The 127,948-nt window shown below is 40.5% G+C and overlaps 4 protein-coding genes across 10 annotated transcripts in view; 2 read left to right on the forward strand and 2 right to left on the reverse strand.

The window, feature by feature from the left end:
• The window catches only part of st3gal4 (ST3 beta-galactoside alpha-2,3-sialyltransferase 4), a 26,690-nt gene extending 17,138 nt beyond the window's left edge, over positions 1-9,552 (forward strand). The window contains exons 9-12 of the mRNA XM_034114718.1: positions 677-866; positions 1,366-1,503; positions 8,249-8,398; positions 8,487-9,552. Coding sequence (XP_033970609.1) covers positions 677-866; positions 1,366-1,503; positions 8,249-8,398; positions 8,487-8,576 — 568 coding nt within the window. The 3' untranslated portion in view covers positions 8,577-9,552. The remainder of the gene's footprint in view (positions 1-676; positions 867-1,365; positions 1,504-8,248; positions 8,399-8,486) is intronic.
• Positions 9,553-42,056: 32,504 nt separating this feature from the next.
• Positions 42,057-66,418, reverse strand: kcnj5 (potassium inwardly rectifying channel subfamily J member 5). The gene is made up of 4 exons (XM_034114880.1): positions 66,221-66,418; positions 56,039-56,121; positions 52,577-53,450; positions 42,057-43,868 (listed from the first exon to the last, which is right to left on the reverse strand). Exons 2-4 carry the CDS (start codon positions 56,099-56,101, stop codon positions 43,483-43,485), a joined length of 1,323 nt encoding a protein of 440 aa, XP_033970771.1. The 5' UTR covers positions 56,102-56,121; positions 66,221-66,418; the 3' UTR covers positions 42,057-43,482.
• Positions 66,419-76,312: 9,894 nt separating this feature from the next.
• Positions 76,313-80,539, forward strand: kcnj1a.1 (potassium inwardly rectifying channel subfamily J member 1a, tandem duplicate 1). The gene is made up of 2 exons (XM_034114882.1): positions 76,313-76,448; positions 79,038-80,539. The coding sequence occupies exon 2, from the start codon at positions 79,056-79,058 to the stop codon at positions 80,175-80,177; it is 1,122 nt and encodes a 373-aa protein (XP_033970773.1). The 5' UTR covers positions 76,313-76,448; positions 79,038-79,055; the 3' UTR covers positions 80,178-80,539.
• A 2,692-nt stretch (positions 80,540-83,231) lies between these two features.
• Positions 83,232-113,120, reverse strand: fli1 (Fli-1 proto-oncogene, ETS transcription factor). Of its 7 annotated transcripts, none has more exons than XM_034114746.1 (10): positions 112,944-113,120; positions 111,052-111,163; positions 101,732-101,943; positions 101,250-101,404; positions 100,030-100,233; positions 93,430-93,498; positions 86,996-87,055; positions 86,563-86,622; positions 86,350-86,397; positions 83,232-86,189 (listed from the first exon to the last, which is right to left on the reverse strand). In XM_034114746.1, the coding sequence occupies exons 2-10, from the start codon at positions 111,115-111,117 to the stop codon at positions 85,660-85,662; spliced, it is 1,404 nt and encodes a 467-aa protein (XP_033970637.1). In that variant the 5' UTR covers positions 111,118-111,163; positions 112,944-113,120; the 3' UTR covers positions 83,232-85,659. The 7 variants fall into 7 exon arrangements, with proteins under 7 accessions (XP_033970637.1, XP_033970638.1, XP_033970636.1 ...); XM_034114747.1 differs by having other exon boundaries at positions 111,079-111,163; positions 112,944-113,119; XM_034114745.1 differs by lacking the exon at positions 112,944-113,120 and having other exon boundaries at positions 101,250-101,401; positions 111,079-111,163.
• Between the last annotated feature and the right edge of the window lie 14,828 nt (positions 113,121-127,948).

The raw sequence follows: 127,948 nt of genomic DNA on the forward strand, positions 1-127,948 counted from the left end.
TGTTGGATCAACGTGAAAAGATAATTGATTTTGTATTATTTAGTAGTTTTGTTGCTTTAGATTGTAGAACTAAACCGCTAGCTTCTTATTCTTATTTTATTCTTTAGCATTTCTTACATCAGACTTTTGACCAAATGAGGCATGTTCCTAATATTCTAATCCAACAATTACGTTGTTAGCAATAGCATACTTCCATCAAAATGACTGAATCCTATGGAGTGTGCCACACGGTGTAGGTTACTGTTCAAAAAGGCTCCGTTCCAAGGCTGTTTTGTTCAGTAATTTTGTTTGATTTTAGATGTCAACGGTTGTTTGAATGAGGTTTATCTGTAAAATATAACCCGAAAGTTGCGGTTTCACTACGTCTCTCTATTTCTGTGTAAACTTTCGGTTGGACTCGTATGTGAAATTGTTTACACAAAGTTCAAAGTTTATTTGGAAAGCTCTAGGAAGCTCACACTGCTTATCCAGATATATGATGTTAAGCCAGAGATGTGTTGCCCGAAAGAGATGTGGCGAATGCAGAGTTAGCATGAGGCAGGATGGACATGCTCAACAACCTTTTAGTGGTCCCGATGCGGTTTAAACAATCTGTATGGATGATTACAAAAAAATGGAAATCAAAACAAACCTGAAAATTCTTGTCTCTAAATATAGTATCGTGTCCCTGCCTCAGGTTGAACAATGCCCCAGTGAGAGGATACGAGGAGGACGTGGGGAATAAGACCACTATGAGGTTTTTCTACCCTGAGTCGGCCTCGTACAACCCGGGTCTGAACAACGAGCCCGGCACGCTCATGGTCCTGGTGCCTTTCAAACCGCAGGATCTCCGCTGGCTCAAAGAGATCCTCTATAACGAGAAGAGGGTACAGGCTATGTGTGAGAATGCACTCTATCTCTCACACACACACAAACACACACATGCTTTCCTTCTTACTTTGTCTCACTTTCTTACTCTCCCTCTCGGCATCACATAAACACTCTCCTTTTAGCTTCTTTCCCAGCCCTTGCCAGCCATCCACATCAGGAGCAAATACTTAAAAGGTTCGACCTCGGTGATGCCAGTGCCCTTCAGCGATAAATGTAGTTTCCATTACAGACATCCTTCACTCTGTTGCTCGGGGCACCCAAGGCCTCCTTCTGCTAATAGTTGCCAGGTCATTACCGGCTCATTTGCACATCGATTTAGTTGCCTCCAGACATGAGGGAGTCACAGGTTCAATTGCATTTTGGTTGTGCAAATGTGGGAACTGTGGGCCAACTAAAAATAGCTACGTTTTTTCTCATGTTCTGTCCTTTCTGTTTATTTTAATTTCACAACATCCCATGTCTCATCTTTTCTCAATGTTTATGCGTGATTTCCAGGTCAGAAAAGGCTTTTGGAGGAGCCCTCCTCAGATCTGGTTGGGTGACTACAGTAAAATAAGGGTGCTGGACCCCCACTTTCTGCACCAGACTGCAGACAGACTGCTCCGGATCCCTCTGCAACCCAAGAGCAAACAGGTCAGAGATCCACTTACATGTGTCTGTTTGAGAATAATGAACCATAACTTTGGTGGCAGTCCTTTTAAAATGTCAAACTCAAAATATTTTTCCCACTAGTACCTTCTATCGTGTTTGTTCTGTTTCTCTCATACCTCCCTTTTTCCCTTTCTGCTCTTCACTTCTCCCCACATGAATGTTAACAAGGCTGGATGGAGCATCCACTGATTAGCCACAGTTCCTCCAATGATCCGTCTTGAGCGCTGTGATAAGCAGTTTACTGGAAGAGGCATTTCTCTCGAAACATGGCCGTTTTTTTTAGGATCCAATTACTGCAAAACATGATGAAGATTAGCTTCTGCTTGGCATTCTGGCATATCATTACAAGATAAGCTTCTCGTTTCTTCTGGGCCACACTGTGAATCCCTGTCAAAATAATTGTTTTTTGAAGGAAAGCCAGAACATTTTTATAAATTTCAACCAGATGCTCTGTTTTTAGAAGAAAAAGGACCAGTGTTTGGTCTCTAAGGATGATTATTGCTGTTTTCTCTGGGAAAATCCCTGGATTGACAGTTTAGTCGATCTTTATTCAGCATGATTTGTGACTTTTGGGGCGGAGTGAGAACTCTCTAAAGACAAGACAACTTCAACAACACAGAACAAACAAAAGAAACCTAATCATAAACAGATTCATGAAACTATTCCGGCAACGATTGCACAACGAGAAAACCTGACGCATGACATTTTTTCTGCAGTTTACAATTGGTCTGTTTTGTTTCATAAATTGGACCCCACTTGTTTGGCTGAGCTGATTGGATTTTGAGCCATTACTCATGTAGTGAGTTTTCTCTGGCCCATGCATCCCATCTGCCCAGCGGGGCTTGTTGTGTGTTTGGTAGGGATCGACTCTGACATGGGCCAGATCCAAGATTTCTTTTTGCTTGTTCCCCTCTCCTTAGCCCGTTTTTTTTGTCAAAGAGTGAGTATGAGGGAGGGGGGGGGGTCCCCTCCCCTCCCCTTTTTTAGTCCCCCCAGTCTAAAAGGGGACTAAAAAGTCCCCTTTTAGACTGCAGTACAAACACAACGGGCCGATGCATGAGAAGAGTGAGCAGTGGAAGGCAGCGATCCTACAGGCGGTCGCCCGACAGGAGCTCTGCACCATCTGCACAGACAGTATGGAAAAGGCCAGGGGAGGAGGAGGAGGAGGAGGTGGAGGAGGAGTAGGAGGAGATAGATGGAAACATATACTGAAGCAATAGAAATAACTGGGATATATTTCCGAATGAGAATCAGGAAAATGTCCCACAGCAGGGACATTTATGTGGTTACAGCAGAGTGAACAGTGCAGATAGAAGAATTCAAATACAAATAAGTACACGTCCAAAAAAAAGTGAACATGTAAAAGCAGTGAAGAAGCACCCAGTAGTGAATAGAAAAAAGTAAATAGTGCGTGGTGTTATTTTACAACATTGTTACAGTAAAAAGTAATGCAAAAAAGTAACAGCCTGTAACAATTGTAAAATAGTATAGGAAAATAGTGTAGTCTGTATCCGGTGGTTCTGCTGCAGGAAGAAAGGAAAGAAGATAAAGAAAGACAGAAAGAATTATCTGTATTCAGGGCTGCAAATATATTTATTTGTCCTTAAACACTAGTGATTTAACTCCCTTAACAAACTAGTAAACCTAGATTCTTCCCTCTTGTCTTCTTCTGTCTCCTCCGTCTTTTCTTCTCTGTTCTCTGGTATTTTTTCATTTGCCAAATAGCAGCAGGAGTCCTGACTGTAGCAGACCTCCTTTTTGCAGATACTACCCTCACCTAATGACCCTGCCAGATAGCCAAGGACCCCCTTAACACACACATACAGTGTACACACACACACACACACACACACACACACACACACACACACACACACACACACACACACACACACACACATACACATAACTCTTATGTTCACACCCGTCTTCACAAACACAACGCTGTGTTCAGCTCTTGTAGGTCTGGCTTGCAGCGGTGACTATGAACCCCCGCCCCCTCTCTCCCTTCTCCCCTCTCACCAAGGCTCCATGGGCCTGCGTCCAAACTATGTGCCGGGCCGCCGCTGAGCTCTGGTGTTCGCCTGTGTGCTGGCGACCACATGAGGCTAATACACACAGAATGTCAGCTGTGTCCCATTGTGGGGTGCTCTTCAGTTTCAGAACTGAAGAAAAACAACAGTAGTGCTCAGGGCAACAGCGAATTGATCCTGTGTAATGTTTTAGATCCTAAAGAAGAGAGGACAGGAAAGAGGTTGTGTTTCAGTATCTTATCGAGGCTATCCGGTACATGTGGCCTTTTGTATCACTGCAGGAAATCTCACATTTGTTTAGATTTGTTCAAAATGATCAACAAAAGAACTTAAGCCCAGCTATGGACGGATATCTCTTTATCAGACGGTTTGTATCAAGGCAACCTGAAGTAGAGAGCTCATCTCTTAGCTAATTTATAGCAATGTCTGAGAAACTGGACCTTTTAAGAAAACTTATTTTGCACACTTACATCTGAGCTGTTATACCTACAGTACATGGAAAAACATGCAGGCACTGCTTTTGAGAAAGGTCTTCTTGTACATTTATACAACACTAGAAAATGTATTGTTTCTGTGAATTCTCAAGTGAGACATTGAGAATATTAACTCAATGCCAATAATACCACAAAAGTACAACGCCCACACATGCAGACAAACAAACACACAGTTCATATGTTTGCCTCATTATACACAATATAAAACTAAAAACAGTCCCTTCTTAGCAAGGTTTAAAGCAATATTTCAACATTCCCGGACATATGCTTGCGTAGCTTTTTTGCTGAGAGTTAGATAGATGAATCTACATCCATTAGCCGGCTAGCTTAGCTTAGAATAAAGACTGTAAACAGAGGAAAAACACTTAGGCTGACATTTTCCAAAGGTTCAAATCCAACTACCAGTGTTATCATCTGTCTCTTAAGCAAGTTAATGTATTCCTCAATATATTGAACAGTTTCTTTCAACGGAAAAATTATGACGAGGCTGCATAAAATAATTGATTATATCATAATTAATAATTTCTTAACACATCTTCTTATCTGAATCTATAGTCGGTTGACAAAGAAACTTTAGTTTGGTAGAAATCAATGATTTAGGCAATCAGTAAACTGTGGCCAGAGGAGTGGGAAGAAGACCACCGCTAACACTGATGTGTGCGTAAACAGTGCTCTTAGAGGAAACCTGATGATAACATGGAAAGCATTAGTGAAGGGAGAGATATGATAAAAAGGCTGTTTGGGAAACTGTGACATTTCGGGGAGGGATGGAAAGAGACCGTTTCTTCTATCTCCTGGTCATGTGTAAGTTATTCCCATTCCTCTGCCTCTGTGAACACGGATAATCATTGACAGACTCAAGAGGGAAATAGCCAAAAACACAGGGAATTCTCTGCTCACAGTAAGAGCCCGCCAGGGACAAGACAACAAACATGTCTCAACTCATTAAATCTCACATTAGTTTGTATCTTTAAAAAGATCCCGTGGGGTAGGATGATGATCCCTTTACTACCTCCACCAAGGATGTTTTCTGCTCAGTTTTGTTTGTCTGTATTAAGCAGGATTAGGTAAACCAAATTTCAGGAAAAGTTAGTAGAAGGGTGTAGCATGGGCAAAGGAAGTACCCATTACATGTTGCATGGGATCTGAATCAATAAACAAATTATCTTTGACTTTCCTAAATTGATAAATAGGGCATTTCTGCTGCATTCATGTGGTAGGAATAAGTGGAATAAGAGTTATTGACTTGTAAATGTACGTGAATGCCCCGTTAATCTGGAACAAGAGAGATATCTATCAATGTGTTAAAGCATTACGATAGAACACATCTTCGATGAAGCATCCATGTTTTTTTAATTCCAATTTAAAGCTCATGAACACGACAAAATCGGAAAAATCTACTTCCCAATTTGAATAATCCAAGGAGCCTGTGAATGCACCTTTGGCCTAGGCGGAGGTCTGTGCCCTTGAAGTGCCAATCTTTTCTTATATGTTTTCCACAAAGGCTGATCATGTGATACCAAGTGATAAACAAGTAAACGGCAGAAAATACAATATATTCGAGCACTATGTCTAGACCAAGATTCGTTTTGTTTCGGGCAACACAGGATATTGCTGTATACTTTTCAATAAAAATAATATAAAAAGAGAGAAAAACCACCAGATGCTCTGTGATATCTTTACAATATCTTTTAGACTTTGAGTTAGCCAGAGGATGTGATGTCATCGGGTCAGCAGTTCATTGTCTTTTATATCTCTTACGCTGACTAATCCCTTTGAATAAAGTAGCATGACGTTGTGTATCATTGATACCAGCATATGTTTACAGTTTCAATAATGGACATTCACCCCTCCTCTTAGAGAGCAGGTTTATTGTTTTAAATACAATTATTTTGCCATGACATTTACAAAAAGTAATCACCGGTGCATTCAGCTGTTTTTTTTTGTTACATTATAGATTGAAAAGAGATTGCTTCTATGTATAAATATGGAAAAAGTCACAGATGTGCATTCCTTTTCACATCTACTCCAAGAGTAGGGAGTGCTTCAATAATAATTCCTTTTTTTATTTAACGTGGATCATTATTAAGGCCTAATCATTGCGTGGTAATGAGCAAAATAGGTGAATACTTTGTAGTATACACAAGAACAAAGTACCAGTGAAATGTGAACATTTGTTTGGGACATAACACTTTAAGCGGATATATTGAAAACTTGAAGTTCCTTAGAAACAGTTGTATTGCTTAAAGGCAGCCATTGAAGGATTCTTACTGGGCTGAATTGCACACTCAATTAATAATTTTAGTTTTTTGTATCCTGACTTGTGAAGAAATTATGAATTGTAGGAAGGCCTGTTAAAAGTTCATTCGAATAATCAAGATGACTTTCATTATTTGTGTGAAGGAGTCAGTGGAGAGGTGACAGGAAATGAAGGGAAAGAGAGCTAGAGAACAATGTTCAACAAGTGTATATATATTTTAATATTGTCTGTAAATATCCATGGTTTTGTGGACAATGAATACAATTAAAATGTAATGTCATATAAAGGGGACATGGCAATGTTTCCATAGCCATATTGACTTCCTCAAGAGAATTAACAAGGTTGTCAACATGTTTTGGAGGCAGTTAAAACACTTTTTGTTATCAGTATATCGCATTGACACATTCAGTGTATGGTATTTGTTTTGGATAAGAGCCATAGCAGATGGAGAAGTGTCAAATAGCAGCCATACGCAGAAAAACAAATTCTCACTGAACTCCCCAAGAATAGAAAAGTCTGTCAAAAGCAATAAGTAGCAAACATTTTGTGTTTTTGAATATCTATTTAAAACTATGTTCCTCCAAGCCAAGTGCCCTTTAAACCTAAATAATAGAATACGAATTTTGGAGATGAAGTGATTTTTTTTTCTTCTAATGTTTTGCTCTAAAGTATCAAGTTGGAAATTAGCCTGAAGTTGTTGCTTGTTACTGGCAATGAGAGTGCTTTTATTAGGAAGAGGCCGCCTGAAGGCAGTGACTAAGCTGCTGGGAAAGACCCAGTTTTCAGGGTGAGACAGGCTAATGTGAAGAAAGTATTTTGTAACACAACCAAGACCTTAAGGAGGCTGGCAGGCACAGGGTCAAGGGTACAGGTAGCGTTAAATAGAAGGAGATACCACGGCACCGTGTTAAATAAATCAGCAGTGACTGCATTAAAACACTACAGTGCCCACAAGCAGACAGCATATAACTTACCCAGTGTAAGTTACCTTGTCTCTGGTTGAAAGACAACATGAGGGTTATCTTTGTCATACCTGCCAAGATTGCAAGATTGATCACATTATCGCACATTTCAGAATGTTCCTGGAGAATCTCACATGTTCCACATTACATAACCGCCATTTGGCTTTATTTTAAAGCTCCGTAGAATATGTACATTTCACATCTGTATCAACAAGAGCAGGATGTAATGAGAAACTGATTATTTGATAGTATTCTGCACATGGGGAAGGCTTGTTTTGTTTTCATTTGCAGGTCAGAGGCAGCCGTTCCTAGCCCTCCATTTCCATCTAGTGGTGAAGGAAGGAACTGCAGAAGAGTTTTAGTCTTTTAGTCTGCTTAAATCCCTTGACTCAAGCTTTCACTACACAACAGTTGCACAATGTTTAGACATAAATGCTGAATTAATGACGTCTTTTATAACCTAGCAAAGCTCCTGTCGAGTGCATGTAGATTCCAGCATACCTTTTATTTAACATCAAACATTTGCAAATCAAAGAACTAAATCCTAGAGGTATTGCCAGAGGGATTTTCTATTGGCTCGTGTTCAAATGCATTGTATGTGACTAAGGGGCGGGACATCTCTTAGCGGTTGACCAATCACAACGGAGCCGACCTGCTTACCAATCAGAGAAGACCGGGCTCTGGTTTCAGACAGAAGGTGAAAAGAGCTATGAGAAAAATAAAGAGCCTTTTGAACATAAAAGCAATACACATGTCACAGAAGAGGAACAAAATACTAATATGAACCAGAACATGAGCATAATATGTCCTCTTTAAACTTTCTTTCTTTTACATTTTTGTGGTATTTGCTGTCTACTACGGTGTCTTTTTTTGTTACTATGACCAATGTCAGAATTGTTTTAATCCAAACCAAAGTGTATCATGATAGCTCATGCAGTGAGCTTTTAATTTTAATTAGATTTATTTTTGTTTCGACAGCCAGTGCATCCTACCTCGGGGATCCTCGCTGTGTTCGTTGCTCTCAACTACTGTGATGTGGTCCACATTGCTGGTTTTGGATACCCTAACACAAAGAGCCTAAGGCACCCTATCCATTACTACGGATATGACACCATGAAGTCAATGAAGGTGGGTTAGCGGACATTTACAGTGCTTCAAAAATAATCTCAGTTTTACCATACTGTGTCATTACATACTGTTACACTCTCTGTTGCAGAATTCTTACCATGATCTCAATCATGAAGCTGATGCCTTAAAAAGACTGGAGGATTCGGGAGCCATTTTGTACCTGCACCCACATCTATGATACACATACCTTTTTCGAGTTTGATTCAATCCAAAAATGTGACCAAAACGTATTTGCATTTGGACGGGTCAACCCACTCAGATTCTAATGTGCCTTTTTTGCAGTGGGATACAAGACATTTTTTACATGTACTAAGTCATCATTGGGTGACAAAAGTGTAAAAATGTCGAGCTCGAAAGAATGTTTATATCCCTGGCGCCTTACATTTTCTCAAACTAAGACACATGAAATGTGACTTTATAATGGCTTTCCTTCAATTTGTCGAGTACTATCTCGAGGTGACATGGCTTAGCATCTTGCATTATGTTTTATGATTGTAATTCAACCGGGATTTGAATCACTTCATTCAAAGTGAGTACGCAGGAGAACTATTCAAAGGCGACCCAGTTGTCCTGTTTGTGCAAAGAGAAATTACGCCTGATTTAGATTGGATAATCACTGTGCTTTGATTTCGTTTTTTAAAACCATTTGATACTGTGGGCTTCTAATTTCCACATCATAGGAAACAAGCGTTTTCGATCTGCAGTTTACATATTTGTTGTTGTTTGCAAAGATGAATGCATATCAGTGAGTTCCAAACAAATCAGACCGGTTTATTTCTCATTGTACACACTCACTGTGGTTTAGGATTCACTTCTAACATACCAGCATCTGTTTTATGTTAAAGAGGTGTGTACAAATCTACAGCATTTCTTTGTGAACTTCACTTTTGTTGTACAAAATGAATTGACCCCAAGCCTGATTTAAACAGGATTTAATTCATCTTATTTTTTGTAATTCTTGGACTGGAAATACTACTTGTATTTTGCCAATTTGGTAGCTTTTTGATTGCAGGTGTCTGGGCTTTTTAAGTTATTTTATCCTTTTTTTTGTTGCTTTTTTGTAGAAACAAAACCAATAAATGGTACCACTGGATATTTGTATTGTACAGAATGAAATACATTTTAAATTAAAAAGAAATCAAAATTAATGTCACTTGATTCTCATTTAGAAAGGTTTCTGTTTGTGTCCTTTTATTTATGTGTACATAGATTATTGATCAGATCCACATATCCACTTTATGGTAATCACTGCACTTACATGAATTGACCTGAGGGAAGCTGCATTGTGCTGTTTTTCATTATCAGTGTACTCCAGTAGATGGCAGTGAGCCTCTATTGCATGCATATTATAAAGTAGGTAATCTACTGCACTGCACATGGTGCAGTCATGCAGCAGCCCATCTTAAAGTGCTTGGGGCAATGATAACAGAAAACCTAGCACTAGCATGTGTCGAGTAACACATGTACAGTATGAACATCTGGAAGACCATAAATTGCACAATGCTAATAATTGCGAATGACTAACATAAATGTGCTGCTAGCGACAGATGTTAACGATGGTTTGTACTCACGGCCTTCTATTAGCGTTGACATGAATGGAGTTATGCCCTTGGCATTTATAAACTAGGCTTACTTATGGTGGTACAACATAAGCAATGACATGGTCCAGTTCTTCAGCTTGGATCAGATTGACAGCAGCTTTCAATCATAGGGATGTACAGTATCATGTGCTGTAACACTACTACAACTTCCATACTGCTATTAATAACTAAAAAGTATTGTACATATTGATATTTTGGTTTGAATGTGTTCTTTTTTGAAAGATCTCAAGAGCTATTCACCTGAATGCAGCATTGAATCTTTAGAATAGTGATGCACTTCTTCTCCTCAAGGTCAGACTGTAAGCACTCTGCTGTCCACTTGTACTAGACAAAAGCACAACTCTGAAGGTGTTTTTATTCCTGTGATTGAATTATACTATGCTTCATCATCTCAGCTGTGTGTTCCCTTCTGCCTATATCTGTGTGTTTTGCCTGCATATTGCTGATATGGAGGGCAATCCCGTTTGCAGCAGGGTAGAGACCACAATCACACGCCTACTCTCGCATTCAGTTCACTAAAACTGTCAATTGTTGGTACTAACTGATTTTTTTTGCCACTGAAAGCCAATCTGACGAACACAACATCCCTTTCAACCCATTTAAAGCCTATCGTTTTAGTTGTGAGAGCTATCCATTATGTGTGAAGGGGGTTTTGTGTCATGCGGTGAAATTATCCTTTTTCATACCCTGTTCATGCGTGTTTAAAAAAGCACACATCTCCACATGTTTTGCCTCAGATGTATGAACACCTTACCTGAATTCTTCCTTAAAATATGGCCATTATATGTAAATTAGCTGTATTTGTTTTCCCAACAATACAGGGCAAGTGTTGAGGAAAGAGCCCAGTCGAGTCACGCTTTATGGGCTGCGTTCACTTCCCTTACACAACACTGAGTTACATAATTGAACAGGATTTGTGTGAAACTGCGGGCTGTTTATATGACAACTGAAAATCAGGTCAGACTTTTCAGGGGAGAATATATTGTACTGTATAAGCACACCTTTGAACCACCGTGCACAGTGTGCTTCAGTATGCAACAGAAGGAACATGTACATTGCTTTTACGGTACATTAAGTCTACGTACATATTTTTTGCCTGGCTATAGCTCCTCTGTGAATTATCCTCCTAACCTGATCACACTGTGGTGAACCAACTGAGCCCTACAAACCCTATTTATGCATCTTATGGTGCCCAGAGGAGCATTTGGCCACACCACACAATACGATTAATTTGAAATGCATTGCTTTGAACTTTCGGGCAGACCCCCAGCACGTGCATTTCAACCCTGAATGCACCGGTTGTACATTTACAAAGCCGGGATTTCATAGAAAAAGAAATGGCCCGTGATGATTGCTGTGCCACTGCGTAAGTGCAGTCTCATGCAGGCATATTCTCTGACAGTGTGATTGTTATTACAGTTTATCTCATTACACCATCTGCTCTCAGCCTGCAACATCTTACTTGCTTTCTAGATCCTCTGATACATCTCATGACGATATTGCAGACTCTGCAGTACTATACCTCACAAATGTTACATTTTATAACAAGTTGGAAATATAATTAAAATTGAGAAAAACATATTGTATGCAGGTGTGTGTTGTATTCAGGGGATCAGGAGCTGGAACACTTGCCAAGAGCCAAAAAAGAAACATTGCTGTTGTCTGCTTTCTATTTTTTGAATTGATGATATCGGGTACACAGCGATCCAATGAAGACACTTGAGGCGTCCTCTTTTTCTCATCATTGTTTAAAGAATGAAGACACACAATGTTGCTTTACGATGTGTCTGTGTAAGAAGCCCAGGGGACAGTTTGTGTGGGAAGAGGCAGAAGAGGTACAGTACTGGATGCAGCCAGCTACCTAGAGAGAGGGCATCTGGCTATGCTCACTGATAACTCCCCCACAGCCCAGAGAGCGGCCGTGAGTCAGGTGCTCATGAAAACACAACACTACCATGGGAACCCGAGAGTAGGAAATAGGAAGAGTGAGGGAGACAAAATAAATAGATAAGCTGCTTTTCTCCAGTGTGAGTTTTGCTAGTTCTGCTTTTCCTTCATAAAGCCCCTTTTCCTGACTCTCATGTAGGTACAGCCTCCATGTGACGTTTACCATCCATTCCTCCATACCCAGGGGCTTTGGGCTGAAACAGAAAAGCAGTGTGTAATGTACAGTTTTCTCCCGTAACTGCAAAGGACAACTGTCAAAAATAGCAACAGACTGAGAAAAAAAGGGTAGAAAAAAATAGAAATAGGCTAGTTCGCAACACTTTATGCTAAGCAGTGCCTTGTATCTGTTGCTCAGCCCAAAAGGTCAGCCAACTCAGCTGATTTAAAGGCTAACACGCCGTCATTGTTTCCTCACAGGCAGCCAAAGGGGATTTTTCTGTCCGCTCAGTGTTTGCCTTTTTTGCTGTTAACTCATTAAAAAAAGACGATGATATGATTTCCGAGTAAATGGGATAATTTAAATTAGATGGTAATTTGGATTTGAATGACAATCAGGTTTTGTAAAGGTTATGTTCATATTTATTCTAATACATGCTATAACAAGGTCATAAGGTAACTGAGAAGGAAATCACTTGAGGAATGAGGAGCTGTTTTAAATGAAAACATAGACAAATGGTGGCATAGAGGTTACAGCTCAAAGGAAAAAACAGAAGCTGATTTCCTCTCCATTTCTGATTGACCTCCAATTACAGCACAGACTACAAAGCCTTATGAGTATGTTTCTTGTGTGATTTAGGATGCACTGATTTGTTCTGGCTCCATGTGCGGATCTGCATGTTGTTCGTATCGCTAAGCCACATAAGAACGTTATCCCTCTCTACACATGGAGAGTGACTAGACAATCCTGTCCTCCTGCCTGTCGTGCCAGGGAGGGTGGAGTTCTTTTCCTGGCACCACTCTGTCTGTCAGTCTGTTGGTACATCTGTCGGCTTGTCCTCAAGGACTGGATGACTGGAGGCGTACCGTTCCTCTATAATACACAGCCCTGTATTTTATTTTGTGTATCCGGAGACAGCATAAGACTTGCTGCATGACCTGATGCTTTAGAAGCAACTTATAACTGCAGTGGTGTGGCTGTGTATATGAGAAGGGGGCCTTCAAGAAATTATTCGAGTATGATACTGTGGGAAAATAACTTTTTAGATTTAGTAATCAATGTATTGGTGTTGTTGATATGATTAACTGTGTTCAAATTGTTCAGAAATCAAGTCAACTGACAGGTAACAGTGACGGTTCATTATATGTACTGAGGAAGGGCTAAGATGAATGACTGGTTTAATCACCCATGACTGATGGTATACAAGGACCACTTTCCTGAGGGACTTCCTGAAGTTAAGTCCCTCAGGAAGAGCAGTTAAGTGTTAGTGTTTATGGAACATTTTGAGTTTATCCACAACAATCTGTGCACCCTTTGTGTTAGGGTTAGTGTGCATTCCCATTTAAGGGCTGGATACGGCAGAAAGTGATAGAGCAAAAATAATATATGTGAAAAAGGTGGTGATGTACTGACTATAGTTGCACTTCTAGCTAACCTCAAGTCAGTCACAATAGAACCCGGAGATGTTTCAACTCACGCTCTTAATAACGTAATTGCTATCACACAATTATTAGATTGCGTTGCTCTCTCTCCTCTCATTGTTTTGCCTTTATTCCTTCAGTGAAATTAATGATGGTTTTATAGTTCATGATGCAATCGGGCATACTTTGAGCCAATTGTATAGGGTATATTAATCCTGACTAACATTCAGACAGCATACAAAATGTCAACCCACTTAATAGCTGATTTACTTTTGGAAACAGCCTCTATCTTGTTTAAGTTATGTTTAAAAGGAGAAAAAAGCAATTTTGCTAATGGTAAGATAGCAAATAAATTAGCTTAGATCAGTTACTATTTTAAGAACATGTTAGCAAACGCGTATCAAAACAGGTTTTTCAAACGGGATATTTTAACCATCCACTCCTGTCTCATAACTGTCTGCAGACTATTCTTTAAGTATCAAGAACTGTCATCAGATTTTGATTTGAACGTTGCTTAATCTGGAATATCATGGAAAAAGCTAATTTCATGTTTTTCAACTCAGGCCTGCCAACAGTGAGAAGTAAAGGTATACAGAAACCTATTATATGAAATACCAAAACTGTTTAAAAAACTACAATAATGTATCATAGGCTGCTAATTGACAAAGTTAAGTGGCCGAATGATTGTGAGTGGGTGGCTCAGTTGACCACGCAGATCAAAGCGAAAACAAAACAGTATAATAAAATGAAATAAGGACACATCCATGGTACCCTCTCAACGGTGGTGTTACACAGTGTTGAAGTATAGCAGCCAGGAAAGTAAATAGTATACATTATGTATTGCACAGACTCTTGTTATTGCACATTTCATAGTATGTATCTTGTGTGGTGGTCTATCAGGGACAGTGGTGATAGTACAACATGACATTCATTCATGAACTACTTTGAGACAAATTCCTGATAATTCCTTTTTTTTAAAACTGCTTTTACTGTAAGCGAGTAAATCCAGTTCTGAGCTGATCAGAGAGCAGACACTTTCCTGCTGGCACAGACAGAATCATCGCGTAACTGTCTCGGCTCCTTGCAGTTGGAAAGGTAATGCTCAGTCTGCTTCACTCAGTGTGCCAGCTCTAAACGGTTGAAATTCATGCCCACTTATAGGACTGCTGTAATTTGCCTTGTGAAGGCATGGCTCAAGAAACACAATATCTTAACTAATTTATTCAGATGCTTGTTGCGTTGAATACATAAAAGGTGCCATATTTCACACAACGGAACAGCTTCACAGACAAAAAGATTTATGTCTTGGGATAACCCTAGTTTATATTAATGAATTTTCTTGAAGTTAAAGTTGTAAATGTGCATATTAACATAACACTAAATAATCATGATTAATTATGAATTTGTGGTAACTGTGCGCTTAAAAAAAGGCATCCATGGCTAAACACAAATGGCATTAGGCTGCATTTAAGATACTGTATATTAACAGGAGTAATTTAACAAAGTTCTTTGATAAAGCACTTTATAAACAAAGTGCTTTTACATAAAAACAGAACACATTTATTACACACAAACAATGCAAAAACCTGCCAGTGAACACTTTATAAAAAAAGAGATTAAAACAAAAGAAAAGAGGGTTTTTAAAAGTGTTATACAGCCCTGATAAATGATAGAAAAATATTCAAAACAGCAATGCAGCAAACATTAATGTGCAAGGCGAGACATGTTAAAAACACCAGATTATTTTTGCTGCTGCGTGTCTGCATCTGGCCTCTTTTCTGTCACCCCTCCTTACAGTACATACAGTACAGCTGCTGCTCCACCTATATACCACTTCAACATGTATAGCACATCTGGCATGGCAGGCACAGTGCTGCCTGTGGGTTAAAAGTTGCAGCTCGTTCAAACAAACCCTTAAGTTTGGGGAGGAGGAAGCATTTTGTGTTTAGATGTTCTATACTGTACCATTGCACTTCTTACTCTTAAATGCAGTGGTGGACCGTCCGTAATGAAGTACATTTACTCAAGTACTGTACTTAAAGGGGCCCTATAATGCTCATTTTGAGATTCATATTTCATTTTGTGCCTTAACTGTTACATGTCTACGTGTTTTAGTGTTCGAAAAGGTCTTTATTTCTCTCATACTGCCTGTGCTGCGGCACATTTCCCCCCCCCCTCTGTCTGAAACCAAAGCCCAGTCTGTTCTGATTGGTTAGCTTGCCGGCTCGGTTGTGATTGGTCAACCGCTTAAAGATGTTTGGCCCCTTAGATTACAACGAATGTGTTGTGCTATGATGAACACGTTAATGCATCAATATATCAAAGTAATTTCCTAAATATGATTCGGAAATGGGCCATTGGGCACCATTACGCACTTTAACTTTTGGTACTTTAAGTATATTTTAATGTAAATACATTTGTTCTTTTACTTTTGTAAACGGATGTGCAGAAATAAATCATAAAACTTAAATGCAACTCTCCTGTAAACAAGAATTCGCATTTCTATTCTATGAATGGGCATTAAATGATGGGGGGAAGGGATTTGGAGTCAAAAGAAAATACTTTACAAAATGTCTACTGACTGTCACAGTCAGTCTTGTGATTGCACAGCGTGAAACTGACACCCCGCCACTCTCTCTTTTGTTCTGAGTAACTGTCTGTCTCCTCTACTCTGCCTGACAGCTGTGTTTAAGCAGAAGTGTGAAACATGTTTTAATAATGGTACAAAACTTCTTTCTAAGGTATAAACAAATGAACAATAGCTGGTATATTCCCATTAAGAAGCTCTTTCTTTAATAGATAATTGACTGCTTGGTTTGCATCCAACCGACCTACAGCAGTACTGAAAGTGCTTTCTGAGTGAAACTGCAGCACAGAAAAGGCTAACCCGACCATGACACTATCATTATCTGGGCCGAAGCCCATTAGCTTCATCTCATTCACATTTTAAATCCAGCAATTCTTGTGACACAAGCATCCCTCTGAAGTCAATTGGCTAAAGAAAATGACAGCCCATCTCTATTTGCTAATCGTGGTCCTCCCCTTCTAACTCTAATTAATGGATGAAGCTGACAGCAGGCCTTCGATGTAGGGCTATCAGAATATGATATGCCCCTGCGGCGTAGTTTTTATTAGCCAGTGTTCTGATATAGTGAGTCGAGCCGAGTCTAAGGGGCTACTTTGGCCTTCAATTGAGCCTGTTTAATGCCCCTGATTCTTCCGCTCCATCCTGATCTCACACAGCTAATCTGCTGATTAACATAAATGTTTCTATCTTTCTCAATCTGAGTATTTTCTTTTACATCTGTTGTTGTTCTCTGACGGCTGTCAATCACAAGCAGTCGTTGATGTTGAAAATTCTGTGCTAATTTACATTCGTCACAGACGCCTGAAAATATATAGTGTCATAAAAACTGAAGAGTAAATGCTGGTTCAGGTGTGTCGACGTGCATTTGTTGTCTTAAAAAAGGGATGTCACCACTTCAGTTTGAAATGTTTTGACTGTCTAACATAATTGCTAATGTAGTCGATACCAAATATTTTAGTCTGAATATTATTCAGCTGACTAATTTCCTTTGCAGTATTTTACTGCAAAGTTAAGATGAGGAGAACACCCTGTCTTTGGATAATGGATTTTAAAAACCCTTCTCATCCAACAACTTCAAATGAACTTGTTTATTTCCTCATCTGCAAAAGTTAGTTGAAGCCAAGTGTGAAATTAGAATTCATGTTTGCCTTTTGCAGTTAGCTTTTCCCTCGGTCAAGGTAACGTAGGACAGGTGTACCTGCCATAGAAACTGTCTAAGAAAATACTTCATTGATCCCCTCGGCTCTATACACCAATTTCTTACAGCATTCAGTCAGGCAAGGTTGCCGAATGTTGTGAAAAACTAAAGTAAGGACTGTGTAATACAGACTGTCAGACTCCTGAGGCAGCTGCCATGGGAGGAAATAACAATGAGATATGGTTCAAAATCACCAGCGGAGGAAAAGGAAAGTACACTTTTCTGATGAGGATAACATGTGCCAACGTGGCCATTACTCCAGGCAATGCTCCCTTAATGAGCCAGGCTCTGGACCTGGTAATGGGTTACTAGTAATAATGACTACCCACTATTCCTTTGTGGAAAAATGCAGAGCTGGTGTGGAAAAGGTATTTTTAAATGAGAATCTGGGTAATGCATCCACACTATAGCGTTGTTAGTTTGGAGGATTTTCCAGGCTGGCTTGAAACAGTCTGCAAGCCATTCTCACATTCACTGTAATGCCGGGTACCATGACAATTTCCAAAGCATCGCTAACATAAATGGGTTCGGGCAAAGAGCTTTGTTGTTGCTTCCATGAAAAGACTGCTGAGGAAGACATTTTACAAAAACATCCTTTTCTAACTCACCCTTTGGGGTCTGTTACCATGCTGATAGTTTAATGGGAAGTGGGAACATATCTGTTTCTTTGAAGAGCTGACTAACAATGATTTTTTTATATTTTGTACAATACGAGTAGGCCATAATACTACAAGAGAATTGGCGATTATAGTTGACAAATACAAAAATGTATTCTTGAAGGGGTCATGTTATGCTTATTGTGTTTTGCCTTTCCTGTGTGTTATGTAGGTTATTGTACATGTGAATGGTCTGCAAGGCTAAAATCCAGTGAGAAGGAGTTTCTGTCACACTCCCCCCCACGCCTGAAATGCTTCCATTGGACTCCTTTGTTTTCTTCGGTAACGTAGTTACTTTGTTACGCTCACGCTTCTATTGGCTAGCACTCCAACACATTGTACGTGATAGGCTAAGGGGCAGGACATCTCTAAGCGGTTGGCCAATCACAACAGAGCCGGCCAGCTAACCAATCAGAGCAGACTGGGCTCTGGTTTCAGACAGAGGGTGAAAAGAGGTGCTGCAGCACAGGCAGTATGAGAAAAATAAAGAGCTTTTTGAACAATAAAGGGTGTAAACATGTCACAGTAAAGGAAAGAATACAAATAACTAACAATCAATCAACATTGTATGTGTTGTGTAAGTAAACAGCATACTTTCCTGATAAGGCAAAAGGGCAGGCAATAGATAGAAGTATAAGTGTATTGGGTCTCTTCGGCATGCATATTTGCCACAACAAGTCCTCCAACTCATACGACCAAATAGGTAGATTGTTCAAGCCCTTATTACGACCAAATAGGTCGATTATTCAAGCGCTTATTACGACCTATAATCACGGTTTAAAGTTTTCGACCTCTAGTGCTCCCGTTGACTGCAAACGCTCCGGTGGGTCGTATATTCACAAATAACCCTCTCTGGAAAATCCTAAATTGTAGGATAGTTGGGCCATTAAAATGCTTTTTGATTAGATTTCTAGCGAGAAGTGTATATTGTACTTTTAGAATCCACGTCCAGTGGATGTGCAGGATCTAGTTTGATAGATATTACGAAGATTATTTGAGGTCTCGCCAGGAGAACGTGTATATACTACGTCTTTCCCCCTATTCATTTCTATTGACGGCAGCGTCCATGTAAAGTTAGTGTCAACCCTCACGGGGTGAAAACAGTATTTCTGGTCTCGAAGTTTTCATAATAAAACCATATTCCCCTCACTGTCAAATGATTTAACAGTGATATCTGCAGTACTCATCCACTAAAAAACATCAGTTTATCCTTGTTAATTACACGACATTAATTGGTTTAAATTGTGTACAATGCTTTTGTGTTTTCCCATAGGTTTTTCCCTTTCGATTCTGAGAGACACATTTATTTTTTCAGAGGTTTTGATAGGCTAAAACATCGAACTACCCATAATCCTCAGCTATCGTTGAAGCTTGGTGATTGGATTTATTAGCCGCAATGCACGTTGGGATATGGTGTTTATGCGATGTGAAATCCGAAAACATTTAAAAAAAAAAAAAAATAATAATACTTTATTCCGAGTGTTCTTGCTTTTCTCTTTGAAAGTCATCACATAACGGCATTGTAATACACAGTTCGGCTGCATTAAATATTACACATCTGCCGTAGTACTCTATTTATAGAGCCCTGATTAGAAGACTTCTGGACAAACTGGAAGAAATGCTGCCGAAAACTGAATATGTGACATGGATCATAAATATATCAGCAATTAAACAACATCTTCAATTTCTCTTCACACAATACGTCTCCTTGCTGTATCAATAGTAATTCGGCTGACTTTTATATTTGATCCATTTGGTACATAGGTTATATTTACACCATAACGGTGCACAGCTGATAGAAAGGGACTTGTAGTTGTTAAAGATATTACTGATTTTCTTTGAATTAAAGAATGTAAATACTGAGTTGAGAGAATAGTCAAGGCAAGGCAAGGCAAGGCAAGTTTATTTATATAGCACCTTTCAACACAAGGCAATTCAAGGTGCTTTACAAAAATGGAAGACATTAAGAAAATGGCATTTAAAATCAGTCATTAAAAATAAAAGATAATAAAATAAACATTAAAAGAAAAAATACATGGATAAAAGTTACAGTGCAGTTTAAGATATGAATAGTTCAATTAAAAGCAGCAGCAAAAAGAAAAGTCTTCAGCCTGGATTTAAAAGTAGTAAGAGTTGCAGCGGACCTGCAGGTTTCTGGGAGTTTGTTCCAGATATTTGGAGCATAATAACTGAACGCTGCTTTACCATGTTTAGTTCTGACTCTGGGGACAGAAAGCTGACCAGACCAGGGTCAGTCAGGGGTTTTGGGTGATGGGAGACACATCTATGGAATCACAATTTCAATAGCTTACCATTAAATGATGGATATACCTCAGATATTAATGTGTAGAACTACAATATGTGAAATAATATAGCAATATCCTGTACAATTATGTGAAAACATGAATAAAACTACACATCTTCAGATGTTATACATACATAAGTGTCCTACACTAATAATACAAAGTTATTATGGCATTGTATGCGCGCACATGACCAATGAGGGCACGAGATAAGTTTGTGCCCCGATGGAAGGCTGACAGGCAGGTAGGCCATCCAGTTATTTTAGCCGGGCCGGCTAAAATGATTGGTCGTACTCTTTACAGTATTACGGCTTCCACAGATGAAATTTTTGTATGGATTTTTTGTCAAAGCACTTATGATATTCATTGCTATCGGGATGTTAAGAGCATTCCATGGAATATAACAAAAAGTGTATCTCGAGCCGGTTTCTCAAACTTACCTACCCCACCTTTAAGGTCTTCTTTTGAATAAGAAAAAAACTTTGGGGGTATCTACAGATAAATATTAAGCCTGACAAAGTACTTAACGTGCATAGTTTATTTTGGCACTTGACAATCACCTTCCCTGAATTTTACTCAGGTGTAACTAAAGTCTGCTTTAACCTGTTAATCCCTGAGCCTGTTTTTCAGGTCTCAGCCTCGAAAATGACATTCCCAGAACAAATGACCATGCCTTCCCTTCTAAAAGGGTTAAATTAATAATCTTTTTTCTCAAAGTAATGATAAACCTGTGAGTTGGATGTAGAAAAGTCAGAATCAATATAGATGTTTTTTATTTTAAAGAAAATTCAGCTTTTACATAGTAAAAAACTGTAAATTATAGTGTCCGTCCAAAAATTCTTTTTTACTTATAGTGAAAACCACCCTTGGATGATGGGTTAGTAGACTAAAAGCTTTAGGAATCCAAAGTACAACATATAATAAGTACCCTGTATCAAGATTGATGCAAAACAAGTGACATTTGACCTTTTTAGAGAGATTTAGCAAAAATAAACCACTTCTGGGGTCATTTGGGTGGATTTTCCATATCTCTGGCCCCCCTTGCTCAATTTTGATGGTTGACACCTCTTTCTGACCGAGCCAATAGAATCGAAGGGGGAGTCCCCCACACACACGTTGTGAAGAGAAAAGGTGGGGGCTTTGTGCATGTAATTTTCAATCAGAGTGAACCTAGCTTTGACATCTGGAAACGGAAAAGCAGTTTTAATGCTTATGGATTATCAGAAATCATTTCAAAGGGACACAGACACATTAGATTAACCTATGGATTAACTTCAGCAGCGTTTTTATCGTTTTAATGCCATTGAAGACCACTTTGGAGAGACTACAGAGCCAAGGTAAAAATGTTAGCATTTTTAGCTACCTAGCGTCACCTGTTTTGATGTCCGTTTTTGATTATAACGTCGCAAATACGTATAATTCAGTGGTAATGTCGGTGTCAATCGATTCTGTGTCACCTCACGATGTGAAACGATGTGTTGGATGTGGTGAAAAGATAAATAATAAGGTTTTGTGAGTGATTTTCGGTGCAGTAAGGTGTTAGCATGTTTCGCTTGTTGCTAATTCAGAGGCTCAGTGTTAGCATTGTGGGTTTTCTTTTGAAAAAAAAAAAAAAAAGATCAGTTAGATGAGTTTCTTCCCGTTACATGGATATAAAACATTCATAGTTTTATTAAATGAACCGGTACCGGGGTCTCTCGGGGTTAAGGGTTGTTTATATTTCACATCATTAATCAGAATCTGCAAAGTAACTAAAATAAATGTAGTGGAGTACAAATACCAGGTTAACCTCTGAATTGTAGTGGAGTAGAATTACAAAGTAACAATAAATTGCATGTTGTACATGCTGCTGTAACAAACACATTTCCCAACTTGGGATCAATAAAGTATATCTTATCTTAAGATGATCGATGGCTACTGCCATATTTGCAAAATTTGCCTCTGAACCTTGACAAGTGCATGTTTCAGGCTTATCAATTAACAACAGGAGGGGTCACAGACATAAGACCAGCTATTAAATAAAACTATTCTGAGCTTAGCTGTCATGTGGGTATATATTAATGCTGCCCATTATGGACACAAGCAATTTTCACCCATTTATTAATTATATGTTTTAAATGTGATAACACCCATGTCTTTCCCATCCCCTAAACCTCCAGGGGTGTACACAGTTTAATACTGGCAACTTCTAATTATGGGAAATACGAAAACGTCTTTTAAAACTTTAATTCCCAGTAGAGACGTGCCATAGAAGGATAGTCTGCCGTGGTTTCATTCCATTTCAAAGAGCTGTTTGACGCTCGGCGTAACCTTGGCGCACTGCCACTCCAACATCCAATCACAGAGCTTGAGGACTAATCATTGGGTTTGTCAAGCAAAGCGGATGTTGTAGTCCCAAACGATAGCTGAGGATTATGGGTAGTGTAGTGTCTTCGGCCATTCTAAACTCCGAAAAAACTATTTGTTTCTCCGAATCGAAGGTTAAAAACACAAAAGCATTGTACACAATTTAAACCAATCAATGTTGTGTAATTAACAAGGATAAGCTGATGTATTTTTGTGGATGAGTAGCCTACGGCAGATATCACTGTAAAATCATCTGACAGTGAGGGGAATACTTCCGGTTTTATTATGAAAACTTCGAGACCAGAAATACTGTTTTCACCCCGTGAGGGTTGACGCCAACTTTACATGGACTCTGCCGTCAATAGAAATGAATAGGGGAAATAGGTATACACGTTCTCCTGGCGAGACCTCAAATCATCTTCATAATATCTATCAAACTATAGATCCGACACATCCACTAGACCTGGATTCTAAAAGTACAATAAACACTTCTCGCTAGAAATCTAATCAGAAAGCATTTTAATGGCCAAACTATCCTACAATTTAGGATTTTCCAGAGAGGGTTATTTGTGAATATACGACCCACCGGAGCGTTTGCAGTCAACGGGAGCACTAGAGGTCGAAAACTTTAAAACGTGATTTATAGGTCGTAATAAGCGCTTGAACAATCTACCTATTTGGTCGTATGAGTTGGAGGTCTTGTTGTGGCAAATATGCATGCCGAAGAGACCCAATACACTCATACTATCTATTGCCTGCCCTTTTGCCTTATCAGGAAAGTATGCTGTTTACTTACACAACACATACAATGTTGATTGATTGTTTGATTGAGCATTTTAATGGCCAAACTATTCTACAATTTGTGATTTTCCAGAGAGGGTTATTTGTGAATATACGACCCTCCGGAGCGTTTGCAATCAACGGGAGCATCAGCTCCTATGCCGCAAATTGTTGTTTCTTACACGACCACTAGAGGTGCTAAACTTTAAAACGTGACTGTAGGTCGTAATAAGCTGCTGAACAATCGACCAATTTGGTCGTTTTTTGGAGGAGGACAGGCTGATTTGCCAGGACAATAAGGAGAGAAATGGCTTGCAGTTGAGTGATTGGGAAATAAGGTAGCTGGAGAAGGGTGGCTGGCACTAGAATAAATAATTTCCCACAGAATTCAGTTCAGTTGATTGGGAGTGTATTGATGAAACCGTATCTACGAATCGATCTCTGTTACAGTTTTCCAATACATATGGAGTGATATTCAGATTATATATTACATAGTGGGGGACAAATGCTTTCTTATAGCTTTAGGGTTAAATATGTCCCTCCCATCCCCCCACAGGAATAACACGCCTGGGTTATATAGCTCGTGGTCAGGCCTAGTTTTTCCTTGAGGATGATCAATTTTTTAAAAAGCTACTCTAAAATTAATAAGAAGGCAGTGAAAGGAGGCCAACATAGGAGTGATAAATGTTATGTTTCCGTAAAATGGTGAAGCCTTTAGGCTGTGTTTTGGACCAGTTAAACCAACCCATACTTACAGAGGAATCAATTAGATAAAAGCATGGATAACTTTCCGAAGGGCAGCACAGAATAAAAACGACTGTATTTCAGAGATATCGTTGTTAATTAAGAATTCAAAGCTGTACAACCCTTATATTTTGAGCAGCAAAACAAAGGCCCGTAGAAAAAGGGTTTATCGCTACAAGCTACCCTTTGACTGACATTCAAAACACAGTAATTATGAATTGTCCCAATGCATTACACCAAACTTATCTGGTGTTCAAAGAAAGAGACAATTAACTCTGTCCGATATATTGCAAGAGGTTTGGGACTTAGCATCCCAGGAGACACAGCATATTATACTATATGTGTGTGTGTGTATTTGTGTGCGTTTGTGTGTGTGTTGGTATGTGTGTGTGTGTTTATATGTGTTTGTGTGTGTGTATGTGTGTGTGTGTGTGTGTTTGTGTGTGTGTATACATCTACGTCCATGCTAATTAATTGGGACAGGAACCAAGGGAGAGTGGATCTCCAGCTGCTCTTCGCCGCCTCTGTACCCCTGGGTTAACTCACTCCTTTGAGACCAATACACACCCACGCACATGCACACACACACGCACAAACACATACACACACACACGCACGGACAAACACACACACAGACAAGCTCTAACAAGAAATGGAGAAAAAGAAAGAAAGAGGGTAGTTAATGGGAGGGAAAGAGAACAATAGGTTGGGATTGATAGAGTTTAGAGGAGGCTAAATGGGAGTTAAAAATGACATTTGCAGCTTGACATAGACCACTGAACTTGCTGTCAGAATCTTATTGAGAAAATAGCCCGCAGGATACTTCTGTGGGAGCTTGTTACTGAATACAAAACTGCACTAGAGGGTCTGCGCACTTTAGATGTACAGTGATCAATGACACTTTGACATTGGGGCTTTTTGCGGCCAAGATAACCAGCTGAAAATAATTATCTGGCTGAGTGTTGTTTAAACCTCTAAAATCTAAGTAACAAAATAAATAAAACTCTCTGAAGTACACTGTAGCCCACTTCCTGTAAAGGGCAGTCGTAGAAGTTGTGGCGAAAAGTAGTAGGCAGGCTGTATACTTTAAAATGACAATATGAATTATAACCAGTATCTTACTATATTACACCTACAGTCATTGTCCTACAAATTGATAATTACTCTTAAATGTCTGTGGGAACGTTTACACACAAATGGGTTCCTATGTTGGTTCCCTGGTTTTTCATTTTACTTTTCATTTCTAGGGATATGACAGTCTTATTTCATCTGTAATCAAATGTTGGTGATGATGAGTGGCTCTCAATGGGTTGGGGTGTCTCAGGCTGTGGACTCTTTATCTGTTTGCATCCCACTTGACTGGTCAAAAGGACGTTTGGTGTTACCATACACTCTTTTGGCTTCCCCTACCATATGCTGATGATACCCAGCTATTCTTGTGATTTCCCATGATCAGACACGCTTTACAGTTTGCACATCTCCCAGTGGATTTCAAGGCACAACCTGGCTTCTACATAGAAAAGACTGAGGCTGTGTTCATTTACTGTTAATATCCACACTAAGCTCTGACCATTAACAGTACTGAGGCCAACTGGGGCAGCAAAGAACCTGAGTGTGACCCATAATGACAAACTGTCCTTCTCAGCATTTATCGAAGCAGTAGAGTAGAAAGAAACGGCCCAGATGATCATCCAGGCATGCCCAAACTCATGATGCAGATAATGTAATAAGTGTGCATGACGTAATAAGGAAATGAAATAAGTAATGTAATACTACTATGTATAAAAAAGTGAGCAAATTGAAAGAACAAACTGTAACATGTCATCTTATTTTTATGACAGAAGGACTATTTATTTGGCTTGTTGTCATTTCTTTAATTACAAGCCTCCAACAATAACTGGAAATCATTTTGGAGAAATTGCACAGTTGCAATATTCACAGGATTTCATATCCATCAGGATCGCTGTAGCAAACAAAATAATCGATGAAAGTGATTCTAAATACTGTGGTGTTCTTTGCTGAATTGAAAATAATATAATCTTCTCTGCAAGAAACAAACTAATTCCATGAATGTGTTCTTGAATGCAAACACAGGCCCTTAGGATTCAGTGGCGCCTGACAAAAGAAAGTTGCTCTTGCATTATGACCCAGGACTACACCAAATGCAAAAGCTGTTTTGTAGACACTAAAAACAAGATTTATTGTTGCTTCTTGCTTCTGGTCACGGATACACGGGGCACAACACATTACGTTCTAGATCTTTTCGATTTTGTTCGCTTGTTGAAGTCCACGTTCTTTTTTTTTCTCAAGCCACAGAGATGTAAAGCAATGCTGGCTTAAGGTTTTATTATTTTTCTCGCTTCACGATAACAAGGTATATAGATTTCCCAGCATGCTGCTCTTTTTCTCTCTCTCTCACAAATAAAACCATGAAGCGGACAATCTCTTACCAAGGTCTTTTTCATTGCCACAAGCCAGCTTCAGCGTAGGGCCAGCTAATCAAGGTCCTGTCCCTCCTCTGCTTACTCTAGCACTTTCTCTCCCTCTTGAACAGGATGAAATACATTTAGATGTGTCAGATATGGTCTCCTTTTATATAATCTGTAGGGAGGTAGAATACAGAGGCAGAGTGGATTACTGAAATGTGTGGCCCACACTCGACTGAGCATATTGATGTTACCCGTTGGACCCTGACTCTTATTTAATCATGTTTGGCTTAGGCTTGTTTCCATCTACCTTTCCTCTGATTCTAGATGAATCACATCGGGGAAATAAAGCCAACTGTAAATTATCTACTTAATCTCACACCGGCTCTTGGGATATACCAAAAGACTACGGAGCTGCATTGACTTTGAGGCAGTACGACCATTTCTTTACATCTGCTTTTATAGAGCATGCAAAAAGAAAGGGGTGAAGTTCACAGAAATCAGCAAATAGGGGCTGTAGATGAGCTCCGCTGCTTCTAATGACAGCATCATCTATCAATGTCATTTAAGAGCTGAGGGAAAAAAGCTTTGAATCACTCCCAAGTTAACCCCAGATGGTAGAAACTGAGCTTACAGTACAGTGAGAGTCTAATGGCGCGTTTCCACTACAGCGCGGAGCACGGTTTAAGAGGGCTGTGACGTCAGCGGCCCGTCTTTGGTTGCGTTTCCACTTGGCCTAGTACCGGCCGGCGGGTCCTAATTCACAGTTTTTCTGGCCTCATAAAATCGTGGGTCTAGGGCCAGAGACAACGAGGCTGAGTCGGGCTGAGTATGCTAAACTAGAGAGAGCATCGCTGGCAAGGGGGCTACAACTACAACAAGATGGACATATTTGATTTAATTGTAATACACGTTTCAAAATGATGCAGAAGTAAACATACTGATACCGGTTAGTAAAAACCATGAATTAATGCTTTGACAAGTCTGCAGACAGACTGCAGGCGAAAAACCTTTTAAAATGCGTGTTTTCTAAATGGAGATTGGCTAAGCTAACGCAGTATATGCTCCGACCGTCCACACTCACAACAACGGCCTATACAGACATAAATAAAGCAGCGACTGTATTCGCCATGACACAGGCAGTCTGTGGTTTGTACTTGTTTAACTTTTGTCTAGTTTCTGAACATATATGAGGAGCTGTGAGCTCTGAGTGCTAACAGCTAACGGCTGTGTTGTTTTTCTGGGGTTCTCATTGAAGATGACGTCACGGCTCCGCCTACACTGCGTTACTATAGATACTACCCCAGTTCCTAAACTGTAATGGAAATGCGCCATAAAGTGAGCCAGTCCTAACGAGGCCTAGCCTTGGTAAAACCAAGACATGAACATTGGAAATAAAAACATGGAAGTGGCTGTTATGACAGCAATAAAAAACAAATACTCACAAACATCTTGGTTGCATGGCAGCAGAAGGCTTACAAGATGTCATGTTGCCCAGTGTGTCACGTGAAAGAGCAGAAGTTTATTTAAAGGAAGATAATATTTCCATTGTCAGTCATCAAAACAGCATAAACGCTGTATACAAAATAGACATTCCTATTACCGTGACAGTGCTGACAAGTGGATTTTGTAAAGGAGCTCTTTTGCCTCACACAGAGTATTCACCTATGAATATCATTGAGACAGAAAAAATATATTTTTCAGGCATTATGAAACCATCCACTTCTGGTGGTATTTTTACACTGCTTTGTACGGTCATTACTGAAGCCACTGTATTACAGGCAGACAGGGAACGGGAGAAGAGAGAATTGACCTCTTGATAATGTGGGTGGGCATTACCACATCAAGAGCTGGTTGACAGGTACAAAAGGCTTCAGCTTACTCCAAAAAAAGTCGATTGGATATTGAAAAAGCGACGACATTATTATGTAAGTGCACATTACAAGCAAAAAAAAAAAAAACCACAAGAGTGAAATATGCCGCTCAATTATACAAAGAGTCTATTTTAGTTAGAGGCAGAGGCAGACAAAATATTCAAAATATACCCTGATGTTGGCATAGAGCTTGCGAAATCAGCACGCATGCTGTTTTTTATTTATCTGTGTATAACAATAACATTGAGATGTGGCAACACGGCCCATCATCACTCAAACCACTCCAACCTTTCGTCTGGATTTACAGTCAACACGACCCGATGACTGAAGTGCTCCTGTGTGTCAGCAACACTTTATTGAAGATCAAATGTTCTTGGACTGCCACACCAGAAACATAAGGGACTCTTTACCATGCTGGTGTACCCATATAAGTCATGTCTAAACGTACAAATACATAACACATACTGTATATATTCAGTAGTGAAGGAATACACATAGGAATGAGGCATGAGGGAATAAATACATTAAGGAATGAGATTTAAAGAAAGTACAATTTATTTCAAAATGTCATTGCTTAAGGTAGGATACTTAATGACAGTAGATGCTCTCAGTATTGAGTGATGTATTAAACTATGATAGATTAAGAATAATGACAAATTCAAATTGGACATTATGGCCTTTATTGGAGTAAATCTGTTCCATCTGATTTTAAAATTAAAAAGCCGAAAGCAAACATATTAACACTCTTCTATATGCCATACATTTAGTTATAGACAATATCTGAAACTTGTTCAATAACAACTTTCGACTAAATCGATATGGAACTTTAAACGAGGTGGTGTTATTAAACAATAAATGTTTTAATTTAAAACACACAATATGAAATATATTAGTAATATAATATATATTTAAACACACAATGGCATATAGATGAGTTAATATACTCACCAAAGCAAAATCGTTCAACCCGGTTTCCATTCCCACGTTGTGGTGACGTGACCAACAGAGCGTATGAGCTTAGCTTGATTTGGCTGGATGTTGGTTTGTCTTGAGCTAGAATGGATTGCTTTTTCTTCGGTCCTGGATGTTTAATATGAATACATCATATTTTTGCATCTGAATTTGGCCAATACAATTTGAGCAACTTGAATATACAGTTTATGTTACATTTTGTAAAACGTGACTTTTTGATTCTGGATTTAAAAATCAGATAATCGTCCATGTGTCTGTACGACATTAAAAGACTCAATAGTGGATTATGCTTCTCACAATCTCACTTTAATAAAAAAATCACCAATAGACAAATACAAAAGGTTCTGCGATTTTTCTGTATCTAATAAACACAATTTATTTCCCACATGTGTTAAAGATCCCCTTCAAACCCAGTTGTACAGTGACACAGAAAAGTGTCAACGAAATCTCATGTGAGCTCATCAAGTCACATGACATTTTCCTTGATGATGCTGTCATACTGCAGATGGCTGAGAACCCCTCACCCATAACATCTACCCAGCGGGGATATGTGCGGATTAAGAATGACATTAACAAAAGCCGTCAGGGGACTTTTGTCAGATGGAGCAATAGTGTTGTACAAATTGCAAAATCGTGTGATGCAGTTGTTGCTTCAATATTTTCTGAATGCCACTTTGATAGAGCGCAGAGGCTGAAGCAATTAGCTATAAGACATTGTCTTTTATTGGAAATGAATTAGAAAATGTTCAGTTGAATGGCTGCTAGATGGTCCCAGATGCATGAAATACGACGACAGAGGTAAGCATGACACCTTGGCACGTTAATGAATAAACAAATTGGTTGAATAAATCTTAGTGAAAAACAGTTCTTCATTTCTAATTCTGGAGACCTTATCCCACAGGAGGTCTGACAGTTTAATAGCTGAGAATACCCGGAATACAAGGAGCCATCCAATCCTAATTAAAGGCCTTTTACAGTCCTCACATAAACACACGCACAAACATACGCACGCACGCACGCACACGCACGCACGCACACGCACGCACGCACGCACGCGCACGCACGCACGCACGCACGCACGCACGCACGCACGCAAGCACGCACGCACGCACGCACGCACGCACGCACGCACGCACGCACGCACGCACACACACACACACACACACACACAGGCAAAACACAAATGCAAGCAGGGCCAGGGCTAACTGCCATGATGTCACACATCTACAAGGACTACAAATGTGAAAACACCAATTTGTCTTAAATGTTCATGTTTTCAAGTACTGCTATGATATAATGAGCCGTTTTTCGAATCAGGATCAGATACTTAACATAATTAAGCCTTTTCGAAACCTTCACTTTAATACAGATTTAACCACAGCTTTTGCACACCTTTCCCATTTTCTTTCCCTGCTTTCTTCCGAATGTTGAGCATGAAAAAGGCTTGTCATTTGAAAATATTCCAAACTACGCTTTGCCTCATCGAGGTGTCAATCAAGATGGCAACACATATGATATCTCAAGAGCCAAACGCTGATTTTTACAGCCCATTGAGATGTTAGCAGCATGTTAATGAATGGAACATTAAGGCACTGAATGATTCACTAAACATTATTCAACATTTCCTGAGAGCCATCGTGAGATTGCTATCGTTGATTTGCATGATTGGGTTGTGTAGAGTTTGGACCCAGGAGATATGAGAGATGAGATCTCATTAGGCAAGAAATGTGAAAACTTGGACCTACATGACTTGATGGGACCAGATATACACCTAATCTGCTGAGCCTCCACAAGTGACCCTCAAGGATTTCTGAGGACTTTTAAGATACATTTATATCCATCTTATTTGATGTCCAACATCACAGCATGAAGTGAGAACAAATCCCTGAAACCACAGATATCCACAAACTCTGATCCTAGTAATTATGCACCAATAAAAACAAGAACGGATAACTTACAGCATAGATGAAGAATTGTATAGCTGAGAAACAGCCTTTTGAGTGCTGGAAATAAAAACAGGTGTTAAGAATAATCAGACAGATATTAAGTTGTTTGTTTAATTGCATACAATTGTCAACAGGAGTTCAGAGTTCAGACCACAGTTACATGCTCATTTTCCATATGGACAAACTAACATGCAGTAAGGAAACAGTTAACTCAACCATGGGGACAAAATGTTTGGCCGTCATTGTGTAAATTGATTTTTTTTCCCTCATTTGTTTCACATGGCCTCAGGTGTCTAAAGGTTTTTGTTTTTTTTCAAACAAAGCCTTTTGATAAATTAGTTTTGCTGCATAATGCTTGACATCTCTGTGTTTAACCTCAAGGCTATTCCTTTCACTCACACAGGATCAACAAGAAAGTGAGAGGGGGATCACATTTTAACACCTTTTTGAAGAAGTGCTGATGGGAATCATTTAAAAAAACGAGGTGTTTGCATAAACAAGGTTAAACAGAAACACATCAATTATGTTCAGCTTTGACCCAGGTTGACCCATAAAGTGAAAATAGAAAAAATATGCATATATTGTTCCACATTAGTACAGTACAGCACACACAGCAAAATAGGACCTCTGCATTTAACCCATCCTACTACTAGAACTGGCAGCTACCAGACCACACTGGTCCGATCGGGACGTGAACCAGCGACCCTTTGGTTCAAAGACCAAGTCCCTACAGACTGAGCCACTGCTACGCGAGAACGTGTACTTAAAAGCAGTTTTTTGGACCTACATAAACATGCTTATAATCAGGGGTGCACATAACTGGTACGCAGGTACGCATGCGCGGCAACAATCTGAAATGCGTACCGTCACTTGTGTCACAAAGCGCATTTGCGTACCGACGTAAATGTGAAGCTTTTCCAGAAGGCGGTTAGTTCACCGGACGACAGAGAGGGGGTGTTTCTCAATCGCGAGTAAAGCTGCTGCAGAGCCACTATTTCAAGCATACTACGTCATCGAGTGCCGCCGAAGTACTGTTCCAATCTCCAGTATACTTGGAAATCTACCGAGCCCGGCGTACTCCGTTTGGAGAAATATGGGGTGTTTCTCAATCGCGAGTAAAGCTGCTTCAGAGCCACTATTTCAAGCATACTACGTCATCGAGTGCCGCCGAAGTACTGTTCCAATCTCCAGTATACTTGGAAATCTGCCGAGCCCGGCGTACTCCGTTTGGAGAAATATCGAGTGTGCACATGAGTAGACTTCGCGGTCTTAAAATCCCCACAATGCTTTGCGCACGGACCAATTTCCCCAAATCTGTGGCGGAAGATGTAAGGCGGGGCCTCTCATATGACGCACACCTGCACACTTGCTAGCGTGTTCCACTCTTCGTTTTCCGAATGCCAGAAAGTATTCTTGACTCGCTTCTGAAGCAAGATGCTCAGCAGACATGTGCTACCAAGCAAGCGTACTCGCGATTGAGAAACACCCTTGGTCTCTGTGTGCACAGACAGGGCTGCTGTTAACGTCGGTCTGTACAGCAGCGCTGCGCTAAAACAGCTGATCACAACTCCGCAGTCACGAAGCTCTGTACTCCACTACAAACACTGACTCCAGTTATTCATCTGAGTACCTCACTGAGAAAGTTGTGTGCACCCCTGCTTATAATACCAATTCAGTTGAGGTAACACACATAATGTATGGACACATTATAAAACCATTTTTCAGTTGTGCTAAGCAGACTGTTTCACAACACTGATTATATCTTTCTTTATTTTGTGTAACATGTTTCCATGATAAGGAACTTGATGGATCCAGTATACTTTTTTTCCACAAAATATTGAAATATTGTCCCTTGGTAATTTAAGGAAACAAAAGAAAGTATGAAAATCAAACACTTACTTTAAATCACTTTAGCAAGAACAATGTGTGGATCCTTTTCTTGTCTGAAATGTGTAAAGGAATGAAACCCTACATTGATTGAGTAAGCATTTGAAACAATAATATGTCGCCTTTTTTATATAATTATTCCTGGATTGTCTCTCCCTAAATTTCCTTTTTTAGACAAATGCAAAGGCTTACAGAGTATTGATGTCAGAGGTTTACAAGCTTACTACTGAAAATAACTTCCATTGATTTTAGGAATACTGTGAGCTCCTCAGATACATTGAACAGCTTTCTTCCTTCAACTAACAGCTGGTAAGTGTACGATTTATGGATCATTTTGAAGATATTGGTAATGTTTTAGTCTTGATGAAGTATCTTTATGCATTCATCACAGCCTAAATAGCAAGTAGCAACTCTCTACTGCGCTGCAAATAAGGTTAATTATTTTTAGATTAAACATGAAAACCCTTTCACAGTGACTAACTCTTTTTCCTCTTTCCCACCACAAGAAGATTACATGAGCGACATGACTTAACAGCCTGATCTGGATGGTGGAATCAGCATAAAAAGGTACGTACTGTAAGTGTGAGTGTGATTCACCAGGACAGTCGGCACAGCTCTGACAGGGGACTAATTTCTTATCACCTCATCTGAGAGAGCACAGTTACGCAATGTTCTTTTTTTTCTCCGGGGGCTAAGTGTCAAATTAAGATGCACTTCAGCGACTAATAAACGTGAGAACTCCCCCCACCCTTCTCACCTATATCCATGTGAACAAACCCTATGTTATGTAACTCCATAAGCATTTTAACAATGGGAACACAATAGAGCGAGGAAAAAAAATAGAAGCTGGGAAAAAGAAGGATTTGGGGTAAAGATTATGGACTTGGCAGAGCGTGTGGTGGAGGCTGTCAGATATGCCTTCCAGAAGCTAGGTGCTCATTAGCATACTTCACTTGTCTAAATATAGTCCTAATCCAAGGCTGAAGGGCAAACAAACAAATCACAGCGTGTGTGGGAAGCATAATACTAATTCTTCACCCTTCAAATGTTTTATCATGACAACAACATGCGCAATCTGTATCCGAATCTTCAAACGCCTGCCTCTGATGCTTGACATACAATTTATGACCCTTTTGGAAAACGTTTGCTATGCTGCTTGTGATAGAGCACACTGCAAATGACTGCAGGCTGCATGGATGCCGGGGGAATCAGTTAAAAGGTCACAGGCAAAACAACTAGCTGGGCTGGAGGAAGGACATGCAGTGACAAGGAAGCGCATGTTGAAGATGCTTGCATCTTCCGGGATTTGAAGAGTCTTCGAGACCCCATCGCTGAAGTTTGCATAAAGGAAACGAGATGTAGGAAGTGTTTCCCTCCGCAGCGCACTCTGAGTGTCCTGCTGTGAATGTGTCGGAAACAGCAGGAGCGTATGTGTAGTGCTGTACATGCTTGATGTGATTATAGTATGACTCACAAAGGATGGCTGCCTTATGCGTGGAGAGGTATAACACAGAGCAGATGCATGTAGATGCCAGCACCCGAAGGAGACAGTAACCCCAGATATGTCGCATCTATAAATATTTAAGATTTGTCTCTCAAAACCAAAACACCTCAGAAGATGTAGTGAGGCAGAGTTCATACAAGCGATGTGATTGGCGGTATGAGTAATGTATCTGAGCATATCTGAGTCTTGGCTGGCGGTATACTTACTCTCTCAGCTGTTAGTGTGCTGTATTCTGTTTCACAGACTTTCAGAAAAAGCCTCAAAAAGGTGATATTTTGGTGACTGAGGAGAAAATGAAATATGTTTTGCACTCTTCCCCATCATCACAGGAGAGGAGCAATGTTAGCTGCATGACAAAGCAAGGAATGTAGGTAGCTTTCTTTTGATTCATTGTTTCAGATCCTGTGACAAATACTCTGGTGTTCAAATTCTCTCAAAAGCAACGTCAAACATTTAGATTACCTATTGATTTGAATTACGTAGGTCCAGGTTTTGCAACTGCGTCTGTGCTTGTGATGATCATCCACAGATAGAACCGGACGGCGCTCTTTCCTGTTCTAGTATTGTTTTGGTGCGTAGGAGGGAGAGGAGTCATGCGGGTTATCTACTCAATGAGTAAGAGAGATGAATAGAAAGAGAGAAATTAAAGGATAAATGTAGGGAGCAAATCTATCTCTGCATGAGGTAATTTGGTTTCCCGATGCTGCCTTTTACAGACAAGCTGGTAAACTGCTCAGTATGCAGTGAATTAACTCAGTTTTATTAGATTTTCAATGCACAACATCTTCTCGATTAAATGCGCGTAAAACCACTTCTCATGTGATTTGATGATTTCCGCCAGTATACACACAACAACGACTACCACATTAGACACTATACCCTCACTGCGGGGAGTAAATAAAACATGAATAACCTTGCATAATTCCATTTGAATGATTTCCTCAGAAAAAGAAGGGCTGCTTTATTGGCTTGGTTATTGATTCAGACAGTTAGTTTGTTACTGAATCAATAAAGCCTTAAAGCCTTCAAAGGTATTTATGTGTCCTCAATGTGTCTGCTCATTGCTCTCAACTTGCATACAAAGTTAGCATCTTTCCTGAATGGCAGACAGTTTAAATCTATGAACCTTACTGCCAGCACATAAAGCAGGTCTTGAATATGCTTAAAAATCCTGTTGGAATAAAGTGCTCCTTTAGTACAGAGCTACCAGACAAAGCTAACCGATGCCTTCATTTGGAGCCATTGTGTTGGACTATTGATTTATCACTATCATTGATGTGGGATCTTTCACATCTCACAGACTTCACTTGCTTTCTCCTACACATTTAAAAGGTTCTCAAGAGTGCTTAAAACCACAGTGAGTTCAAAAGTGCATTCCTGTTTTCCCACGAACTTAGATGCAATGTTAAGATAAAAAAACTGAGAAAATGTTTGATGTACAATTTCTCATTTCAAAAGCTGGCTAATAACCAAAGGGTCACCTGATCAAATCCTCTCTATCTCTGAGATAGGGTTCATATTTAGCTAGAACAAATTGAAAAGTTATCTTCTAAGTTACTTTCTGAATGTTTTCTTTTCAACGTTCTGCTCCTCCTTGAAACCTACAGATCCCCATTGTTTGTCTAACAAACTAAAAGAAAAGCAAAGAAAACGCTAAAAAACAAACACACCTCCACCATAATCTCTTGTTTTTTTCCCCCCACATCCGATGTTTGCTGCATCTCACCGTGATGCGTCATGATGATGAGTCAGTGAGCTTCTGGATTACAAACTCACCACATGCAGAAGTCTAAAATGTTGTTTGTGTTCAGTTATAATGATGAAGTTATGACTGACTCTGATGCTAAAAGGTTATTGTTAATTAATCTAAGCCTGAACTCTATATTGGCTAGTACAGTCTTTAAGGACACTGCAGTGACGTAATTGTCTTACAGAGCATAACAAAACAAATGAAAGCCTTATTAGTTTCTGACATGACGAAAATTATTTAAAATATTCAATTTCCCTTGTTGTTTCTTTTTGGGTTTTGAGCTTTTTACATGCAAGACTGTTAACACAACAGATATTCATTCTGGGATGTTCTCATAACTTTATTCAAAATATGACGATTAGGTTAGCTTAGACACTGAAACACAAGGTAAGAAGCTAGCCTGTTCTTTGTAAGCAGATATTGCTATCGTCAAACAGAGCCATGCTAGCTGTTTCCATTCTCCTAAGCTAGCCAGCTGATAGCATCAGCTTAATATTAACTGTAGAGACATCAATGTTTACTATCTTCTTCTATAACCCTTGGTGAGATAAATAATTTGCAAAATGTTGACCAAAGTTTCAGGGATTCAGTTTACGTCCTTGAGTATTTGTGATGGTTCTTTACATACATGTGGACACAAAAGCAAGACTCAGAGGCAGGATGGTTGAAAGCAAGCAGTCTTTTACTTGGTAAGAAGATCAAGGCAGAGTTTGGCAACAGGTACTTAATCAAAGATTAACAAAGCAAGCAAGAAGCAGAAGAGCAGAACTGGAAACACGCTATGGTCAGGAATGAAGGCTAGAACGCTAAACTACAATCCCATTGTACGCCTCAGTCTTCATTTTGGATTTAATGCTCTGATCTGGATTTTTTGTTTGGCTGGTAAGATTATTGTTTTTAAATGTGGCCAATATCAGATTCCGGTATTAACTGCTCATGGTCTTGATCCGAGCTACATGCGTGGAGAACAATAACAAACATGTAACATAACACGCTGTCTAGAATTTAGTGTTTGTTTAATTATTTTCATTTATTCACTCTCACCTCTTTCTGCCTCCAGAAGAATAACACTAGCAGGCACATTTAATACAAAATTGTCACCACAGTGTGTGATTGCATAATTGGGCCTGCTCCTTTTAATACTAGCTCTTTGGCAAAACGATGTATTTAACCGTGTTGTTGGCTCTGACGAATCGTGTCATGCACCCACTTCATCCTCGCTTTATGGCTGTCAGATTGAGCAGGGAAAAGCTCATCCATATAAAGTGTCAGGGCAAGCATACTGTGGTTGGTGCTCATATCTGTGATGTTCAGAGAAAAAGTCAGATCTGAGTCACATATGTGCAAAACAAATCTGATTTGGCCACTTTTGCCTGCAGGCTGAATTTAGCCTGAAAACTTCACAGCAAGTTATTCAATCTGGCAAATTGCTGGAGTAAGAAGGCTGGTTTATATGCAGGGAAGCTAATCAGGCAATTGGGAACAGCTGATCTGGTGAGTTATTTAATCAGGTGGCTGGTAATAGCAAGAACACTCAGAGGGAACTACAGGGTCTGTCGAGAATGTCTGGTATCTGAAATGACAGGAGAGGTTAATGACCGGAAAATCAAGAAAACAAGCAGAAATGACAGAACAGAGGGAGGCGTTGTGACAATATTCCTATGCTCTAAATGTTGCCTGCCTTTGCTTCTCAGCAGAAGCTTAGCAAGCTTAATTTGAAGCCACAGACACTCTGTGGCCATAGAAATCTTCATCAAAGGCTGCCATCATCCAAACACATCAAAGGACAGACCTCTGGCTGGGAAAAGGCAAAGGTTTCTCTTTCTGTGTTTGTGCATCTGTCTGCCTGCTGCCTTCAGAACTCCGGAAAGACATCCTTTATTACGCTTCTTTTATACAGAACCCAACAGACTTGCCAGTGCTGGTTTTCTCTTCTCATACTTCTAGCCAGGATCTGTGAAATGTATTTTCACACATGACAAGACAGTGTTAGCAATGTGTGCTGAGGCTGTATGTTGTGCTGTATGGAAGCGTGTAATGTTTCTGCCCTGGGAAAAATCCGATCCTATGTTGTGTTTCACTCGGATTTCCAATATTTCTTAATACATTTTTTCCCCTGAATTAACCGCTCCAAACTAATTTTCACCATGAACAAACAGCAGACTGAAGAACGTCACCTTCTTGTGATTGGTTCACTTGCTCTGTGCAAAGCTGTATTACATAAGGTTTTGTATCCTATTCACGGCTGGATCCTGGAGTCTTGTAACTTTTTTGCAGACTACTGTACATTCAAAATCTGCATGTTGGCGAGGGTCCATCCAAGAGAAGCTCAACATTTGTGACTGTACGCATTTGAAAGGAAGCACGTCGCATAGTTTCATCAGTTTTGTTCCATACTCTAGTCCAGTTTGTAGTGTATGCACCTCTAGCTGGTTGGTACGATGGCCGAGAAGTGCAAACATGCAAAACACTTTCATTAGGAGAAACGCGCAGCACTTTTAAATATAAATATTAAAAAACTAATTTGCCAAAACACATGCAGATGAAGAAACATCTTCACCACTTTGAAAACACATGCGCAGGGTTTACTAAAAGTGCTGAATAAACGAAACACTGCAAGTACAACATGCTGAAAATAAAATACATTGCAAGTAGCTCAAAACACAACAGAAACCTCGGGACACTAAAAGTGATGCAAACAGCTGGGACCGTAAAGCGTGTGCACCTGTCGGCCACCGTAGGTTTGCCAAGAAAAAGAAGAAGGTAACAAAATTAATACTTTTTTTTAAGAGAGGTTGTTTGACAATATCCGCCAAGGGAATCTGGCCGTGACCAACATTTAAGAAATACAACTGGCAATAAACTCCTGGAAAACAACTTAATAGAAGTCAGTGTGGATTGGGAAAAGCGCAAGCATGGAAGACCAGATCGACTGACCCTGAAGTGCAGTATAAATGAAACCACATCTGCTTGACAGCAGCTTTGCACGGACACGAAACGCAGAAAGGATGTACAAGCTGTAACAGCGCAGTGGGAGATTTCCAGGAAATCCACCAGGTCCCATGGGATGCGACACAAAGCTGCACATGAAGATGAGCGTGCAAAAGAGGTCTCAACCATAGTCACCAGAACATGTGCACAAGGAGTGTTATATTACAAGCTTTGAATAGAGAAGAGAAACAAATGACATGCATAAAGCCTCTTTTTTACCAGTGGGAACTAATAGGATGAAGACACTGGAACCATTACCATGTAAGAGCATATTTGAATGCTTAATAAGACATCATTACAGCAGGGAGTCAGAGTTGCCAAATAGTGGACAATGGGGTCTGGTAGGTTGCCTTTTCATCACAAGGCAACCCATCGAAAAATGTGGAAAATACTGTGAAAAATACTCCCTATTGCACTTCTGTATGTGTGTTCTATCTGTGTGGGAGTAGTTTGAGCAGAATAAGGGGAGTCCGAGGATGGAGCAAGTATACGGAAAGAGCTTACACTATTGTGTTGCACCAGAGTCAAATTCCTCCCACTTGCTTTTTTTTTTCTTTCTTACTGTGTCTATAATTCTCTTTCTTGTGCAGGATGTTTTATTCGGACTACACAGTTGTTAATGGCCTATGTGCTTCCTTCTTCATCACATGCATTCATTATTTAAAGGAGAAGGGAAGAGTATTAGCTTGCCATGATAAAAGAAAGAAGTATAGCTATACTGTTTTTGGGGGCCATTCATTAGCTTCAGCAATATTACCTGCCTTTGTTCGTATCCTTTCATAATTTACTCATTGTTAAAAGGGCACATCTAACTTGGCAAAAGCTTAAATGAATAACTGTGCGTCTTGTTGTGTGTTTGTGGGTGTTATTGTGTGTTTCTTGGCTTGTGATTGTGATGAGTGATTATATCTTCCTTATCTCTTTATTTCTCACACACACACCCATGCTGCTCACCCACATGCACCTGCCTTGGGTACCTATTTCAATGCACAAATCAATGGCGCCTTATATTCATCATCGTACATTATTCAGATTTGAATCAGGGACTGTCAGCTGTCCCAAATGTAATAGCTCGGACAAGAATAGCCTTGACAGCACATTGCTGTGATTCAGTGAATTTCTATGACACACTAGCCACCAAATGAAACATCATGTCTCATTTTATGACTGCTTGTACCCTGTAGATGTTGAAAAAATGCGATTACCCTTGTGACTTCTGCCGTGTTTTCTCTGAAGCTGTGGCCTTCTTAATCAGTCTGCCGGCTGTTTTCTGTGATTGTGTCTTCCTGTGTGTGTATGCGTGTGTGCATGTGTCTGTGTAATTGTAGTCTCGCAACACACAACGCTGACTCAGGGATGCTGGTAGAAGTTCCTGAGGACTCCAGCATCCGCAATCATGTTAATCCACGAGAAACCATCGGTTATTTTTCCTTCACAGGCTTGGGCAACTATTGTTAGATTTCAGGGTTTAGCACAGGAAGGGTTTGGGTTGCTTCTGAAAGGCATTCACTGTATAATTTTATATAATTCATTCAAATTTAAGCAAGGAAAGGGGGCGTAAAAAGTTATTGATGTTATCCCTCATATTAGTTCCGCTAGCATGCATGAAGCAGGTTTTGCCTCGAGCTTCAGTACAAGACACGATTGTTCTGTGCTGATAATGAAAGGTCTCTTTTTTATGATTTGATACACAGCTAATCTAATTTTTAGGTAGCTCCTGTAAAAGACACAGTTCTATTTAAGAAATGGCCATTCATTTTGTCACACTACAGCTGATAGCAACGTCACACGTGGTAAATCAAGGTACTTTCGGATCCTCCAGTTGCAAAGCTAGGTGAACAAATTATTACACACTCTCATACATTTGCTCATGCATGAACACATTATCTAACAGGAACATGTTGTTCTTTCGGCCATATTATGTTTATTCCCATGAGAACACACAGACAACAGATGACATTCCAGCAATGAAAGATGATCTCTCGCTAATGACAAAAGTATAGTGTAGCAAATGGAATACATTATAAGATGCTGAAATGTCACAGTGAAAATAAATACATTGATTAGACAAGCATCTGTAAGAAGAAAAAGAAAACAATTTAATATTAAATTTGGGAGCGGGAGATTTTAAATCAGGAATTTTTCTTTCAACAATGATAATTTATTATTAAAACATTATCTGATAATATATAATAGAAATCTCATAATTTGCATGCCTAGAAAATACCCTGTATTTCTTACTGTATTAAACTTACTCAGCAATGGGACACATAGGGGTTGGTTCATGCATGCAAGCCATGTGTCCTTTTTAGAGAAATGTAAAAAAATATTGTAGGCTATGGCCTTTGCAAGAAAAGTGTGTTCCCTATCACAAGGGCAAAACTATATCAAGCAAGAGATGCAGGGGCGGTTGGTGGAACAGGGCCAAGTGCAGATTGAGCCGTGTGTGGTGTGTGTGTGTGTGTGTGTGTGTGTGTGTGTGTGTGTGTGTGTGTGTGTGTGTGTGTGTGTGTGTGTGTGTGTGTGTGTGTGTGTGTGTGTGTGTGTGTGTGTGTGTGTGTGTGTGTGTGTGTGTGTGTGTGTGTGTGTGTGTGAGTATAAATACTTCAAATCATAAGGTGAGCACTAGAGATGATGTTCAGAAGAAATAATGACAGCAAAAGGCAAATATTGCAGCTGATGAGCCATATGCTAAACTCGTGAGATTAGAAAGAAAACCTGTTCCTATCTTCAGTAGACTCAACTTCCATGTAGCTGAAAAGCATCAAGGTTGGATATCTTTTAATATTTCAAACAAAAACAAAACAAACAAAAACATACATCATGTATTTCATATTGCTTAAAGAGCATCTGAAATATTCATGTGTTTGTGGTGTGTACAAATCCAGAACAATTGAAACAGCAGTAGAGCATTGATGTTTTTCATATAAATATTTCCATCTACATCTGAATGTCATTTTTAACTAGGGCTGACATGCACCAGCCTAAAGCGGGGGCTAGGTAGGTGGACAGGTCAGTGTGAAGACACCTCATGGGAAATTGTGCTTTACATACCAAGAAAAGGGCTTGAAATTAATGTTTTAGTTGCTGCAGCTGGAAGTGATATTTAATCTTTAACCAGTCAAGATGTTTTGAAAGTCGGTCAGTAACGTTACAGCTTTTACCAGCATTTGCCTAGATGTTATTGTTCATTTCAAACCCTTAAATGAGTATAAAATGAGGTACTAGCTGGTTTATTTTAGGTCCACGCTCCCAATATTTTGACTATGATTGGGGATTTATGACAGTACAACCACGAGGAAGGTGTGAAGAAAGAAAGAAAAAGTGGATAGTGGTTGCCAGTGCACATTGCCTTTTATAGAACAATTTCCTATGTTTTCTTATGCAACTAGGAGCCTCATACATTTCTTCCCTGGGTGAATTGGGTAACTGACACAGAATAATAACAACATTGACAGAGAAAGGAAATAATAATATTCCATATTTTAAAAAGTGTCAATAACAAGGTTCCATTGTCACTCAGAAGCGGACTGTCAGACACATTAGCTGAGTTATGAGGCTGATGCTTTGTTCAAATGAAGCTGAATCAACACACTCTGAAATGAGAATATTCGAGTATCCATAATAAGCCCATGGTACTCTGTCATGGCTACCAGTTTCAACTCAAGTTCACATTATACAACTTGAGCTGTTAGAGCAGTAAGTGGTCGTTACGATTATAAAAAGACAATCTGAGCCACCAACCTTTTAAGTGTAGATATAGATACTGCACGTGTGTGTGTCTGTGTATGTACTTACGTGTCTACAAAACCAATCTATACTATAGATTGACACTCTAGTAGAGGAGTATTGCATGAGTCGGGGGCTGGATGTCTTGTATCTCCAAGCATTGCAAAGGAACAAGCTGGCCATTGACTAAATAAAGCATTATATTGTCCTGTCCTCTTGCCCAGTCTCTCTTGGATGTTTTCGCTGATGTGGCCGCCCTGTCACATCAGTCAGGCAGTCCATCAACAAGTGGCAGATCCTCCAAAGCAGCAGCTGAGCCATTAGTCTCTCCTCTGTCACCCCCTGAATCTTTCTCCTCTTGTTCCTCATCCGGGCTGAGTGGGTCCCCTTCGGACATGCTGTCCAGGGTGTCAAAAGTATGCATTTTGGGCTCAGGGCTGAGGAGCGAGAGCTGAGGCAATAGTGGCCCCTCCCGAAGCTTAGCAGCTAGCTCCTTAGCGCTGCAGGTGGGGGTGTTGGTCTCGTAGATTTCGTGGAAGTTGTTGTAGTCTACTTCGTAGAAGCCCTTCTCCAGGGAGAGCACCGGTGTGAAGCGGTAGCCCCAAAGTACCTCTGTGTCCAGGTAGGAACTTCGTGCCTGACATGTCATCCCTGTCACAGGTATGGATAGGTTTAGGTGTCCACATGCACACAAGGACACAATCAGAATGGACAGGGATACAAACAAACAAACACACACAGATGAAAAGAGTTGGAAGGAGAAGCAGAAAGAGAGACAGCATCAGTAAAATATTAATGGTTATACAGTCTCTGTAGGCAGAAAAGGCCAAGACCTACACAGTGTTTTTGCTAAACTTACTGATCTAAAAAGAAAGTAAAGAAAGTACGAGCTGTTTGGCTGATAAAGTTTGTGCTAAAATCTCACACAACAGTATAAAAGTGATCCGTGTTTATTTTATGAAATATTAGCACATTTGGAAGGCTTGCAACTGCACTTTCTTTAGAAATGGAAAGAGAGGAAGACTTGTTATCTTGTAATGTTAATGATACTGTACATTTCTTGATATTGCCATGATTCACAAGGGTCTATTTGTAAAAACACCTTGGTTTGTACGTGTCAGACAGGTGGTACATTTGTTCAATTATTGCAGCAAAAGGTGAAACTTATAACATGAAATGTCCCAGTAAGCCTTTGTTAGCCAGAGCTAGGCAACGTAAACGTAATGTAAAAGGTACACCTGAGCTACAGAAAGTTTGCCATGCAACTTATGGCTTGTTGTACAAAAAACAAACAAAACAATAACTTCAAAGTTAGAACCAAACACATAATTAATCAAACATGAATTAGCCCATTGTAACTACAGTATGAATCTTCCGATTAGTGGTAACCAGAGGCACTCTCATTAGCATTAGCGGTAGGGCACTAGGTTTTTGGGGGATTCAACATTGCCATAAATAAGATGCAAATTGAATATTTGAAAAACATTTGTACACTGCCGTTCATGGCTTAAACAAATGCCTGTCTTAATTGTAAAAAAAGAAGAAGAAACAAACGGAGAAAGCCTACATGTGCCACATGAAACTAGCATCTAGTCCACACTCTCACTTATAGGTAGGGTAGGTAAGTTTGGGAAACCGGCTCGAGATACACTTTTTGTTATATTCCATGGAATGCTCTTAACATCCCGATAGCAATGAATATCTTAAGTGCTTTGACAAAAAATCCATAAAAATATGTCATCTGTGGAAGCCGTAGTACTGTAAAAAGCACGACATATCATTTTAGCCGGCCCGGCTAAAATAACTGGATGGCCTACCTGCCTGTCAGCCTTCCATCTGTGCACAAACTTATCTCGTGCCCTCATTGGTCATGTGCGCGTTCGTGTGTGTTGGAGGAGGGGCTCTATAAGGAAGTGGCAGATTTTCTCCGGTTGTGTATTTTCTAATTCTAGCGCACTCGAGCCGGTTTCTCAAACTTACCTACCCCACCTTTAACAACTACTAAACGTTTAGCTTCCCAAATTAATTATTTTGAAGATTTTTACTTAAATACAAATCTTGAGTCACTATCTATCAACACATGAGGTAAGACCATTTTCAGTGAGCCTATTGCCCACTAATCCATAAAGACACCTTAAACTATTGCTTGGGTGCCGCCAACGTGAATGAAACGAGGGTCTCTACGATTTTGTAACTTTCAGTAGTCCTACAATTGTAATTTCCTTGTGTGTTGTTGTCTTTGGCTACACAGTTATGCAGGTAATCAGGAAGTGTCATGCTTAAAAGGGGTGAGAAAGACAGGTTTTGGGTGGTGGATGCTTTAACTCTAAACATCTGACTCACCATACTGTAGGTACTCACCCAGCTGCTTAGTTACATAATGCTCTGTCTATTTCTAAATGCATTACATCACAAATAATTTCAAACTTTAATGGGCTCTAAAATAGATGTAAGTAAGAAGAATTGATTTGGTGTCCAATGTCACGGTGAGAGGAGGGGCTTTTGCACCTTTTCTTCAGCTTTCCCTGTGGAAATGAGTGGCCTAGTTTCCACATTTAACTTGTGAAATGTTTGTTATTTCTGTCACTGGATCATCAAAGACAATATAGCGTCTTTCTGTCACTATGAGATATATTTTCTATAGTGTCTATTAAGGGTGTTGGCACATTGTTTGATGTCTTGGTTTTAACCCTTCTACTTTGTGAAGCTCTTTTAGTATAATGTCCTATTAGCATTCAAAAGCATGCATTTGTATCATGTTTATCAAGGTTTAATCAACATTTCAATAGTCCAAGTGCTATTGACTTCAGACTCCAAGATGTTAAATGAACAGGGTTACTAAAAGTCATCACATTCATGGCTTCAGTATGTTGCTAATGCAGGGGAATAAGGTTGATTTGATGTTGAACCACATTTAGACAATTTCCTAAGGGATTAGATCATTCACTACAAAAACAAAGAAGTACAATCCCACATCTTCCAATATGAAACTCACAAATACATTTTTCAGATACAGCTCTTAGGAATACTTCCGACTATCCATATTTGAAGACACTCTTTTCATTTTTCACTCGCAAAGGTATCAAATATTGTAATGTTATGTGTCCCGCTTTCCTGTGCTGCTATAGGCTCTTGGTGCCAGATCAGTGAATTACGTTTTTCCTCCTGTTTTGATGTTTTTAACATTCAATTGAAAAGAGTGTGCTGCTGCAGGGTGCTTCAAGAATTGACGGTTGGAATACGAGCAGTAGCCATTGTACTAAAATGGGTTACAGAATACTTGGGACTGTGTGTACTTGTGCCATTTTATTGCTTTCATTTTCTGAAAATGCAGTTTGTGAATGCACTTATGTCTGGAAGCTTTCATTCAGGTTTCAAATGTAAACACCAAACTGCTGTGCAGACAAAAAGCAGCTCCTGCCTTTTCTCCTGTAGTCTTTCAACTTCTGTTATTTGGAAATAATGTACAAGCTCATTATGTTTAACTGTGGTTCTCCACTAGACCTGTGGAACAGAAACACATATTAGGCAGGCTGTAAGTTTGACAAATTATTGCATTATATCTGAACCTGCGCCCAGAACACTTCCACTCCAATGTTCCCATCTTCTAAACAACTACACAATTATATAATGTGAAAAGGAGCACGAATACCTGGAAAAACACGGTTTGAATGGTGGTATCTTGCACGACATGTATAAACAAAGCTTCAGGCAACTAACACTGCGCGCAAAGCTAACATGAGGGCGGTGGAATTGCGGAGATGCTCACAGAAGTTTTTCTGCAGTTGTTATTGCAATATGAATGTATGGTTGTCAGATCCCATGGCACATTTAGAAGTGCCTCAATGTCAGAACACCTGTAAGCCACCACACACACTGGGAAAAGCATGCACAAGCATCAGCATTAGGTTTTAAGAATAAAAAATGCACAAGTCAACTTTCTGTTACCAACACAACTTTCTCACAACACACATTCTGAGCTGTAATACGTGTGTTTATATGAAATAATAAACATAAATAATGGATGCTTTCCATGTAGGTGTGTCGGTATTGGGTTTGTGCTACTGAGCATGCTGGCTTACTGGTATATCAACATGGAAAAAGCCCGTCATTAATGTTATTTGTGACACTTTGCTTAACCAATGTTGACACATCAGAATGTCAGGACGTCAATGCAGATGTTGACTGCTGCTGCTCCTCGTAGCACTTCAAAACTGCATGACCACACAAACATCCACCTATAGCCTTTTACTGGGCTGGCAATGCCTATACGTCATAATATGTAATAGAACACAACCTAAGCTTAATAGTAAAGCTATTATATGTTATACTTGTATGGAAATGTGTTTAGCATTTTTCCATGTTTTGGTTTCTTTCTCTTTACTAGTTGTAGTATGCCCTTATGTTTTGTAGCTTAAGGCTTCCTGTGCTGACTCAGCATAGAATTGGCACGCGACCTACGCACTAGCAACTCTAACTTGATTCATTCAGTTACCGAAAACCGAGTTTCTGCTGATGGATTGTCTCATGACAAGTTTGATTTGTGGAGACATGAAATCTGTTTATGAACACCTGTCCTACCACAACTACAAGGACAGTCTGGGAGGACCGAGGGCACACAATGACATTCAAGTTTGAATCTGTGTTCAGTATTCTGCTGAAAGTATGCTTTTATACTGTTAGCCAACTAACTTTTTAGAACAACCTTGGGCTACCAAAAGCAATTAGTTACCCTCGGTGCTTGTAAATTATGTTCAGAGGCAGCTTTGATAACAGAGAAAATAGTCGGGTTGCTTCTTCTAACACTAAATAAAAAATGTTCCATCTAATAAAGGCCTAACCACTTTTTAATTTTATAAATACAGGATCATTTCTCAAGGTAAAACTTCATTTTTTAATGATAAGATTAACGGGCCGTCTCCACGGCAGCGTTAAAAAAATCTTGGAGGTGGGCGTATCTGAAGCTTGGGGATTTTTTTGCGATCAACCAATCACATGAATCTCCCGCCCGCGACATACGAAGCCAAAAAGCCCGAAGTAAACTGGATATAAACTCCCCAAAACAGGCGAAAACATACCACTGTCTCTGCCACCTCCCTCCATGCCTGGCTCCTCCGGTTTATATCCCGGTAGGTCTGGTCATAAAGCACCGGGTGATTGATTCGCTACCGCTAATTTCTCCTACATTTTTTGGAATATGAGGAAATGATCTGCGGTATGTCTCTCCCAGCATACACGCCGTTTGATTGGCTAGAGCTTGAACTGTCAGATTTGCGTACACGGGATTTGATTGGCTGACGCTTCCTCCTCAGCTTCAAAAGTTGAACATTGTTCAACTTTGGATCTTGAAAATCCTGAGAATCTCCGCTCGCCTGCCCACAATGCATTTCGGCGAAAGCGAAAAAAAGTGACGTCACCCCATTCAAAGTGAATGGGCAGAAGCGTTTCAAGATTTTTTAACGCTGCCGTGGAGACGGCCCGTAACTGAGCCACGGGGCAGCAAACGGCACTTTTCATCCCATTATTTTCCAATTCTTGTAATTTGACTCTTATAAATGTTTTGAAAACAATAGGTGGAAGCGATAAATGGCAGATTTTAGGGATTAAGTAATACAGATAAATGTTTGGATGGATTAGTGATTACATTTTATACAAACATATTTCCCTAAAAGCCACATTTTGTAACTTTTTGCACATTGTATCCCTTGAGCATGTACCGAGGGAGTATTTTTTTTCTGTATAGTAAATACATTTATTCAAACGGACAATTAAAAAGAAATACACCAATTTGTTTGTACCAGCACCCATTTTTTTTACTGCACAATTTGATGTATGTATCCTTTATTATATGCACCTTAGCCATGCAGTGTCTGATTCTTACTGAAAGTCTAACATAATGAGATAAAGGACGTTTAAAGTGAGAGTTTGTGAAAAATGTGCATAAGTCTCACAATTCAGTAAGAGTTGGCAGCCCTGCAGACATTTTCAATTTATTTTCCTTACAAAGTTATACACACCGGTGAACAGAGATGGGGTCGTTACTAAAAAAAAGTAATCTATTACATATTACATATTACTTTAAAAAAAAAGTAATATATTACACTACTTCGTTACTCTCTACATAAAGTAACTCGTTACTTTACTCGTTACTTTACTCGCAGGGCCGGCCCGCCCCTCCCTACAGGCAGATCACGCAGACTGCTAAAGTTTCAAATGTTCTCTTTAGTTCAGTTTCCATTGTCGCATAAGACTGATCCAGATAGCTCTGACTATGGCTGTCCTCTGTCTCCTGCTATCTGTATTTTGCGCAGTATATCTCTGAACGATGCGATGGTGATTCCACTGTGCAAATGGGCAACATTACCTCTACTATGAAGGATGCTACAAGCCTGTCCATCTCTGCTTTGGTTACCGGTCCTCCAAATTCTCATTTGTGCTGCTTCAGAGTCGGCGGTGGCGACTCACAACATCCTCACTCTGGGTTCGGGGGTCCGGTCCTTAGCTATTAGCTTCACTTTAGCTTCTTTGCAGGTGTTTGTTGAGGTTTGACGTGGTGTTTGCAGCAGTGTATAACAGCTTCTGGCCTGGACACAGTTTGCACCTCACCGTCACATTCCTGTCTATTCTTCGGACGAACTCAAAATAATGGGCATACCTCCACCCTCGAAAGTTATCGCTGACTCAGCCATGTTTATGCAGCACTGCTCGCGGAGATGTAAACTCGCGAGTCGCGCAGATTACGTACATATAAACCTGCGGCGGAAACCCCTCTTGTCTGTCAGTGTGATTATGACTGATTTTATAAAAGTAACGAAGTAACGCGTGTCGGGGCAATGTTAGTAACTGTAGTGTGATTACTGAATTATAAAAGTAACGCGTTACACTACTCCGTTACCGACAAAAGTAATATTATTACAGTAACGCGTTACACCCAACTCTGCCGGTGAATGTAAATTAGGGCTGAGAATGATATGCACAGTTAACATTTTACGCACACTACCACAAATATGCACATGGTGTTTCAAACGATGGCTCAGGTGGTTAGGTTGATTTATATCCAGTTTAATCAAATAGTTGACTATATATATTTAATTATGATTATATCTCGGTGTGCTTTTTATCCCTAAATGAGTGCTTGAGAAAGAAAATGCTATGTGTGATTTCCAGAGCCTCACTCACAATTTAGCTTGAACCACACTCTGGATGTCAACGGAGAAAATAAGCGGCTGGCCTTTAAAAAAATACATGAAACCTTTTCACCTCCCACTCATCTGTCAAATTCTTTGACAGCATCCCACTCGTGATGTGGCACAATACATGTGTTTAATAGTCAGTTTGTATTCTAGGGTTTATAAAGCCTGAGCAATTCATGAACATTATCAGATACTGATTTTAATCTTAACTCAATTTGAGTTTTTTTATGAGATAATTTCTGGCTGGATATGAGCCATTAATATTTATTCTCCGTATAAAAAAATAAATGATATTTGTAGTGTATCTCTCCCCTGGCATTACTGCTGATTATTTTAAATATTAATATGCTATCCTATTGGGTCAGGTCAAAATAACACATTAGCCAACAATAAGTTAAAACATGCATATTTATCACTTTAAAAATAGCGGTGAGTGCGTATTCAGCCGACAAATGTGAAGGTTATTAACCTTAGGACCTTAAACATCAATTAAAAAGACATGGTAAATACTTATATAGGCTTCAAACCAGAAACGTGTTTTTTTTTTTCTCTTTTATCCTGACTTCGCATATAGTATATAAGTATAAGTAAAAGCATGGCAAAACATGGGAAAATTGTTCAAATCAACTGTGATTGAGGAATGGTTTAGGCTAGACCTGTTACACATGTCTCATTAAGATAATTATGGAAAGGGAGCATGAGATGTTCACGTGAGTCCTTTTCCTAGCGGTCAAGGACAGTGACGACATGCATGAGGTCATGGTCTACGCTGGTGACGCGAATAGCATTTCAATGACTCAAGTATCCAGCAGCGTGAGCATTAAACATGATGACTTCTGGTGATTAGGAGGAAGAACAAATATGTAATAAATAATACAAAATAAATGTTCAGATGCTTGCGAAGCCATGCCTGATTGCATTAGGGAGCTCTGTGGATTGTACGTGTCTTTTAATAAACAACTGTGTGCACAAGACTAAACACACCAGTGTGTCTCATTTACTGACTCAAAGGATGATGAACACCAATAAAGCAAATTACTAACATGTATAATGCATTGTATTTCAAATGAGAGGATTGTAATTAGTCTTTCAACAAAGGTCAGTAAACAATGAAGCTCAGGCATATAAACAATACTGCATTCAGCCAACATCCCGCTGTAAACACATCAGAACGGCCCATTAACAGCTAGCTGTGGTCCATTATGCTGTAGGGTTTCTGTATTAATATCATTATAATTAAGAATGACAATGGTTTGCAAACATGGCAAAACACTTGCTTTTATCAGAGATTGTGTGTTTTTGAAAATCCCATTGGATAAAACTTGAACATTACAATCTGCTTTTATCTCATTTTGATTGTTAATAGCTACCTCTCATGGTGGTAAATGGGAGCTTTGTGGAACTTTACAGACACACCTGGCCATGTCTGCCTTCTAAATGCCTGGAGCAATCTTTAGGACAGCTTGACTTTTACTAAAAGCATACTGTATAGACCAGCAATGGGCGTTGCTTCACTTCATACATTTAAAAATAAACAAGACATAACCTTGAAGTAGTAACAGTGGAAATGCAGGCTCTGCAGTGAGTACAAAGGCAAGGCATGTGTGGCGTGACAAGCTTTCAATAGTCCTAAAATAAACCTTAAAATGTGTGGACAAGATTATACTGATGTAGACTGCAGTTGAAGGAGTGATGAAAAAACAATTGCCACCTCTGTCAAAATATTTGCCAGCTGTTATGAAATCATTCAAATAATAAACTCCACATTAAATGTTACTTCAAAGTGGAATGCATTACGGTTTATGTCTCATTTTGAGTGTATTATCGGTAGTTAGTTTCCCTGTCTTTCCATCCATTACATTTGTAAAATCTTTTGCAATTTGCAGCACTTACAGGTACTCCCTCTTGCCCTCCCCCGCCTCTTTTGAACAATTCACCCCTCCATGTGAGCCTCTTCTTTCTCTCTTTCCATCCATTGATCTATCTTACCATCCCTCCCACTCAGCTTACTTCCTGTATCAAACATGTCATCAATATCTGTCTCGCTCTATCCATTAACACATCCTTCATATGTCTTCCCATTCAACCTTACTCCCTCTCTACCCTTTCCCTGATCCATTCCCCATAGCCCCCATATGTCTTCCCTTTATCATCCCCCCATCATACCTGTGGCCTCCACCATGCCCTCAAGGATAACGACGATCTCAAACTCCTCCTTTTCCATTTGTGCCAGTGTCATCTCCCAGAAAGGGCTCTTCTCGTTGATCTCGTGAGAGATGATAAGAGGCGACACCAGGAACAGCCGGTCGTCTCCCGTGTCAAATCCGATGTTGATGTCAGTCTGGTTGAGCGGGATGAACTCCCCCTCCTTGGTCTGCTGCGAGCGGATCAGCTTCGCTCTGATCGATGCCTCCACGATGTGAGAGTTCCTCAGGTCCCCCACCCGAAACATCAGGCACATCTTATTGTCACGCACCGATATGACAGCTTTGTGCGAGAACATGAGGGTCTCGGCGCGGTTCTTTGGCTGTGATATCTTGACAAACATGCAGCCCACCATCATGGCGTTAACAATAGAACCCAAGATGGCCTGCACCAAAAGCAGTATGATACCCTCAGGGCATTTTTCTGTGATTACACGATAACCATACCCAATGGTGGTCTCTGTTTCAATGGAGAAGAGGAAGGCTGAGACAAAACTGTTGAGGTTTTCCACACAGGGGGTCCAGTCGTCCTCATCACCATGCACCAGATCCCCTCGAATAAGCGCTATCAGCCACCATAGAAAGCCAAAGAAAAGCCAGTTGACTACATAAACCAAGGTGAAAATGAAGAGACTAAGACGCCAGCGTAGGTCCACCAGCGTAGTGAACAAGTCACTAAGGTATCGGTAGGTCTCTTGCACATTTCCGTGATGAACGTTGCATTTGCCATCCTTCTGCACGTATCGCTGACGTGGCTTCCTAGCAGGGTCAGAAATCAAATGTGTTCTCTCTGTAGAGATCTGAGCATCCCGCATGTGTTTAGGGAGCTTCTTCACCTAGAAGAGAAAGAGAAAGACAGGTTAAGGTTTTCTCCACATGGTTGTGCTTTACAGTACCCACTTTGATTTATTTTCATTAATATTTTCTCTAAGGCTATATTGAGTTTGTGCTGGAGGATGTCAGTGTTAACCTATTTAATGAGATTTTCTTCCAGCCTTTGCAAAACCACACTGTTCCGTGCTGCTGGCAGGATGGCAAATAAAATTAAGAGCTGCTATAAAGTAACTGCGACGTGCTACTCCTCAATGACATTGTGGGTGTCACTGTATGCAGCGGGAGAAAAGGAGAGTAAGGGTACAACAGGAACACAAGGACATCCAGGTCTTTATCTATGTTGGCCCAGCTCCAGTGACGCGATCTGGCTCCACAGCTGTGCCCTGTCTCACTCCTCGTCCCCTGTGTTCCCTCCCCTCACACCCTATGGGACATTGGCAAGCCTGGATAGGAACAGATCCTCCATCCTTCCCCAACAGCCCCTTATGGCATCATCAAAAAGAGTGGCATATGCCTGGGCAATCACATTGAACTCAATCTAGAAATCTGCTTTCATGCACATACAGGCAGTATTCTGATGTTGTATGTTGAAGGGTTTTGAAAATCAATGACTGCCACACAGCCCGACAATGTAGTCTTGCATTGCTTTTGCTTTCATTCTGATAAAAGCCTTTAACAGACAAATACATATAGGGAGCAAAGTTTCAATGCACATTTTGAACAGACCGAGGACATGTTGGCAGCACACTGACACCTTCCAATCTGAGCTGATAATTGAAATGCTTTGTGTGGAGGCAAGAAACCAGCTCCTGTGCCCTCTGAATCCCACACTTTAAAAACGACACCTGGGATTTATATCTCTTTAGAGTCATGCCCACATCACCAGAAAAAAGCTGTGTCTTATTGCTGTTACACTGACAGCTCTATCAGAACGATCACTGTCACAGTTCATCCTGGGAAGGACATAATCTAAGGCACTACGGTATCCTTGCAGTCCCTTCGATTGCAGAGCATGGATAATAAAACCTGTCCTCCAGCTTTTTCCAGGATGTTTTTTTGGGAGATGTTAGGTGCTGTTTCACTGCTCTCCTGTCTACACGCACCACCAGTCAGGCCTGAGTGTGCAGTATTGAGTTGTCAGGTATTGATTTAAAGTGATCCCAGTTGGTGGAACGTTTTGACAAAGAAGAATTGAAAGACAATGCCTATTGACCGGCATCGCAATTAGTCTCTGGATGACGATGCATTCACCAAATGTCAACCAGTGGACTTATTACCAACTGCGTTTAGGGATATTGGACCAAATATAGATTTAGAACCCAATCAGGCCACCATTTTTCCAAGTGAAACTCTCCACATCAGTTAATGTACGTAGTTGTTGTTTTTTCAAATTGTTGTTATTCACTACTTCTCTGCTTTTAAATGAAAGACCGCTTAAAGGTGGGGTATGTCATTTTGGAGAAACCAGCTCGAGTGCGCTAGAATTTGAAAGTAAACAACCGGAAAAAATCTGCCTCTTCCTTCAGACTTCCTTACAGAGCCCCTCCTCCAACACACACGAACGCGCACATGACCAATGAGGGCACGAGATAAGTTTGTGCACAGATGGAAGGCTGACAGGCAGGTAGGCCATCCAGTTATTTTAGCCGGGCCGGCTAAAATGATTGGTCGCGCTTTTTACAGTACCACGGCTTCCACAGATGACAATTTTTTATGGATTTTTTGTCAAAGCACTTAAGATATTCATTGCTATCGGGATGTTAAGAGCATTCCATGGAATATAACAAAAAGTGTATCTCGAGCCGGTTTCTCAAACGTACCTACCCTACCTTTAAATGCATTCCATGGAATATAACAAAAAGTGTTTCTGAAATAAATTACATACCCCACCTTTAAGGAGGCCCATTCATTTCTACACTTTAGGATGTGGCTAATTGAGTGATGGATGAAGCTGTCACCAGCACTGGCGACCAATCTTTGGCCTTTGTAGTCAATACGGTGTGTGGGGGGGATGGTCAATAAACAAATTCATTAGTTCTCCCTGCATGGCAGAAGTAAGTGGTGGGTGTTTTCTGCCATTGAGCCTTTCTAGCTGCGCTTGGGTAGACAGCGTTAGTTGCAATCAGCTGGGGAATCAGGACAGATAACCAGTGCAACTCCACCATCTGTTAATGGGAGTGAGTGGGGTGTCTTTTCCTCCTATCCTCCAAGTAAACTGTGCTCTATATTTAGGTGAGCTAAAGAAACAGGTTTGGTAATACATTAAGAGGCTTGATCTTGTATCTGTTTGCTTACTTAATCTATAAAGTAAGTATACTGGATATCTACTTTATGTTAAACAGCCTTTTTATCCTTCCTTTTGTCTGTGGAAGCCAGTCTGTTTTCCTTACTTACACACATCCATCTGTCTCTACTGATAATTCCCATCTCGCTATATATTGTCCAATCCTTTTTTTCCTCTATGTGCTCCCATCCACATGCCCCCTCTTTCTCACATCATCTCTCTCATCTCTCACACTCTCTCTACCCGCTGTGGTGAGACCGTTGGGATCAGTAGAATGTTTGACCATGTAGTGAGTGTGCATTATACCTGTGCAGGTGTTACTCCTATCTCCATGTTGTGGTCCATGAGGACTCGAGAATCTCCTGACATCCTCAGCTGAAGCTCAACACCTGTAAGACATGAACACGTACGATAGACAAATTATTTCGGGCTCTTAAACAAAACCAGTCTGAAGACCTTGTGTTTATTTTGTTGGAATTTGCAGCAGCACAATAAGCCTAAATTATTTCATCAACAACATTACAATGAATCAATACACTATATCAAAAAGGTCAAAGCCTGCCCTCAGAGCACTTAAAAAACCTGTATCCATTTGACCTTTCAGCCTTCCAACACTTAGCTATTGGATTATACCTCCTCTTTGAAAATCACATACATTATGTCTCATTTCATTTAATCGTTTATTTGAAGAGGGACAATGCACAACAATGTTGTGTTAATGAAGTGCAACCCTTTCAGGCATATTATGTTCTACCTGTCATTTAAATCGATTGACTTTTTCAATATGTCAATATTTGTAATTAGAACGCAAAGGACCCCATAGAAGAGCACTTTCAACTATTAGTTTTGAAAAAGTCAATAAAGAAAGGTTTTACATTTTGTATTTGTTGTAATATTTTGTCTTAATAGTCATGTAAAGTAAAAAACTGAAGGAAATTGTGTGGATTTTATATTATATACAAAATACAGAAAAATAATGTAAATGTTTGAATTCCTCAAAATGTAAATCTTTCACTGAGCAGAGGCTTGGGAATTGTTCATTTATTTTATTTCAAAAAATATTATTAGTAGCTTTCATCTACTTCCCCTGTTGTAACTAAAAAAAATATTATTAGTAGCTTTCATCTACTTCATCTAAGTAGATGAAAGCTACTAATAATATTTTTTGAAATAAAATAAATGAACAATTCCCAAGCCTCTGCTCAGTGAAAGATTTACATTTTGAGGAATTCAAACATTTACATTATTTTTCTGTATTTTGTATATAATATAAAATCCACACAATTTCCTTCAGAACCTATATCAGTTCAATTATAACAAGTGCTTCGATACAGGATATTATCCATATTCTCATAGTGTGTTGTATTTCCATCCATTGATGTCATTAATTCAACATTTCAGACTTTTACTTTCAGTGACTTTTTTACTTTACTTTCAGTGAAACTGGTTCAATTCTCCCACAACAGTAATTGTGTCATGACTATAAAAACTTAAATCAGCCTGAAATAATTCAGCTTCTTATCAAGTTGATAATAGAACATTTAGCAAAGCTAGCAGCTGGTATGTTGGTCTCGCAGTTTCTCCAGACTGAAACATCAAGACAACTTTAACATGAACAAACCTTTGTACAAGCATTCACGGCTTTAAGAGGATGACCCCTTCTGACTTCTATGATCCATCTCACTTTGACTCTGGATTGATTCATCATTAGGTTGACATTTGTGGCACGGACTGAAATATACTGCAAAGGTCCTTCAAGGTCCCCTGATGATTATTTGTAAGAACCTTGATCCCTTGATATTTCATCTTGTTCCATTAACAGCTAAACAATTCTGTTTGTCCAACACGTGTAATGACCATTAAATAACAAAACCATCAGCCTCATCTGTACTTTGTGTATAGTGCTACTGTAGTTAAAACCCTAATTGTTACCAACAAAGACGGTGAACATGGTAAACATTGTACCTGCTAAACATCAACATGCTAGTTTTGCCATTGTGAGCATGCTAGCTTGCTAATGCTAGTGGTTAAGTCAAAGCATCACTGTTCTTAAGCATATAACAGCTAGGTCTGTAGACTGATCATTTGACAATGTATAACTTATTTTTTTGTCGCAACTAAAGAATGATTTATATATTTTCATAGTTACAGTTTATAATCAAATGAAAAATATGTAAAAAAACATTAAAAAAGCCAGTAAAGCTAGCTCCATTTGGCACAACTGTTTTTAAAGTGTAGTCTCCAGCACACTAATGATGAGCCATAAGAGAGACAATCCATTTGGTGAGTAAGGGGGAGGGGAGTATATGTGTTGTTTTATTATTATTATTTCTGTATGTGAAGAACTTTGTAACCCTGGTTTGAAAGGTCATATATAAACAAAGTAATCTTTAGCATTATGTTTATTATTTTGATGTCACCAGTGCAGCACTTTACTGCTGGAAGATGTGAGAGAGGATTAGCTGTTAACACCTCATGGGAGATGAGCCATTGTCCACTCTTCGCTAATTTGCCTGTACAATGAAGCAGGCTCAGCTGCAGTGTTTTTAACAGAGTCATTTTCCCAAAGAGCAGGCTCGTCATTGCCAGCATCGCCAGTTGTGCCATAAATGACTAATGAAAAGATGTGCCCACACGCGATGCATACACAAACACAACTCTCTACTGTTTATACAAACACACTGCTCACATGCTGCTCCACCATAACCACACCAATCTTCAGATCAGAGGCAATGATGCTTTATTTAATCAGATGCAGACAGAGAAATAAACACTGTGACAGAAAGTCCAGTCGCTCCTTGTACTTTACATTTAGTCTAATATAAAATGAGTGTACATATTATCTTTGTGGTTGTTTTTAGCTCCACTGGAGCGACGAGGTGATGTGCTGACAGTCTACGCTTTGTGTGATGTGATTTTAAAAAATAGTTTTTCTCTGCTTCTGAGTTGTATGTCAAAACAGGTATTTTTAAACATCTGTTATTTCAGGTCCAGCGTGACAGGAGAAGTAGAAATGCAACACTTTTAATGTCTCCTGGATGATGTGGGATTTAATAACAGCCACTGCAATGGGTGGGTGGGGGGTGTGAGTGTGTTGGAGGGGAACTCAGATAAAGCCCTAATTTTAGCAGCAATCTTACAACACCTTTGGAGCTCCACAAGAGGCAATTAAGTTATAGAGCCCCTGGGTGTCGTTTGAAAATCAACAACTTTTAATTTACTAAAAGAACAAGGTATACAAAGGGCCTTGTAAGCAACCAAGCAAAGGAACATAGGTAAATGACTTTTCTTGCCTGTTCCATGACCTTAACATCATTTGACATTTCTTTGTCATCTGTCTTTGATGTTATACTCTGTTTGAACGCTGACAAGTCGAGCTGGGAAATGCAAAAGCGAGCATGAAGAAAGTGAGAGGATCACGTCACAAATCAGATCCACACAGGAATGTAGTGTTGACATTGATGGTCCAAAGCAAAGGGCAGAGTGACGTGACAGGCATCTGAGTAGGGAAATTACGGACAGACGGACACGCACACAAAGCCTCTGAAAAACCTCACTGAATACATTAAAAGGGTTTGTGAGGTCTTGCTTTCTGACTCATTTTAGGTTCTCTCATGAATTAAACATGGCTCCCTGGAGATTTGTGAACTCCAGACCTGCATGTATTTTCAGCGAGGCTGTGATTGCGGTGTCTGTTCGCAGCAGCGTTTTCAGCAAGCCCAAATGAGAGGTGTTCGAATATGGATACCAGCCGGGTTGTTTTATCTTAGCGCTTTAAGAGGGTAACAAGCATTTATCTTGTTACTGGGAGAGTGACAGGATGCTTCGGCTGAATTGTGTTTGTGTCCTGATAACAAGAGCACTCATCTGTTGTGCTTGAAGCTAAAGGGGTACGAGTAAACCATTGAACTTGCTTCCTAAGGGATATCTACGGGACATATATTCTGCTCATGTGCTGACGCTGTGAGCTGTAAACAATAATCTGCACCGAGCACAGCGAATTGTAGCTCTTTTCCGTCTAAACAGTAGCAAGCTCCATCATTTTACCCCAGGGCCTGTACTGTATACTGAATAGCACTCGCTTCATTATTCCATTTTCAACATTTCAGAACTTGTGTTGTCAGCTTTGTGTGCAGTTCTCTGAGGTAACAACTGGCTTTGAGCTGAGCGAAGGGAAGGTTTTTATCAATATTAATCACTGCCCAAATGAAACCCCTGCAACAGATTAACTACCTGAATTATACTTCTCACTTGATTAACATAATTGTAAACAGTTTAATTCTCTAAATTACTTTTCTGTTACCATTATACGGGAGGCAATCCATTTGCTTTTCTAACCTGCGGAGGAACACTGTTTCCTGTTTGAAATGTGCACAGACGTGCTTGTTTTGCAAATGCTGCTGCGTATCTTTGAAATTATTAACTTTTCAGGAATAAAAGTCAATCATTTTTTATATATGTATCTTATATTTTTAAGTTTCAGAAAACCCTTTTATTACCAGGATCTGACCTGAATATATTGCTTATGTTTTTTTACAGTTCATCTTATGGGTTGTTAACCTGCCACTGGGCATGACAGGGTTACGAATCGGGTGTTGCAAACTCAGCAGTATCCCCCTATTTTACAATACAAATATGACTATTGGTGAGCACTCATCCATAGATTGTTGAGGTCAGAGTCTGCAGTTTTCTGTCAGTTCATCAAATACAGTGCTGAAATGAAAAATAAGCAAAATAGAAAGAAAGGGAGGGGGAGAAAAAGAGGGAGAAAGGGTTGTAGCAGAGCTCAGCCTTTAGGAGTATTGATACTGCAACTGCACAGTATTTACCGAATCACTGCATCCGATTCGATCTACACCGCCGCACTCGTCCAGGCTGATCTGCTGCCTCTGTTCCTTGGCCATGGAAACACTGGAACTTTCTATTTCCTTTATTTCCAAACCTCCTTCACTCCTCCCCTTGAGTGAAAGCAAAGAGTCATGGTTGCAGGTCCTGTCATGGTAATGTCTCGGGCTAAGATTGGCCCATGAAATAACATGGCCTCATCCCTATCTGTGCTCACTTATGACACTTTGAGGTCAGGCGGGTCAAATGACTAAAAACGTCCCCGGCTAGTTTGGCTCCAGGCCTTGCAAAGACACACACGCATACGCAAACAACCACACACACAAAAACTTCATAGCATCCCTCCCTCCCTTTTCCCATTATGCCCGATAGTGAGCTGAGTGTATCCAGTTGTGTCCTTCTCATGGATGACCTTCTCTGGAGTGACACTGCTGCACCGAGACGTTCGACTCACACTGGAGAAACAATTTCCCTAATGACATGTCTAACTCTCTTCCTCTTCCTCTCTCTCACACACACACACACACACACACACACACACACACACACACACACACACACACACACACACACACACACACACACACACACACACACACACACACACACACACACACACACACACACACACACACACACACACACACACACACACACACACACCCCCCTCACTCGCTGTCCCTCACTCCATCTCCTGTCTTACAGTACATTTTGCTCAACCCCCTTCAAAAAGAAATTACAGTTGTTGAAGACAAGAATAGCTTGTCCGTTGCTTCAGATCTGATTCCACTAAGATGAGTATTATAAAAACCAAAAACAAGTGATGGCCAATATTTCACATTGCTGCTGAGTGGAACTTGGATGGGATTAAAACCCAACACCTACCAGAGCCAAATGACACCCTCTTCAACCAGGCACGCCTGGAGATGCGATGGAAAGAGACAGGGGGTTAGAGACGTGAGATGTGTGATGTAGGGTGGCTGGGCATGCTCCCTAACACCTTGATACGTCTTCTTATCAGGCGTTTCTGTCAGGCTCTTGATGGGATTCATTGCGTTTGATCCGAGATTTCCTATGCCACTGCTCCATCTTAGAAACGGATGATTACTGAGCAAAATAAACATTTAGAATGACATTTTTATATACAAATAAATCTGCTAATTGTTTTTAAATCCGAACCACTTCTCTGCATCGAACATGATGCTACTATTCTACATATGGTTCATTAATCCTAGGCCTCACCTTACTGTAGAGGACAGGGGAGCAGGGGAAGATGACAGAGTGGGAGGCAGTGAGCCGGTTGGGGCGGGGCTGCAGAACAAGACGCATGGTGAATGGTGGAGGAGCCAAAGGTCAAATGGTCTTAATTGGTATTCCTGACATGCTTCACTGTCCCCCTGCATGTCCCTTTGAGGAGCCTCCTTCTCTATAGTTATCACATAACCAAGTCACAATGAAATTAGATCACAACCCTATAGCTGCGTGTTAAAAATCCTTACACCAGCTTATATGGCTATAAGTACAGTTCCCCAGTGTCTTTTTTACAAGGTGTGATATATTCACAAGCTTAAACATCCCATGCCAGCAGTGGATCATGGTGAGAATACATTTACATATGAAGGAAGTTGGTGCATTTAATTGTTAAAAGAAGCGTGTCAAATACAAAAAACTCCATGCTGTCACTTTACAGACCCTGTTTACCATACGGTATTTCCCTCCTCTGCCCGTGTTAATGAGCTGCAAATTCATGGAGATGTGCTTCCCCTGGGTGACAAATGCTTACGCTTCATAGATGCTTATGTAAACCATGCAAAAAATAAAAAAAGAAGAATCCCTCCAGATGTAGTGGAAACCTGAAAGTGTTTGCTTCTTACATCTTAATGATACCCCAGTCATAAGCAATGTGAATGTTTTTTAAATCCTCAACATTAACTGTATGCATAATGAATGTACTTTATTTGCATTGCATGTGATGCTAAAAAGCCCTTTGAATATGGTTGTGTATTGTGCATTTAGCTGAGCTGCCGGCGCTATGTGCCTTAGGCCCTAGCCACACGGTGACGGAACGGGTCGTATCCGCTACAGTTCTCTATCTTATAGACAGTTCGGCCACACGAGGCCGACAGGGAAACGCGGATACCGATAACGATAACGATAACGGGTCCCAAGGTGGGTAGATCTGCGGACGCAACGCTCTGGGGGGCCAAAACGGCCCTATACGATCATTTCCTGATAACGAAAATACTGACGGGCTGTCAGGAGAGTGGGAGGAAAAGAGAGGCTCCGTCGTTATTCATTTGTTTTAAAGCTCAATAAATAACAAAGAAGACCTTTGACCGGCACTTTTCTAATTTTGTCCGGAAGATTTAAACTTGTTGACCGGCGGAAAACAATTCTAACGGCAACTCTGCTGCACGGTTCCCTCGTCCCTTGGAAGAGGCGGAGAGGTGGGTGTTTTTCATCTGCTGGTGGACTACCGGGGAGAATTACAGCAGGAGCACACGCTTGCCTCGGGGAGGGAGAAAAAGAGAAAGAGCCAGAGCCCTGGCCCCTGCCTCTCTCCCCACCTCTGCTGCTAAATCCACCGCGGAGAATAAACAGAAGGGCAACCATGGCAACAATGCTCGGGAAGTCTTCTTCGCTGCTTTTGGTGTATTTTGTGGTGGAAGTACAGCGCCACTTACAGGCCCGGCATATGTACTACAGCGTCTCCAGCGGGTCGAGCGGTCTCGTGTGGAAGGACACGTTTCTGGTGCCTATTGCGTGTGGACGGAAGACTTTTTTGATATCGAATTCGGTTCGTTTTCGTTTCCGTGTGGCTAGGGCCTTAATGTTAATAAATCATATTCATTGGCATTCATTATACTGGCCAATTAAAGAGACTGTAGTCTTTTTGTCTTTAAATAATTTAACAAACGAAACAATTTCCATATCAGCTAGCATTTAATATGTGATACTTACAGTGCATACATGAATGCATGGATCCTGTCCCTCAATAAACTCATGTGGTTTAAACTGGCCTGACCTGAATGTTTATCAGTTAGACTCAGGGCATCACTGCATCTCTGCCATGCATAACAAAAGGGGTTCTCATAAATAGTAGTTGGGATCCTCCTTTATTAAAATATTATACAGGCTGGTTTAGCCCTACTGGCTAAGCCTGCAGCAAGAGACACGGTAAAACTTCCAATTCATCCCAAATAACTCGCTTCTTACAGATAAGAACACAAGCAAGATTTTTCAGGGCAAACGTTGAAGTTGTATACTGAAAAGCTTTTTCCAAATTGTCAAAATGTAATCTTTATCATGTATTTTCTTCAAAGTATCTCAGGTTCCGCGATAGTTTCCTCAATGATATTCCTTCCCCTGAAAAGTATTGTTGCAGATGAGCACACTGACAGCCGCTAAAAGCAAGGTGACCTGAAAACAAGCAGCCATTTTCTTTTTTTACTTTTTCTGATGTTTTTACAGAAGACAGCTGCATAAAATCCCTCAGAGCCAGCGAGCTGTATTCAGCCCTTATCTCTTATCTAAATGTTGGACTATTAAGGTGTGTGAATCTGGTGCACTTTCATGTCCATTTCTGTTGGTATAGGAGATAATCTCCCATCTGTTTGCCAAACAGAAGGTGAAGATGTGTTTGTTCAGCATGTAGAATGGAGCACCTCCATGTACACTGTACCGACAAACCATACATATGGGACACAAGCAGGCAGGTGACTTTGTAAAATACAGTAGACACGGCTACTTAAATATGCATCAGTAACAGATTTATGAGGGGATACACTGAGGGAATCCTTGAGGGTTGATGAAATTGAGTGGGACATTGAATGCTGCTATTCTGCTTTATCCAAATACCAAGATATGTAATATATTCATACACAGATCACAAACTGTAGGGCTTATGAATTATACACAATGTTTTTTCAAAGAAGGAAGCATAGGCACTAGAACTGAAGGACAGTATGTACATATATGTAGAGCTGCATAAATTAGGCATCTTCATGTAGGTCTATTGGCAGCTTTACGCAAAATACTCTATTTTATTGCAACACTCTCACATACGCATTTTCCAGGGAATAAAATAAAAAAAAAATAACTTCACGCCTGGCTAAGCCCTTGACATGAATGCGCCGCTGCGGTATTAGAAAGTGTTGATCTGCTTGAAGAACATAGCTTTGCCTACATCCCATAGAGGGACTCAGTTCTGACTAAATGAACAGATCCAATTAATTACTCACAGTGTCTTCTCTTCTGAGAGTCTCCTAAGATCCTATAGATTATAACCGAACAGGTTAGAGATAGTGCCACAACCACAAAGATAGTGCTGTTATTAAGGCCAAAAGGCCATCCATCAAAAACCATTACATCTAAACAGTATGTACTACTTCCCCCTGACACTCTGTAAATAGCCGGTGAGCAGGGTCCTTTACAGTTATAAAAGTAGCCTGAACAAGTGTTGGAAGGTTATGCTGCAAAGCCTGCAATGAAAAACACCCTGTCAGACTAGGATTTCTAGAATGTACCATATGCAAAAATGTGGTTATTGATGAGAGAGGATATGGCTTGTTATTCCTCCACGTTGTGCCAGAGAACAGATATTAAAAAATAATTATTGAGTCTTTTCGCTGCCATGACGCTGTTCACATTCCCTAATGATGCATTAATGGGAAGGACAGCAGCATTGGGGAACCTGCACTGGATTAATGTGGCTGCTAAAGCCACTGCATTGTCATCAAAGTTTTACAACAACAACTGTGGAGATGTGCACTGAACATGCGGAGAAGACTGTAGTGGACATCCTACGTTAAAGCAAGAAGCCCTCATCCTCAGCGCAGAGAGATGTGTTAAGGGAATCAATATAAATAATGTTCTCTCATTGCTTTTGATGTACCCTACAATATGAATGAAAACCCTGCAAACAGCCATCACTACTTTGTGAATTCCCTTTATCTCCTGCTTGTATTGATGCTATAGAAACATGTAAGAGGTGCAACATGCTGTGCTGCGTTGTACAGCACCCCCTCCTCCACACACTTACAGTAACACACATCTACTGTAGATGTAGAGTCAGGGTTTGCTCCCGCTGATGCCACTGCGCTTGTAGAACTATAGCGCGTCGCACGAGTATGCATGCCCAGTGTTGACAGGCTCAGAGAAACCCATTGTTGATTTGATTACCCTGCCTCCGCCATGAGGGCATGACGATGATCTATGGATCTCTGCAGTGACAAATGACAAAAAGGAGGCGAGATGTGGTGATACAGGTTGCAGCTGATGGAGGAGGGTAATCCAGCCATGACCACTTTCCTTTCCCTGCTCTCGTTCTCCTGAAGTGTCTTGCGTTGTATCTAATCTTCTCTGTCCTCGTCTCCCATGCTCTAGTTTTTGATCTTCCTTCAAGTATAATGCACACTTTTGTATATGCCACTCCAGATGGGATCTTTGGATGTGTAACGAAACACATAATGCAATCACAGCATGCGATGCCATCCACAGACACATTGAGAGGAGGCAGCTTGGACGTGGAGCCACAGTTGTACCATGCATCAGCGGCTTTCAAAACCTCCCATTTCCTTCTTTTGCCATCCTCTCTCTGTCTCTTCCTCTGCTTTTGCTCCATCAGCGGTGCACGAAGCTTACCTTCAGGTCTCCGCAGGAGTTGCTGGCAGGCTCCCTTCGAGGCATTTCACTAGCTGCTGTTCTCTCCAGGACTGCGCACTCCTTTCCTGGCTTTGTTCAATCAACAACCGCTCTCCTGCCTCACTCCTGCCACCCTGCTCCTTCTGCTCTTCACTGCTCTCGATCTACTCCTGTGTGAGAGGGGGGTCTGCCTTTGCATGTGTGTATGCGTGTGTGTGTGTGTGTGCGCATCTGAGGGAAAGAGAGAGAGAGAGAGAGGAGAGAGGGAGAAAGAGAGGCAGAGTGGGTGAGAGAAGAAATGGAAAGGATGTAAATGTGCGTGTGTGCTCTCTCTTGAATGCTCCTCTCTTCTCATTCTCCACACAGAGATTGGACCTCCTGTCTCTCAGGATTTGTCCTTTATTATGAGTGTTTGTTTATGCCTATTTGCACAGAGCATCAGCCCCTGTGTGTGTAGGTGTCGGTATATTTGTGTGTGAATACATCCGCCACATGGCTCCCTTCTCTTTGCTGCAAAGGCAGTGATACGTGTGGAAAAGTCCAGAGAACAGTGAGGCAGGAAGAGAGATGAGAGTATGTGCGTGTGTTGGGCTCAGACAGGGAAAGAGAAATGGTGAGGTGGAGTGTGGTGTAATCAATTGCTCTGAAACTGCAGGTAAAGAAAAATCCCCAAGGGTTTGAGCGAAAGTGGAAACTGAGCATAACAGAACAGGAAGAAAGTAACAAAGAAGTAAGAGAAGCGTGACGAACACAATGTTTAGAAGTAAAATGGAAAAACCAAAAGGCATCTTCAGAATTGTTAAGGTTGGGTTACTTTCACGTAATACCCTATGATTTGCCATCGCAGTTCCTAACATATTGTGAATGATGCCTCCTGAAGAATCTGAATCCAAAGTGAATTGACCATGTTAGCATGCCGTGAGTCAGGGTGATGATGAACAGCGTGTTCATGGGGCATGGTTAACAGCAGAATACATTCAAAAATCCTAGCAGCAGAATGGATTGCATGGGCTCATTAACCCCCCCCCCCCCCCCCCCCCCCCCATGTTAAAATTCTGCTCAGTATACGCGATAGGGGGAGCGTGCGATCCACGATCGGGAAGTGTGTGCACATGACAGGACAGTGCTGACAGAGACATATGCATGGATACTTGACATTGAGATGTTATTAGGCATAGAGAAAATTGAATGTGGACATGACATAACAGAGGAGGAGTAATGAGAGTGAGCAAAGGGAGAGAAAGATAGGGAGACGATGATAGGTGAGGCGACAGAAGAAGCTATCACCAGAAAGCCTCTCCGTGTACTTCCTGCATTGAGTTTGTGAGGAGATTTATGACTCTGCAGCCCCTCTTTGTTCCTGCGTTTGCCCGCCCCCCCCCCCCCCCCCCCCCCCCCCCCCCCCCTGCCTAGTCTCCGATGCACAGCGAGATGTCCAGGAGATACTCACCAGCCATGACCAGCCGGGGAGCCAATGACAGAGGATTATGGTACATCAAGGAGTAAGGCTGCAATAATGAGGAGCTTGGGATTTGGTTGAAGGATGCGAGTTCTGGGCCACGCTCCCGAGGTGGCAGTGCTCATCTCAGCAGTGATCGTGAAGTGTTGGTGATCTTAATACGAACAATTCAGCTGTGTGGATCAACCCCAGGTGGTTCAGATCCGGGGCATGTGTAATTATTTCCCCTCCTGAGGTTACACCATTATTGATCAAAGCAGAGCCCCCCTCCCTCCACCTTATATTGCCTCCACTGTTCACTCTGTGGTGTAATCTATTTGTCTGACTGTACCACCTCACATTAATCACACATCACACATTCATAAAGCTTCTTGGCACATTCTTAATTACCAGTGCTAGGAGGAGGAAACATGTGTATAGTGAACATCATTAGAAATTACATTTGCATAATGTTAAAGCGGTGTGGGTAACACAACATAATAGGCTCTTCATTTGTGCTTTATTAGACGATCCATTAGGAAGCAAATTGTGTATTATCCTGCTAAAAATGAACTGCGGGATGAAAACGTCTAACACAAATATTGAAGTGTTCTGAGTCTGATTTGATATTCATCAATGCAGTCAATTTCTATATGAAATTAACTGAGCACTTACTCCTATAACACTGCAGTTTATAGGCATTCTATGTATACTATGGCTTGATCCGACACTAAAAGAGATAGTAAATACGTCACAACATTTTTATAAATAAAACATTCTGCTGAAACAGTTCAGACGGGATAGCAGTATCAAAATGCCTCATTTCAATTCAGCAACAGCAGCCCCCAGTCCTATCGACTGGGGGCTGCTGTTGCTGAATTGAAATGTGTGTCAGGCCAGGGCCATCAGATGAGGAGAATGATTATTTCAGAGGTCATAACTGAGGAAGGGGGAATTAGTTTTTCCTTGCACAGAGCGAGGAGGTGAGAAGGAAGTGTCATTTTTCTTAATCCTCTCCCTCTCCTATTCTTTTTCATCCTGCAACCCCAACACTCCCCCCTCCCTCCCCCGAAGCCCCATCCTTACTCCCCCATTCACTCCTCCTTTAGCTCCATCCCTAGCTCTTCGCGGTTTCTCACCTCCTCCCAGGCTTCATTAGCTCTGATTGATCCTCTTGTCAGGGCTTATGGCACCGCGATGAACTGGGATTCTTACGAGCTGCCAAAAAACAAGAAGGAGCGTGGAAGGAAATCAGAGGACAACCACAGTAAACATATCACTACAAGGGCATAATGGAGATAGTTAGATGAGTATGTGCGTCAGAGTGTGCGTGGAGATATTCCATGAGAAATGGAACAAATGTATCACACGTGTCGGGGGTGAATAGTGAAGCTGCTCTTAATGCACACTATGTATTGTATTATCTAAAATATTTAACTGTTCATCCAAGGGCCTACTTTGCATTTGGTCTTACACGGAGAGAAAAGATGGAGGGTAACATTTAATAGCATGGAGAACTGGTGAAAGCATGAGCTGAGGTATGTTTTCAATGGAAATTGGATACATGATTAAACAATCTGTCTGATCCAGCTGGCACAGCTTTAGCCTAGCAGATTAATCAGTGTCAACATATTGGTAAAATGCATCATTTAAAAACATATAGACAAAATGCACAATATGTACTCCTTTTTTTGTCAAATTCATGCAGTACTGTTGAAAGGGAAGTACATCTATTAATGTTTAAATAATGAATGATATGAACATACAGACCTACAGCACAGCACTGTGCTTGTAATATGTGAATACATTATTTAGAAATACTGTACATACTTTATGCATGTTTTTATCTTGTGCACAGAATGTTGAGTACCCTTGGTGGATGTCTTAAAATAAAGAAAATCTATAGAAGCATTGCATAAAATCATATCAAATGAACATTTTACTTCTAAAACTACATATTATAAGCTTCAGAGTAAAATATATTATGTATAGCGGGTGCCATGACTCAACTACATAGCTTGGAGTATTTCTCTTTGGCTCATAGAAAAATATTTGTTCATGTATAACCTATTAGTTGATGGTATAATTAGAATGTGTACCATGCAAATGCGCTGTGTCCAAGGATCAAGCATAAATTATCTTCATATTTTGAAGTGGGTTAACAGAATGTGACTGATCCTTGCCTGGACGCCCCTACAGTCCAGACACAGTGACACTATGTGGAGGAATGAGGTGTTGCAGAAAGGGTTTTAACAGAAAACTGTCAGATTCTCTGCAAGTTTAGCCGATGCATCTGTAACGCATCCCTAAATCTTTGCTACTTTGGAATTAAGTGTGACTCTTGTACAGTAATTTACATGTAGTGGCTGGTATAATTGATGACCTTTCAGCTTGCTAAATTACATTTAAAACTCAAAATGTCCTTTATTTTCTCTGTTGTTTTTCTTATTTAAAGATTTGCTGCTAAGTCCAAGTCTTATCAAAAATGGTGTGCATGGCAGTGGTTTGATGTGCCATGCTCAGTGAAGGGCAGACTAAAACCACTTGTAAAAACATTAATTGAGATGTTTTTCAATTTCATTAGAGATTATTTATAGCAAGATAACGTTTATTTGAGTGCGAAGCAGGGCCATATGCATATGCTTGTGTAACTACCACATTACCGTACTTATTTTAAAAGCAATAATTTGGAGAAATATTTCAATGTTATGTAGCCTTAGAATGCGTATTTCTAAAATGCAATAAATAGTCCATTCGACGGCTTCAGTCCGACTGCCCACTGGCCCATTTTTCCGTAAGCTTCAGTCCATCAAATGTCAAAAAGTGTTGGCATTCCTGCTTTCGAGCAACCTCCTTCTCTAATGGCTGTGTGTTAAAATATAGGCCACAGGGAACTGCTGTCAGGTTGAGTTCTTACTGAGAGACAAAGTCTTGTTCCCTCTGAGCATCCCTGCAGGCAGGAAGATCTTTGAGATCTCTAGCACCCTCAAGCTCCAAGACATTCATGTGAAGGGTGTTTTATACGGGTTTAGAAACACCTCCTTTACAACAGTGCCATTTAAATATGCAAGAGAAGTGCTGTCAGGCAGTCATTATAACCACTGCAAAGCAGAGATTAGTCTTTGCAGCACCATGTATTCTTTATTCGGAGAACACCACTCTTCGATACACAAAAAAATTACGCAGTAGTATAAGAGGAATAAAAGACCCGTGAAAAAACATGAAACGTGATATAGCGGCTGTATCCACAACTGAGAGAGGTGAAATCCCTTGAGTGGAACAATGGGTCAGTGTTCTCTTGTGGATTTTGTCGCTGAGTCTCACTTTACATTGTACAGAACTCACATGCCGCTGACCATGCCACAGCAGAGCAGAGAGGGTGAGAAAAAGGGTCAAGTGAAAGGTGATTTTAAGCTTTTAAGAGGGGTTTCGTATTTTTTTTCCCTTTCATTGTTCGTTGTTCTGGCTGCCTCATCAGGCCAAAGTCCTTTGAGTTGTGGGCTGTAGAAAAAAGACTATAGCAATATGTGACCTAAGAATATTGAGTGCAGAATACAAATACATGTGCGATCCCCCTGTGACCTTGGGAACCCAAAATTATTGATTGATTCAGCAAGGAAAGAGGAATTCCCCAAAGACCGATTGCATGGAGTTTACACTCCATTACTTATACTATCATATGTCATGCCCTGATAAATAAAGAGATGAAACATAATGTCTAAATAAGATTTTCTGTTTTGAATTCCTGGATTCGAATCCCAAGCTTTTACTTCTTACTCTTTATCCGTACTCATGTCCACAGGGCAGACGGAAAATCCCACCCGGGCGTTTAAAAAACAAAGGAGAGAGATAACTGAAAAGCATCTCCCTCCAGCACTGCCTAACACATCACACAGCTGTACTCTAAATGTTTACGTCATGCTTTTCATTTTACACATCATTACCCACTGTACATACAGTACTGCAGTTACATGCCGGCCATCTGTCTATGAAGCTGAAATAGTTATGACAGTCTTGGACAACAAGCATCGTGATCAAGGGATGAAGTATGGCAAGGTAAAAAAATACATGATTCCTTTAGTTTTGTGTACGTGTACGTGTTGTTGTGGAAAATCCCCAAACACGTTATTGACCAGGTTTCTCCTTCAGGCCTGACGGTCCAAGTTAATGTCCATAGGCTTCTGTTGATATGGGTTAGGGTTAGGGTTAGGGTTAGGGTTAGGGTTAGGGTTAGAGTTAGGGTTAGGGTTAGGGTTAAGGCATCATTACTGAATGCACATTATACAATCATTATTATCAAAACAGTGTGCCTTTTTCAGCTTGCCTGCATCTCAGAGTTTACACACAAGATGTCTTGCACAAATACATCCAGAAATGAAGGCAGCAAAGTGCATGGACATCTACTGAGAATTCCTTTGCAGCATATGTTTGTGGAGGCAAATGCTTGACAAGCACATTGCACATTTTAGGATTGCAATGCCTGGAATTTAGCACAATGCCATTTTTACTCTGAGAATACGGATATGGAATATGAATGATCTGTGGCATGATTACCCAGCAAAGTGAGATAAACACACACGCAACCGTCATCCCCAAAGTATAGATCTTTACTGTTCAACTGAAGCAAATCATAGAATATGAAGGCACATGGTGAATGGTAAAGCTATGTGTTGCAAAGCATGACTGAACCACTAATCAAAAGTTAAAAACAAAGGCTTCATTTTTTATTCACACCAGAATTAATTAAAAGGTTTTAGCTCAATGCTCCAGGCTACATTTCACAATTATTTCTGACTGCAATGGATTTTTTGTATTAAAACACTCAGATATGGTTAACATCTAAAGATCCTTTTAACATTTGTAAAGGAAAAAAATGACTTAATTTTTGTGAAAGGAGCCGCTAGAGCAAAGGGTTGCTTTTAAATGTAAGCCTAATCAAATCCTTAAAAGTAACTTTTCTTACCATCAACTTCTCATAAACTATAAGTAATTATTAAAGTTAGAGAGTCAGCAATTGGGGCTCAAAGGGGCCAAAGTGGACAGGATATGAGTCTTTAAAGGTCATGTTGAATGTTGACCAGCATCAAAAGAAGGCCTAAATAAAGAGTAAACAGACTTTAATGGAGAGGTGTCATGGCCATTTCCACTGATCATAATTCCATTGTTGAGGTATACTAAAATAGATTTATATTGTGCATTTTTCCAAACTCACATTGGTTTCTCATACAGCATCTCTGTAAACTACGTGTATTCACTGAATTTCACTCTCTGCCTTTAACGGCTCGTTGTAGCTCCAAAAGCTCCAGCCCCCACCCTCCCTGTGAGCACAGTGTGCTCTGATTGGTCGGGACGTTGTGAATCGCGCTGAGCTCCGTGGAGGTGTTGTTTCCTTGTTTAGGATACATAGCGAAACACAGCCAAACTCATCCTGAGCACACACAAACTCACATCCGAAGTAAAAACAGTAAGTGTGGCTTGATATAGAGTAAGAAAAAGGTTGATAAACGCTGTGAGAATGGGTCTGCAGAGAGAATTTCGCCGCCATCCCAACTGTCTGTTATCAGCCTGCAGCCAGGGAGGAGAAATCAGCTGAGCTGCCTGCTCCCTGCACACAGATGTGTGTGTGAGGAAGTCAGTGGATTGGTCAATTTGGACCAATCAGCGGGGGCTTAACGTAACGGCTCCGCGGACATAACGTAACGGCTCCACGGATTGGTCCATTTCGTTCCGGGTACGGCTTGACATCATGCCGTACCCGGAACGAAATGGAAGAATCAAATGGACAATGACGTATCTCCAACGAGGCGTTTTGGGGAGGTATTTTCTGTGTTAGAGTTTTACTCGCTACAGGGTGTACTTTGAGGGTTTGTGACTCTGCACACCGTTCACATGCATAAAAACCTTCATAACACACAAGGGGGCGGGTAATAACCGGAAAAGCATGACACCTCTCCTTTAAACAACAGTCTTTGGTCTTAATTTCACTGCCTTCAATTATGTGTTTTAAAAAGTGAATACATATAGACTTTTTCAATATATTGGTGACTGTGACTTTCAATTTGAATATTAAAAGTGGGAGACACTTTATAATGTCTGCTCATTATTTTGGTTTTTGACTGGGCTTTTCATTGAAAGCTGCAGACCAAAAAAGCCAACCGACAAAGCAACTAAGAAGACCAAAAGAAGGCTCATAAGAGATTTATTATGCTTACAATTTTTAAGTTGACAGAAACTCCAAATGTATGATAATATACTGTAGCTATGTGTCTGCTAATAGATTTCAAACATTAACCTAAACGTGATAATATGTCAGTTTTTTTCACAACTTGTTTCTTCTGCCCCCAATTTCAGGTTTAATTTTGTTTCATTAAATTCAATGATATGTTTATAATAATTTAAGGGCACTTGGAGAACGCATATAACCTCCCAAGCCGATTCCACATTTGAAAAAGTATTCTTAAATAGGAATGTAATGTGTTGTTTCTTGGCCCATGCAACAACTTTTTCAGTTTCAGGAAAATCAAGCCAGTGTTTTTCCAATGGTTGCTGAAAAACAGATCAACAAACAAACAAACATCCCAAGCCTAGAACAAAACCTCCTTGGCAGAGGTAATAGTAGAGATTATAACAAATATATATACTGTAGTTATTGTCTGGATCCGGTTCTTAACAAGTGGGGACTGTGATTGTTATCATTGTTTCAATTTGGTTTTAATTCTGGATCAGAATCAGAAATCTATTTACAGAGTTACAGGATAACCGTATCATTAGTAGAACAGTAAAAAACATTCCATCACAGATACAGGGTTGTCTGAAGATTAAGATGAGAGTACATAGCATTCAACATAAAAGTATGAGACAGATTCTCTTCTCCATTGTATCTTTTTTTAATCTTTCTTATTTCTGTACTTATCTCTTTACAGTGAAGGTGAACTCTTGACCCTAAAGCCAATTGTCAGAAACTGATATAGTAACATTTACACTTGAGTGATCCAATTGATGCAGGGAGAAACTACCATTGTTTACAATCATCGGGAAAATCTAGCGCTCAAGGGACTGATCTCTCAAACATGTTTTTCATGTGCTAATCAGCTTAGTGAAACTGCAAAAGTAAACTCTCAGATAATAACAAAAGTTGCAGCAGGCAGTAAAAACAGGTAGTGAACAGTAGGGTCTTTAATATGTTTACATGTGGACAAATTGTTCCTGTTTGTACATTAATGCAGTGTATAATCGCTTCAATAATTACCATTAAAATGGACCGATTCACCTTCACAGATTTTGATTGACAAATACAATTATTATATTTTACCTGTCATAAAATGTCATTAAATATTTGCTTGTTGTGTCATTATTAATTGCTGGCAGTAATTTTCTCAGATTGCATTGCTGTCAATCAATGGCAGCCTCCACAGCTCTTAAGTTGCTAAACCTGCCCAGCAATCAGTGGAGCTATTTGGTGTGGTGGCTATTCGCAAACCTTTTGTGTGATATAAAAGAGATTACAACGACGGGGGTTGATTAACCAAACACACAATTCATCTCTCGAATAAAAAAGCTTGGTACAAAAGGCTTGTCTTTCTTTTACAATAGCATGTAATTATAAAAATAACCCAGAAGCCTGTTCTTGTTGTGTGTCAACAGTTATGTATTGTGGCTGTCAATAGAATACACATTCTGCAGCATGTAAGGTAATACTGCAGCCTCTTCTGTCACTTTTTTCTGGGAACAATAGAGTTGAAAAATGACTCCCATCACAATTCACAACTTTTCTCCTCTCAGCTTTCAGAACATCTTGGATTCACAAACTGATTCAGCTCCTGAACAACCCTGGGGAGAAATCTGATTAGATATGGAGCATCTTCTTTTTGCATCTCTGTAGATTTGCTGTCTCACAGCATAACCTATTTATGTTCTATGGCCCCTACAATTCATCACCATACAGCTCTGTGGTTGTGGGGGACGGGGGTGAAATGTTTGTTGCTTGGAGGAAGACCATTGTGCCGCACTAGGCTGTGAAGCGCTGATGTTTGATTCATAAAGACAACACTGTGCCTGGGATGTGTTGAACGTGTTTTTATGGTGATCATTCTCAGAGACGGGGGAAAAAAACATGCTTAAATGAATGTGAGCTATAGGCTCTTTTCTAACATGGGCACATACAGTAATCTAGGAACAACATGCAGTGTTGTACCCTCCTCCGGCTTTACAGCTTACATCTTTACTACTAAACAACAAGAAAAAACAATGTAAAGGTGTGTATGCCTATAGTAAATACAAACACAGTCTTTCATGCAGAGTATACAGAACATAATGGTTTTGCATTTGCATTGTAAACATTCCCTTTTTCCTAGAATGAGTGCAACTGTGAGAAAAAAGCTTACTTTCAAATATATCATAAAATAGGACCAACCAAAAGAAAATCCAAAGCAAAGCTTAGACTGGGAGTGTGGCGGATAAAGGTCAGCTTGGCCCTTGGTACCAGGCGTATGTGGGGTAAACATCTTATTAGGAGCGGGGGAAGGATATGCGTGTGTGTTCTGGGGCGGAGGGATGCTTGATGTCTCTGTGGGCGTAAACATCACCTGGATGAACCCAGTACACCGGGACGTGACAGTATAAAACCCACAGGTGGTGGTGAACACGCATGATAGGAGGACACACCTTCACTGTCTCAATCAATTGTTAAGTAGAAACACACAGACGGAGACGGGGGAAGGTGGAGCTGTTTTTTTGCTATTCAACAACCTTTGGATGTGCTGCAAACTACTTTCACTTCAAACTGAAGAGGTGAGTTTGAACTAGAGAAATGTGCTTTCAGGGTAAGATATTTGATTGTTTATGGTGATAGTGTGATGTCTTGTGTGAGAAGTTCAGATGTAGTTCATTTGATCTCCTGTAAATTGGATTGCCCCTGCGAATGTTTTTGAAATAAATAAAGGGAAATATTTTTCTACAACTTTTTCTTTTTTAGCTGTAATGCACTGACAAAAAAAAGCATTTAGTACAAATTAAGCGTTAAAGCTCATTAGTGATGTATTTCAAATAATCTCTTTTAAATCAAAAGTAGGCCAACTGTTCAATCCATGCTGCAGCTATAATTATGTAACAGGGACAAACCACATATTCTGCACATAATTGTGGGTATTATTATATTAGAATGAGCCTTAAACATTTTTCAGAATTATAATGAAAATAATTAGGTAGTTTAAAAAAGGTAAGTCTAATATTGATTATCTTTTTATATACTTTCTTGTCTGTTTTAATTGTTGTATTGTTTCATTTAACTTTTGTATATTAAAGTGGGAAATCAGTTCAACATTAAAGGTGGGGTAGCTAAGTTTGAGAAACCGGCTCGAGATACACTTTTTGTTATATTCCATGGAATGCTCTTAACATCCCGATAGCAATGAATATCTTAAGTGCTTTGACAAAAAATCCATAAAAAAATGTAATCTGTGGAAGCCGTAATACTGTAAAAAGCACGACCAATCATTTTAGCCGGCCCGGCTAAAATAACTGGATGGCCTACCTGCCTGTCAGCTTTCCATCTGTGCACAAACTTATCTCGTGCCCTCATTGGTCATGTGCGCGTTCGTGTGTGTTGGAGGAGGGGCTCTGTTAGGAAGTGGCAGATTTTCTCCGGTTATGTATTTTCAAATTCTAGCGCACTCGAGCTGGTTTCTCAAACTTACCTACCCCACCTTTAAATGGGTCTGCATTAAATAGATAGTGAACTAAAACAATATACAGGGGAAATCCAGATCTACAAAAGTTATAATAATCTCAAAGCTTTTAATCTAAGAGACATTTATTTTAATGACGCAATGACTGCATTTAAGGCACATTCAAGAAGACTGCATCAAGTAAAGCTACAACAAAGTCTAGTACAACTAAAACTAAAATAACATAATGAACACAACATAATGCAGCACATTTAAGTCTATACATTCAGATGTTTCATAAGGTCGACATGCTAGAGTTGTCATGAGAGTAAAGTAGAGTTGTGTTTCCAGTATATTCTGTGGATGCTTTTAAAGAGTCCATTTCCATTCTCCGCCCAGTTGTTTTCCAATGCAAAGCAGTCATTTCGAGTACATTGTCAAACATACAATTAAAATACGAAATAGCTGAAATGATTTCAGCATTTATCCGGTCACGGTATGAGAACATGCTGACCTAATGATTAGGTGTGGAATGACTAAGTGTGCTTCCAAAAGATTAAAACTTGCAAAGATTATTTTTTGGGCAAAATGACTGGATGTGAGCTCTAAGGGTTGAAAACAAAACCATAAACTCACAGCACTGATCGTTTTGTACTTCTTCACACTCACTAACAAGCAGACCATGATCCAAATGGGCAGTTTGCTTGGCTTGGCAAGAACAGAGGCCATACTTGTTTGGAAACCTCTGTAAAGCCAATACTGCCAGTTACCATCCATCAAGCGCCAGAGTTATGAGAGCTTGAATAAATCAATGACTGTTATGTCTGTGAGCAGCTGGGCTCCTAAATTATTTGAATGCCACGTTTATTTTTTGCAGCATTAAATTCTAGCAAACAAAGCAGATCCTTGTGTTGAGACACTTGCATGCGACCAAAATCTTTGGGGTTTATTCGAGGCACTTATGTGTTACACTTCATTGGAAAGTTTTGTTTCCCATTAGCTTCAGGTCTTTACTTCAGTGCTGCCTCCACCCAGGATTATAGCCTTTCAGTTAGGATTAAAGCTGCAGTGGGACAGAGCGGCTTGGAAACATGTGAGACTGCAAATATGCAGGGAGAGTCAGCAAAGTAACCAGGGGAGGGGAGTGACACATTTAGAGCAGGAAAACAGGACAGATACTGACATTATATGTATTATTCTCTCTGTACTCATGCACTGATGTACTTAAATGACTAATCTTGATAATTGAAATACCCCAAGTTTTAATACTAAAACAATGTTCACATCAGCTGACCTAACTTGTTTGATTCCTTTGTTGTACTAATCTGTCCTAAATATTGTATCTTGTACCTCACCAACTGTGCTTATACACGTTTTATCCTTGGCACAACATGTGCCTGCACGTCCTCCTGTGTCATCTTGACATTTTGCTCTATGACTGTTTTGAATTTCAGTATTTAAGAATGATTGTAACATCAAATATTATTGTTACCATCATTTTAACCTGCAAGTTTGCGAATGACCTGTATTGCACAATGTTATTAGGACATACTCTGTCATTGTTCGCACAATGTTTATGGGCTCCAGGTGTCTATTGTTATAGATTTCAAATGTACTGAATAGTAACTTTTTGTATTTTCACAACTGTTCAAGTGACAGCTTGATGAAAGGTGCTCTACTTTGTACTCATTTGCTGTTTTCTGTTGTCTTTTAGGTCGTGGGCTTGTAAAAAATGTTCAGATTTCTGAACAAATATATCCAAGGCTGTTTGGAGAGGCGAAAAATCCACAGGAACAGACTAGTGACCAAAGACGGTCGCTGCAACATTGAATATGGAAACATCAAGTACAGCAACCACTTATCCTTACTGGCTGACTTCTGGACCACCTTTGTTGAGATCAGGTGGCGTTTTGTCCTCCTGATCTTCATCGCCTCGTTCACCCTCAGCTGGTTTATTTTCGGCCTGCTGTGGTACTGGATAGCCCGCAGTAATGGAGATCTACCCTGGCAAAACCCCAAACTAGACCACTCTGCATGTATTGATAATATTTTAGGACTGACCACAGCGTTCCTCTACTCCCTAGAAACCCAGACAACCATTGGGTATGGAGGCAGAGCGCTCACCCACCACTGCCCAGGTGCTGTGGCCCTTCTTATCATCCAGTCCCTCCTTGGAGCCATTATTAACTGCTTCATGTGTGGAGTGATCCTGTCCAAAATCTCTTTACCCAAAAAGCGAGCAAAGACCATCTCATTCAGTGACATGGCCGTTATCAGCCCCAAAAATGGTTCTCTTTGCCTGTCAATAAGAGTGGCCAACCTGCGCAAGACCCTAATGATTGGAAGCCAGATCTACGGCAAGCTGCTGAGGACAACAAACTCACCTGACGGGGAGACAATCATCATGGACCAGCTGAACATCGACTTCATAGTGGACGCCGGGAAGGACAACCTCTTCTTTGTGTGTCCCCTCATGCTCTACCACATGATTGACAAGAGCAGCCCATTCTTCGAGATGGCGGTGGACACGCTCCATAAACAGGATTTTGAGCTAGTAGTCTTCCTAGACGGCACAGCAGAGTCCACAAGCTCTGCCTGCCAAGTTCGGACCTCGTTTATTCCTCAGGAGATCATGTGGGGCTACAACTTCCTACCTATCATCTCCAGAAACAAGGAGGGCAAGTACAGAGTGGATTTCTCCAACTTTTCCAAGGTGGTGCCAGTGGCTACCGCACACTGTGCCTACTGTTACCACAACATCAAGGGTCACCATCACCACTCCAGAGAAGGACATGACAACCAGGGCTTTGATGTGATCAATATCAATGACCCCCCCAGTGTCACAAGGATGTGAGACGCATTGCAATGAACAGTAGAAACTGAGAACCTCCCATTAACCTGCTTATTTGTTATTCTATTGTGTTAAACATAGATTAGAAAGCCGTCTGTGGGTCAGATGCAGAACACTTATTGTGAACTATTTGTATTTAAAAACCACACCTGTCACTGTCTGATGACAAAAAAACCTGTTCTCAAAAGTGAGGTCAGGCCATGGAAGATTGTGAGGCTACAATTCAACAACAGAAACAGAGAGTTTTCCCAAATACTCTTCTCAGGGATTATACATTTAATTTAAAGTGGACCTATCATGCTATATTTAAATGATATATTGTAGGGCCATACCTATATAAGGTATATTTATACGTTTCTGTTTTCAAAATACCAAACAGATCATGCATTTTAGCCATGCCTCATTTGTGTTCGCTCTATGTGCTGTTTGCTGTCTACGGGTCTGATTCTGCTGACCACGCCCCCCTGCAGGAGAGGGGAGACGTGCTCTGATCAGCTGCTGGGCTGTCAGAAGAGGGGGAGAAAAAGAGATCTCCGTCCTCCGTGTTTTATTATATAGAGTCGTTATTCATTTGTTTTAAAGCTCAATAAATAACAAAGAAGACCTTTGACCGGCACTTTTCTAATTTTGTATAATTTTGTATAAAAGACGTACCAAAGTGCATTTTGCATGATAGGTCCCCTTTAAATGAAGATGATTGGTTCGTATTTACCTCTGGCTGCAGAACAGGTTTACTGAGTATAAAGAGGCTGAATATCTATGCAAATGTTTTGCCCCGTGAATAAACCCTTCAATTACTTGAAGGACCAACATTGAAGGCCATGCTTTTGACGTGGGTGAAGAAAATATATGGTGGTTCTTTTAATAATGCATGCAGCCTGCTGTACACAGAGACACTTGGACTTGAACCATTAGAGTATGTTTAACTATTCAGACACTGAGGCACTAGTAAAGGGCCGGGCTCAGGGGCCACTCCTTTCAAACAGTGGGTGATTTACTTGTGCTTTTCTACTTGAGTGAACACATTGCTAGAGAAAATCGCTGTCCGGAAACACTTCAAATATGCCTGCATGCAGCACTGACTTTAGTACGAAAATCAATTGTCTATGTTCTTGTTAAGTTTGTTTTTTTGATCTCAGGGGAAATAAATTAAAGGCTATTTTTTAATAAAAAAATGTTTGTGTTGTTGTATTATTCTCTAGATAACTGAGCCTGAATGTCACATTAGGACTGTGATCAAAAAGGTGAAAGCGGCGTAATGACAGGTGCCAACCCCTATCGAGGCTTTTCATCTGTAAACAAAGCAAAGTTGTGACAGCAAACAGGGAAGTGTTTGGGAGACAAGAGCTTGCTGCCCATTATTTTGCCTGCAGGTCATGAACACGAAACCAGATCTCTCCATTTAGAGAAATTACAGCACATAGTATACGCAAGAATGAATGGAGATTTAGAAGGTTTTGTTGAATGCCAAGGTCTCATTAAAACCGCTCTAATGAACTGTGTGTGATATGTGTGTGTCTGCACCCAGGGATGTTGCTGTAGCAAGTGATAAGTAGGACTCGGTAAAAGATTGTGAATATTATTGGCAATCATATGAAGAGACAGAGCAGCTTAAAGGTGATGAAAGATGATGCTTCATAGACAGATTTTTAATAAAAACAAGTCTACAACAGTCCCTTAGCGGATGTTCTCTGGGTATGTGATTCATATTTTGTCTACATGGTTCACAGAAACTAACATATCACTTGGCAAGGCTGTAGCTGTCATCAAAGATACACACAGGTTGTTACATTCCCAACACCCATGATTTGAATCTGTGCTCAGAGAGATACTTTGATGATGCAAAGAGAAAACACTCAGGAGAATTGACGTGCAGCGGCCTAAAGTGCTTTTACACCTACAATTTCCTCGTTTGCTTCTGACCTTGAATGATCTGCTGATACAAATGAAGATAGGTGTAAACATGGTTTGTCACTGTTTTTGCAATGACAAAATGTAACTTGTAATTATCATGGCAATAATATTGCGTCATAAAAAGGAAGCCTGTAATAATGCTGCATTATCCTTCCTATTTCTTGTCTAACAACCGGAAATTATTTATTTGAATTACATTTAAATAAAACAGTTAGCGCTAGTTTATTAATTTCTCCGAGCTAAAATTATCATAGCATATTATCATCATTACTACTTGTTGATTGGAGTGGACAAATATTTTAAACAATGTTAATGTAATTTAACAGCTCTAGAAATTCTACCCTCCAATAATTACTAAGCTAAATCAAGAACAACTGTTACAAAAAGCTGAACGTTATAACCTTCATGAAGATATGCATTATTACAGTACTGTTGTATTATACTGCATTAGGTGTACCTAATAAACCTGCAACATTTCAAACTTGTACATTTTCATGGTTAGTTTGTGCATACGTACATTTGATTACATTTCAATCAGATAACAAGCCTGCAGAGATGATCAAGATAAAGTTGCATAACTACAAACTGTGGTCACTTTTTTTTTTTCTTTTTTTTGGCACAACTGAATCCAGATCTTTAAAAAAGCTTCACTTCAGTCTACAATTGTTATTTGTTCATTGCCGTTTTCTGTCTGCAGGTGTAAATAGTACATGTTCAGCTTCATAAAAAAGCACTGGAATTATGCAAAGAAATATAAGGAGTCGAAGAAAGGCACTTTGAAAATATGTAATTAGCTGCTTTACTCCCCAAAATATTAAGGCGACAAAATGATCAGATTAAAACATATGACGACTGTGTTTTTCATCATGTGAAGTCAGGAAATGGAAGATAACTTGAGAGGTAAAAACATTTATTTTGTCACATTTCCCTATACAAAAGCCCTTTTTCAAAAGCTATTACTTCATACATTGCAGGAATGACAATAATAATAATACATTGGTTAATTGTAAAAATTATACACATTTATATATATATATATATATTTATATATATTTGTTATCCAAAATACATTGCATATACGAAGTAGCACAGTTCCCTTTTCATTGATAATGCTTGTGAAACATGGAGGTTAAGGGTACATCAGAACCATTTCTTTATGCTACAAATGACAATTTCCCTTTTTTTTTTTTTTTTAAAGCTATAAACTTTCAGAAGCTGGTTGTGGATAGTAACACTATTTGTATTGTTTTGCATAAAAATACCTGAATTAGTTAAATGAAAAGCTATTAATTCCAGAGCTATTTGGCTTAAGAAGTGATTCAAAATGGTGCATCCATCATAATCACGTAGAATAGAGAAGTTCCAGGCTGTTAGATTATGATTCAAGAAGGCATTTGTGGTATTGGGAATACACGAAAATATCTTGTGCACATAAAGATACTTATGTTACAACCAAATTTCAGAAATAATAACAGTAACAAGAAAACAAAAATGTTACAATGTATTGCCCAAATGTACAGATATAAAACGTTTAACATGCTGAACAAACTACTTAGCATTAATGGACTTAAAAGGTTTGCATTTTTGACCGAGGTCAACTCGTATTAATTCTCTTGACTTTTTATACTGTGTCACATATGAAAATAACTCTGCATAATTTATACAGTAAGTTGCTTTAATGCCTAGTTGACTGATGCTTATAAAATAATAAAAAATAGGTCTGACAAACGCACAGCGTTTGCGAATCTGAGGATTTCTTTGTTTCATCTCGTCATACTTTTTGGTTTTTGTTCTTAAACTACTCAGTCCCAAGTAATTTTTTTTCAAGTGTCCATATTCAGTAACTCTGAAGGAATACTTTGGCTATTAACAGCTTTGAACACCTGAAGATGGATATGTATTTAGACATGATACTTTTACATGATGATGAAATCCTGACTTGAGATTCATGTGCATTTTGCTGGGCTTCAGATCAGTGAGAAACTAACATTCAAACACACATGCTGCTCTCAAACTAGGATCCAGCCCTGGTAAAATGCAACCTAAACTGTCTGCTAACATTACATAACGCTAGGCCACTCCTCTGAGCTGACATATGGAGGAAGGAGACACTGTGGCAGCCGTTATTGACAGAGTGCACTTCAAAATCAAAAATTGTCAGATTTCTGGTGAGACACGGATATAGATCATTATGAAACGTACTATTCATTAAAAGATTGAATGCTGTATTGTGTATAATGAATATAAAATATATAGTATAAAACAGCAGTTAAGGCACTGTGAGGATAAAGTCTCTTATTATGCCATGTACTAAAGCTGGATTCACGGTAAGACACTTGGGATAAAAAAAAAAAATCCAAACAACATACAGACTTGTTTAGACAACATCTCCAAAAAAAAAGGCACTTTCATGTTTTGGATACAGAAATGTACAGCAAACATGGTGTTTACAATTAAGGACTTTTTCATTAGACAGAATGAAAACATCTGACAAATTTTGATTTTGCTGCAGGCGATCCCTTTCACGTGTGTTTCACAAACCAGAAAACATTCACATTAATACTGACATGGTCGAGCAACAGAACATCTGGAAATGGCATGGCTGAAGGGTTAACAGCATGGCAAACATTTAAAAGCCTAGTGTGTGGCCCCCTGAAAACATCTGACCTGGGTTGAATTATTGTTGCAAATTACTTCAATTAAATCTTGACTCAGCTTCCGCAGCACACTCGAGTCAACTGTACTCGTCGCCCATTTTGAACTCTGCACACAACACACAGAAAGATTTTAAAGTAAGTGAGTTCACCCAGGTCAGCAAAACATACAGCGCTTCCTTCTCTGGCGTTTAACTCTTCTCTAGCCTTCCAGTTTGGAGGATAAATAAATTTGTGAATGGCATATTCCAGTTGCCAAATTTCATTCAGTGCTGAGAAAAGTCCATCTCTTTGAGAGCTCCTCCTTGTCCAGCGAATTCCAGAAGACTCTCCACACACACATAAAACGATGCAGATGGACAGACGAGCAGACGGAGACAGTGGAAACAGAAGGCTAGATGTGGTGGGAACAAGAAACCCCAACAAGGCCATAGACAAGCAGAAAAGGCAGATGCTTAAAGCGTAACGTGCATAATGTACTGAGGAGGATGTAGATTGAGACCCATAAATAAAAGGCCCATGTCTGGTTCTGTAGCTTGGCGCGGAGGGAGACAGGCTCGAGTTGTTCTCCTGTCCTGCTTTGGCTTTGGGGAGGTTTTTTAAAAGGTAAAAGCTTTAGGAAAGAGAAAGAAACTTAGACGCACATCCAAAAAGCATAAACAAACAGTTGCTAGTCTGGTAAGGGTAAGTAGTATTCCATTTTGGACCATAGCATCCAGTTGTTTATATTTTCTTACAAATATAAAAAAAAAAAAACTCTCCTTCAATTTTCATCATCCTTCATTTAGGAGCATCACTTCTTCAGAGGACAGACGCCTCGATCAAGTCAGTCTTCATTGGTTCTGCGTCATTTGGGAGTGCAGGTCAGCAATTGTGGACTTTATTTTTGAAAGGATTGGATGGTCAGAGTGGAAGGTTTAATAATAACTACCCAGGTGGGACGGCACGTGGGTGTTGGGGTGGCGGGGAACGTTTGGGTTGGGGTAGATGCCCGCAGTGGGCGAGCTCCAGTAGGGAGCGGTGGGTCCAAAGAAATTGGAGGTGGTGACGGGCATGGATTGAGGGTGTGGCGATACAAAGTTGACCTTCTGCTGGTGGGCGTGGTAGGAAGGCACATAGGCTAGGTCCGAGGGGTACTTGTACATGGAGGATTCGGTGGGGTGCGGCTGCAGCGCCTGAGCAATGCCGTGGAAGTCGAACTTGTAGGCGTAGCGCTTGCCGTGCACTTTGGTCATGATATTTTTGTCGTAGTAGTAGCGCAGCGCACGGCTCAGCTTGTCGTAGTTCATGTTGGGCTTGCTCTTGCGCTCGCCCCAGCGCCGCGCCACCTCATCAGGGTCCGTCATCTTGAACTCGCCATTGGTTCCCTCCCAGGTGATACAGCCGGCGTTGGCGCTGTCAGACAGGAGCTCCAGGAGGAACTGCCACAGCTGGATCTGACCTGAACCTGATGGTGGACACACACAAACGGTGATCAAAGATGTAACACCATAGATGAGCATCATTATAAACCGGAACAACTCATGATCTAGCCTGCATCAAGGGATATACTGTATTGGAGAAACTTCCATGATAACTGCCTATTCAGATGTATAGTAAATACTTACCAGGATTGGCTAGGCGACTACTGGTGGGGCCCAGAATCTGGTAAGGATCTGTGGACAAAAGGAGAGCTTTGTTGGTCTACTGTGGTGACGCACAGTAATGAGGAGACTGAAGATAACATAAACACGTAACTGAGCAACAACTGATGACAACATATAATGATGATAATTCAAAGGAGTGAATTTGAAACATAACGTTGAGATTGTTAGGGTTACCTGGCTGAGGTCTGGGCTGCTCAGTGGACTTGGTCACATTCTGAGGAACCACGGGTGAACCTGCAGAGAAAAGAAAAGCAATCAGTGGAAGACAACAGGGAGACAGAAAGTGAGAGGGAAATAAGGGTGGTTACAGATACAGGCTACATATCTGAGGCCAAAATAAATAAGGCAGTGTTTACAGAAGCTGTAATCTTCCCACACGTCTAGACTCTGTGGATGTTGGAACTGCCTCTATAGTGTGATACAGACAGGTGTTTGAACCTGAACATATGATAATGTTCACCATATTATGTGAGCCTACTTTCTAATCTGCATTGGACAGCACCTTGTAACTCAGTTTTTGCATGGCCCTTTATAAAGAAAGTATCTTTACTTTCTTACTACTACTCATCGTCTAGATAAAAACACATGATGACTTTTGTGCCCTCACCTTTGACACTGTGCATGTTGTTTGACCAGCCTGTCCGCCGTACAGCATCATATGAGGGGTCTGACAAAGAGAGGAAAGAAAGGAAGGCAAAGTTTGAGTATATTTAAAGAAAAAACATTTATTTCAAAGAGGCTAAGAAATTGTGTATTTACAATATTTAAATGTTGCTGTGTGGTTGGACTCCATCTCACTGTGTGCTAGCCTATTACAGGACTGCAACTGTCGCAGCAAAAAGTTGGGAATGCAGTGCCAAATGGCATCCATAAATCTATCAAAACATCGTTCTAGATGCCCTTCACGGGATATCTGGACATGGCAATGTGGTTTTGTTTGTCTCGCTGTGATGCTTTAAATGTAGTAGATGGCACAATCTTAATGGAGAACAGTTGGTTGAGCAGCTTGCAACACTCTGACCACAAATAAAGGGACTGATGCAAATGATCGTACAACAGAGACACACACATAGACAATACTTGCACATGATACCCACTCTCACCCCTCTCCCCACAGGAGCAGCTTTTATGAAACCTTGACAAAGGGCCAAACTGGCCCAGTTAGCATGAGTTATAACTGCTGTGTGTCTGCACTTCTTAATGTTAAGCTGGACAGTATCCAGTAACAATCTATTACTCTGACACAAGCAGACAAAACGGTATTCTTCCCATGGCATTGTCTCAAAACACCTTGGTACACTCATAGTGCACCTGGGCAGCACCCTTGATGTTTTTTTTTTATTGTTGTGGGCTAAAACAGTTCTATCAGTTGCCAGAATACATGGAAATATGATGCGTTTTGTAGCTACATGGGCTTTGCACTGTGTTGTATGCCACATGCTATTCACAGTTTTATCATGAACTGCAAATCTTTTTGTCAGCAGTTTCTCCCAGAGGGCAGAGACAATGTAATGGGGATGACTGAGGTTGTTGCAGGGATAAAAAAAAGGTGTTAGAAAGCCAAGCGGCAATCCATTTCCCATCAGTGTTTGTAACCATTTTGAGAAGCTGGCTAATTGACAATCAGTTGGTTGTTCGACTCAATCCTGCTATAGCAAAGTGGACACCTAATTATGAATTGCTAATAACTACTCAGTGTAAAACCAGTGTGAATATCAAGCATTTCATGGCTGATAGATATCACCAGGTGTTTCTGTCAAGCATTGAAAAAGTGTGGCTTACAGCATTGTTCTTTTACAAAACATGCATGATTAATTATCAACCTGAAGAGATCATTTCAGTATGTTTTTTTACAATTTCAAAGTGAGTGAGTGTGTTGAACCTTAATGCATTATCTGTGTGTATTTGCATGAGTAGGTGTTTGTTTTCCAGACATGAATATGTATGTGTTTGCAAATTATTCTCAAAAGTGTTCCAACTAGTGCGTTCAACTCCCAGGCATGCTGATGAGCTACCAATAATCAAAAACACTGAAACACAGGTTATTTACTTTACCTGTATTCGTCTTAACTTTATAGATCTTATGTTTGTTATATTATCGGAACATTCCATCAATTTGGAAAGCAAAACACACTTCCAAGATGATTGACTGGAAAAACTGAGGGGCTTTTAGCTATTATGTCTCAGGAACAAATGAACATCTTCGCCACAACAACACACTAGGGCTGTGTTTGCTGTAATGACCAATATAACTTTATGCAGCCACACCAGAGGAACAGCATTTATCATCAGATTCCACCTCAACCCTCTCTAAACACTGTACAACACTGCCCTCCTGTGGTTCAGGACATTATTGGTATTCCTAAAATAAACAATACATAAGATACATCAATTCAAACTCCTTATTCTTACTCAAGCACAACTGGTTTTAAGATTACAGTCTCTCTGCTATCATAAAAGCATAGTTCACCTGATATTCTGCTCCTTAAGTGTTTCATATAATATCCTCTGCTGCATAGGGACCGCTTGATCATCCCACTCATTTCAAAATGTTAAACTTTTAACTCTTTAGGGTTTCAGAAAATGGCTCACTCTTGTTTGTTATTTCTAATCTCTGTGACTAAAAAAGAAGATATTCAAAATCAAGTTAAAAGTGACCGTACAATGTATGAGGTAAAGTTGAAGGATATGAGCTCGCAACAAAGCCAAAGAAACGTGAATACATTATAATATGATCATAAGGAGAGTGTAATAGAGTGGAAGACAAAAAGAGGGAGAAGAGGGACAAATAACAAGCGGGCTGCCGTGGCTCAGCGGCGCTGTCAGGTTCAATCTGGTGTGGGCCGGCAGGATAGCCAAGGAGCAGTGACTGGGGGAGAGTCCTGGGAGACTTGCGTTTCCTGCCTGCCTCGCCTGCAGACAACCTCTCTTTGTTTTACTGGCCCTTTTTTCCCCTCTACTCACCGCCAGCCTCCCCCCCATTCCCCCTCCCCCCTCCATCCTACTCTTCACCACCCTGAAAAAAACACAACGGGGCTACCTCCATACGTGCAGAGAGGGGTTACAAACAGCAGGAGAGGACATGGTGGGGGAGAAGCGGGGAGATGGATGAAGAAGAGATGAGAGAGAAGGTGAGGGAGTCACAGAAAGAGAGTATTGAGAAGCAGACAGATGAGGATGGAAACAGAGTGCTTGAAAAAGGCTTGAACGGAACCAAGAGAAGAAAAAAATGTCAGACGAAACACAACTGTGGAATTTGAAAAGAAAACAGTGGCGGCAAACCCGGCTATTGGGCTGGAAGAGATGTCCAGTACTACATTTTCTTAATTGTGTTGTTGAAAACCAAATAAGTTAAACCTTCAAAACTATTTTCAAGCAAGACCAGAAACAATTCAAGGGTTTTAACAATACAATCAATCTGTTTCAGGGTTTAATGGAGTGAATGAAGGGTAGGGAAGTGGAAGACGGAAGCAGATGCAAAATGAACAAAGCCCAAGAGGTCAGGGGTACTCGGGGCAAAAAAGCCACGCAGACACAGACCTAAATGTGCACACAGAGCCTCCTCTTGCTAACCCCCACCCCTTTCTCCTTCATTTTTCCAGGCCTCGCTCTGACAGCGACTTGAGCCAGTTTCCACTCTGGTCTGGGGTGTGGTGCATGCTCCTGGGAGACTTCGGCTGCAGGACCAGTTAGTCAAAACAAGGCCTGAGCGCTAGACAGAGGGCGAGAGAGAGGCAGAGAGAGGGGGAGAGACATAGAGAGAAAGACGGCGGGAGACAAGAGAAGGAGATAAAGGAGAACTGAGCAAAGAGGGTGAGACGGACTGAGACATAGAAGACGGGTAGATTGTCTAGTGGTAGACTGCTTTTAACCTGGAGTCTGAGCCAGGGAGAGGGACCCAGAAGAGCCACTCTTTTTTTTTTAATACCAATAATACAGGTGCAGTAAAAGCCATCTGTACGAGGAAGAAGTCATAAGAGGAAGGAATGATGGCAGAGGACAGGCGTTCAGTTGGTGCATCAGAACAGAGAAGCACCAACGTCAAAAGATGCCACACTGCTGCACAAAACCTATTCTCTAAGTTAGGGGCAACATTTGAAGTAGTATTGTTTTCATATTCAAAAGAAAACTGCATCTTTCTTTGAATTTAAAGCCCAGGAAAGCTAATTAAAAGTCATAAGAGAAGGACAGCTTGTACACATAATGTCCCTCTTCAAGTTGTATTGCCAATTTGGCTTGGCAGCAGAATAAATGCATTCACAGAGGTGAATCATCATCTTTCCTATTTCAGTGAGAAGCAGCGGAGAATGTGAGTGGCCTTGCTGCAAATTATAAAATTCATACATTTCAAAGCAGCGACAAAAGCAGAAGCTAGAACATGAAAACGGTACAAAGACTCTGGGAAAAATCTGTTTCATAACAGCCAGACAATACCACAAACAACACAGATACACACTGGAACACATGCTGTAACACATAGTGATAAATACAGAAACCCACCACCCACACACATACAACAACTTATTCATATAGTGCTTGAAAACTTAAGGTACACACTGAGAGCCACACACGCACTTATCCACAGGCACATAGTAGTAAAATACCTAAGGTACAAACTGAGAGTCACACACACACACACACACACACACACACAGAGAGACTCACACACGCATACGGACACACACACCCTTTCATAGCTGCTGCATTCCGTGTTTTATATGCTCTCTTTTATTCATAACATTGCATTTTACACCACAGAGTCTGGAGCAGATTAAGGGTTGTCTCCTGCTGCATGCTCGTGCTTACTCTACCCCAAAGAGCCGCTGTGGTATTTGACTGTTCTCGAAAGGCAATATGAACTGGAACATCTGGCAAAGCTGATCTGAGAACATTTTGATAAAGGCTTCCCTTGTACAGTAGGAAGGTTTCTTTGATTGTTGAGTCACCAACTCCTAACTCCAATTTTGATGTATTTCCTTACAGTAATGTTGCGTGAAAGTAACATTAATGTGGTTATTAAGTTGCAGAATTTCCGGATGAAACCAAATACATTAAAACAAATGATAAATGTTTAAATTGGATGGTTAAAAATCTGATACAAATACTTCCAAATTCTTGAAAAGTCACTCTGTTTGAAACTTTCCTCTGTTAGAAACAGTTTATTGTCCACGATCACGGGACACAACCGGAGCCAAAGTCAGGGTTTCAGGAGCCCGTAATAGAAGTCACCTCTTGTGAAAGGGAAATGCTGTTGAAGGGAGTGACCCTGTATTCCTGCCAGTCCAAATACCTGGCGCTGAGAACCAGGAAGACCGGGGTCAGGGGGTGACTGAGTAGAATCTTATCGGGCCTGCCCATTGGACTATTGGTACTGAAGCCGGGCGAGAACAAGCCTGCTAACGCTCACCACCGGGGCAGATAGAGAGCGGCAGAGGGCATTCTCGGACACTTATCAGACTTAGTGTTTCCTCTCCTGCTGCCTTGATAGGGCCCCTCATCCTGCCAGCGAGCCTATCGCTGTTATTGCAGTCCTGTCTCCCGTCTCTAGTGGTGACACCATATAGCTGATGTAAAGGATGCGTAGATTTTCTTTCTTTTTTTTTTTTTACAGATACGCTCTGTACCCTTCGTCTAGCTGGTATGGTGTCAGCACAAAATAATGTTTGTAGAGTGAAAAGGTATCCGAAGGAAAGAGACAATCATTCAGCGCTGCTGTGGGCGTTGTTCTGAGAAACTCAGCTTGGCTTGTGAAAGAATGATTTTACTGGTGCTAAATTACCTACACTGCCATAGCTCTCATTTGACTGCTGCATTGCTTAACACATTTCATTTTTGGTCATAAGAAACTTGGGAAAAACAATCACCAAGCAGCTCACGTAACAAAAAGTCCATATTAATGTGTCCTTTACTTTTATGTTCACTCCTAAAAATCATATTTGTTTAACGCAATGTTCCTTTAGAGAAAGAAGTGTCAATTTGAACAGTTACAAACACTAATGTCAAAAACGTTTTTTTATTGCAGAGTAAAATTGGCATAATCTTATTCTACTTTCTTTTTGTATATTCATACTTTATATATATATATATATATATATATATATATTTTTTTTTAAAGCTTTTAACTATTTATATATTTATTTATTTTTTACAAATTAATTCCTCTTATTGTGTTCATGTAAAAACCTGATTCTCATTCTAAATCTGATTACTCTCCCTTTTACCTACTGTCATCCCTTCTGGCATTAATACACTTATACACACAGCCGTAATAAAAGTAGTGAAACACACACTCCTTTTCACTCGAGCCCGGTCTGAAGCAACCAATCAGATCTCCCGCCATGTGTACCTTATGAACACTTGCTCCAGCACCTGTCCCTGATGCCCGTCTCTCTAACAAACATCATTCACACTCTGTCATTCACACGCCTTCTCTCGGATAATTGCCACATTCACCGTCTGTCCTCACCCCTGCTGCTGTAGACTGAACTCATCAGCCCACTTTTGTTAATATGCCTTTATCCTGACACGGTCTCTATGAGCCACTACGTATTGTCACACCATCCAGGTAGCCGTGAATAGCACGGTCTGCAGTGGCAGCTTGGCTCGTATTATTTCAACAACACAAAAGGAGCACCTGCGCACAGCTTTGTTTGTGGAAATCAGCAAATGCATGTGCTTTGGATCCGTGTGAAGGGTCTCTATTCTCAAGTGGGCGCTGTGTATGTTTCTGTTTGTATGAAGCTGACACGTATCATTTCTTTTAACACTATGAATTCATGGTTTAAGCCCTTTGTTTCTCTCTCTTTTTTATCCAATCCAACTTTATTTATATAGCACTTTAAAACCTCCAGACCAAAGTGCTGTACAGAGAGATACATCAAATATAAAATCACACAGCTCAGCTCACATTATTCTCTTTAACTTTAGCTAGAAGACTATTCTCACTGTGATTGATATACAACTATCTCATCAGCCCAAATACTACACACACACGGACATATATTACAATAAAGCAAGATTATAAAAAATAGTAGTCCCTACCCTCTTTGGCAGCCAGACGTGGGGAAGGGTCTGTGTGAGATGGCGTATTGTAGGATAATGATGAGCTACCTGTAATAAAGTGAGATAAAAGAGAGCATAGTAAGACAAAACAATATTTAGTCAAATACAGGAAGCATGCAGCAGTGATTAACAGTACACAGTTTAAATTAATATTAAGGTTCAGAAATAAACGTATAATTTCATTCGTTTTTGGTTTAAGTAATGAGTAATTTGAGATGTGAATTTGTATATTCTTCTGATAAATAAGGTAAGGTAAAAATGTAATTACCCTGGTGTACCCTATCTTGAAGTGTGACAACAAGTTTGAAAGGTATAACAAAAGCCAGCAGGTGGCAGTACAAGGCTCAGCTCAATTACTGCATAGTTAAATTGTGTACCTGTATGTCTGTTTTGTCAGAGAGAAAATAATTTATGACACATAAACCCAGTCCCAAAAGAGAAAATCCAGCAGACAGTCACTCCTTTAACTGTAGGAAAAACCCCAAAGCCTGTCAGCATTTTAACTGCAAACCTGATTCCTGAATAATAAAGTGAGAGAGGCAACAGTCTGCATATGGCTGCCTATTCATTTCACCTTATGGAGCAGAACTCTGCACTGCATTCCTCCACTTACACAGGCACCCTGGGCGGCACCAAAATGCTCTCTTAATTTTAGCTGCCCCCAGGCATAAATCAGCGAGTGGAAAAACAGAGCCAAAAATGCACAGAGAAAACACAAGAGCAGCTACTGCATGGGCAGTGTTAAGATTTAGCACCAAGACGGCTACAGAGCTGCTGAGTAAGGAAGATACCTTTTCTGAATGGGGGCAAAAATGAATTTATGATGTGCTTTTTCTTAAAATGTAATCCAGGATCCCTACTTAACTCGCTGTGCTGCTGGCGGTAAAGTTGGGGGGATGAAGGGGCCCATGATGGCAGACTAGGGGTCTGTTTTTTTAGGGGGTGGCTGGGGGGGGGGGGCTCCACAAATGTATTCTAACCTCCCAACACCCCACCCCTCTGAGCTCTAGCTACTCCATGGCACCCCCAAGGCTCTGGGTCTAGTTTAGAAACCTGGGGGCCTCAGAACAGGGGAGCCATTGTATGAGGCAGGGTCCCTGCACAGCAATCAAATGCAGCTCCCCGTACAAAAATAATTCCACACGCAGAGTGTAAGCGCACGGGGGCAAGCGAGCCACCAAAAGCTTTGGAATGGGGGAGAAAGATGTTCAGACAGACAGAAAATAGAGGGAGAGAAGGGAGAAGGAGGGGGTTGTTAACCCTTTTCCTGCTGTGTGCCACATATGTGGGCTGACCCAGACAGGCAAACAGGCAGCATTGCTGAGAAAACCTCAAAACCATCCCACAGAGAAATTCAGGGCTGCTGTACGAGAGAGAGAGTGAGAGTCAGCGAGGGAGAGAGAGAGAGACACCACAGCTGACAGTTTGGTGGAAGGAGTCTTGGCTGTGCCGCCTATTTATTTGGATGGCTTCTTCCTCTCTCAGAAAACAAACACGTCCCGGTAATCTGACAGCACAGTGGGATGACTGGCCAGCGTTCAGCCCTTAAGACCCTCACTCTCTATGGTTCCTTCTCCAGTCACATCTGCACAGTGACTGTTAGATTACATAACATCCACAAACAATTTTCTTTTCTCTCCTTCTTTTGACTGATGGCTCTTTCAAAAGGGCCTTGTCCTCCAGTTTTTGCACACCAAAAGAGATCTTTGAGGGCTCGGCATTGTGATTGACCACCAGGGGCCCCTGCTGTTTATTCTGTGGAGCTATGTGATACCATTGCCTCATACATGTGGTCTGAGCTTTGTCAACAAACTAAGGGAACCAGTCGCCCAATTTGGGCATGTTGTCACCTCAAAGCGGCAAAATAAGCTCAAGCCAACAGAAAGGGATCCTTTTATCGCTATCTGATAACGCTACCACTGCCCGCCTTCATACCAGGCTTTCATAGTGCATAAGAAATGTTTTCAACAAGTCGCCTGATCCAAAATAAAAAATGTTTAGTCATTGCCTTTCAAAACAACTCATGAGTGTTTGCTCAGCTTACACTCCCAACTGTGAAAATGACAATGTTTGTAAGCAGTGTTGAGGAATTTGCCTAAAAATTAAATGAATTGTTTTGTATTTATATAAATCTATTCCAGCCTTTCTGCAACAGCACACAACATTTGGCAGCAACTTTGGTTATTATACAGTACAGAAACGATGCTCTCAGCCCAGACCGATAGTTAACACTTAAGAATTCATAAAAAACACCACAGAAGATGCAAAGCGCTGACGGATAACAGGTATTAAAAAAAAAGTTTGTGCTGCGATATAAACAACTGAGCTGTGGAGAAGCACCAAGGTCGCAAAGGGGCTTTTTACTGGGCAAAACCATATGATTCAAGAAATGTGGCTTAACCCAAACGTGGCCCACCAAAACCACCTCCAACCACCTTACAAGCTGCATGTCCAGTCAATTGAAGGGAGACCAAACTGATGTCAAACCTTCAATAAAATCCCCAAAAGACAGCAACGTAAATGAATTTGTAATTTTTCTTTTTGCTACCACTACTGAAGGTTTGGTATGGTTTAGTGACAAAACTTAAATGACGCACAAAAAAGGGATTAAAATGCTCAACACCATATGTGTCTCACTCTTCTTTCCACCTTGCTACATAAAGGAGCACTAATAGCGGCATTGGCACTGGATTTTGGCATCCGACAGACATATTTTCTTGTGAAATTATTCAACTTGAACGCTACATAAAAACACTTGGTTTATGGGATCCTCCTCTCATGAAAATGATGTAATAGGATTGGATTCCTAAAATATCAGAAGAAATGTGGAAGTAGATTTATGTTGTTATAGCTATGACAAAAGAACAAAAAGGAGGTTGTGGTGGACACCAACAAAGTGTGTGGAATTGATACAGAGATTATTCTTCATATCATATCTTGTACCAATGGTAGACGTTGTTTTTGACAATATTTTGAGCATCCACATATATCAAAATGTCCCTATTTTTACCAAGTGTTTTAGTTACCAAACCTTTAAGAACTTTGTATGCTGAGAAAAGTGCCAGAATAAATTGTGACCCCAACCCTAAACCTAACCCAGAATAAATTGTGACCCCAACCCTAAACCAGAATAAATTGCATAATGAATGTAATCAGTCAAACCCTGCTGATTTCTTTAACTCACCTCACCTGTCCAATTGAAAGTGGATATGGTCAACAGGAAGTTACAGAAATATTTACATGATAGAAAGGTGTGTTGGGGGAAATTAAAAACAATAAATGTTGGGATTACTGCTAAAAAAATCACTGACTGAAATCCATGTTTTTGCAGAATTTCCCAAAAATAACATTCCTACAGAATCTGGCGACTGTTTTGTGAGCATAATTATTATGCACCTCTGAGCAGCTAGCTTCGATTACAGCTGAGCTCATCTCAGTGTTTACATGAATAGCAACCGCTTATTATCCACCCGCACTTATGCTAATGCGATATGTACATACATTCCTGTAATGCTAAGTGGCTGAACCCCAGCAGTCAAGTGAGCCGCCACAGACTGCTCTGTGAGGGTGGCTAGCAGCAGACTGCTAACAGTAAAGGGCGCAGAGCCAGGCTGTTGAGCCCCTGTGCACCAGTGATAATCTGCCAATAGAAGGAACTAATGCAAAGGAAGCTCAATAAAAATGTTGTGAGGGGAGAAAGAGGAAAGAGAGAGAAAAGAGCTCTCCAGACCTCCTTTTTCCCTACTCAGCCTTCGAGCCCAGATGTTTATGGTCTGTATAAACTATTGAGGGCTCGAGAATGTCCCCCACTCTTGAGCGAGCAGCAGCAGTGCAGAAGCCCAGACTTATCACTCTCCCTCTTTCTCTCTCTGTCTGTCTCGACTCCCTCGCTGTAAATCCATCCAGACACACAAGCATGGGCGACAGCTGGGAAACAGAACTATTGCTATTCTCCAACGACACTCAATCATGACCCCTCGAACCGTTTCCACACACTTCCAAAAAAAACTTCTCCCCCACATTGACTTATTATTCTACCTCACATAATTGTTCCTCTTGCTCACACCATCTTGCTCATGTCCTCAAATACTACTGTAAAATCTATCATCCAATATCACATTATCCACTTTCTTTAAACCCACTGTCAGCTCTCTCTCTCTGCACTTTCCCTCCTCACGACCCTTTCATATTCCCCCGTCTCTTCTCACATCTCTGTGCGTCGGAGGATACGGTCTTTCATTGTCTGAGGTTTCTTTTTGCTCCGCTCCGTTTCCAGCACATGTGGTATCAAACCGACCTACATGGGTGCGATAAAGCAAACAGTCCGTGGTCCCTCCCTGACAGACTAATTTGAACAAATTCTCAAATTGCACCCCAAATTGAAAGCACATTGGGGTGCGGGCGGCCATTACTTATAAAAATCTGGATAAGTGACCAACAATGAGGCCAAAATAATGCATGGGCAACTACCCTTGTTACTGCAAGCAGCTGGGTAGCCAGACAGATGCTCAGATTGTGCCCGCGGTTGCACCAGTGCGGTTGTCTGAGCCATATTTCTGACATATGACGTGGCAGGAATTTTTGTTATGGTATGGCTGTAGGGTGGGGAAGTGTGTCCCTGCCCCGTGCCGAGTGTACATACAGGGCTTAATGACTCGGAGGAATGTTAATCAGAGGTTCAATAAACAGAACCAAAAACACACATAATGCGGACAGATGTGTATGAAAGATTGCAGTTGCCCTTTGGAAAATGTTGGATCAGAATGGGGGGTAATGTATTAGTGAGAGAATGATTGGGGTTGGAGGAAGTCATCACATGACCTGTAATCACTAATACTTCCAGGGCTTGGCTCAGTATTTCCCTTCCCTCTCCTTTTTTCGGTATTCTGGAAGCTCGGCTCAGCTCCAACTCTCTTTTGTGAGTGAAGCCAGAGGTCTATTCTCTGGTCGGGGTTACTCGTCGTCTATGATTGTGTTTGTTTGTGCTGCAGGGAAACGAGAGAGCGGCTTCAGTTTCCAAATCATCAGCCCTGCAGGGTCTGCATAAAGCCTCAACCCTCCTCCTCCTCCTCCTCAGCCTCCCTTAGACGTTCATTTACTAACATGGTTCCTCTTGCCCTTCGGCGCTCAGTGTCAATAATACACGCTGCTCGCTTCCCTGAACGGCCCCTAAACAGGTCAGTCAGTCCAGGCACGAGACGGCAGCATTCATCTTTTTGATTGTCGGGAACTGATCCAAAGCAATTTCAACTGGGCAAGTGGAGAGAATTCCCGAGACATCTCCTCTGTCTCTAAAACACACAAGGTCTGAATCATAAACAGGGCAGCGACGGGCAGAGTCGCGGTGCAGCACGCCTAAGTCGTGGCTAAGTCGCGCAGCCCGTGGCCATAATGAAAACTGCTCTGCAGAGGCTGCCCAGTGGCGGTCAGACAGATCCACCCGCTGCACAATGAGGCTGTTATACTCATGACAAGCATCTCTCTCTGCCCAGACCCTGTGCGCTGAGAAAACTGTTGACACCCACAAAATACAGTTCCCATTACATCACGCGGAGGCCCATCGCAATTTTTTGGGAGTAATGTTAAATATAGTTGAGCCATCAGTCACTCCACCCAGCGTGGTGTCATGATATTGTGCAGCCGCAGCAAAACCAGCACTTAAAATGTTTAGTACAAAATGCAAAGACTTCAAAGAAGGGACACGCTTTTCAACAATCACACTGCTCCTATATGTTTTTTTTAAATCGGAAACAGTAGACATACCTAATGTCTCAACTACACATCTCTGTGTATTCCAAGCGGCAGCCTTGCCAGATGTTACATATTATATCAAAATGTAATTTACATACCGCCTCAGAAAACTGGCTTTGTTTCCCAGCCGAAACATATGAAGCATGGATTGCAGCGAGGAACTCTTCAAAGGTTAGAAGCTCAAATGTAGTTGCCTCCATCGCAAATTGCAGATCAACTTTCTTTGCTGTGCTGAACACACAGGCCTAGCGTGATTCCTGAGGCAATGCACCTGGGCTTCATCTCTCTGGACCATGTGGAATAAGGCGCAGCAAAGTCAAGTGGGGGATGTAGTTGATGGTTATCTTGATAAGGGGGAAAAACCCCCTTAGTTTCCACAGCTCTGCTTAATACTTTGTAGCCCTTTTGGATAAATTAGTTTCCAGTAAAGGCTATTTCATTGTTTTGTCTTACGGTAATGTGAGTATAGTGCGGTGACAAAAAGAAAAGTGTCATGTTATTTGCTTGGGTTTGGCAGTTTTTTGGTCTCACTTCTCATCCAAAAGTAGAGAAAAGTATGAAAAGTGGCTTGTGTCTTCACTGAAAGTTAATTTGTACTTGATTCCTTGGCAGAGATGGATGCCAGTGCTGACGTTAACTTAAGGACAAACAGCAGAATGTACAACAGGAGTGTAGTTCACCAAAATGACTGCTCAAAATCTAAATGTCTTCAATTTTCTGAACTTCTAATTGTTCTGTTTTTTATCATCAATCAAATTTCAAGTAACATAAGCTTATATCTACGTATTTGTTACTCTTAATCATATATTTGTTGCACAGTGTACTTACTTTCCCTGAGGTAATTGAGATGAGAGAGAAGCACTTCGGCGTTGTACATGGTGGTAAGCCGAAGAAAGTCGTCCTTGCCCATCTTGCAGAGCTCTTTGCCATCTGTGTTCTGAAACATGGCCGTGTCGATCTCCACCAGGCCGTACTCCTTGATGGCCCACTCTAGCCACTGGCGCACATGATCCTGTGACCACAACGAGGGGTCTGCAGGGAGGAGAGAGACGATGTTAATTCACTCATAATAATTGTTGGACAGTTGCGAGAGCCTCGTATCTGTCTGAGGTAAACGAAGGGGGGCAATGAACAAATTGGAAACAGAATGTATGTAGGATTTTGTATCAGTAGCAGACCTCGCTCAGAAAGCTGTACATATTCTTTGTCTTGTTGTATCGACATGAACAGGATTCGCCAGATGACTCATATTATGTTCCAGGTAAATAATCTTCCACCGAGTACGCTCTGAAATCCCTTCCTGTGATTGTACACACTATGGAATATGTTTTCAATCACATTTGCAAGTACTATTTGACCCAAGTTTGATATACTGCACAGCCAATCTGGAAGCCAAACCCCAAACTCACCACTTGTGGTTTAGTAGGGGCCTCCATGTGGAGATCTTATTAGGTTAATGGATGAGTGGACGTTTGCATCAGTTTAGCACTTACATTTGTATAGCCTTAACAATGGAAAATTAACCAAGGCTCTATTCGATTTTAATGAAATTAATAACATGTGCTCATTTTTTGGTAAAGTACAGTCATTGTGTTTGGCTCTCTGGCTTACGTCTAGCAACCTAATCAGCTTACATGTTAAAATAACTTTTCTATAAGCCAGAACATTTATACTGCACTTGTTACTTCTCAAACGATGTTGTTTCACATTATAGAAGATCAAATTTGTGAAACTAGTGAAGTAATATATAGGTCTGGCGGACAAACAGACATCACTACCTGCATGCATTCAGCCGTGCTCCCACGAGTGACGTAAAACATTGGAACAATGCTATGCCCCACAACCCAGCTAAATAGAAATAGGACTTGTAAAACATTTACAACATTGGCTAAATTATACCCAAACAGAGGAGGGATTCTGTCTGTAAACGCAGCAGCAGCACTGAAAAACAGCTAGAACAATTAGCACCTGTATAAGTACGCAGCAAATACAGATTCACTGTTTTATGACACATATTCAACGGGTTCATGTTTTCTATACTAACATACCTGCAGGTACAATGACTCTCCGTTCATTGGTGGTCATGTTAGGGGGAGGGGCATTCTTCTCATCCATGTAGTTTCCATAGTTCATCTGAGATGCTTCGTTACCCCCGACAAGCTTATTGCATTTACCCACACTGCAGTCCACTGGAGACTCCCTGCTACAAAAACACATACAAGAAAGTTGTAAAAATATTATCAGCAGATAAATTGGGTGTTGCTGGTTTTCTTTTCCAGTCATTGACTTTGGCAATGGTTACATAAGCCTTACACAGGCCAGGGCCCAGTCTACTGAAGATTAGAGGCAAAAAAGCAAAGGTTAGTTGCAGAAAATAAATGGCTTGTTGAATGACAAATGATAACATTTATAGCAGCGGCTGTATTAATGACAAACAACTGTCCAATGTGTCTATTTAAGATTGATAAAAACTCATATCTCACTGAACAAAAAGTAATGTAAGACCCAGGAAGTGGTTGTCATGCCCTACCTGGATCCATTCATGTGCTCATATTCTCTCTTGACGTTGACCCGCACCGGCTGGTTGATCCACTCCTGCTGTGGGGGTAAGGGGTTGATTTTGTGGGTCTGGCCGTAGTCCTGTGTGCCAGATGCAGTCATGTCTGTCTTGGGGAGAGGGGCAGCAGCAGCGTATGGAGGCTCAAATAGGGACTGGTCTTCACTCACCACTGATAGCGCCTCCTGTAGGTAGAAGGAAAAAATACTTGGTATGTCTTTCATGACTCATTTTACAATACTAGCACATTATTATTATTATGTGTTTAGTCATGAAAGCCGATTATATCCAAAATAAACAATATACACAGAGTACTTCAATAGTTTGGGAAATAGACTTGTATGCTTAAATGCAGAGTTAGATTAGAAGATCAACACCAATCTTAAATCTGTCTTTTTAATATAAGGTTACAGCCAGAAGCTAGTTAGCTCAGAATAAAAATGTGGCTTTGGGGAAAACAGCTAGCCTAGCTCCATAAAAGCACGTAAAACAACATCTAACACTTCTAATAAAAGTGAATCAACACATTTGAGGTGTTTTGGTTTTACGTGTTATAGTTTTTTTAAGTTGTTGCCTGGTAGAAAAAAAAAAACAGTATGCATTAAATAAAGAGTTTAAGGGGTGCTTGCAGCTGGTTTCTTTTACATTTGGAGAGAGTTGGCTAGCTGTTTTCGTTGGCTTCTTTATGCTAAGCTAAGCTAACTCTCTCCTGGCTGCAGTAACATATTTAACAGACAGATATGACAGCGGTATCAATCTTCTCATCTGACTCCGTGCAAGAAAGGAAATGTCTGAAGTTGGGAGATATACTCATGTAATACATATGATAAGAATAAACTCACAAACATGAACAGATACAACTGCAGGCTTTCATTTGACAGTACACAGAAACCTGTGATGTAAAATGTTCAATCTCTTGTGTATTTTTTGTTTACAGCAATTATGTGCAGTTATGAGTCATATCGCAGTCTGGCATCCTAAGTAGATTGTGTACACAGCCCACGTACCATCTGTAACTTCCTGTTGATGTTACCATGACTTCAATCTTGCCCCCAATGGAGTAAGACACCTACCACCGTACTGGTTTTCTGAGATCATCAGTCAATAATGACCCACTGGTTTACAAATAAACCAACATAATGGCTTCTTAAATGTTCACGTTTACTATATGGGCTGACAATTAAACATGTTCCATACAAAATGTCCCAGATTTGTGATAGTGTACTCATTTTTCGTTTAAAGCATTATCATACTTGGACCGAAAAAATCCCCTGTCATGCAATGCTGTGTCTGTCTTTTCTGAGCGTTGGGCTTCCCGCCACAGCTGAAGACTCAACAGAAGCAGGGGGGGTCATGGATACACTGACCCCTCTGCTGTGGCTCAGCTGGAGCAATGTAAGTTTATTAAAGAAAACAAACGCAGACACTCGCGGCTGGCCAAGATATTACGTGCTTTCCAACATGCTCCTCGTGTAACGTCCTGGGAGTAAAGCATGGGTTCTGTACTTGGTGGAATAAATGTACCATCCAGAAGTCACTCAATACTGTGACAGTGAACAAAGTCGGGCAATGTCACCAGTTCAGACGGGTGCCAGGCAACTTTAACTGGCACAGAATGGGGATACTGAGTCAGCATTTGTTAAAATTGTTCCATCCATCATTGGTAACAATAATCAAAAAGAAAACAATAAGTCAGAATATCAAGTGAAATCATTACAGTCATATGCTTCTGCTATAAGGATTAGGCTTGGGTCTGATGCACATCTGGATCTGATAGGATCTGATGGCACAGCTTAGACCGAGACGTGTCTAATTCCAGAGGACTGAATTATTTCATTCCAAAATGCCACATATCTGCTTCAGGGGGAAAAATACTACTTGATATTCATTGATCAGTAGTTCCAATTTCTAGCCGTTTGCATTCTCTGAAATGTTGCTTTTATGAAAGCAAAATCCTCATGATCTCAGTTTGATTCCATTCTGAGAAATTGCATGCAAGTTAAAACCTTTTTACTCAACCCAGTTTGGAAGATAAATATCTCTATTTTTGAGGGTGTGACTTTATAATTGTATGCCGTATGTAAACACATGCCAAAACACTACAGCGACTATGAATGGCAGAGATGTTTTTTTGCCAAGTCCATTTTGACGCTCAGTTGAAAAACACAACATTTTTTTCCTTATCCAATAATCACCACCTCTGTGCCTTATGTCTGTTTGGTGGTTGTAAAAAGTATCAAGGCAACAATAAAACAACTATGATTTTACTTAAAATAAAAAATATGTTCTCAAACTGAAAAAATAAGTATGACTAAACTGTTTTACTCAGTTAATGTATTATTGTCCAAAGATATCATCAATATACTTGATAATATGTGCAGCATATACTCTACACCATTAAATTGGTGCTTTTCCTCAAGTTAAAATAATTTCAATCAACATTTGAAACCAATTAGTTTGGATAAAACTAATATAATAAAAGAAAGGGAGAGTTGAAGCATATTGCTCAAGTTATCTCAATGTGTAATTGCACTATAGTGCCCTCTGTTGTAATGCCACTGACCCACAACTGTCTGTATCTAAAGTAAGGGTAGAGATATGCAAAGTGTTACAGCTTGTAGACACAAGAGTAAAAGGAAGCAGAAAAAATAAATGCTTTGTTAATGCCACATGTAAAAAAAACACTTTACTTTTTCAATAACATCCTACTCTTCAGGTTAGTGGGTGGATAAAACTCTCTGGAGTATTAATCTATCTCACCAAAATTAGATTTCCAGTGATTTCATCAGTGGATCCATCAAAGTCTGAACCCTGGCAGCAGGGCTCGCTATCTGAGCGGAGCACACCAGCTAGTCTGCGGATGATAAATTGTAGAAGAGTGAGGGAATGTCTCATTACGGTCTGATAAGGCCTCACTGAGCTATTATGACTGTTGCACGTTATATTTACAGTGACATATCAGCCTGTGCCATTGAAACCATGACTGGCAAGTGGTGTGTGCTTATCAAGATTGCAGTGGGTTTTTTAAAAATAGAACACCACCACTCTTTTGTAGAGAAAGCTAAAAGGATGACAGATCAGTGTCCATGTTTCCCTTACAGTATCTGCATGGAACACATTCAGTGAGAGGCAGTTTTCTGTCTGTCTCAAAATGTCCAAAGATAATTCTCTACTCTAAGACAATCATGAATTTCTCCTGAGTACCATTCGTGAACATGATCCCAAAAACGTCTATACAGCTTTTGAGGATAAAACATTATTTTGTCCTTTTTTGAAAGCATACGTACGATTTGTATTCTATTTTTGCAATATTTCGTATAAACATATCTGCAGTGCCACAGACAAAGAGAGGAAAACACTAAATAAATCATGGCTCAGTTGCTCCAGGCCCTATTAAAAGCATTGTGCGAGTGTGACACCTGCTGGGAGCCACCTCTATTCTGTTTACATCAACCAAGTCCATCTCCCCAAATGCGTCACGACGCAGACTGGATATATGCAATAGCTCCACATCCAGACTACACGTGTGATTGTTTGGCGTTCACACACACAGCCATCTAACATGAGCCACCCAGGGGAGGGGGGGGCATTCCTGTCTTTTGTTTAAGGAGGAAAAGGAAACCTGTCAGGAAAAGATTGTGTGGAGCAGGAAGCTCTCATGGCTAGAGAGCCCTTCCTTTTTAGTGTGCCTGAATGCAGCTAGCAGCCAGTCATTTACACCCAAGGATTCAATTATGATTACATTAATTTTCACAACTCCTTGCTTTGTTACAGGAATCCAGGCTGAGACTTGAATGTCCTTCTGCAGCATGGCTTTCACCCCCGAAACAAACAATCCCAGCTCTGTGAGCGGTGAATGACGGGATTTAAGTGACTATATGCAGCCTGACATTTTTGTCTGGCCAACGTTTACACTCTCCCAAAGCTCACACCACACCCAGCCGCCACAAACCCGCTACTTTAAGAGTTCCAAGAGAAAACACGTCGCATTACTTTTCAGTAACAAAACGAGTAGCCTAAATGCAAACGCTGCATTCTTGTGAGTTTACACTTGCTAACCGGAGGACACATACTGAACGCGTGCAGGATGAACTAACGGGGACTTGCCATTCAACATCTGGTGGCTGTAGCCATAATGCATCTGGAATTTAACTGTCGGGGGCCAGTAGCAAAAGTTAATATACACCAGTTCTCTTGACTACCAACAAACCGTTTTAAAATAGTTGTGCAACTCTAGAAGTAGCAGGCTAAGGTATTATTGTGAAGCTTGTGGGTTTTAAGTGTTGCAAACTGCCGTATGAAGTTACCAAATGACAGCTTTGCCTACACTTTCACAAAACTCTCTCTGTGGCGGCGAGAGAGAAGTTACAGTTATCAACAAAAACACAGACAGAGGTGTTATTTATTGTATAAATGCCAAATCATCACACTTTTTTGACCCACGACAGGATCTTCGGACCGAGCCGGGCGATGTGCCACACCGCTGTTGCGCAGCTCGACACATCGTATCCAGCGGTACATCCAGTCATGGCTATTGCTCAATCCCCGCTGCCCAGACTAAAATCGTGAATAACTTAGACATAAAAGTACATGATCACGTTGTCTTATATAAATAGCCACTCCTTTTTGCCTTCCCAGACGTGCGTAATTGTGCGCTTGGTCCCCAAAATCCAAAGCGTGATATTCTGATTTATGAATCCAAACCGTAGCGTATCCTCACAACCACGAAGCATATTAAAAAATAGTGGATACTTTCAAAGAAAAAGGAGGAAATCTGGTTACCGCTTTCAGACAGAGAGAAAAAAGCCGCTCATCGTCGTCAGATTTGAGGTCCCAGCTCACAGACCGACACAGAGGGGCATTTCAACCCATTGCTTTAAAAAAGGAGGCGCAACTCCAAAAAAGCAGTCTCCCACAAACTCATACACCCCGTTCTCCACCCTTACCTTAATAGTTCCGTCCATTTTGCGCAATTTTCAGCGGACTCCGACAATATCCCAAACATGACACGCTCCTGAATTAATTCCAGCCCCCGGTATGTGGCAGAGCGAAAGAGACACTTTTACCGGATTGAGTTTTTTCTTTCCTCTAAATTTGGGAAGTGAAGTCACCACTGTTGAGAAGGTTGAGAAGGAAGCTGTGTGTCACCGAAAGCCCTGCCTTCAAAAAAGCAGGATACTGTCCCAGAGAGATAAGCAGGGAAAACAATTGAGTGTTCGCTCCACTGTTATGTTTTCTGCTCGGAAATATTTACAGGATGACTGCCTGCGTTGTGCACAGCCATTGCTGTTGTAGCCTGCTGTAGAATAGGCTTGTGTGTTTTGCTTTCCCAGTAGTGTCACAGATGGTGTGGAAAGGTTTACTATTTTGTCCGAGTTATGAAATATTTCTGCACACATTTAACTGAGGTTTTGGGGAATGACTTTTTACTGTCCCACTCTTAAGTTATGTGATCCCATGTTTTAGAGCCCTTTTGGTTCCCGCCTACACATCAGACTTACATCTGGCCATGCCTCCATCCCTCTTTAAATCAGCATATGCTCAATTTTACCCTATATTTCATAGTGAAAGTCATACATTAAAATAAAGTTTATCTTTCATTGTGGACAGATGTTTCTCTCCTTCTGCTGATGGAGCTCTAAATCAAAACAGGAGACACCTATGAACGGACTTGTAGCAACCTTGTCTTTTTTGTTACAGCTCTCTGTGAAGTGTTCCTGAGACACCATTAATAAAACCAAGCATTCAGCTCCTAACCGCACTACAGTCTGAGGGTCTGCTCTACACGTGTGCGTCTGCTGTTCAGCGCAGGAGTGAATGGATGAAATACAGCCTGCTTCCACACAGGCACATTTAAAAAGGGGTAAACGGGGTTTTAAATGTATTATTGTTATTGACTTTGTTATAGTTATCCAAAGGTCCCTCCCTACTCCCCTAAAAAAAATCCCCACCCCCACATAGGTATTTTCTTTCCTCTTCGTCTGCCCTATGAAATTGCCCTCATCAATTCAAGCATAATTTTGGTGCAGATGCTAGACATGGAGCCAGCTCTGAACGTGACCAGACCAATAACACTGCAAGAAATCCTCACAGCACATATAGCATTTAAGTGATATATTATTTACAATAAATGAAACGCATACAAGAAGTAGTACATAACTCAGATTTAGAGATAAAAAGGAAATTCACTCTAACCCAGATTGTATTTGATTTGTTTCATTGATTTTTAACAAGCTTTAGCAGATCACCAGCCATTTATCCATATCAAGAAAATCACATTTGATAGGGGATAACTTTACTTTGGACCAAAGTCAATGTATCTCCTTACACTGCCATTTTTTATAGCCTGATGTTTCACAATATAAACCGATTTAGTTGATATGATGAATACTTTTTGCAGTGTTGGGGTTCTGCCAAACAGAGACTCGCTGGGCTGACAGCAGGGCCGGCCTGTCTGCTCTCGACTTGGGGGTCTGTTGGGGCTGAGGGCCCCCACCCTTGGGACCACCACATCTGGATCCTACTAAGGGTCAAGGCTTCTCCTGCCTGAGGCCAGTTCAGACTCGGGTAATTAAGGGAGACACCTTGTTTAACTCTTCAGTGACTGCTTCGGTTTCTTTTTTTTTGTTTTTCTATACATTCCTAAGTCTGCGGTCTTATACTTATTTTATTTTAGGTAGATGAGTGATAACGTGGCAAATAAAGGAGGTGCTTAAGACGTCACCCCCAATTGGTGAACTACAAAACCTCCTTTATGACCAGTAATATATTAACATCATTTTTGTTTTTTTACTTGGATGTGCGTCTTGTATGACACCAGGTTCCATTGATAAAAACCCAAGCTCACCCTCCATTGAACTATAATCGTATAATTAATTTAGGTTTAGTAAATAAGTCAAATGCGGTGTTAGAATTATATCCTATGTATGCTCTTCAAGGAACAAAACAAACCCTCATTTTCCATAGGAAGTCTGATGTTCTAATCAAAAAACATCAACAGCTTGCCTCACACACAATCTCTATGTAAATACCTGCCATCCCAGTCATAGAACATTATCAGGAACAGTGGGGGTCCAGGACCTACCAAGACCATAATGAATACAGTGGTAACAAACATTTTGGAAGGCCAATAAACAGATGCAAGTTGGTTTACACAGTGAACCACAGAACATCTGGCTTGACGCTGGAACTAGACAGCCAGACATTTCTTCCTTACACCACGAGCCAGTAGCTCCTCAGTCTCTCTGCAGGGGAACCAGCCAGAGGTGGGCGGACACTTTACAGAGATTATGTTCAGCAACCTTTCAATTAATAGGCCCAACCTTTCGATGTTCATCCTATAGGGATATCTACTCATATTTTCTGTAAGGGTAATTTGGTTACAGTTTTTGAGAAAGTTAGTATCAGGAGTTTAATTTGTTGTACTGTGTGAAAGCAATCTGGCCAAAGGAAAATATAAAAGGGGGACAAACTTTAAGTGGTTGCTTTAATCAGTAGATTCATCAAAACTGACAAAACAAGTCAACATCCATGTGGAGCTGTCCTCACCATTTCTAAAAAGAAAAAAGAAAACACTTGAAAAATAGATTATAAAATATTTTACAGATTAAGGTTCTTAATGGGTATTATTTGATCAGTCCCGATGTGAGAAATTAAGAATCCAATACTGAGTTTTGTGAGAAACATTTTTTAGCGGAGTGTTATTCCAAAGAAAATAGTCACTGTCACATGAGCCTATCTTTGCTCTTTATCAGACAGCAGACTTGTATTCTGATCATTCCTTCTCTCAAGCTAAAAGACAGCCCGAGTCAAAATACTGAGTGCAAAAAGTGGAGTATGCAGCACATATAAGCACGAACAGTCTGGCCCCTCGCTCTAGGCCATAATTAATTTGAGATTTATTTTTATTGGAGAGTTCCAGTCTCGCCTGGCCTTAACCAAACAAAACCAAATGTTGGGCCGTGGATTCGCTTGAATGAGGAATATTTCTTTAAATCTCGTATTGAGGCGTGCCACATTCTGACCAATATCTCCCTGAATGTGAGTGAGCCAGTCAGTGCAGCACTTGCACGCGAAAAAGACACGCTAACCTTGAATAAAAAAAATAACATTATTGGATTCAGAACAAACAGAAATGATCCGGACTGCATCTCCACAGCAAATCAAAACAGCTATGCAAGATAAATTGAAAGTTAACTCTTTCCATGGTCAAGTGAAGTCTCTGTTTGCCTCCTGTCTTTTTTTAAGGGAGCAGAAAGACTCATTTAATCGCGTATTTTCTCCTCAAACATTCTGCGCTATTCAACGCTCTCACAACACACCAGGAATTGTTCTGGGCCCAGAAACGCGGAGCCTCTCTGCAGTGGCACAAACGCTGTGGCTGGATGAAAAGAGCCCTTATTCAAAGGGGAAATAAGTCTTCAAAACATTAACAGTCGCCCTTGGAAAAATACCTTGATTATGAAGATATTACCATAGCAGCTCGCCTCTGCACAATGGCTCATTATAATGGCACAATCCGAGCAGTCAACCTCGGAAGATTATTAAAATGGATGTGAGCAAACGTCATTCGGCCAAATTAACTAACTTAGTAAATGCGAGCAAAGTGCACGTTCAACTTGACATTAATGGACTTATATACATGGTGATATATGAAACATATTTAATTTTCAGTGCCTCAGATATGTAGCAGTTGCAGGTATTTACGCGGTGTGACGCGATGCCGCGTTTTATGTGAAAACCAGATGTGCACTGTTTGCTTTATTTACATTCACAGGACTGCGGTGGAGAGAGCAAGAGAGAGAGAGAGCAAGAGAGAGAGAGAGAGAGAGAGAGAGAGAGAGAGAGAGAGAGAGAGAGAGAGAGAGAGAGATGTATGACGTCAAACATAATAATGATCCATAACAGCAGCGATTCTTAAGACTTTAAGATGTTTTCAAATCGAAAAAATCAAATGTATCTTGGCACTCCACATAGACCACAACAGAGCCACATTTCAACAAGTGGCTTCACTGCGTAAACATGCAGCCATTCTCCACTACAAGGGAAACAAATAGCAAGGTGGCAATCAAATGCAACAAGCCTGGCACCTGCGTAAAGCCACTTATACACCCTTGGTAATTTTGAATAAAGAAAGTCTTTATTTGTCTCATATAAAACCAGCAGGAAAAATGCAGTGTAAACATTGCATTCTACTTGAAACACATCAAGAGAAGGAGAAATATTTGAATATCACAGCCTAAAAAACATTACAAAAAAAAAGAAAGGTCCCCAGTTTGTTCCTCCTACATTACCTGAGCGAAGAGACGGTGGTGTCTTACCTTGACGTAAGACGACGTGTCAGGGACAGTTTGAAACATGTCTATTGGACAGACAGGCCCAAGGGTGTTCAGTGTCCAATGGGTCCTGAGGAAAGAAAAACATATTAAAAAAAAACGTAATAATAAATTCGATTTTACCTGATGTTTTAATTGTATTTGCATGTCGTTTAATTGTTATCTGAAATGTTGGTACACTTTTAAACGTAAAATACCTCGCAGAAAAGTGTTTGCTCGTTGTCATCAAGAGATCAGCTACACCTGACAGCAAACATTCACGCAAATTACCGCAGGTTTTGTGAACTTCGACACATGGGTTACCACTTCCACCAAAATAAAGGGAAAGTCAAATTTGCTTAACGTCCCCCTGTATGTCTGACTGCACACATCATCCTTTGATTCATTCATAGGCCTCCGTTTTCTCCAAAGTGGTCAGAGGTATTAGATACGGGGAGGTTTTAATTACCTGCTGTCCGTACATTAACAACACTAACTTATGCACTACTGGTAACATGGATGAATGACTCCAAGTCGCCCAATAGGAGCTGGGCAGCAAGATGAAGAAGAAGGGCCCCATCCCAACCCCCATCACGTTTTCCCCCTAAAGCTTACCACATATTGAAACACTTTTCGCTTTAATAAGTGCAGCTTACAAAGTCTAGGGTGAAAGGGCACTTGGAGGACGGTGTCTTTAGCCCTTCCCTCCCTGTGCAATTATTAGGAAAGCAGTGGCATATCCCAAATGCTTGTTATATGGACTGTGTGATAAAGCAAACCTATATGGACCTCTATATTGGCATTCAGGACTCACCACTAAAGTTCAACTTATCTTAACAAGGCCTATGGGACATCATTCTCCTGTTCAGTAGCATGTGTGCTCTGACCTGCCAGCATTATAAATATACAATCACCAACCTTTTACCGACTCTGGAGTGGAGTATAATTAGTAGTGGATGCAAATTACGCGCACTTGTGATCTTAAGCCAATACCTGACAGGGAAGAAATACACTAAAATAAAACGCTAACAAACACAGGGGAACTTAAACATTCCTACACACGATCAGAGGTTTAACAGTACTTACATTCTCCCTTTTTACTGCGTAATTTCATGTTAAAGTTTTTTCATGAATTCCAGCCTCATGATAAATAAGCCGAGAAAGGAGAAGGGGTGTATATGAACGTGGCACGATTTAAATAGTTGCAGAGGACCAATGTTTTTTTTTTGTCTTCTCTGCTCCTGCAGGCAAACGCAGGGCTCGCCTCATAAAGTTCCCCAAATGCATCCAATTTCTACGCGGTAAAAAGAGCATAGGATACCGCATCTGCAGCCAATTAGGCAGAGGAGGGCTGGTGAATAACGGGGTGAACCTCGCTCCGAGACAGCCCCGTGGGCCGGGACCCCTCTAGTGTTACATTTTAAGCATCTATACCTTGCTGTTATCCATCATATAAGAAAGCCAACTGATTTCCAGCTAATACGCATTACATTTTTTGTTTTACATCGGCCTTTTGACTAAACCCCTTTGACTGCGAAGAGAGGTGAACAAAGGTGTATTTTTTTCGATTGCAAAATGGGTATTTAACGCAGACTTTTAATAAGGTAACACTTTGGAAACAACTCTGATGCGATAAGACACACTATAACAAACGTATTTGTAATATATGTCACAGTTTCTTTATCGGATTCATTTCTAAACATCCCCCTTTTTCGGATCGATTGTGTTGCAATCTGTTTTTACAATGTGAATGCGCATCAGCAATAGTAATAAAACAAGTGGATTTATTGTTTCATGCACGCACACCTACGCTGCAGAGTAAGTCTGAGCAGGACTTTTAGCACACACGAACTGTTGTTTTTCTCACTCACCTGTCGTGTTTCTGTCGATCGTTTGATCTGTTTCGATCTAATCACCCCGCAGCCAATTCTAAATAATTAGTCCCGTTCAGGCAAAGCCGTTTTCCAATGATGATGACAGTTGAGTTATTTTGAAAGGGGCTGAAAAGGAGCGCCGGGTGTATGAATGGAAATGTTGCTGAGATGGGAGAGCCGCGACCAATGAGCAGCGAGAGAAAACCTCCCCTTGCCTGCCGAGAGAGGCCACTGAACCATGAAATAAGGGAAAAGCAGACAGAGAAAGAGCTTCATAAATCTGCTTTATACAGTCTTTTAGTAATGGACAGCGTCGAAAAATGCAATAGGCATTTTTTGGTTTTGATTTGTGATCAAATGCATACACAAAACTGCTAAAATGACATGTCCGTAAACTGCTCTGGGAACAGTCAGACAACTTTAGAGTATCATTGTCAAAACATTATGTTTCCAAACGAATTGTTTGTTTCCACCCTTCTTCGGCAAAACAAACAACGAAATTAGGCACCCACTGTAGTTATTGACACATGTTTAATAATGCATCAATCATAAGTATCAAACAATTAGAAAACATTTGATTTTCACACCTGTGCTCTGCAAAAAAAAACATTAATTAAGGCATACGATTCATTCATTCATCTTGATTCAGTAAAATGTAATGTAATCAGCCATCAGCAGCATCCACTCAGGATTTTCTAGATATTCATTCATGTTCCTGTCTGTCCTCATGCTGACAGTTCCCGCAGGAATACAACCAGCAGCAGTTCCTCTGCAGTGCCTTTACTCTTCCTGCTCAGTTGACCCCACTCAGTTCACTAACTTCATTTCCTTCACATTGCTGCCCTCATCTTAGACCAGGGGTCCCCCAAAGGATGTGGGGCAATTCACGGCGAGGAAAGTCACCCAACCATGACATTTTATAGCCTCATCAAGGTCGCCATATTTCACGCGGAGCAACAACCAAAGTGCAACCAAGAAGTCGCCTTCCTGGAGTTCATTAGAGGGCCTGTAATAATGCGAAAAATGAGTGTGAGATGTGGGATTTAAGACTTATTTCATGTGCTCATTGCAACAAGTTTCCATCATAAAAAAGGTGCATTTTTCGTGAGGTAATGACGTGACAAAAAGTCTGGAAACGACTAATGACACTGCTTTATGTAAAACAATAACTTATAAAAACACTGCAATCCTAAAACGAAACATTACACTGACTGACTTCTCAGATTTTTTACAGTGTTGGCGGTCATCTGGTAAAAAGTTCGTCTTTCATCACCGGCTAGACCGTCTGTTTGTGGCACCGCTTCCTAATGCAATGATTAAAAACAACAACACTGATAATAATGTTCCCAGAACGAAACAATGGACGGAAATCCCAACATCCGTTTTACTGAAAAATGGCATTCATGCGCCTGCTGTGTTGCCTTCCTCAGGATACAGTAGGAGAAGTTTTCTAACACATTTGATTAGCAACTATTACATTCTCAAGTAAAAAAGAAACAAAATGCATAAATTGTGGTCTGATATTAGCTGATATTAATGGTAACATTAATACAAGGTAGAGACATGTTTATATGGGACAGCAGACAAAGTAAAGGGTCCCAATTTAACCTAAAACAACTTTTGATGAACTTCAAAACTCACTCTTAGATGTGCCATCAGCTTTGAAAACATCACAGATTAGGTTAAATCCCATTTCAGTGGATTCAAATTAGAATAAAGGGACATAGGTTGTTATATGTTAGCATTGCGAAAGAAAATACATTTAGTCAAATTCCATATAACTGTTTGAAAAATACTGTTTTTAGAAATGAGAACCAATCCCCAAGCTATATACTAGACACACTTAGTAAAAGCTATTTACTATTTGAGGTTAATCATTGGCATTTATCTAACCTTAAATGGCAAAAGCAAGCATAATGGTATAGTGCTTTTTCACTTGTCAGAGGTTGTTGAATTGATCTACTGTAACCGTCTAAAGTTTCTGACACTGTCCTCTTTGTCCTATGTGGCCACACTCTTTCTTGGGTTTTTTTAAGGAGCTGAAGAAAAAAAATGTTGTTTTTTCTTTTTTTTGCAAAGTGCCTCGGGTCCTCTGTCTGGTTGTTTCATCAAGCCTTGCACCATCCATGACTTCTTGTTTTCTGCCATGGTATTGACATTAAATGTGGAATGTGGCTGTGGGGTGATTGTGCCTCTTGTGGACAGCTCACACAAAAGTCCCTTCAGTTTCCCTTCCCTAATTATTTAGCATACATTCGCTTTGATATAGTTGAAAACAAAATCTCCTTATGCACTTTTATTGCAAACTTAAATCCTACTGTGCAGGGAGACCAAACAATCTACCATCAACAGTTTCATGTATACAGTCCACAGCCAGTCTTTCCTCACTTAACATTTCAGAGCTCCTTCTCCTGGGATTCTACCAAAAACACTTGTATTTGAGATGATGCGGGCTACATCAGCGATTACATCTCCTCGAGTAAATGAAGCTCCTTACTCTGAACTGTAATGAGTTATTTATTTAGTTAAAGGGGCTACTGAGAGATGATCTGGAGATGGAGACTGGTCCCATTTTTTTTTTTGCTCCGTGGGGAAAGAGAAAATGGCAGTGTGGCACCAGGGAAGGCAGGGCAGAGTATCAAATATTTTCTTACAAGCATCCAGGCCAGACATGGAGCAGCATGTAAGCTTATGTTCAAGAGAGTGGAAGTTCTTAATATTCACATGATTTTTTTTTATTACATTACAGTTTGAGAGATTTAATCGAGAGACAGAAAAGAAGAGAATGACTCCCATAACTTTGACACATATTTTACAGGAAAATATTTAGTTTGCCCAAATGTACAAGATATTATCCACCAACCAAAATACAAATCAAAACTCTTACCCGCCTGTCCGTTTCAAACATCTAACACCGAGCACAAGCTCAGGGTTCTTGTTCAAAAGAGTAGAAGTTCTTTATATTTCTACTGCATTACAGTTTGTAAGATTTACCCTAAAGAAAAAGGAGATGTATTTCAACAACTTTGACACCTCTCTTGACACAAATTGGAATGGCTCCGGTATCTTTTGTCATGTGAAAAATATTTGGAAAGATTTGTGATGATATTCCTAAATGTACAAGACTTTACCCAACAACAGAATTTAAAAAAACTTATCAAAACTCTCACACCGCCTGTCCGTTTAAAATATCTCTCATAAAAGAAGCTCAAAACAGTGGAAGTTCTTTATACTTCTATTGAATTAGGGTTTAATTAAACCTAATCGAGAAAAAGAAAATATGTATCATATCAACTTAAACACCTCTCTTGACACAAACTTAAATGGCTACGGCTTCTTTTGTCATGTGGAAAAGATTTGAAATGCTATTCCCAAATTAACAACAGATTACCCAAGAACAACATTCAAATAAACTTATCAAAACTCCTAACATTTCTCACACAGAGCGCAGACTGCAGCCCATAGTGTGTGCGGTGATAATTAGCAACGGGAAGTATTAAATTAAAGCAAGCCAGTCATTTTATGAGGCAAGCATTTATGAAGGTAATAGCATCCCTATAAATTAACGACCTCCCAATGCCTCCTGATGTGTTGCCACTCATCAGGTCCAGAGCCAACCCCTGATAGGTCCACCATGTGACCTCATATGTTCAGTCTCGGTATTCTTGCCCTGGGGGTTGTGCTGAGATGAGAGCTTGGGAGAGTGGATATTTGTGGAAGGACATGTGGTGTCGAGACAAAATGCATGTTATTATTGCATATAATATGTTCTGGTATGCACTTAATCAAAAGAAAAGAGGGTGTATTTGGGTCAGCGTCTGGCGTGTGTCTGTGCTTTATGCATCTACAGTGTAATACGTTTTTTACACACCACAAAATACTGTGTATCTCCATTTTTCTGAGGGTGTAGACATGGATTTCCCAGACTACTTATCTTGTGTCAATTCAGCTGTAAATGTGGACACACCCTGCCTCTTACTCCAGACTGGGCATGGGAAACAAGGTGCTCGCTTTACATTTTAAATCAATCTTGGTTGCCAGGGAGAGTCATCCCTACCTTAACAACATAAGGCTGAAATAAAGCCTCTGAAAATGACTGCTTCTGTGGAAAAAAGCAGGGCCAGCAGGAGCAGGAGGAAGGCAGTGCCATTTAGAAAGCCTAAATCATCCCCTGAACTATAAATCCACTGACCGCTCATCATTCAGCAGCATTTTAAAAAGCCCTTAAAGAAAAACATGGAGTGAAATGAATATGCTGTCACCTCTCATTTGGGTCTGGCCCGCTGGCTCAATAAGAAAAGTGTTGTTCCCTGGAAGGCTGCTAGCCCGGGCTGAGCTCTCAGGTTTAGGGTTTACCCCTGTCCCGCATTCTCAAGGCTTTTGAGGCCCGCGTCTCTCTTTCCTCCCCCACGTCCCCCCAGACATGTCTGACAGGCTGAACTCGATGTGGGCTGCTCACCAGACTACAAAAATCATTCATCTGTGCCTTCAGACGGTCAAATCTGGATCTAATAAAGGGAGCTCGTCTATTGATCCTATTCATGGGGAAAGCTACTGCCAACTGCAACCACTGGAGGGCTCTCTGGCTCAAGCTAGAAGCAGCTCATTGAGCACTTTAGTACCCCTTTGTTCAGAATGGGATACATTATAAACCATCAGTGACTATTAACGGATTACTGCAAATTAGTTGATTCATTATTCAAATGTTTTTTTAGGTTACAAGTAATAAAAATGTTTTTCCAAAGAAAATATGTTTGCATTAATCATAAAGAAACTTTTACATTCGTTGTATCAAAAATGAACATAATGTGTGCAAATATCTACAAGATGGTATATGGAATGTTTTACTCTTCCATATACCATGTGAGATTATTGAGTCCAAAGACAACAATGGCAACCTCCCTTTTCACCTGTGGCACAAACAAACAAGTGTAACAGGAAACAGACGCTGCAGTGCTCTGACAGAGTGCCAGCTAGATCAGGGCAAGACATTGTTTCTTACACTTTTAAATGAAGCCGAATGAAAGTACAGGCCGCAAAGCAAAACCACACAAAAAATCTTCCTCACACAGGGGCAAGGAGAAGGAGGCATCTGAGAATGAAGGAGGAAAGGGGATAGGGAGAAGGAGAGTGAGTCACAGTCACTTTTAGGGTTGTGTTTATGTGTGGGTGAGGGCACTACCCCAAACGCCTAGGCAAAACCACAGCATTCCACGCCGGGTCTTAAAGAGACAGAGCGACGCTGTCATCATGGGTATTTGGGGAGTAAAGTGTTAACATATGGTGAGGGCTATTTGAGACGGCTGGTTAGACGCACAGAAGCTAGTAGGTGGCCGTGCCAGCTCTCAACATGTTTAGGTAGTGTTTTTAGAAAAAAAGTAGCTGTATAGGTTTTTGTTTCCCTTAAGCAAAAGAGACAGAAATTGATTAAATGAACAAAAAAGAAATATCAACATTGAATATGAGAGATTTCTATTCAAAGCTAAAGAGACATTTATTCTTAACTTGTGTCATGATACTGGTAAAGATGATAGTTTATGATGTGCTGTGTCTGCAATGCAGAGATCCAGTGATAGAGGGCAGAGTTGAGCTGTGAAACGAGTAAGGCATGTCAGGCTTGTGCTCAAAACTTTTCTTAAGGAGTTACAAACCTTTGAGACAAACAATTCTGATAACTAGCACCATTAGCTACACATTACAACATCAAGTCAAAGGAAATATGAAGAAAGCTAATTGTAAGTTAAAATCCCCTACAATAAAAAAACGAAAACAAATTCAAGTGACAAGTGTACAAAACAAGAGTTAGATTGATTTTTTTTGTATTGATCCATACATCACAAACACAAGCTGTATAAAGAACGGCTTGGTAGCACAGAACTCTGAGGTTCTCTACTGAAAAATCTTCCATCCATAGACATACAGCAGATTGGGTAACAGTCTGAATGATGACAGGCCCAGATTGCAAGTAGAAGAAGAGAAGACAAGAATGAGAGAGAAATGTGTAGGTGTGAGGTGTGAGTGGTGGTGGTGTTGTGTTGACAATCGGGTGGTTATAGACAAGCTGAGGCTCGGGTATGGGGGAAATAGAAAGTGTGTAAGGGGGTTTTGAAGAGAGGTTTACTGAGAAGGAAGGAGAGGATGCAGAGAAGGAAATGAAATGGAGGTTAGGGGGCAACAAGAGAAACAGCCTGTTTCCTCTCTGAAAATCCATGGCACACTATGGACTTAACATCCTTAAACCATCAATGGGGCTCTAAAAATAGCCCCCGTTTCTGCACAGTAAGAGGTGGGAGTAGGGGTGAGTAAGGTGTGGGTGAGTGGGGGCGGCTGGTGGTTGGAAATGGGAATCAGCGCATGAGACTGGGAGTGAAAAGTTGGAGGGAAACAAAGAAACAGACAGTGGTGATGAGAGATTGGACAGAGATTTCCTGGCTGCATGTGTATGAGAGAGTGACTATAGAGGAAGATAGGGAGTAGGAGTAAGATAGTGAAAGTGGAAATAGGGAGTAAGTAGTCACAGTAGTTTTCACTTAGTAAAAAGTCTTATGGAAGTACTATTTTTCTATTCTTGGGAAAGCAATTTGTTGCAGTTACTAGTTATGATGCAGATTCTGAATTCTCTGACACAATATATAATGAGCTGCAGCCTATTCCCACACAACAACAGATGTTAGCACACGCTAAAAAGGCCAGTGTTCCTCATTTAGCCCCAAGTATGGTCTTCAGGCCCTGAAAATCGATCGTCCACTTTCTTTGAAAGAATAAGGAACAAGTTTGTCTCGACAATTTGACGTTGGAGTCTATGACCTGAAGCAGAACATATCTACAGTAATGGCTTCCATCCTCCCACTTCACTAGCTGAGGATGCATAATTCTATTGGGATAGCCTCCCTCTTTAAACCCAGAGAGACTGTGATTTAGTGAAGGATTTACTCGGAGTAGATTTTGGGCCAAATTACTCCCTGCCATCCCAAAACTTAAGTGAATACTCGCTCTTGTAAAACAGGTGAAAGATTGGATGTGTAGAAAGAAAGACTTCACTCGTGTTCTGCTAGAAGACTTTCCCAACATCGACCATAATGCACTAGGCTTTGTTGCCTGCTTGGACCCAACCCTACAGTTTTCAAATTTAGATCGGCACATGTATAACTCAATTCAGAATAACATACTTACTTGATATCTTCTACAAAACTCTGTATATAGATATATTTTAAAAGAGATGCCCTCCTCACCCAAAAACCGTAGCCTACCTAGGCCACATTTGTGCTCTCAATCACAGTGGCGAGCCGTGAGCTTTATACCTAGGCCCTCTGACCCCCACCAATTCCCTCGAAAAAAAGAAAAAAAAAGAGTTATTACGTCACAGCGTATACTTCAGCGGAATATCAAAACAACGGCCCAGGGTGCAAAACGCATCAATGACAGCGACCCTCTACCACACAAAACAACACCTGTGAACCCAATTTGTGTTCTTTGACATTGAAAATGATATTGCATTGTGTTTGTTACTTTCGTTGCAGTTGTATGTCTTAAGTGTAATTTGGCATGCTTTTATTTTGAAGGCGAGTTCACGCTGTTGACAGGAAGTTGTTGTTGCTATGGAAACAAGAAAAGTTTCACAGCGGGCGGAACTTGTCATAAAGTCCGCGATAATAAAACCCACCCATTTAGAGGGAAGATATGATTGGTCAATTGTACTGTCATTTGACATTACTCTCTCGTTCAGTTACTATAGCGGGCCCTCTGTAAATCGCAGAGAGGGCCAGACGAGCTTCTTTCATGTAACCCTTCACATTCAATAGAGACTGAACAGGCAGATTCGAAGGATTTATTTCTTTGGAAATGTTATTTTAAATACAATTAAATTAAAAAAAAAATCGGTAAAACTAATGAAAAATATAACAAAAATAATATTAAAAACAATATATATTTAAATTTTTTTTTTTTTAATTCTTTAAATATTATTTTTTAGAATATCTTAGGCCCTCACAGAGGGCCTAGAGGGCCCTGACGGCTCGCCACTGCTCAATCACTTTCCTCAGATCAGCTAGCTAGCAGCTCATACATGTTTTTCCTGAAGACTATGTTGCACAGTTGACCAAGAAACATCAGTCAGCCTTTATAAACTGCACACAACCAGCAGTCAAAACTGTATGTCAATCATCTTAAGCACACTCCTTGTAGTTCTGGTCACCAACAGGCCACTTACCATAAATCCAGTGGTGTAGGCCCCACAGGAACCCTTTCTCAATAGTTAAATGCCACTTGTTAGCTGTGTAACTGTATTTGTTTATGAGATATATATCCAAGATAGGTTACCTTGGTTTTGATCCTAACATATATCCTCTGCAAGAGCATGATTGTATGATGCATGGGTATGATATTGATATGTTCCTCCTAATGAGAGAAAACAGCAGGATTGAGAAGGGATAACTTTCTTGAGTGGGCTCCATGCTTGATCAGCTTCCCAACCAGAGCACTTCCTTGTTCCTGGTTTACATGTGATTGAGCCAACCAATCAGAATCTAGGTGGATTTAGAGTGAAGTGAAAGTGAGAAAACACACACACAGGTAGATTCAGTTATGATTGTAACAGCATGTAAGCATGTACATATGTTAATAAAGAAAACAAATGTATTTTTCTACATTACATTTTTTTTTTAAATATCTTGATGTCACTTTTAAATCCTTTTATCTAAAAAAACATGCTTGTTTCAGAAGCTGAGAGAAAGTAAAAAATCATCCTGTCTAAAGAAACATGGTGATATGCAAACATTATTTTAAAATGGTCTAGATCTTTGAGAAAGAGATGCATGTATGTGATCTTTTAGCCAGAAATGTTTAATGGGTGTGTGTCAAAGAAAGAAACCAAACTGTATTACAGAAATGTACTAATACATTTACTATTAACTACTTACTTGTCACCTGGGTTGATAAAACAAAGTATATATAACCGATTTTTGTAATGACCCATGCCTGGTGGTAGAGAGGGGATGTTGAAACAGAAGTATATAAGACAGAGAAGGAGACCAGACACTGGACACTACACAGACTCAGTTGAAAGCAGCCACTGACAAGCAGCTCCTTCTTCCCTCTCATCGCGCTGATAAGGCCTCCTCTGCTGCCTGAACCACACACCTCATCACCGGCTGGACGACCTGAACAAAGCCGACAGGTCTACCAGCGCGTTGATGTTGTTATCAGTGTGAACACAACAGGGATGTAGTGGAACTAATGATACCTCTTTCTCACAACAAGTGACCAGGGAAATACTGAAATACTGTGGCACAACCATGACCTTAATTATGTCTCACATAGTGTGAAATCAGATTGACAAACTGAAATCATTCCTGGTTGTGTATATAAAAGGTTTGTGCCACCAAAATGTATGTGTGTGAAATGCTCTGTCAGGATTGTTTATTTTCAAAACCATCGTACCTGATGCAATGACCATGAATGTTAGTGAAATGTATTATCTTTTCAATTTACACACGGCATCTATTGCACGTCTGTCCGTCCTGGGAGAGGGATCCCTCCTCTGTTGCTCTCCCTGAGGTTTCTTCCATGTTTCCCCAGTTTCTCCTTGTACAATGTTAGGGTCCAAGGACAGAGGGTGTCGTATTGTCATATTGATATTCTGTACAAACTGTGCACTGAGACAAATGTAACATATTGGGCTATATAAATAAACATTGATTGATTGATTGAAGGAATTCTATATAGTATTACAGTATACGATTATTCTATTCAACATTATTTAATTGTATACTCTATTTTATCTTATTCTATTTTATTTATCTACATAGTTTTCTTATTTCTGCAACTTGAACCATGTGTCTAATGCACTATTGTATTGCACTTTTTTATGTCTTATATTTTTACGTTTTACTCTATGTTGCAGCTGTTGTTGGTAATGCTCTTGACCTCACTCCTCTCCCAACCACTCCCCTCATTAGAGCTGTGTATGACAGGCACCTGGCCTGTCTGTTGTGGTCGGTGGTACAGGTAGGCTGCCTATTTCAATAGATTGATAAATTGGTCTCTTTTTCTGCTTGTTGTGCTCACTTGCTGCTTCCTTACATTGTGTCTAGCCACCTATCGTCCTGCACATCAGTAGTTTGCTGAAACCTCATTCCTGTGGTAAGTAGGGCCAGAACACACAAATTGTTCGTATGCCACATGGTGAGCCATTTGTAACCTACATTTGACTTGTTTTCAGGTTTACCTGCTGCTGTTTTGGATTTAATATATTGTCTTTGCTATTTTGTTGTTGTTGTGTTTTTGTTTACGTGTTGCTGTGTTTTGATTGTATTAATTAGTTATGCTTATTTTGCATTTGTCTTATAGTTTTAGGTTTTGCTCAGTTTGTTTGTGTGTATACCTGTTTTGCCTTTTAGTCATTGGCCTTTAGCCTCAGTTTGCTGTGGTGAAGAGCACTGGGGAGTGAGTGACCCGTTTGCTGTGTGTGTGGTTTGGTTTGACTGCACCTGGTGAGTATTTGGTAGCACCCTAGTTTCACTCAACGTAGCCTGCCAGCCTTTTTACTGCCTCACCTTTTAGTTTATTTTCCTACACGTTCCTAAACTTTTAATATCACATTTGAAACATTACATTACATTCCGTAATAAAGATAATTTTAACTGAATATTTCTTGCAGCAACATTTCATGAGTTTCCTCTTTTTTGATTACAATGAATGAAAACGACCTTATTTTGAAACGTGTCTCTGCCTCTCAGTTAACAAACCTGCGTGTCCTGATTGCTTTTGAAGTCAAGGGTTTTGGTAAAAGGTAAAGCATTGACTTGACCTTGGGCGATTCCATATTTTGCTGACGGATTTAGATGAGAATCCAAAGTTAGGGTTCGGAATATGGATGAATAAACATTTCAGGATTACATATTTTGAGTGTAAGCAGAGTTGCTAGAGAGATATTAGTTGGTCCTACTGGGGGGTTTTCATGGCCCCCCGACAGTTTAAAACATTTTTTTTAATATAATTTAATTAGACTCTTCAGGAAGGCTAAGCAGAAGTTGATTTAAATGTATGTTGCTGATTTTATTAACACAAATGAAGGGCTAATTGACTGTTAATCCTTATTATTTAGTCCACACCAAGTGGTTGTTAGTAGTTTACTCGCTCAAGTCAAAAAGTCTCGCCCCTCATCGTGTCAGTTTCCATTTCTCTTGGTGCTATCAACACTTATTTCTGGCATGCTCCCTCTGTCCCCCTGTCTATCTCTCCCCACATCTTTCTCACTGATTGCTCTCCCTCTAGTTGCCTCCCAGGCCTGCACCTCTCCTCTCTCGCTCCTCTAATGAGAGCGTGTGTTACACAGGCATTCAGAGAACCTCCTCTGCTAATTACATGACAAGCATCTCGTTCTGGAACGCTAATGAAGAGGAAGTGTGTGTGTGTGTGTGTTGTGTGTGTGTGTTGTGTGTGTGTGTGTGTGTGTGTGTGTGTGTGTGTGTGTGTATGTTGTGTGTGTGTGTGTGTGTGTGTGTGTGTGTGTGTGTGTGTGTGTGTGTGTGTGTGTGTGTGTGTGTGTGTGTGTTGTGTGTGTGTGTGTGTGTGTGTGTGTGTGTTGGGGTCAAGCTGGCCACTGGTGTGTGTTGGGTGGGAGTATTCTGGCACCAGTCCAGAAGCTTATCAACCGGGGCATGTTGGACTCAGCATCTCGTTCTCTCCCTCCCTCCTAGTCCTGATTTTTCCTTTCAACTAACTACACACATAATTTTTTTTCCCCTCATAAAAGATCAGCATAAAGGCATTATTTTGCCAAGCAACATTAATGTTACACTTATTTAAGATGGTTTAAAAAGAACACTTGTTCTCTCAGTCTTTGAAGAAATAAATAAAATCCCTGATCTTGGTGTGTTGTGTTGGCTTTTTGCATCAAAAGCTAAATATGAAGTGTTGGTTTCAATAGCCTAAATCAGTTGGTCATGGGCAGGCTGTTAATTAAACTCAACATTTACTTACAAAGGCTCCAGTATATGCGCACACAGAGCCTACAGATAAACCCACAGACGGAGAAAAGAAAAGAAAGACAGCGACCTAGGCAGAAATCCAACAACTCAGCGTGTGGTTTGGAGGAACTCGTTCTTTCAAGAGGAACACTCGGAACAGAAGATTGCTGTCCCGTACCATCCCTTGTGAAACGCTTGAGAAACACAGACCATCTGGAGGCTATAGTGCGCACTCTCGACCCATCAAATATTGAGGATGTTTGTCTGACTTACAGGGCCTATTTAGGACTGTTTGGACAACTTGGCTGAAGGATTTCTGCTTTAATTAAAGATAATATCAAAAGCTAATATTGCCCCCAAGACCTTTGCCTCACAGTCAACAGTGCAACAAAGTCACGGTTCTGTGGGGTGAGGGTGAGAGTCTTAACCACTTCTAAATGAATATAGTCAGACTTGACACAAAGGCCTCTCCATGTTCTTTATTTCACTGAGGTTCCTGCCCCCATATTCCCCCCTTTCTCTCTGCCGATGCCAATAGCAACGCAGGCTTTTTGAGGGCCAAGCCCACTGTGGTGATGGCATATTGATACTGTCATAAAATATTACATCCTCACTTTATTCATTAGGACTTGTCTTTAATCTAAAAATATCACGGGCATGGAATAAAACAGAGTTTTCAGCGGCACATAGATTAGGCCTGTGCGTCTCTCACTGAGCGCCACAGCTCGGAAACACTGAGGCCCAAAATAGATGTTCTTCTCATAAAGGGCTCCTTCTTTGTAGTCAGCATACAGCAACAACATCTGCAGGGCAGTTTCTATGGGGGGAACAGATTCGGGCAGGCTATCAAAGAGAGAGGCGATCTCCTGTGAGAAGCGGTGGGCGGAGGACTTCCATATTCTCCCTCTCTTTTCTTTTTTTGTTCTATCTCTTGCTCTTTCTTTCTTCCAAAAATCTGTAGCAATCAGAATGATGCTAATAAAAGACCATTAATATCACCTGTCAGCGCTATCTTTGGAAGATCCAAAATGAGAAAATGAGACAAAAGGATTCACAGTCTGGAGCTGCTCACGAGAACACAGGAAACCAGTGGAAGACAGACAGCAGTGTGGTTAGGTGTTCTGAATTAAATAAAGAAATGGATGACAGAAATCAATCAATGTCCCAAATATGAGAGATACAGGACTGTCCCATTTATGATGTCTCAAATACAAAACATTTGGGTTGTTGAATTAATGTCTCAATGTATCTTTTTGTTCCAGTTGATGTTCCGCAGAGTATAGTGAGATTGTCACTTCTGAACAGATGGTAATCATAAGTTATATGACCTCTACTTGACTCCAGAGACTGTATCTTTCAAGGTAGAGAATGAACGTGTCACGAGAACCTTTCTTTCACATGTTAGAGTTTAACTATATGGTCAAGATCTCAAACTCCTTGTTTTAGGTGAGGAATTTGGCATTGAGGGCTGTACTTTATGTTAAAATAGAAGTTTAGAGGATATTTTTGTTTGAACATTATTTGAATTTGTTGGAAATTCAGTTGGAAATGGACCCACATTGGTTTAATCAAAATCTGATCTAGATTCAAGAACACTGTAAAACTTTACTAAGCGCATGATGTTGAGGGCCATAAACCCCTGCAGGTCTTTTGACTAATGGCTTTTACTGCCGGTGATGGCAGGGCGTTCACTATCTGTTTAATGCAAAACATGAGCACAAACCGGAGCATAGATAGAGGCTCTGATCGGAAAAAGGTGGTATCATAATGGGGAGGTGAAAGGTGAGGGGGCAACACGATGATAGTGGCTTCATGCGGAGCAGAAGTGCATCGGGAGCCTCGCCTTTGAACTGGTGAGCCAGCTAATTGAAACAGCATTGGCGGGGCACCGGCTGAAGATCTGGATCGCATTCATCCCCGCTTTTATTCAATTTTAGTCCCATCGCAGGGCCGAGGCTCCGTGCTTTTCTCTCCACATGGCAATAAGTCATACCCCTCGCCTTTTGCCCTCGACGTGTTGCCCATCTGTGTCCCCTGGGGGCCCGGGGCTCTGAGGCCCACAGAAAAGCAGAGGGATACAGCCGAGCTCTTGAGAAAATGCAGGCTGCCTGCCACTGAGCCCCTTATGGTACTTCTTCACGCCTATCACCTTGGACTTGACCCCCCCCATCCTCAACCTCAACTCTTCACTATCACACACACACACCTTCTTACCACAATACTTTTAAGATTTACTGTTAAGAGCAGTGGCTGTCAGGAGGATTGAACCGTGCACTTTCTAATTCAAACAAATGCTGCACTTGGGTCACGGAATTATCGTGGAGTCACAAGGTGTTTCAGATGACTCGCAAGTGTTGAGTGTTAAGCTGATAGAAGGAGCGGGAGACTGCGCTTGGGTTGCAATGCAGCAGAGAGCTTGCAACCTCGCAGCATGGAAAAAAATAAACAAATATAGCGATAAATAAGCAAATAGATAAACCTTCACTATCACCAACCTCTATCAGAGCAGGTGGATGTAGATCTATTGTTGTACAGGAGAAACTTCTCATTTCGCAGAAGACTGGTCAACAGTTCTGCTACAGCTTTAATCAGTGTCCCACATGCACTGGCTGATGGTCGGGCTCAGGAACGAGCTGGAGGATGATATGATAGTCAGTGATGTACAGAAAATAAATATTCAAGAAGCAGATGCTTCTCAGGTGCACTCTGGCAAGACCTGAAACAAATTGATTTGACGGCAACACGTCTTCAAATGGTTCTTTTAGCCTGGTTTGATGCCAGATTTTAAAGATTCACCATGCAGGGACAATATGCCAGGAGAAATGTAGCAACATATTTTCAATAGAGGACACCGAAAAACATACTGATGTCTAAAAATGGCTAAATGTTGTTTAAAACAAACCTCTAGCTGATGTGACACATATAGGTGACACACATACAGTACTGTACATGCACAGATGTTGTTTTTTTGTTTTTTTTAAGATGACAACATGACAGGAAGATCAGCCATTGTCATTATCATCGCACCCCCTT

This window comes from Trematomus bernacchii, unplaced genomic scaffold, assembly GCF_902827165.1.
Source record: "Trematomus bernacchii unplaced genomic scaffold, fTreBer1.1, whole genome shotgun sequence".
Classification (NCBI taxonomy): Eukaryota; Metazoa; Chordata; class Actinopteri; order Perciformes; family Nototheniidae; genus Trematomus; species Trematomus bernacchii.

Coding starts and splice junctions, on each gene's coding strand:
- kcnj1a.1 (XM_034114882.1), top strand. CDS start 79,056: ATGTTCAGATTTCTGAACAAATATATCCAAGGCTGTTTGGAGAGGCGA.
- kcnj5 (XM_034114880.1), bottom strand. CDS start 56,101: ATGTCAGGAGATTCTCGAGTCCTCATGGACCACAACATGGAGATAGGA. Junction 53,451..56,038: donor TAGGAGTAACACCTGCACAG/GTATAATGCACA, acceptor TTTCTCTTCTAG/GTGAAGAAGCTCCCTAAACA. Junction 43,869..52,576: donor GGGCATGGTGGAGGCCACAG/GTATGATGGGGG, acceptor TACCTGTGACAG/GGATGACATGTCAGGCACGA.
- fli1 (XM_034114746.1), bottom strand. CDS start 111,117: ATGTTTCAAACTGTCCCTGACACGTCGTCTTACGTCAAGGTAAGACAC. Junction 100,234..101,249: donor GAGAGTCATTGTACCTGCAG/GTATGTTAGTAT, acceptor TCCTCCCTGCAG/ACCCCTCGTTGTGGTCACAG. Junction 86,398..86,562: donor GCAGCCCAGACCTCAGCCAG/GTAACCCTAACA, acceptor TTTTGTCCACAG/ATCCTTACCAGATTCTGGGC.